The following is a 144,179-nucleotide window of genomic DNA, read 5'->3' as shown; positions in this document are numbered from 1 at the left end:
ATTTTTCTGTGCTGCTTCGGCCATCAAGTCAAGTCAAGTCAACTTTATTTATATAGCGATTTTAACAATGTAGATTGTTTCAAAGCAGCTTTACAGTGTTAAACAGGAAAAAAATGCAGCATAATTTTATTCAGCTGTATAGCCATTCTGGAGAAAATGCTGATGGCATCAGTTCATTTCAATTATCATACAGTGACAGTGTGGGCTTTAGATCAATAATTAGATCAGTAATTTAGTTTATATGGTTAATTTAGTTTATTAATTAGATTTATTTCGATGTTTAGTTGACAAATTTAGTGTCCCCAACTGAGCACGCCAAGCCAGAGGCAACAGTGGCAAGGAAACCAAAACCCCATTAGGTGACCTAATGGAGAAAAATAGACCAGGCTCAGTCGGGGTGCCAGTTCTCCTCTGGCCAATTAACAAACAGCGTATTATTATTATTATTATTCTGGCAGCTTTACAGGTCAGAGGTCATAATAGATCGGAATACTCGAGGGACCGGAGGCAACATGCTGGAGACGGGTTTATTGAGGATGATGTTGATTAAATAATTATTAAAGTGCAATATTCGAATGATCGGAGGCAACACGCTGGAGACGGGTTTATTGAGGATGACATATCGATTTAAGTATTATTTAATTGTAATATTCGAACAATCGGAGTCAACACGCCGGAGACGGATTTATTGACATGCCGTGTCGATCAGGCAGTTGCGGGGTGAGTCTAATCACGGTCTCTGCAGACACTTCGAGGTCCTGTGTTGGTCTTCTCTGAGCGCAGGTCCACCATCTGATCTGGATACGGCCCGGCTCCAGCTGACTGCAGTAAACCTTGGGATAAAACAGAGAGACTATCATTAGCGTAGAGTCCATTCTTCTGATGATGTAACGAGTACATCAGGTGTTATGGGAAGTGTTCCCGGTTCCGGCTGACCTAGTTAATGCAGCCTAACAATCATTTCATTGAAAAAGTGTTTTATGTGTATGCCACAGTAAAGAGATGTGTTTTTAGTCTAGATTTAAACTGACAGAGTGTGTCTGCTTCCCGAACAATGTTAGGAAGACTGTTCCAGAGTTTCGGAGCTAAATAGGAAAAGGATCGACCGCCTGCAGTTGATTTGGATATTCTCGGTATTATCAACTGGCCAGAATTCTGAGACCGCAGTAGACGTGATGGAGTATAATATGTTAAGAGCTCGCTCAAGTATTGGGGAGCTAAACCATTTAGTGCTTTGTAAGTAATAAGCAAGATTTTAAAATGTATGCGATGTTTAATAGGCAGCCAGTGCAGTGTTGACAGAACTGGGCTAATATGGTCATACTTCCTGGTTCTAGTAAGAACTCGAGCTGCTGCGTTTTGGACCAGCTGGAGTTTATTTATCAAGCGAGCAGGGCAACCACCCAGTGGAGCATTACAATAATCTAGCCTTGAGGTCATGAACACATGAACTAACTGTTCAGCATTTTGCATTGAGAGCATGTGCCGTAATTTAGATATATTTTTAAGATGGTAGAATGCAGTTTTACAGATGCTAGAAACGTGGCTTTCAAACGAAAGATTGGTATCAAAGAGCACACCCAGGTTCCTCACTGACGACGAGGACTTGACAGAGCAGCCATCAAGTGTTAGACAGTATTCTAGGTTACTACTTGTGGAGCTTTTTTGTCCAATAATTCAAAATTCAGTTTTTTCTGAATTGAGTTGCAGGAAATTACCGGTCATACAATGTTTTATATCAGCTATGCATTACGTTAATCTTGTGAATTGGTAAGTTTCTTCAGGGCGTGAAGAAATATAGAGCTGAGTATCGTCAGCATAACAATGAAAACTAACGCCATGCTTCCTAATGATATCTCCCAGTGGTAGCATGTACAGGGTGAAGAGTAGCGGTCCTAGCACTGAGCCTTGTGGTACTCCATACTGAACTTGCGATTGGTGTGACATCTCTTTATTTACTGCTACAAACTGATAACGGTCGCATAGGTATGATTTAAACCATGATAAAGCAGTTCCAATAATACCTACATAATTTTCGAGTCTATTCAAAAGAATGTTGTGGTCGATAGTATCAAATGCAGCGCTAAGATCGAGTAACACTAATAGAGAGATACAGCCACGATCGGATGATAAGAGTAAGTCATTTGTAACTCTGATGAGAGCAGTCTCAGTGCTATGATACGTTCTAAATCCTGACTGGAAATCCTCACAGATACCATTTCTTTCTAAAAAGGAACATAATTGTGAAGACACTGCCTTTCCAAGTATTTTTGACAGAAAGGGTAGATTTGAGATTGGTCTATAATTGACTAATTCTGTAGGATCAAGTTGCGTTTTTTTAATAAGTGGTTTAATAGTAGCCAACTTAAAAGTTTTCGGTACATATCCTAATGACAAAGATGAATTAATGATATTAAGAAGAGGATCTATGACCTCTGGTAGCATCTCTTTTAATAGCCTAGTCGGTATAGGGTCGAGCATACATGTTGTTGATTTTGATGATTTAACGAGTTTAGCCAATTCTTCTTCTCCTATAGCAGTGAATGAGTGTAATTTTTCCTCAGTGACACTACAATACTCTGTCTGATGTGATACTGTAGTAGACGGCTGCATGGTTAAAGTTTTCTTCCTAATATTATCAATCTTACATGTGAAGAAGTTCATAAAGTCATTACTGCTGTGCTGTTTACAATCATCAGAAGTTGAAGCTTTATTTTTGGTTAATTTAGCCACTGTATCAAATAAATAAATAATTTGTTTTCTTCCAAGAGAGTTGAGAAACAAGCAGATCTAGCAGTTTTTACGGCCTTTCTGTATGTGATTATGTGCTCTTTCCACAAATTACGAAATACCTCTAGTTTTGTTTTCTTCCAGCTGCGCTCCATTTTTCTGGCTGCTGTTTTAAGGGCCCGGGTGTGCTCGTTGTACCACGGCGTTGGACTATTTTCTTTATTCTTCTTTAAGCGCAGAGGAGCAACTGTGTCTAAAGTTCTGGAAAAGAGAGAGTCAATAGTTTCTGTTGCAACATCAAGTTCTTCTATACTATCTGGGATGCTGAGGAGATGATACTGATGAGGAAGATTATTTAAAAAGCAATCTTTAGTAGCGGCAGTGATTGTCCTGCCATTTTTGAAGCGAGGGGGTGGCTTTGCAACCTTAGCTAAATTAAGTATACATGATACTAAGTAATGATCTGAGATGTCATTGCTCTGCTGCAGAATTTCAACGGTATCAACATTTATTCCATGTGACAATATAAGGTCTAAAGTATGATTATGGCGATGAGTGGCTCCTGACACGTGTTGCCTAACTCCAATAGAGTTTAGTGTGTCTTTAAATGCTAATCCCAATACGTCTTTTCCGTTGTCTACATGGATATTAAAATCACCAACAATTAGTACTTTATCTACGGCCAGTACTAACTCTGATAGAAAATCAGCAAATTCTTTGATAAAGTCTGTATTATGCCCTGGTGGCCTGTATTATGCCCTGGTGGCCATGAGTCATGACTATAACATTCGGCAAACAAATGATAGTTGGGCTCACACGTCCGAATTTAAGGAAGTGGGGGTGATGGTGGAAGTGACGTATATGCCGTAAAGCAGTCGCATTTTGTAGTTCTTTTTGTTCTCGGGTTACAACCTGAAACCCGAAGTTTAAAAGTACGATTAAAAACGATACAGTCCCCGTCAGGCTATGACAGATGTGTTATTCAACCTATTGTAAGTCGATGTATCATCACAAGAGTCTTGAAAATATATTATAAAGGTTGAAAAGTTACCTAGTGCTGCTTTAAGGTTTTCCTAAAAATGCTGATTAAAACTCGGAAAAATCCCATAGACTTTCATTGACGGAATGTTCAGATGAGCCAAGACTATTCAAACTCCAGTTGTCAAAATGCAAATTTTGACATTTGGAGAGGCTCCTTATACTCAATCAAGCTGCCATTCTATGAACTATTTCTAAACCACTGACACTTAAACTTCCATTCTATCTAATCCATCAAATCTGTCTTTCTATCATCTGACTATTTCTATCTATCCTCTGACTATTTCTATATTTCATATGACTATTTCTATCTTTCTATCTATCATCTGACTATTTCTATCTATCATCTGACTATTTCTATCTATCATCTGACTATTTCTATCTTTCTATCTTTCATATGACTATTTCTATCTATCATCTGACTATTTCTATCTATCATCTTACTATTTCTATCTATCATCTGACTATTTCTATCTTTCTATCTATCATCTGACTATTTCTATCCATCTCATAGTAACCACCCAGAACACTGTGGCAACCGCCCAGAATACCCTAGCAACTGCGTAGCAACCACCCAGAACACCATAGCTACCACCAAAGTGTCCTTGCAACCACCCTAGCAACCACCTGAGTACCCTAGTAACCACGTAGCAATACCTTAGTTACCACCCTGAGTACCCTAGCAACCACATAGCAAGACCCTAGCAACCACACAGAGTACCCTAGCAACCGCATAGCAACCACCCCAAGTACCTTAGCAACCACATAGCAACCACCCTAGCAACCACATAGCAAGACCTTAGCAACGACCCGAGTACCCTAGCAACCACTCTAGCAACCACCTGAGTACCCTAGCAACCGCATAGCAACCACCAACCACCTGAGTATGCTAGAAACAGCATAGCAACACCCTAGCGAGTATCTCTATCATCTGACTATTTCTATCTGTCTATCATCTGACTATTTCTATTTCTATCTATCTATCTATCTATCTATCTATCTATCTATCTATCTATCTATCTATCTATCTATCTATCTATCTATCTATCTATCTATCTATCTATCTATCTATCATTTGACTATTTCTATCCATCTCATAGCAACCACCCAGAATACTGTGGCAACCACCCAGAATACCCTAGCAACCGCAGAACATCCTAGCAACTGCGTAGCAACCACCCAGAACACCATAGCTACCACCCACGTGTCATAGCAACCACATTGCAACCACCCGAGCAACCACCTAAGTACCCTAGTAACCACGTAGCAATACCTTAGTCACCACCCAGAGTACCCTAGCAACCACATAGCAAGACCCTAGCAACCACACAGAGTACCCTAGCAACCGCTTAGCAACCATCCCAAGTACCTTAGCAACCGCATAGCAACCACCTGAGTACCCTAGCAACCATTTAGCAAGACCTTAGCAACCAACCCGAGTACCCTAGCAACCACACCTAGTACCTTAGCAACCACCCCAAGTACCTTAGCAACTGCATAGCAACCACCCTAGCAACTACCTGAGTACCCTAGCAACCACATAGCAAGACCTTAGCAACCACCCAGAGTACCCTAGCAACCGCATAGCAACCACTCTAGGCACCACCTGAGTACCCTAGCAACTCCCTAGCAACCACACCAAGTACCTTAGCAACCGCATAGCAACACCCTAGCAACCACCCCAAGTACCCTAGAAATTGCAGAGCAACCACTCTAGCAACCACCTGAGTACCATAGCAACCGCATAGCAGGTCTAAACTACTAACTTAGGGCCCTTTCACACCTACCTTGTTTGGTCCGGATTTTCTGACTTTTCAGTTTGGTCCGGATCAAAATTACAGGTGTGAAACCTCCCCTGTACCACGGTCCGGACCAAACAGACGAAATTTGGTCAGACGAAAAGAGGTAGTCTCGGTCCGGATCAAACTGAACAAAGGTTTGGTTCGTTTCTAGTGTGAAAGCATTTTCTGTATGGTTCGGACTTTCAGACCATTTGTAGGAAGTTCCTGTTTATGTTTAAATATTTTAATGTTATTTTTAAATTTCATCTAGGCTTCATTGATTATGAAAAGTGAAAAGATGCGCAATATGTCAGAAGACAGAAGGTCACAAATGATTTTGAAAGAAATTTTGTATGATTTGGCTCAGAAAGCCTTTCTTTAATGAGAATTTCATTTTGTATAAATTGTATCTTAATTTTAATCAACGTTTGATCAGATAATTGCCTGGATTTAATAAATATGAAGCAAATAGTCTATAGCAGACAATAATCGCGGGAGCGATCACATGCTTTGCACATGAACTTGAGCACGTCTCAAATAAACCGAAACTCAGCAGGCTACTTGTCTCACAAACATGAGAAATATGTGTATATAAAGCTTGAAATGTCCACTTTTAAACGTGACGAAAAGAAAATAGTCAAGCAATGCGCACTGCACTGTTCAATAGTGGCAACAACGATATGCGTCCGTTCATTCGCTCTTGTCAAAGACGCTGACGTCAGACGCACCTCCGTTTACAAACCAATCAATGTCCAGATGCAGCCCACATAGATGATGACGAGTGGACGCAAGTGCGTCATGTAAAGTTCTTTAGTGTGCTTGCATAATTGCAATGTGAAACCAAACCAGATCTAACCGAAAGTATCAAATGTATCAAAACATGAACTTCGGTTCGGACCTTGGTGTGGACTTTCAGGTGTGAAAACTCAAACTATTTCAAACTTTAAACTTTTCAAACTATTTCAAACTTTAAACTTTTCAAACTATTTCAAACTTTAATCTTCAAACTATTTCAAACTTTTCAAACTATTTCAAACTTTCTGGCTATACTTTTTCAAGTCAACTTAAAGTTTGTCTCGACAAACTTTTTAATCTAGTTATAATTGAAAGTTAACACTAACCGAGCGCTAGTCAATCAAATCAGACCCAGAGGTGTAAAAAGTAAAAAGTACTCAAAAATGTTACTCAAGTGAAAGTACAAGCACTGAGTGAAAATTTTACTCAATTAAAAGTAAGTATCTGCCCAGAATCATACTTGAGTAAAAGTAAAAAAGTACCACATTAAAATTATACTTGAGTATTAAAAAAGTAAAAGTAACAACAAAAATTAAAACTAGAGATTTCTGTTAAAGCTTTTAATCTCTAAAAACATGAAGTGAACGAACCACATCCAAGGTTTTATCTTGCTTTAGAACTGTTTGTATTTAATTATCAAAGTATAAGTCTACTATCTAATGCCAGTACGCAACATGCTACTCAAAGTTGTAAAACCTCGGATTTAACTTGAGCAGAAGCTGATTTTCAAAATTGTGAGTGTCAAGCCTCTTTTGGGGCTGAACAGCAATCCTGCAAAAGAAAAGAATTTGCTAAGGTACGGCCATGGGGGCTCTTGATCCTGTGGCTGATTTTGGACTGTGTTCGCAACTGAATCCTCCATTTTCTTACACTGACTGACTGTTATAATTACTCTAATTTCCAGGTCAAGGTGCTGTGCATTGTGGTAATTGATGCGACATGACGTCGCTTCCAAAGGACCAATGAACATGTCTGACCAATTTCATGGAATGTGAAAACGAATCTCATTGGCAGAATAAATAACATTTAATTAACTTGGGCGTCAGCGCAATTCAATTGGTTTGGTAATAGCTAGGGAAAATAGAATGAAGTGATCTCCAAAAAAGAAGTACTTTTTGACTGTAAATAAAAATTTTAAGGAGTAATAAGTACTTTTTTTTAATTTTTAATTGCACTCAAGTAAAGTAAAAAATCCCAAAAATGTTACTTAAGTACAGTAATCAAGTAAAATTACTCAAGTACTTTACACCTCTGATCAGACCTTCCCACAGAATTTCCCTGAGAAAGTAATGCCTTATATTTACAGCTCTTTTAAACACTACAATAATGAATATTGTATGGGAATGAAATGTGTATATAATGTACTGGTGCTTGCTGGTGTCAGGAAGACAGAAAGACTAAAGTAAAATTACAATTATTTTATTTCCCAAAAAAATAGTACTTTCTGTGACAGTACTTTCTTGATTAATCTGCTTTACTCAAGTTTAATATGTGTATGTAATGAGATGTAACACCAAATAAATGAATGCACATTTAAGAAAATTATCTTACAGAATTTAAATATATTTAAGAGGTTATGTTGTGTTGATATATAATGCATCAGAAATCAAATAAACATTTAACATTAAAAAAAATCACAGTTTTACATTTGTATTTTCCTTTCACCTTCAACCAATGACAATGGCCTTCAAAATGATGACAATCCTTCACTGACTTTGACCTGCTGCAACCTAAAGAATGATGTTCTTTATGATCCTTTATTTATTAAAAAATTTTCAGTATTCAAACACTTCTAAAATGACTTCTTCATCTGTGTAATTTGGCAAGAACTGCTCTCTTGAATTTGTCATGAAAGGTCCTTTCTTGCGTGGCTCCTGTGGAAATAACATGTACAAAAACCTGTAAGTATTTGAATAAATATCTGAAATTCTATATTCAAATTACATCTTTGAAATAAGCCCATTCAGAAGGAGTTTACAAACCTCTCAGGGATCAAATAATTTCTGTTCCTGAAACACTTTCCCATTCGGCTGAGTCCTCCACTTGACAGAGTAATTTCCATTCTTTTGGACCTCTTTCTTAATCTGTTTAATTCAGATGAACGAGAACACAGACACTCAATGGCAACAATAGACAAGTGAAAAGAAAAGGTAATTGAATTAGGAATATTCATTACTTGGTCCAGTAGTTTTGTCATTTCTGAAGGGTCATTGGGGTCAACAGAGTCCGCCTTCACCTTAATCTTCAGCACATTTCTAATCTCTGTAAAGGATATAGCAAATCTTAATGTGGTTATATGATATATGCTCACTCCCCAAGATAATGGAACCATGTATTTCTTTTAAGACATTTTTTTTAAATATTCGTATTGTTTTATGTTTCATAGAAATAAATTTTCTTAGTTAATAATTGCAAATGCAGAGAACAGATACGGGTTGGGTCATGTACGCACCTCTGCAGATGATTCCTGCATCATACGCATGACTGCACTGATGGTTTCCCCACCCACCAAATTGGCAGTTCCTGAGGTTTAACTCGTCTCCTTTGCAATTGAGGGAATCCATCCATATCGGCCCACCACCAACCCCAAAATGGGCATTTTTCAAGGGCTCTGCATTTCCACCACAGCCCAGCTCTCTACAGAGTACTATACCATCTGCGACATCCCAGCTGTTGTGGCAAACTGTTCCCCACTGGCCATCGTGATACACCTGCACTGTGCCCTGACAGGGGTTGTTCGTATTCACCAACCTTACCTCTAGAAAAAATTCAGAAGAGTTCCTGATCTGTCTCTGTGCTTACATAAATTAGGTTACAAATACATTGAATTATCATTGTCAGATGGACATGCATTTGTACGCCGCTATTATTAAATACATTTTTGGTAACTTTATTTTGATGGCCCCCTTTAGATATTCTGTTGACTATAAGTAACATTGGGCCTACTACATGTCAACTAACTCTCATTAGAGTATTAGTAGACTGTCTGTTTAATATCTACTAACACAATCCTGGAGGGCCACTGAAGAGTTCAGCTCCAACCCCAATTAAACACACCTGAACCAGCTAATCAAGGTCTTACTAGGCATACTAGAAAAGTCCAGGCAGGTGTGTTGAGGAAAGTTGGAGCTAAACTCTGCAGAACAGTGGCTTTCCAGGACCAAGTTTGGATACCCCTGTGCTAACACTTTATTTTAATGGTCCGCCAACAGACATTCTACTGACTAAGTAACGTTGCAAGTACATTCAACTTAATCTGCTAAACCTAACCCCTTATTCTACTAACCCCCTCAGTCTACTAAAACCAAACTTATACTCTAATTAGGGTTAAGGCGCTTTTCCACTGCATGGTACAGCTCGGTTGAGGTTCCAGGCGAGCCATACCGATACTAAAATGTGACGTGTAAACAATGCAGATAACTGATTGGTCAGTAACGTCACTAGCGTTATTGGATTTACGACAATAGACACCAAACCCGCTAGATTTAAATAGTCAGCAACAGCCACCGCAGTATCCTTTGTTTGCACAACTTTTTAAAATGACTTGCTTTAAACGACCGTTGCATGCAACTTGAAAAAATAAATGTCTCATAGTCAGTAGACGAGGTGGCGGTGCAACTATATTGATCAGTCTATAATCGCACCCACTTTGAAGCAAAGAGAGCCGAGCCGTGCCGTGCCGTGCCGAGTCATACCACGCAGTGGAAAAGCACCATTAGTTAACATGTAGGTGCAACGTCAACAGAATGTCTAAAGGGGACCATAAAAATAAAGTGTAACCGTTATTTCTCATGGACTTTTTACTGAGGGGGTCTATCAATCACCAAAGTTGTACATTATGGAAAAAAAAAGAAATATCATGTACATTTATAACACTATACTTTGTGTTGAATTACCTAAGTATTAAATTATAGAAAACTAGTTAATGCTGCTGTGTAAGTGGTTCTAATACAACGGCTGAGGAATTTGCAGCAAATTTGACATCTTTCTCTCTTCTGACCAACATTTCGATGTTTTGCTACTGGGCCAAATTGGAACACAAAAATGTTCTTGTGGTTTTTGTTCACCACTATAGAAGTTTATCAAACTATGATGACTTCAGCTTCCAAGAACCCCGGAAATGCAAAAAGGGCCCATATATTTTGTAAACAAATCAACTAACATAAACAAGAAAGAAAATTTAGACATCTACTTTACCTCGGCAGATGACACCTACGTCGTTTGCGTGTGCACAGGTTACTTCCCATGGAGTTGACGGGCAGTACTTCAATGTGTGTTCATTGCCTTGACAGTTCACTCTATTCATCCATATTGGTCCCATACCACTTCCGAAATAACCATCTGTCTTTACCTCTACCGGAGTTCCACACCCCATCTCTCTACAGACAACTTGAGCCGCAGTCGTTCTAAAGCCATTTCGACAAACAGTTCCCCACCGATTGTTTATAAGTACCTCCACTCTTCCAGAACAAATGCTGTCTCCATTTACCAATCTCACTTCTGAGAGACAGAGTAAGCACATATCTCAGAAAACATGCATATAAGAATAACTGTATACTGTTTACATATTATCTTTAATACATTTCAGGTCAGAGCTGGTTGTCACGTGTTTTATGTAAAATTGATCAATTATTTAATTAAAAAAATTTAACACATTTTTGTTACAGATTTGTTGGCCAAAACACCACATATTTGATTTAATTGTTCAAATTAATTTAGTCATGAAATCGACTAAAATGTCAGGTTCCCATTGTGAACTGCTATTGGGACACAAAGGGTCAACAAGTGTTAAATGAACTGTATTTTTTTTCCTGGATAAAGGACCCTTTTCACAGCCTTATGATTACTCAGTTATTAACACTCTACATTTATAACAGTTTTACTAACTTGGCGTTAAATAACAGTAAAATTGTCTGTAAATTCTCTCTTCTGACCAACATAATATATTTGTATCCTCTTTTGGAAAGTCAGAGAAAAGCTATTGTGAATTGTTTGCTATTAGAGCAAATGGGAAAGCAAAAATTATATTTTCGTACACCAATATAGTAGTTTACCCAATTATGACAACATCTGCTTCTGAGAACCACAGGAATGTGAAAAGGGTCCATAGCGGTCAAAATGACCATACGCTTTTTAGTAGTCAAGACTTTTGAGAAATAAACCTAAGCTGAGACACATTTACTGGAGTGAAAAGAGTGACAACGAGCCCTGAAATATGCAATTTTCAGCTTGGTCCTATTCTTTTCTTGCAACTAAACTAAGTGCTTGCAAGGTAGTATATATATTCACATTTGTTCATTTCAAACCTCTTCTTTTTTTAATTTACCTCCGCAGACGACTCCTGCATCCTGAGAATGTGTACAGAGGCTGTTAACCAAGCCAGAGAATGGGCACTCCTTCAGTGAGGACTCACTCCCGGTACATTGTAAACTGTCCATCACTATGTTACCTGTACCATTCCCAAAATGAGCAGAATATAATGTCCCTTTAAGAGAACCACAGCCGAGCTCTCGACACAGCACAATACCATCCAGTAGATCCCAATTGAAGTGACATACTGAGCCCCAATCTCCATTATAATGAACCTGTACTGTACCATAACAGCGGTTATGGGAGTTTACTACTTTGACCTCTGAAAGGAGAAGAATTCAGATGAATTCACGTTGCATTTGACGTGCAATCTTGACATAATCACTGTAGTTCCTGGAGTTTTTTGTTCACACTTACCTCTGCAGACAACTCCTGCATCAGTGTTGTGTGTAATCTTTTTATCTTTGCTAATCCCTGAAATACAGCTTTTCAGAGAGGTTTCAGTCCCAGTACAATGGGTATTATACATCCATATACTACCTGAACCCTTCTTTGAAAAAGATACATCCGTGACACTCAGTGCAGTCCCACAATCAACCTGTTTGCAGAACACATCTCCACCCAACAGATTCCAGCCGTCATCGCTAACCGTTCCCCACCCATAACCATCATAGAGGAGCTCCACTCTCCCGGAGCAAGAGTTTACTCCATCTATAAGCCTAATCTCTAAAGAAGAGAAAGGAGGACGTTTGTGAGAAAAATGCTCCACCAGCATGAGCTTAAAGTAGCTATGTTTACATGCACTCAAATGATCTATTTGTAATCAACCGATCCAATTGAGATCAATCCGAATGAAATTTTGATTGTTTTGCAAGGGGTGGGATAGACCTGAAATAATCAAATATAAGCTGTAAAAATATAAATTTGCTTAATATAAAAAATCTCTTCTGATATATTTATCAGAATTTGTCAGCTAACCCTGACCTATACCTAAAAAGGTGTCATCAAGGCAAAAAGAAATTGATAATTATTCTAATGGTAGCTCCAGTAACATATTCATCATCTGATTGGTTGAATTCTACAGGATTTCCAGGAGAAGTGTGTGTCGCCAAAAGACAGCCATCGTGTTTACGTCGTGTGACAATGAGGGCTTATCAGGATCAACTAAACACAGGACTTTCAAAAGTATTGGTTGCTTTACATGTCATTCAGACGGCCTCTGGGCTGCTACGCGATACTAATTGGAATGCAAAGTTTGGGGTTCATTTAAACAGAACTTTCAGAATCTGAAATCACATTGGATTTATTTGGTCCACGTTCACACAGCAACGGAATACTGTTGTCAGTTCTGTATTTGAGTTCTTAAGAAGTTTGTATTCGCACACAGTTGAGTTATTTACAGGAGGGACAGCCGCATTCTATAAGCAAACTCACACCTGTACATTTTCAGGACTTGCTGTGTAAATGGAACCGGACTGGACAACTAGTTGTCAGTCTCGTCATACAGTGCGAGTGAGCCGTTGCACAAATGTCTCATGTCTCTCATTTGAAGTTTTTTTCAGTTTCACTCAGTTTTATGGACGTCACCATCTTTGATAATACTTTGGTCACTGTCACAATAGTTGATACTGATAAGAGAATACATGCTCGACTCCGTTGCACGTTCATACCGTTGACTGTAAAAAATGATGGACGACGCACCTTCACTCTCTTCCATTGTAGTAAGTGTCCAAATATGGCGTTGAAATCTTGAGTTTCGAGTCTGCGAAGTAGCAACTTAGAGCCTGAGTGAGCCCAAAGTGGAGCCGTGACATTAAGGTCCCGCCTATAGACTGCTCCCGCCTAATCAATCACACGTCCCTGAACTTTTTGTGAAATAAACAGTTATGGAAATGTAGAAATTAAAGTTAAAGCTCTAATCTCCTCCCGAAGTTCCCAAAAAAAGTCTGTTGGTGCCTCAGTGACTACACTCTAAAAAAAAAGGTTCTATATGGCACCAAAAATCGTTCTTGGCTCGTAATCATAAGGGAACCTTTTTTAGTGCTATATAGCACCAATTTTGGTTCTTCAGCGGTTCTTCAGAGGTTCTTCACCGGTTCTTTGACTAAGGTGCTATATAGCACCTCTGAAGAACCGCTGAAGAACCACTGAAGCACCAAAATTGGTGCTATATAGCACTAAAAAAGGTTCCCCAATGATTACGACCCAAGAACCCTTTTTGGTGCCATATACACTGTAAAAAAAAAAAACAGGTCTCCAATTGAAAATTTTCTAGTGAGGCCATCTAAAATTTTCAGTTGGCCAAATTGAATTTCTTGAATTTTAATTGAATTAAATTGCATCAATTCACTGAAATTAAATTTGGCCAAATTAAAAATTTAAATGCGATCGCTCACTAGAAAATTTTCAATTGGAGACCTGAATTTTTTTTACAGTGTAGAACCTTTTTTTTTTTTAGAGTGTACTTCGCTCAGAGAAGCTGTCAATCTCAGCTGTCAATCATAACGTTTTTCTAGCATTAAATAACTGACTAAAACCTAACTTATTTAAAGAATGAACACTTGAACTTACATCAGCGTGATAAAAACTGAATAAAAAGACAGAAACCATCTTTGGAAAAAAATTATTTGAAGTGCAATTTGATTGTTTAGTTTGTCTATGACCCATTACATTACATGGAGAGGGTGGGGTTTCTGACCTATACAGCATCCAGCCTCCTGGGGGCGATCAAGACGCTTTGACTTCACTTTTCAGAACTCGCGTGGCACGCTTGGTTCATACAGACAGTATTTAAGACGCTACTGTATAGTTGCTGTGTGAAAGGGACATTTCACACCTGCAAGTAAATGTGTTTCAATCCCAAAAACTGACAAGTGTGAACGTAGCATTGGATTGACGAAAATGAATGCATGTAAACATAAATGTTTTTCTGTCTATTTCTTTGCTTTCAGACTGGTGGGCGTACCAACCTGAACAGGTGACTCCAGCATCATTGGCATGTGTACAGGTGCTCATTCCCCAACCGGTAAACACACACTCTTTCAGTGAAGTCTCACGGCCCTTGCAGGTGATGCCATCCATCCATACTTTACCCGTTCCCTGACTGAAATAAGCATTGTAGTATAAAGCCACTGGATTTCCACAGCCACGTTCTGCGCACGCCACTGTTGCGTCTGTGAGATCCCAGTAGGTGTCACAGACCGTTCCCCACTCTCTGTCGTGTAAAATCTCCACTCTCCCTGAACACCTGCTACTGCCGTCTTGAAACCTTATGATGGCTATGGAAGTAAAAATGAAACGTTATTTAAGTTATTTCACTCTTAAAAATAATGGCATTGATGGTTAAATGACCTTTAACATCCATGGAACCTTTCCATTGCAAAATTTTTTATTTAATTGTGAGAAAAAAAGGTTCTTTAAATTATTCAAATATTCTTCATATGAAAGGTTCTTCGGGGAACCCAAAATGGTTTTGCTTTTGCATCTCTTTGAAACCCAACCTTTTGGCAATTTCATTTTCAGGAGTGTTGGAGTATTGTATGATTTAGACAATAACTTGAATGTAACCTACAGTCACAGACAACTCCAGCATCTCTCGTGTGGTCACACGCATCGGTGTGGTTATCCCAATCGCAGTCAAGCACCGAGCTCTCATTCCCAAAACAGCTCAGGTCATCCGTCAGTAATGGTCCCGTACCCTCGCCAAACAAATCACTAGAGTGTAAGGATAAGACAGGACCACAACCTGCTTCCATGCAGATCATATTGCCTTCGACTTCGTCCAGCCCTTCATCACAAAGGGTACCCCAGTCGCTAGTGTAAATCTCAACCCTTCCAGAACAGCCATTGATACCATTCACCAACCTCACTATACCGTTATTGGTTGTGGTGGTAATACTGGATTTACCGGTGTCTGCATTTTCTACATAGTCTGTTTGAAAAATAGAAAAAGTTGAGAGGAGTCACATACACAATCTATTATTTATTAAATAGAAGAATTTGTGTCCGTATATGTGTGCGTCTCACCCAGAAGCAGAATGAAGCTAAGAAAGTACAGCATAGTGACTGAAAAGAGACAAAAGTTATTGCACCAAAAAGCAGCAATAACTAAAAACAAATACTGACAACAACTTCAGAAACAGGACCTTGATAATTCAGTACTGCTCAACAATAAAAGTAAAAGTTGAAATGCGATTTAACTTTAGGAACATGCTCAGCAGAACTTTAAGTATCTTGCGTTTGGATTGGATTGACTGAAAAAGGGATGTTTATGGTTGATCATATATCTTTTCAGGCGAATGTTTTTTATTTTTTTTACCAAATATACAAGACAACAATAATTAAATATTCAAATAATTTAAATAATAATAATAAAAAATCTTACAAATAGTATAGGCCTATAGTATGATGTTATATGTTTAGTATATTTAACTTAATTATTAAATTATATTATTGAATTATATTAAATGATTCTTCACAATATATTCCCTTTCAAGTTAAATGAAAAGACTCAAAAATAAAAGAGGTTATTTTTAAATGTCATGATGAGACCAACGTCATTCAACAACATACTGATAGTTCCACAAAAACGAGTTTAAAAAAAATATGAGCAGACGTTAATGAACAAAAAATCACTACAAATAAACCAAACAGAAATAAGTAAGGTGATCAAACCTTTGGATGTCACTCGTCAGGTGCTCCGTTGCACAGTCCTCAGAGGATGAGTGAACGTCTGTTTATAGAGGTGTAAGAGACCTTTGTTAACAGAAAGCAGCATTAACCCCCTTGAGCCCCTCCCTCCCTTCCTACCTCTGACTGACCCCAGGTGTTATTCACAGACTACAGTACAAGAAACAAATGCTCAAAATAACACACTGCCAGCAAAGAAAAAATCTCCATGTTTCCAGTGGTCAACTCTGAGGAAAGCATGTTAATTTAAGTTAAATATGTGAAGGTTTTTTTTTGTTTGTGCAAAAGTAATTTTGATTGTACATTGTAAGCAATGTCTGATGTAACATTGAAAAAAACAGGGAATTTAAAAAATTGTGAAATGCATTGTTGTATATCATTGGATCTGATAATTTTTCGTCTTATGAGCCAGACAGCCACATTTGGCAATCAAATCTTGATTTAACTATTCAAATAGACCAAAAAAGTACAGTGAATAGCTTGCAAACTTGCTCCTTGGTGTTCAAAGAATATGCAAATAAAAATCTTTAAAAAAAAACATCTTGAGGAGGCTGGAAACATCAATGTAAAAGCATTTGCTACATTGGTTCCTAACAGTGATTAAATGAACAAATGTGCTAATGTTTTAAACGTGTCTTCATTTTATTATGGACATTTTTTTTTGACATTCAGGTTAAAAGGCACTTAAATATTAGACCCACATTAATATTAATATATAAACTATGGAGCTCCTAAAGGGACATGATTATGGAAAAAAATATAAGATGGGAAGATGAATGATATGTCAATGCTTTGATGTTCTCTCGCAAAATGTTTAGTTGAACTCTTTTTATTGATGCTTTTTCAATGCAGTGTTTGTTTCGACATATTGATTGACATATCGTGTGGTAGCAATAGAGACAAAATCCAGCAAAATGTAAACATTAGTGGGAAAAAAAAGCCTTGCACCTTCATAGACAATCTCTGGAAAACCAAATTCTTTCAATTTTTTATGTAGTTTCTTGAAGTTTCTTAATCAATCAGGGACGAGAGAGAGGACAAGACCAACTAGGGTCAAATGCAAAGGAAGGTTTTCTTAGGAAAATATTTTTTTTAAGAGTACAAGAGGAAAGGTTGCCAAATCATGTTGAGTTGTTCTGTTCTGCCAATAATAGTGAATAAATGTTTTTTTTTTTGAATAAACTGCAACAGGTCATGCATCCAATGAATATAAATGGGTGGGGAAGGATTTTTCCAGTTCATTAGTATAAGCGGTTTAGCAGTTATCAAGCAAAAGGCTAGAGCATTTGACTAGAAGATGATAAGGACACCTTTGTGGGGTTAAGACCAAATAGCGCTACCAAGGGGCACGATTCAACATCTAAAATCAAAATGTTAGAGATTGACTTGAAAATAGATGTCCAGAAAGAAGTCAATGCTGGGAAAAGCCAAAAAGTATGATAAAGAGTAGCCGACGCTTGTGGTCAGCAAGTAGGATCGAGGTCTGGATTTATTTTACACAGCTTTTGTCCAGTAAATTCTGTGTAACAACTTAAACTGTATTAGTGAGTGACGAGCACAAATAAAGGAGGTACGAACATGACAAAGGGCCTTAGACCATTCCTTCATCACTAAAATGCGGTCAAGATCAGATTCCCAACTCTGCTTTATTTTGAAATGGGTGAAAAATCTGAGAGTGCAGTAAATGAAAAAAAAAGTTCCCCTTCGAAAGGGAATTTGTGCTGCGTCAGCTGACGCAGCGTTTCGTTCCCTGTTCTCAGGGAACATAGGTTAAATACGTAACCAGAGACGTTTTGTAGATATTGGAGACAGCACCTTTTAGAGACTTTTATTGCCCAAACTTGATCAATTTCTTGTTTAGGAGGTGCATGAGGAAAGTGGGAAAATGTATTTCTTATGAATTCACAAGTCTGAAGTTACCGAAAGAAGTGAGTTTTTGGAAGATTACATTTTTCTGATATGAAAAAGTTACAAAAGTATTCTCATTGAAAAGTTCATTAATATTTACAATGCCCCTTTTAAACCATAATGTGAAGGTTCCATCTGAAGTGGAAGATAAAAAAGAAGGATTTTTATGTATAGGAGACTTATTGCCTGAAAGCCAAAGTGTTTCCTGAATTGGTGCCAAATTTTTAGACTGTCTCACAAAATATTTGCATTCTCCCGAGAAACTTTGCGTTTGAATTTAAAGTTTCTCGGGGGTACACAAAAGTATTGTGAGTGAACGTAAAGTTTCTCAGGGAAACACAAAAGTATTGCGCACCAATGTAAAGTTTCTCAGTGTAACACAAAAGTATTGCTCGCAAATGTAAAGTTTCTCGGGGGAATGCAAAAGTATTGCGCGCGAATGTAAAGTTTCTCTGGGGAATGCAAAAGTATTGCGCGCAAATGTAAAGTTTCTCAGGGAAACAAAAGTATTGCGCGTAAATGTAAAGTTTCTAAGGGAAACACAAAAGTATTGCGCGCGAATGTAAAGTTTCTCTGGGGAATGCAAAAGTATTGCGCGCGAATGTAAAGTTTCTCAGGGAAACACAAAAGTATTGCGCGCGAACGTAACGTTTCTCAGGGAAACAAAAATATTGCGCGACAATGTAAAGTTTCTCAGTGAAACAAAAGTATTGCACGCAAACTTAAAGTTCAGGGAAACACAAAAATATTGCACGACAATGTAAAGTTTCTCAGTGAAACAAAAGTATTGCGCGCAAATGTAAAGTTTCTCTGGGGAATGCAAAAGTATTGCGAGTGAACTTAAAGTTTCTCAGGGAAACACAAAAGTATTGCGCACCAACATAAAGTTTCTCAGTGAAACAAAAGTATTGCGCGCAAATATAAAGCTTCTCTGGGGAATGCAAAAGTATTGCAAGTGAACCCCCCTACTTTTGTTCTAGGGGGAACAAAAGTATTGCGAGAGAACGTAAAGTTTCTCAGGGGAATGCAAAAGTATTGCGCGCAAACGGCTCGGGTTATGTATATAACCCTTGTTCCCTGAGAAAGGGAACGAGCACTGCATCGGTAACGACGAATTTGGGGACACTCCCTAAGCAACAGCGCGTCTGAAGTATGAATGAAATCAGGCCAATCCTGATTGGTGTTGCGTCATGACGTAACTATGACGGCATACCCGGAAGATACATATAGGGCAGCCCAGGCATAGTAATGGCAGTTATCGCGATGAAGCATGCGCTCCAGGCCTGCCGAGGTGTGGCGACGAGATGCAGTGCTCGTTCCCTTTCTCAGGGAACAAGGGTTATATACATAACCCGAGCCGTTCCCTTTCGAGGGAACTCCCACTGCATCGGTAACGACGAATTTGGGGAACGAGTACCCACTAGGCCACACCGACGGTAGTACCAGTCCTAGTGTGAAGCCGGAAACCGGGCACAGCTAGGACTGGAGTACCCTAGCACCGGGCGTCGCAGGGAGGTGCAGACTATAAAACCTAATAAAGGTGTGTGGAGTAGCCCATCCGGCCGCCTCGCAAATGTCCTGCAAGGGGACCCCAGAAAGGAGGGCCACCGAAGAGGCCATGCCCCTGGTGGAATGTGCCCTCACGGCCATAGGTGAAGGCAGGTTGCGCACCTGATAGGCCGTGGCTATTGCCTGGACAATCCAGTTACTAATAGTCTGGGTTGACGCAGGCAGCCCCTTCTTAGATGAACCAAAACACACTAATAGCTGCTCAGACTTCCTCCACTGCGCAGACTTCTCCACATATAATTTAAGGGCTCTGACCGGGCAGAGCAGGTGAAGCCTCCCTTCTTCCGCCGTCACGTGAGGCGGAGGATGAAATGCCTGAAGAACCAAAGGCCTGACCACGTTTGATGGCACCTTGGGCACATAACCGGCCCTAGGGTGTAAGATGGCCTTCACTTCGCCAGGGGCAAACTCCAGGCAAGTCGGCGTAAGCGCCAAGGCCTGAAGGTCCCCCACCCTCCTCAGAGAAGTGATGGCTAAGAGAAAGGCCATCTTAAGGGTCAAGCTCTTTGGGTCTGCTGACTCTAGTGGCTCGAAGGGGGCCTCAGCCAATCCCTCGAGAACCACTGCCAGGTCCCAGGTTGGGACTCTGGACCGAGCCGCAGGCCTCATCCTCCGAGCCCCACGGAGGAACCGTACAACCAACTGGTGCCTACCCAAAGGCCCATCACCCAACGGTGTGTGGAAAGCCCCAATGGCAGCCACGTACACCTTGAGTGTGGACGGGGTAAGCCCTGCAGAGAAACGATCTTGGAGGAACTCCAGCACTGAAGCCACTGGGCAGTTAACTGGGTCCACCTCACGCTCTCTACACCAAGTGGAAAACACATTCCACTTGAGGCTGTACAGTCTCCTTGTAGATGGAGCCCTGGAACTGAGTAAGGTCTCGATCACATCGGCCGGCAGGCCAGCCTCTAGGTATCTGGCCCCCTCAGGGGCCAGACCCAAAGGTTCCATAACTCGGGCCGGGGGTGAAATATCGTGCCCCCTGCCTGAGACAGGAGATCCCTCCTCAGAGGAATCTCCCAGGGTTGACCTGCCAGCAGAGATATGATGTCCGAGAACCAAACCCGAGTCGGCCAACGTTGCGCCACCAGAAGCAGGTTGGCGCCTTGTCGACGGACCCGCTCCAGGACTCCCGGGAGCAGAGCGATCGGGGGAAATGCATACAGACGTAGCCTCGGCCATGTCTGCACCATGGCATCCAGCCCCAGAGGGGCCGGATGCGTGAGAGAAAACCACAGTGGGAAGTGGGTCGTCTCTCGAGATGCGAATAAATCCACTTCCACTGGGCCAAACCTCTCGCACATGGCCTCCACCACCTCCGGGTGGAGTCGCCATTCCCCGGGCCTCAGCCCCTGCCTCGACAGGATGTCTGCTCCCTGATTTTGGACCCCCGGGACATACATTGCCCTGATGGACAACAGTTTCCCTTGGGCCCACAGGAGGATCTGATGCGCCAGTCTGCATAGAGGGCGCGATCTGAGACCCCCCTGTCGGTTGAGGTACGCTACGACAGACGTATTGTCTGTCCGTACCAGGACATGGTGACCGCCGAGGTCCGGGAGAAAGCTCCTGAGAGCTTTGTAGACCGCCATCATCTCCAGGCAATTTATGTGCCAGGAGGAATGACGGCCCTCCCAAGGGCCCCTCGCAAAGCGGCCGTCCATGACCGCGCCCCAACCAGTGAGGGAGGCGTCTGTTGAAACGGATTTCCGGCAACAGGACGCTCCCAACACTGGCCCCTGGGACAGAAACCAAGGTTCTTTCCATATGGCTAGGGAACGAAGGCAAACGCGCGTTACCCTGATCATACGGAACGGGTTCCCCCTGGGGGAAAACCCCTTGGTTTTCAGCCACCACTGTAGAGGTCTCATGTGCAGCAGGCCAAAAGGTATTACGTTGGACGCTGCTGCCATGTGACCCAGCACCCTCTGGAAGTGCCTGACAGTGATGCTGTGGCCTAGCCTTAATCCTGAGACCATCGCCCGTGTGGTCTTGACTCGTGCGGGGGCTAATTGCGCCCGCATCGAAGTCGAATCCCACACGACTCCCAGGAACGTTGTTCTCTGGGATGGCGTCAACACACTCTTCTTGGTGTTGAGTCTCAGCCCCAAGCACTTTATGTGGGCCAGAACGACATCTCGATGCCGAACCGCCATATCGTACGATTGGGCCAGAATGAGCCAATCGTCGATATAATTCAGTACACGGATGCCCTGGAGTCTCATTGGAGCCAGAGCTGCATCCATGCACTTTGTGAATGTGCGTGGGGAAAGAGCTAGACCAAAGGGAAGCACTCGGTATTGGTACGCCTCGCCCCCGAAAGCGAACCTCAAGAGCTTCCTGTGACATGGAAGGATGGATATATGGAAGTATGCGTCCTTCAGATCTATCGTGACGAACCAGTCCTCGGACTGGATCTGACTCACGATAGTGGGGATGGTGAGCATTTTGAACCTGAACCTCATCAGAGATCGGTTCAAATACCTCAGATCCAGAATAGGACGCAACCCTCCATCCTTCTTTGGAACTATGAAGTACCGGCTGTAGAACCCGGACTCCCTCTCTGGCGGGGGAACATACTCTATGGCCCCCTTTACCAGCAAGGATTCTACTTCCTGTTCCATAACCCGAACCCGCTCTGGTTCCACCACAGTCCATGTCACTCCACAAAATTTTGGTGGAGGGTGACTGAACTGCAGTCTGTAACCTTTTTCTACAGTACGCAGGACCCACGTAGAAATACTCGGAAGGCGTTTCCACGCGCCAAGATAATCTACTAAGGGAACCAGCCTCTCGAGGCTGGCTTCGGGTATCAACCGAGCCTTGTCCCCAACCCCCTGAAGCGGCGAACCGGCAGGGAGCAGTTGGGGACAATTTTCGGTGTACGGACGTGTTAACTGCCCAGTCGCAAGTCCTCCCGGAGGCGGCTGGAGCAGTGAACGTCCGCGGGAAACCGATGTGGCCCGAAGCGTCTGTGACGGCGGGATTACCACATCGATTTCCCGAGAGCGCCGCGGCGGGGACAACCTTGGTTGTTCCTGCGCGGGGGGGACCGCTCTTTGAAGTCCAGCCGAAGCTAGGACTTCTTCCCAGCAGCCTTCCTAGCCTGAAGGACGTTTCTCAAATCGCCCATAGGTGCGGAAGCCTGCTGGTGCGAGCGCCGCCTCTGTTGCCAAGCTCCAGGAGGAGGGGCTCGAGAGGCGACGCTCTGCTTTTGCACCTGCCGGTGCGAGGAACTGGTGGACGGCTGAGGCTGCCCGCTGGAGGCAGCCTTCCCTTTGGAGCGACGAGGGAGATATTGGCGGAAAGCTGCTGACTGCTTCCTCGCCTCCTGGAATCTGTCGACGACGATATTAACAGCGTCGCCGAACAAACCAGAAGGCGAGATCGGGGAATCCAGAAGGAAGGTTTTATCCTTCTCCTTCATCCCCGATAAATTCAGCCATAGATGTCTCTCCACAGTCACCATGGATGCCATAGAGCGGCCCACAGCGCGGGCCGTCTCCTTGGTGATGCGGAGAGACAAATCCGCAGTCTTCCGGAGCTCCAATATGTCCCCCGGAGAGGGACCCTCACCCTCGTCCAACTCCTTCAGGATGTCGGCCTGGTAGGCTTGCAAGATGGAAAGTGTATGCAAGGAACTACCAGCCCGCCCAGCCGCCATATAGGCTCTGCCCACCAAGGCTGAGGTGTCCCTGCAGGGCTTGGTGGGCAGTACCGGGGCTTTCAGCGACGATGCCGATTCGGGAGAAAGATAGCCCGCGAGCGCATCTTCCACCCGCGGCATCGTCCCGTATCCGGCTTCACGCGCCCCCAGGACATTAGAATAGTCCAATACCGGGGGATTGGAAACGCGTGCCGAATACGGCTTTTTCCAAGACTTGCACAACTCGTTGTGCAAATCCGGGAAAAAAGGCAAACCCCGGCGAGGTGTTTGAGCCCGGCGTGAAAGGAATCGGTCATCCAGCCTGCTTGGTGGCTGGATTTCCTCATTTTCCTGTGGCCAATCTAATCTTAATTTGGCCACCGCACGGGTCAAAACCTCGACCAGTTCCTCTTGAGCGGGTGGGTGAAGTGGCGACTCATCTGGTGCTTCACCGCCCGCTTCGATGTTCACCTCATCTGGTTCCTCGGAACCAGAGAGAATGAACATCGGATTCTCCACCCCGGGGGAAGAAGCCGCAGCGCGGGCTTCCACACGGGGAGGGAGAATCTCGGAATCATCAGACGAAGTTTGGGAAGGTGCCTCAGCAGTCCCAAACCTGTCTGACAGATCCCGCTGTGAGCCCCAGGATCTGCGACGCCGCTTTGCCTCGGCAACAGCGGGTCCAGAACCAGAGGGCTCACGAGGCTGGCCGGCCTCATCGAACACGGCCAGCCGAGAACGCAAGAGCCTGAGTGTGAGCCGCTCACAATGTTCACAGGCGGCTCCCTTGAGAGCCGCCTGAGCATGCTCCACACCCAGGCACTGAACACAAAGCGAGTGTGTGTCCGAGCCCGACATGTAGCGGGGACACGGGTGCACACACTGCTTGAAGTCCCTTGCCTTCTCAGTCGCCATCTCACACACTTTCTTTTTCACTTTCTCACAACGAACAACAATAAATAGACAGACAGATTTCACAAAGAGCGCTATGCTGAAGAGCGATAACTGCCATTACTATGCCTGGGCTGCCCTATATGTATCTTCCGGGTATGCCGTCATAGTTACGTCATGACGCAACACCAATCAGGATTGGCCTGATTTCATTCATACTTCAGACGCGCTGTTGCTTAGGGAGTGTCCCCAAATTCGTCGTTACCGATGCAGTGGGAGTTCCCTCGAAAGGGAACTTAAAGTTTCTCAGGGAAACACAAAAGTATTGCGTGCAAATCTAAAGTTTCTCGGGGGAATGCAAAAGTATTGCGCGCAAATGTAAAGTTTCTCTGGGGAATGCAAAAGTATTGCGAGCAAATGTAAAGTTTCTCTGGGAATGCAAAAGTATTGTGAATGAACGTAAAGTTTCTTGGAGGAACGCAAATGTACTGCGAGCGAACGTAAATTTTCTCAGGGAAACAAAAGTCTTGCGCGCCAATGTAAAGTTTCTCAGTGAAACACAAAAGTTTTGCGCGCAAATGTAAAGTTTCTAAGGGAATGCAAAAGTATTGCGAGTGAACGTAAAGTTTCTTGGAGGAACGTAAATTTACTACGAGCGAACGTAAAGTTTCTCAGGGGAACGCAAAAGTTTTGCAAGCGAATGTAAAGTTTCTCAGGGGAACAAAAAAGTATTGTGAGCAAACGTAAAGTTTCTCAGGGGAACACAAAAGTATTGTGAGCGAATGCAAACGTTTTGAAATATTTTTCCCATATCCTATTTTTTCCTCCAACATGTCGCTTTAGGTGCTCCGTAAGAAACAGTTGTTGTTCTCAGATGACCTGCTCCTCACACACATATCTGCTAATCTGGGATATTACTCCATACTGTAGATTTACTCACAAATAATAACTACCAAAAAAAGTTAACATATCATATTCTAGATTTAAATGTCTTTGTGGGATGTTTCTGCTTGTTCTTTAATTGCCTTATAAGGTGCTGTGCTTCAATTGGCTTCAGCAACTTACTTTAATGTCATATAGTTGTACACATGAAATGTATAGTTTTCAAGGCAAACCAATGCAAATCTCTGTCTGAAACATGCATTTGTTTGGGTTTGGCTGCTTCTTGCAATGTACATAAAGCACTGACAGATGGCAAATGGGAGAAGAGTGAGACCTGCTTGTAACAACTACACTCATAAACATTAAAATTCAGCTCAGAGAGGTTTGCATGTGGGTGACATAAGAATGTTCAAGTAATGTCTGCATGTTACTAGACTCACATGAAACATGCAATAGTTTGATACATTGTAGACATGATCTACATTTGAAAAAGTTAACAATTACCTTTCCACAAATGTTCAATTTAAGTCCGAAAATCGGAATGCTCTCACTCTTTGGATCGAGATATACTTAGAAGTATATAATTAAAGGGATAGTTCACCCAAATATGAAAATTCTGTCATTATTACTCACCCTCATGTCGTTCCAAACCCCTTAGACCTTCGTTCATATATCATATTAAGATATTTTTTATGAAATCTGAGAGCTCTCTGACTCCCAGACAGCAATTGAATTACCACTTTCAAGGCCCAGAAAGGTAGTAAAGACATTGATAAAATAGTCCATGTGACTACAATGGTTCAACCTTAATGTTATGGAGTGACGAGAATTCTTTTTGTGCGCGAAAAAAACAAACAAAAATATTGAGACTATTTTAATTATGTCTTTCCTACCTTTCTGGGCATTGAACGTGTTAATTAAATTGCTGTCTATGGAGGGGTCAGAGAGCTCTCAGATTTCATCAAAAATATTTTAATTTGTGTTCCAAAGATGAATGAAGGTCTTACGGGTTTGTGAGTAATTATATACAAGCCAAGTATATTTGGCTTGTAGTTGTTTAATCTTTGGATTGAGTAACTAATTAAATAGGCTACTTTTTCCACATCATTTTACATACAGTCTAAATGTACAATGTTTGAAAATATTGATAAAGAAAACAGAAATGTTCCTAATTCTGAGAATCTGAATTTTTGTGTAGGCTACTACACATAGGTTGTGTACATTGGAATTTACTTCAAATCTACTTTACTCTTTTTTTTTAAATAGTATATTTATTTGAACAAATCAGAATTAGCTATACAGTCTATACAAAGAGTAAATATGATGGTGTAATTCACAAAATTCCCCACAGGAGTATTATTCAGTATACTGATTATTCAGTTTATTAAATTATTTATAACAAATTATAGACTCGAACACAACAATTTACAAGTGACATTGTTTAATCAAGGTACATTTTGAATCAATGCAAAATAACTTGTACAATACAAGGGTGTCCTTTGGCTCTAGTTTCAGCCATACAAATAAGTTGCACCAGTTGCATGCAAAGCCTTATTTAAACAAATCATGACATAGATTGCAACAATGCACAAGAGAATCATCCAGTCTATACAAAGACTAAATATGATAGTATAAGTAATAGTCGCATGTCACTATGTGCTAAAGATGTGAAACTGAAATTAAGAGTTCAGATGCAAAAGCCTCTAAAAGCAACTTCGGTCAAAAATGAGATAACGATACTGAGTGAATGCTCTCCGTATATAGTATACGTTCATAAAATACTTTCACTTCAAACCCACTAAATCCCAGCCTCAGCCCATTCAGAAGTACCGGTACTTAGGTAGAAACCTATACATAGGAGCCTGACAAAATGCTTATTTTCTGCATCTGAAGTCTTCATATATTTTCATCTGATTGTGGATAAAGTCTCATGAGATGTTCTGGTTTGTCTCTTTTGAGTGACTCTGGAATAAATAAATCATAATCTAGGGGGCCCCCCAAAAAATTTTGTGTCAGAGGTGTGAGTGTCGCTCTCATGTGGAGAATCCAGGTTCACATCCACAAGCTTGTGTGGAAGTGCCAGTCTCAGTGGTATGAAGAACATACGGTCACCTGACCATGGTCTGTGACAGGCTGCGAGAGGAGCGATCAGATAATGACGGGTGAGTTGAGAGAAGGTCGGAAATGAAGGGGGGAGGTAATATCCAGACGTCTCCCCCTGGGGACTTCTGTTTCAGAAATCTGTGGCTCAGAGGTTAAATACTTGCTTTTCAAGTGGGAAAAGGCAAGGTCTTGTCCCATGTTTGCTAATGTTTCTTTACATTAAAACATAGCTCCTACCAAAACCCCATCTAAAACACAGATTGACCTACCAGACTCAATGGCTCCGGTGATAAAGCATTGTGCTTTAATCATAGAGACCTGAGCTCAAATCCCACTTTTACTGATGTGAAATTGTTGTCATTATATCCAAAAAAGTGGCCCAAACTCAAGCACTCAATGTGAAAGTCACAGTGGCACAAGTGACTAAACACATGTTCTTTGGTGATTAGGTTGTGTTTGAGGCTTGGGTTCAAATCCCACATCAGTGTATTCAATGGCTTTATATTGTTTATTGAAAAATCACAGATCAACAGTGAAATATAAGTTCCACACCTGTGAGCCAAAGATATCTTGTCTAGACAAGATATCTTTTGCTCACAGGTATGAGCGCTACCTCATGGGTTCAGAGGTTGCTGGTTCGATCCCAGCCAGATCTCAGTGTGGTGTGCTGTGAGTGTGAAGGATGATTTGGGTGCTCTGCTTCTTCTGTTGGCCAGGTTTATGCTCCACAACACGTCACAGCATAAATAAAGACATCATCACAGATTGTATATCTAAAAAAAAGAGAGTATTTTAAAAATGAAATCTGTTATACATCAGTAATGCTGTATCAATCGTCTCGTTTTAGTTCTGATGATGCTATTAATTCAATGACTGTCTTACAAGCTTTGTTTCAAATTATGAAAACACTGAATAAGAAATAAAAACTAAATCCCCATTCAAAGAATGCCAGATCGACAAAACGTCACAACAAGATTACAGAAATTATACACAGTGAAAACCAAGCGCAATGCCACTGCCCTTTACTTTGTTTCATGCTTCTAATAATATTGTGACATTTTTAATTAAAGTAACATTTTAAAGGCTGTGTTTCCTCTCATACTCCAGTCATAACAGGAAGTAGAAAAGCCTGAAGCAGCAGGACAACATCAGAGCTCCACAAACTCCTGCTGACTCTCACATCAACCCAGAAACCACTGCAATATCAACAGAGTCCTTCTTATTCCACTTTATAGTGTGAATATCAGAGGCGATTCATTCAGAGACTGAACAGGAAACGCTAAAACTAGCGAGAGGTTTGCTCTATAGCCTGTGCAAGAGAAATTGACTTTATGCGGAAAGTTACTTACAGGTGAGTCGTGTGACACTTGGTCCTTCATTTTATCCGTCTGTGTGTCGGTTTTATTTACAGTTTGTTCTGGAATATGTGCTGTTAAAGCTCATCTGCAGGATCTGCACGTGTTGTTGTGACTGTCATCAAGCGTCATGTTGTCAAGCAGCCGAAGTGTCAGACTGAAGGTGAAACCGCTTCTGCCGCCTGGTGGAGCGGAGGGAAAACGACTCGGTTACTCTCATAACCAGAGTTCCCTGAGAGAAGGGAAAGAGCATTGCGTAGCATACACCAGGGGAAACTCCTTTCCTCGAGAATATAAAGCAAAATTTTATCCTTATAATTTTATCTATGTAAAGCGCAGTGCAGCTACACAGCGGATACAGCAGAGCGTGCCTATGCGCTGATTGGCTGTGCTGCGGCAACTGCAGGAACCTATGGCGAGGCGGCTGAGCAAGAGGACCAATGAGGTGACTACCTGAAATCCCGCCTAAATAGCCCGCCTGAATTTGCATATCGAGTCTATAAAAGACTGTGTCTAGCCATATGATTCAGGTTTAAAGATCGACTGAAGCGATACCCTGGGCAAAGCACAAGCATGGCAAGCTACACAATACTCGTTCCCTTCTCTCAGGGAACCGAGGTTACGTGAGTAACCGAGGCGTTCCCTTTCGAGAGTACTCTCGTATTGCGTAGCATACACTAGGGGATGCAAGGCAAAATGCAGTGCATGCTTTAATCAAACTCCCACTAAGGTCTGTGGTGAAAACACAGGCACCTAGCAGAGATAAGTGAAATGAACCCCCAAGAGGCCAACCGTGGTGAGCCTCACATGAGGGTATACAAGGGAAACCCAATAAAATTATGCCGGATATAATCGGCCTAATCCATGAGAATCTCATAAATATATGGGTTATTAGACTTTTGACCGGACGTTGGGCCTTATAGTATGTAAATAAGTCGGCCTTAAAACGTATGCTTGTGTTGCACATAGGTTTTTATACGTTTATAATGGAAAGAATCCCATCTTGTAAAGCAGGGACCTCCAAATTATAAAATCTGATAAAAGTGGATGGCGAGGCCCAGCCTGCCGCCGCACAGATATCTTCCAGTGGTATGCCACTTGACCAAGCCCACAACGAGGCCATGCCTCTAGTAGAATGAGCTTTGATGCCTATAGGGCAGCCGAGGCCTTTTGATTCTTAAGCCAGTGAGATAGCGTCTACTATCCACCGTGACAATCTCTGCTGGCAATGGGGCTGTGTCTGGCATATGAGTCCATTCAGAGAACCATATTTGGTTTTCCATAGCAGGGCTATCAAGAGCACTGCACATTTATTTACCTTGATCCTTTTGATGACCTGAGGTATTATCGTGAAGAAGGAGGAAAAGCATACAGCGGATTGTCTGGGCCAGTCGTGGCCCAGCGCATCCCTGTGCTTGGAGAAAATTGCTGGGCAATGAGTATTGTCTTCTGAGGCGAACAGATCGACCTTTGCCTCGCTGAAGATGCTCCAAATCAGCTGAATCGTTTGTGGGTGAAGAGACCATTTCCCTGGGAAATGTTGCCTCTGGATAACATATCCAGACCCTGATTCAGAATACCTGGCACATGAGCTGCTCTCAGAGAGCTCAGGTTGTCCTGTGCCCATAAAAGGAGATGTTTCGCCATGGAGTGCAGGCTGTTTGATCTCAGGCCGCCCTGGCGATTTATATACCACCGACATGTTGTCCGTTCGGACCAGGACCTGGTGATCCTTTAAATATGGGAGGAAAGGGACCGCTTTCATCTCTAGACAGTTTATGTGCAGCCGTTTCTCCGATACTGACCAAAGGCCAGAGGATGGCTTGCCCTCGTGCCCTAGGTTGGATGCATCTGTCAAGACCACTTTCCATTTCGTCTCTGTGCCCATACTCACACCCGACTGGTACCAGGCGGTCACTTTCTAAGGAGCCAGAGCTTTGATACAGCTGTGGTTCACTTTCACGCTTAACCGGCCCGAACGCTACGCACGGGGTGGAACGCGGGAATTTAGCCAGCGTTGGACGGGGCGCATGTGTAATAGACCCAGTTCGAGCCCTGCTGGTGCCGAGGCCATAAGGCCTAACATCCTCTGAAAACCTTTGAGAGGAGTGTAAGCGCCAGCCTCGAATGACGCTGCCAGGCTCTGAAGGGAGAGCGCGTGCTGTGACGTAAGCTGCGCTCTCATCCGTATCGAGTCTATGAATGTTCCCCGAAAGGAAATATTCTGGGTTGGAGACAGTGCGCTCTTTGCGGTGTTGATCTGGAACAGCAGATGGCTGAAGGCGGAGTCCAGATAAGGAATCCAACGTCCTCAGGGCTGCAGAGTAGTTCCGCTGGGTTTTTTTTTTTATGTCGGCTTCAAAGTTTCCGGAGATCAGCGAAGGGTAAGTCCGCTTAAGGAGATTAAATCTGAATCCTATGGCTAGACACTGTCTTTTATAGACTCAATATGAAAATGAAGGCTATTAAGGCGGGAGTTCAGGTAGTCACCTCATTGATCCTCCCGCTCAGCCACCTCGCCATAGGTTCCTGCAGTTGCCGCAGCACAGCCAATCAGCAGGTAGGCACGCTCTGCTGCACTGCGCTTTACATAGATCAAATTCGAAGGATACAATTTTTGCTTCATATTCTCGAGGAAAGGAGTTTCCCTTAGCGTATGCTACGCAATATGAGAGTACTCTCGAAAGGGAACTGCATTTAACTTTCGTATTATTAAAACACCCCAAAGTCTGGTCTTTCGTGTATATAAATGTATTTTAACAGATGAGCAGAGATGACAGAAGAAAATTCCATTTAAGTTCATTAGACTCAATTTGCAGTGGTGTAATTCACACAAATCACCAAAGGATGGCGAAACAATTTTAAGTAATTTAGACTCAATTTGCAGTGGTGTAATTCACACAATCACCACAGGAGGGTGAAACAATTTTAAGTTCTTTACACTTGATTTGCAGTGGTATAATTCACACAAATCACCACAGGAGGGCGAAATAATTTTAGGTTCTTTAGACTTTATTTGCAGGGGTGTAATTCACACAAATCACCACAGGAGGGCAAACTTGTAGATCATCTGACTTTTTGGCATATATATTTATTTCAAAAGATAGGACACAACAAAATCACACACAGATACGGATCCAGTTGATACAAAGAATAACTTAAATGATAATGATTGTCAAATGTCAAACAACTTTTCACACATGAAACAGAAAAAAAAGAAGATTAGCTCTGGTTTTCTCACAATTGAATAATAAATCTAAAGAAACACTTTGCAACATGTTGTGTGTGTTTATAACTGGACAGAGTATCAATGAGTTCTCCATCAATGATGAGCATCTTTTACAGCTCAAAAATACGTTAAGATGAACTTTAAATCTAAAACAACATCATGGCCTCACAGGCTCTGTGGCGCAGCGGATAGTCGTCTCACTCTCAAACCTGAAAGTCCTGGTTCAAATCCCACATTTGCTAAAGTTATTCCTCATTTAACACAAATCTCTGGATCAATCCCGTTCAAAACACTCATCACCTCCAGTCTCAGTGGCTCAGGAGAGAAAGAGTTGTGTTTCAATCGCAGCGTCCTGAGTTCAAATCCCACTATTGCAGACTTTAAACTCTTCTCATTAGACAAGATGTCCTGAAAACCAGTCACTGTCACAAGATCCATGATGGGCGAGTGGATAAACACACACTCTCTGAGGACGAGGCTGTGATGAAGACACGGGTTCAAATCTCACTTTAACTGCTTTATTGGAAACTCTCAGGATAACAGTGAAGTATAAGTTCCTGCACATGTAGAGACAAGAGATCTGTGGCTCACAGGGATGAGCGCTGCCTCACGGGTTCAGAGGTTGCTGGTTCGATCCCAGCCAGATCTCCGCGATAAGAGTGACTGGTGTGTGTGGTGTGAGTGGGGCGCCCAAACGAGGGGGATACTGGTGCGGTCTCCCCCCGGAGCTTCCGGGACAATCTCCAGCAGGGGTTATACTTTTGGACAGAAAGGAAAAAAATAAATTTAACTTATATAAAAATGTTCAACCGCCGTCCCTTCCCCACCCGTTTAGGTTCCCATCATTTGCTTTATAAAGGGGTGACCCCTCAAAAAGAAAATGATGGGAACCTACATGTTCAGCAGTCAAACAAACACACACACACACACACACACACACACACACACACACACACACACACACACACACACACACACACACACACACACACACACACACACACACACACACACACACACACACACACACACACACACACACACACACACACACACACACTATATACATTACCTGTCCATGAGCAGAAGGCCATCATTACAGCCGATGTCTGTCCGCACGACTCTGAGCTCTGCTTCTGCTGGCCGGGTTTACGCTCCACAACACACATCACTGATCCTGTAGAGTCACAGCACACACACACATCATTACACACTGAATATCTAGAGAAACATTAGAATGAACAAAATAGTCTAAATTTTCATCTGTTTTACATCAGTAATGCTGTATCAATCGTCTCGTTTTAGTTCTGATGATGATATTCATTCAGTGACTGACGAAATTATGAAAACACTGAATAAGAAATAAAAACTAAATCAACATTCAAAGAAAGCCAGACCTACAAAACATCACAACAACATTACAGAAATGATACACAATGAAAACCAAGCGCAATGTCACTGCTCTTTACTTTGTTTCATGCTTGTAGTAATATTGTGACATTTTTCATTAAAGTACCATCTAAAGGCTGTGGGTGCGTCTCAATCCTCTCCCTAGATCAGTAGTCAGGGCACTGGTTAGGGGGTCAGCCCATTGCCTTATGTCTGTCCTGATCAGTCCTGACTACTGAACTAGAGCTGATTGAGACGCACCTGTGTTTCCTCTCATACTCCAGTCATAACAGGAAGTAGAAAAGCCTGAAGCGGCAGGACAACATCAGAGCTCCACAAACTCCTGCTGACTCTCACATCAACCCAGAAACCACTGCAATATCAACAGAGTCCTTCTTATTCCACTTTATAGTGTGAATATCACAGGCGATTCATTCAGAGACTGAACAGGAAACACTAGCGAGAGATTTGCTCTATAGCGCGTGCAGGTCATTTGACGAGAGAAATTGACTTTATGGGGAAAGTTACTTACAGGTGTGTCGCGTGACACTCGGTCCTTCATCTTATCCGTCTGTGTGTCGGTTTTATTTGCAGTTTGTCCAGGAATATGTGCTGTTAAAGTCACATTAAGAGCTGTCATCTCATCTGCAGGATCTGCACGTGTTGTTGTGACTGTCATCGAGCGTCATGTTGTCAAGCAGCCGAAGAGTCAGACTGAAGGAGAAACCGCTTCTGCCGCCTAGAGGAGCGGAGGAGAAACTGACCTTTACTTTCGCGATATAAAAACGAGAAAGTCTGGTCTTTCGTGTATGTAAATGTATTTTAAGAGATGAGCAGAGATGATAGAAAAAAAAAATCTATTTTTCTTTACACTCAATTTGCAGTGGTGTAATTCACTCAAATCACCACAGGAGGGCGACATTTTTAAAAGTTCATTAGACTCGATTTGCAGTGGTGTAATTCACCCCCAGCAGAAGCCTTTGCTCAGCTAAGGAGCGACGTCTTGTGGTACCATCACAGAGAGGCATGAAATCCCTTTCCAGAACATTTTCATTCAACGTTCCCGACTGGTGGAACAATCTTCCCACCGCCATCCGAAACGCAGAATCATTGACAACATTCAAAAGACAGCAACAACGACAAAAAAAATATTTTTTCTTTCTTCCCCATTTTCCCTCCCTACTCTAGCCTGTGCTACACTGAGCAATGTACACAGCCTTAGTATTTCAGGCACTTTATGCGTTTATTCGACTCTTCATGATGGATTGCTTCCTGTACTCCCCAGATGTAAGTCACTTTCGATAAAAGCGTCTGCTAAATGCATAAATGTAAATCACACAAATCACCACAGGAGGGCAAACTTTTAGATCATCTGACTTTTTGGCATATATATTTATTTAAAAAGATAGGACACAACAACATGACACATAGATACTGATACAGTTGATACAAAGAATAACTTAAATTTATTATAACGTATATTTAGTGAATATGTCAGTTCTCATATTTTAATGTCAAATGTCAAACAGAGTAGCTCTGGTTTTCTCACAACTGAATAATAAATCTAAAGAAACACTTTGCAACATGTTGTGTGTGTTTATTTCTGGACAGAGTATCAATGAGTTCTCCATCAATGATGAGCATCTTTTACAGCTCAAACAAACGTTAAGATGAACTTTAAAACTAAAACAACATCATTGCCTCACAGGCTCTGTGGCGCAGCAGATAGTCGTTTCACTTTCAAACCTGAAAGTCCTGGTTCAAATCCCACATTTGCTAAAGTTATTCCTCATTTAACACAAAGCTCTGGATAAAACCTGTTCAAACACTCCTCATCTCCACAGTCTCAGTGGCTCAGGAGAGAAAGAGTTGTGTTTCAATCACAGCGTCCTGAGTTCAAATCCCACTATTGCAGACTTTAAACTCTTCTCATTAGACAAGATGTCCTGAAAACCAGTCACTGGCACAAGATCCATGATGGGCGAGTGGATAAACACACACTCTCTGAGGACGAGGCTGTGATGAAGACATGGGCTCAAATCTCACTTTAACTGCTTTATTGGAAACTCTCAGGATAACAGTGAAGTATAAGTTCCTGCACATGTAGAGACAAGAGATCTGTGGCTCACAGGGATGAGCGCTGCCTCACGGGTTCAGAGGTTGCTGGTTCGATCCCAGCCAGATCTCCGCGATAAGAGTGACTGGTGTGTGTGGTGTGTGTGTGGTATGAGTGGGGCGCCCAAACGAGGGGGATACCGGTGCGGTCTCCCCCCGGAGCTTCCGGGACAATCTCCAGCAGGGGTTATACTTTTGGACAGAAAGGAAAAAAATAAATTTAATTTATATAAAAATGTTCAACCGCCGTCCCTTCCCCACCCGTTTAGGTTCCCATCATTTGCTTTATAAAGGGGTGACCCCTCAAAAAGAAAATGATGGGAACCTACATGTTCAGCAGTCAAACACACACACACACACACACACATTATATACATTACCTGTCCATGAGCAGAAGGCCATCATTACAGCCGATGTCTGTCCGCACGACTCTGAGCTCTGCTTCTGCTGGCCGGGTTTACGCTCCACAACACACATCACTGATCCTGTAGAGTCACAGACACACACACACATCATTACACACTGAATATCTAGAGAAACATTAGAATGAACAAAATAGTCTAATTTTTCATCTGTTTTACATCAGTAATGCTGTATCAATCGTCTCGTTTTAGTTCTGATGATGATATTCATTCAGTGACTGACAAATTTATGAAAACACTGAATACGAAATAAAAACTAAATCAACATTCAAAGAAAGCCAGACCTACAAAACATCACAACAACATTACAGAAATGATACACAATGAAAACCAAGCGCAATGGCACTGCTCTTTACTTTGTTTCATGCTTGTAGTAATATTGTGACATTTTTCATTAAAGTACCATCTAAAGGCTGTGGGTGCGTCTCAATCCTCTCCCTAGATCAGTAGTCAGGGCACTGGTTAGGGGGTCAGCCCATTGCCTTATGTCTGTCCTGATCAGTCCTGACTACTGAACTAGAGCTGATTGAGACGCTCCTGTGTTTCCTCTCATACTCCAGTCATAACAGGAAGTAGAAAAGCCTGAAGCAGCAGGACAACATCAGAGCTCCACAAACTCCTGCTGACTCTCACATCAACCCAGAAACCACTGCAATATCAACAGAGTCCTTCTTATTCCACTTTATAGTGTGAATATCAGAGGCGATTCATTCAGAGACTGAACAGGAAACACTAGCGAGAGATTTGCTCTATAGCGCGTGCAGGTCATTTGACGACAGAAATTGACTTTATGGGGAAAGTTACTTACAGGTGTGTCGCGTGACACTCGGTCCTTCATCTTATCCGTCTGTGTGTCGGTTTTATTTGCAGTTTGTCCAGGAATATGTGCTGTTAAAGTCACATTTAGAGCTGTCATCTCATCTGCAGGATCTGCACGTGTTGTTGTGACTGTCATCGAGCGTCATGTTGTCAAGCAGCCGAAGAGTCAGACTGAAGGAGAAACCGCTTCTGCCGCTTAGAGGAGCGGAGGAGAAACTGACCTTTACTTTCGCGTTATAAAAACGAGAGTTTGGTCTTTTGTTTGTATTTTAACAGAAGAACAGAGGACAGAAGAAAAATCCCATGTAAGTTAGATTCGATTTGCAGTTGTGTAATTCACAAACATCACCACAGGAGGGCAAACACTTGTATGTTTATCAAACCGCTTTTTATAGTCATTGAAAAAGAGATTAAAATGTATATTGATATGATGTCAAAATCTAAAAATAGTAAAGCAGTTAAAACGATTAATATATGTTCCTCCTTGACCATTTTCTCAGAAAGTGAAAGTATTTAGTGGTGCTTACATGCAGAATATATTTTCTGTCTTATCATTGGATTATAATACAAATGTAATTATATGTATACTATAGATTATAGAATATATATTTATATGTAAATTATTATTATGTACCCTCTCTCCTATATTTTGTTTTATGTTATTTGTTTCTTGTTCTTTTATGTTGAGACATGTGAAATAAGCTTTGTTATACAATGAGGACTTTGTACATGCTTTTTGTCGAAAATAAAGCATTAAAAAAACAAATAACTTTTATGTTTATCAGACTCGATTTGCAGTGGTGTCATTCACACAAATCACCACAGGAGGGCAAACTTTTAGATCATCCGAGTTTTTGGCATATGTTTATTTAAAAAGATAGGACACAACGAAATGACACACAGATACTGATACAGTTGATACAAAGAATAGCTTAAATGTATTATAACGTATATTTAGTGTATATATCAGTTCTCATATTTTAATGTCAAACAGAGTAGCTCTGGTTTTCTCACAATTGAATAATAAATCTAAAGAAACACTTTGCAACATGTTGTGTGTGTTTATTTCTGGACAGAGTATCAATGAGTTCTCCATCAATGATGAGCATCTTTTACAGCTCAAACATACGTTAAGATGAACTTTAAAACTAAAACAACATCATTGCCTCACAGGCTCTGTGGCGCAGCGGATAGTTGTCTCACTTTCAAACCTGAAAGTCCTGGTTCAAATCCCACATTTGCCAAAGTTATTCCTCATTTAACACAAAGCTCTGGATAAAACCTGTTCAAACACTCCTCATCTCCACATTCTCAGTGGCTCAGGAGAGAAAGAGTTGGTCCTGAGTTCAAATCCCACTATTGCAGACTTTAAACTCTTCTCATTAGACAAGATGTCCTGAAAACCAGTCACTGTCACAAGATCCATGATGGGCGAGTGGATAAACACACACTCTCTGAAGACGAGGCTGTGATGAAGACACGGGTTCAAATCTCACTTTAACTGCTTTATTGGAAACTCTCAGGATAACAGTGAAGTATAAGTTCCTGCACATGTAGAGACAAGAGATCTGTGGCTCACAGGGATGAGCGCTGCCTCACGGGTTCAGAGGTTGCTGGTTCGATCCCAGCCAGATCTCCGCGATAAGAGTGACTGGTGTGTGTGTGTGGTATGAGTGGGGCGCCCAAACGAGGGGGATACCGGTGCGGTCTCCCCCCGGAGCTTCCGGGACAATCTCCAGCAGGGGTTATACTTTTGGACAGAAAGGAAAAAAAAATAAATTTAATTTATATAAAAATGTTCAACCGCCGTCCCTTCCCCACCCGTTTAGGTTCCCATCATTTGATTTATAAAGGGGTGACCCCTCAAAAAGAAAATGATGGGAACCTACATGTTCAGCAGTCAAACACACACACACACACACACACACACACACACATTATATACATTACCTGTCCATGAGCAGAAGGCCATCATTACAGCCGATGTCTGTCCACACGACTCTGAGCTCTGCTTCTGCTGGCACATTCCTTCTGCAAGGAAAGACAAAAACAAAAAAAGACATTACTCCATATTCTAAATCTAACAAATGAGAATGTGAAAGTTAGTCTAAAGACTCAGCAATATATTTTTCACAGTGTACACCTTTAGCCTTTCAATTTATATTCCATTTACATCTTTTAATACGTTTATTATACCTCAGTATCAATAATATTATTTTAATTCAAATAAAATGAAGATGAACCTTTCCCTCACAATAAACAAGAGTAATCCTAAAAGGCTGGTTTCCTGCTCATGGTTTTAGCTCTGCTCTGTTCTGGACTGTGTGTATATGATGGTTTTCATTAAAAGCAAAGCAACTCTACAAAACCACGAAGCAGCAGAACATCAGAGCTTTACTCCCAACTGATAGTAGGGAGGTTAAGCCCAAAAAATAGGCCTTTGACTTCAAGTCATGATGCAAAGGTCGCCTTTGGTATGGAAGTACCTTAGGGTCATACAAATAAATTTATCCTAAGACACATGTGAGATCACACTTTGTAAGTTCAGAAAAAGACCCAAATATATCATATTCATACGCCTATTCATTCTTTTTCTCACATGAATAGGGTAAAAAAATTTAACCTTTAGATATCACCATGAAAATTACTGAGTTGAGTACTTATATCAAGACAAACAAAAAATGTATTACAAGTCTTTTTTAAATTGTTTGTTAACATGGACAAACGGTGCATAATCTAATTACAGATGTGCTAATTTGCATAAATACCACAACAGATCTAAACATTGGGTACAGCGTTTTTTAAAACATTCAGAGATTCAGTCAGTCATTAATTCAACTGTCAACTCTCAACTGTCACTAAGCTGTCCCTCAGGTAAGAAAAATGTCCTTTTGTTTTTCCTACATGGATTATTCATTAATATACATTAATAAAACATACCTGGTGATCAACTACAATTTATTGGGAACATCTGGATGTGTGTTGAGCTGTTGTACGACTATTTTTGGTGAAACGATGTCAAGTTTAGGATTAGCGAATAGTTTCATTGGAAAGCTAACACGGCTAGAAGCAGCAAATAACTTGTTAGCTGTCTTAAGATATGGATTCATGGATTGTTGTAGTCATTACACTGCCATGTAGGCTATGTAATAGGGGTGTGCCATTTCATACTGTCCACGATAATACCGGTATACATTTTTACATGATAAAAAAGTGTCATATCGCGATATCAATGAAATAGCGACTCAATGGCGTATGGCGCATTTACATTCCGTAGCGCGCACAACAACAACACCTGTCAGAGCAGCATGTCAGCCTCCGATAACGACTTAGTACCTAAAAAGGGAGCTACTTGGTTACAAGAGGTCAGCCTCTTGACAACTGACTAAACATTGACAACTTAAGCTGCTATTGATGTTTGCAGCGCAATATTTGACCGGAAGGGTTACATTGACAGTTATTTTCGTCAGTTACGGCTCGTTAGATCTAGCATTCTGCCTTCTTTGAATCAGACACAGAGATAAAGTGCGTAAGATTACATTTATTTGAATTAATGGATTATAGCATTTATTTGAATTAATGAGAGAGAGAGAGAGAGAGAGAGAGAGAGAGAGAGAGAGAGAGAGAGAGAGAGAGAGATTCGTACCTGTGTGACTGTGTGTGTTCACTGTGTGCGTCTCTCTTAATGAAGATGTGGGTTTATTACTGAAAATAGTGATGTAACCCCATCGTTGCTGAGAAATATAATGTAGTGATCCTGTAACTTAGCTATTTTATTGCTAAAAGTCGCGGGGCGGCATTAATAACAAGTTTTTGTGCTCATGAATGTGCAGCGCGATCTCTGCTCTCTGAATGCGAGTGACGCGCACATGCGCGTGTGTGTGTGTGTGCGCTTCAATAGCCCCGTTTACATACACACTTTTATGTCATTCCGATTAAAATAATTCCGATTAAACGATTCTGTGGACAGTTTACACGAGACATTGTCTAAACCCATCTGGTGTTGCTGTAAGAAACACCTCAGAAAAATAAATTCTTCTGTCAGGCGCAGTTGAAGTAGAAAGTGCCTGGGACAAACGCTGTCAGATGAGATGGCGTAGCCAGGCTATGTCTGTGTCATTATTCCAACATTTATCTTCATAACTTGTTACAAAATAAAAAGTTTTACACTTCAGAAATATTAGTGTATCCTTATGAAAGCAGTGTTTATATGCAGCACTTTTATTCGGACTTTCAGACTTTTAAACCGATTACTGTGCTCCGTCTAAAGTAAACACACCTGAAATGAAAGCGCATTCAAATAGAACGAGGATTCATCTGACTTGGAACTACCTGTGCATTAAATGATTTTATTGCACACCTTCCAGCCAATAAGAATCAAAAATTCAGACAAACCATGGCATAAATTACATTAGTTATTGTTAAACTAAAATGTTATGTTATGGTTTTGTTTGCACTAATAAATGCTGTTGCCTACCAGCTGCAATAACCAATAAAACGTATTAACCGTATATTTTTTTTCTATATCGTCATAAATATCGTTATCGCAAATATTCTTGAAATATCGTGATATAATTTTGAGGCTATATCGCCCACCCCTACTATGTAATTCAAGTCATTAATCTCAAGTAAGGGATAATGTATAGAGAGGCGGTTGTTATAGCGAATAACAACCCCTTCAGGCTGATTCAAGACCCCTCCATGACTGACTGAATCTCTGAATGTTTTAAAAACGCTGTACCCAATGTTTAGATCTGTTGTGGTATTTATACAAATTAGCACATCTGTAATTAGATTATGCACCGTTTGTCCATGTTAACAAACAATTTAAAAAAGACTTGTAATACATTTTTTGTTTGTCTTGATATAAGTACTCAACTCAGTAATTTCCATGGTGATATCTAAAGGTTAAATTTTTTACCCTATTCATGTGAGAAAAAAGAATGAATAGGCGTATGAATAGGATATATTTGGGTCTTTTTCTGAACTTACAAAATGTGATCTCACTTGTGTCTTAGGATACATTTATTTGTATGGCCCTAAGGTACTTCCATACCAAAGGCGACCTTTGCATCATGACTTGAAGTCAAAAGTCACTTAACCTCCCTGCTATGATTCTAATAAATCAATCCAGTAGATTACATAAAGAAACACAACAGCAGGCACAAAAACCACGAGTCCTTACCATTCTACTTTATAATATGAATATCATATGTCGAATCAATGAAAGATTACACATTAAACGCAACAACTAACGATTCATTTGTTCTTCTGAAGGTCTGAGGGAGTTCAGCAGCATGTAAACAAAGCCTAAATGGCCTGACAGAGTTTAGCGCGAGATACTCATTTGACTAAATACATTATCTTTATGTGTAAAGTTACTTACCGGTGTGTGTCGGTTTATTTGCTGAAACAGGTACAGTTGTGTGTGATATTAATAGCTGTCATCTGCACTGCTGTAAGCGACAGCGACTGTCATCAAGCGTGAAGCGTCGTCAAGTATCCAAAGGTGTTACTCCGACAGTGAAACCCGCTCACGCCGCCTAGTGCAGCGGATGAATAACTGCACTTCAGTTTTGGTCATTCCGCTATCAGTATACTTATCCAAAGCTTGTGTTTTGGATAAGTTAATTTCTGGCCTTAAGTGTATCTGCATGAACCACAATAGTATGAAAATATGAACAGAAAACGATAGTATAGAAAAGTTCTGTTGTTGTTGTTGGTGGTTTTTTTTTTAAATAATGAGAAACACACGTTTTCCTGAAAATACAGCATCATGGGAAATGTTCTCCAGTTTTCCACCAACAGACTCAGTGAAGGGATCTTCCTCTGTGTCACTGATGAGGAGGTGTCCTCTGAGATCCTCAATGTGCCTCACCCATGTGGACAAAAAGTGTATTAATTATAAAAACAAAGGGCTGTCTAATGCTGCTCCTGTACCAATATAAACGCCCTCCTGTGGGTAACTGCATGAACAACATTTTGTTTTGTTTTTTACAACTAAAACTCGGTCCACAGGCAAGCCTTGCATTACATTATCTTGAAACTCCAAAATAAGTTATCTGACACACTAGCTACAGCTGCCAGGCTGGAGACCTTTTTGACATACCATAGCAATAATACATAGGCTAATCTATAATTTATTCATGTCATGCCTGTCATTTTCCATTATCAGGTGACCTGACAAAAAATAATCCTCTTTGTGTTCTTATTACTTATGTTTGTTTAATATCAAGGTCACTATTTCGCTTAAATTGGTTTATTATTAAGATCATATTGGCTCTGCACCTTTTCTCTCTGCACTGCTTGCAAATCACATTAATTTCTTTGGTGGGGTTTAGTAAATAAAACATGTCAAATAAACATTTCCTTTACAAATGGAAAATGTATAACTTACAAAACAGTCACCAGGATGCTTTGTGAACAATTTGACTTCTTTAATATTGCAGGGATAAAATGACATTGAATGAAATTTAGTGATAAATGCAGAATACTTGTGTGTCCAAAAACAAAATAACATATAAAATATGTCGCTTTACTATCTCTACAAGTGCAGTCAAACAGAACAGTTGCTTTATAATGACTAGAACTGCATATGTGAAGAAGGTGGCAAAGTCTTCCGGATCTCTGGGTTGTTTCAATTCGCTGCACGTTTACCTCAGCCTGCCGCCAACCTTGCCCTTGCCACGACCCTTGGCACTGCAAAGAGAAACCATAGTTATCAAACCATTTTATTTGGCTGCATATCAGATAATTGTTGATCCTTTCATCAATCCACTGATCTACTCAATCACTAACGTTATGCTACTCAGTGTGCTATGGAAATTATTTAAATGAGTTTGTGCATTTTATTTCTAATCGTAATGCTAAAGCATTTCAGTTTTGACTTGGAAATGAGCAAATTTCTCAATTACAGACCTGATCTCAGATCATAGACTATTTATCAGAGCATATCCTAATTAATATTCATAAGCTAAGGCTTAACTGTGTTGACAACACAACACAACCCCAATAGAAAACGTCAACATGGAATATTCACAAACTACTTTACTTCCAAAACATAAATGCATGACCTATTTCAGATTAAAAATATATATATTTAGCAAGAAAAAATGAAAGGTGAGACTTTTTGTTAAAATTGGGAATTTGTTCCCAGCTATTTCACGAGCTAAAGCTTAAAGTCGCCATGAAACGGAAGTTGCAATAGTCTTTTTTCCCCTATTGTGATGTATATTTGAGCAAAATGGTTTCTCGAACTAAAACATAATGTAAGGCGGGACTTGATTTTGTCTTCTGGGAATTGATTGGACGGTTGTGGTTTGCTAATGTGCACGGATGAATAATTTATACTGCAATATTCCATAAAAAACAAACAAAAAAGAATTGTCCATTTAGATTTTTATGGTGACTTTAATTGTGTTGTGACAACACAACAACCACCACCCAAAAAGGATTCCTGTCCCCACAACCTCATGCTTTCCAATACAGTTTATGTATTAGCTTTAGCAAAATTCAGCACTTCGGAATGAAAATCGTATTTCAGTGATACTGCAATGGCTAGACTGAGCTTGATTCTGACAACAAACAATTGATGAAAACTGAGACGACATTAAGAATAGAAATGTGACTGCTTTAGGGCCGGTTCACACAGAACACGCTTTAGCTGTTAAGTGCGCAAGGTCTAGAGCTGTGCTTTTTAAAAAGTGGATTTTATTTAACTCGAGTGCCACGGTTTTAGAATGCTGTGTAATGTGAGAGACACAACGGTTAAACATGTTTATGTAGCACATGTTTACTATGGAAAAGTAGTACAGTGAAATAGGAAAAAGGGTTCTGTGTGAACCGCCCCTTACAGGTAACAGCTGAAAAAAATTAAAAAGACAGTTAAGAAAATAGCAGTTTGCAAAACGTTCGCAGACACGTTTCATACACATGCAAGGAAAAGTGCCACTCAGTCGCATGCAGTCCATGTTGCAGTCTAGTTTTGTCCTAATGTGTTTCTTACCCTCTTGTTCAGCCTACAGATTCCGTCTCCACAGGCAAAATAATCATTTTGAACTTACCGTTCCATTAGAGTCACTCTCATATATGCCCAATCAATATATTTAATGTCTTCCCTAAAGTCAACATTTACAATAATTCATATTTATCTGCATATAATACGAGTGTACTTATAGACAGATTCATGTACTGTATGTGTTGGCGAGGACAGTAAAGTACGAACGGAAGGAGCCACTTAAACTGGTCATATTAGGATTGAGTGGAAAGATCCTAAACACTTCCCCGTTTGACATTGGGATTGAGCTGAACCTCATGCTCCAAGCTCGCTCCTGTCAAGATCGGACGGTTTCATTGGGCCTGGGATCTGAAAGAAGCGGGATCTGTTGAGCAGACCAAACCCAAAACTGCTTTGTCTTGGTCAGCTTAAAGGGATAGTTTACCCAACAATTAAAATTCTCTCATCATCTCATGCCATGACTTCCTTTCTTCAAATAACAAAAACTGAATATATTTTTTTAGAAAAAAAAAAAAACACTTCTGTGAGTCCATATAATGCCATTGAATGGGTGCCGCTTGGAAAAATCACAGTGATAGTGATGGTAATTCATACGACCCCAGTGGATGAATCAATGTCTTTTGAAGCCAAACGATAGGTGTGTGTAAGAAAAATACTCATATTTTAAACCAAAAAGAGTATTTTTCTTTGACACACCTATCGTTTGGCTTCAGAAAACATTTTGTTATGGCATGAGGGTGAGTAAATGATGAGATAATTAAAATTTGGGGTGTATACTATTCCTTTAACAGCATCACATCCTCTGTTTCCTTCCTCTGAGCCAGACCTCATTGAAACCAGGGGAAAGTGACCAGTGTGGCTCAGGGTACTTACCTCTGGTGGTCTTTGACTCTAGCCAGTAGCTGAGTGATCTGTAAGGGACACATACGGAAGCCTTGCTAAGCACAAAAGACAATATTAAAAGAACCAGCTGACGGGGGGAAAACCTGTGGATTCGCAGACGTCCGCTGCCTGATTGCAGCCGCAAGCACATCACCTGCCTTCACCGGCTGACCGAGAGCCCAGACCCGACACAAATCTGACCGACAACAGTTACTGACAACAGGCTACACAACAGTGAGGTGGCCGCCCTCACAGCCAGTTACTTACAACTTCTGTTGTTCATTGATTCGGGTCTGGAGAACATTCATCTGGAAGCAAGTCACAGTTTTAGACATGGAGGCCTGTTTATCACAGCGCCAAAGTGGAAGCTACTTTACCGGCTAAGTCTTTTAGGCCCTGCTTACATCTGTTATTAAGAAGCGTTTTGGTCGATCGGATCACAAGTAGACGAGACATTCACATTACACCTGGTGTTTTAATCCGTCTCTTTTGTCCACTTTCAACCACTTCTGTCCTGATTTCATAGATGATGGTCTATGGGCGGGTAAATGTATGGATTTTTTCAGATCTTTCGATCTAATGAATGGAATAAGCTCATGCAATTTACATGTGAACGCACACGGAGACAATAATACAAAAATAAAAACATACAGAGTTCTGCTCTGATAGCAGCAAGACCACGGCGAAGGCTGTGAGTGTGTGTTAGAAATCAGGAATGTTGAGAGCATTGAGCTTGGTACGTTTTTTAATCTTTTAACAAAGTGTAAATCCCATCTGGCTAGCGCGCGTCCCATAATGTTTATGCATTAGGTCAGTAGACAGTCTTTTGTGGCTGTTTCGAACGCATTCCACCACATGAGTGTCTACACCAGGGGTCTCAAACTCGCGGGCCACTTGCGGCCCGCAGGATGATATTTTGTGGCCCCCTTCTTGACATCAAAGTTTAGTGTTAGTGTGGCCCGCACGTTGCTCTGAAAAGCACATTTTTACTGAGTCGTTGCGTGTGCAGCGCTTGTCGCGCTTGCCACGCTTGCTGCCTCCTTTGTGTGTGTGTGTGTGAGAGAGAGAGAGAGAGAGAGAGAGAGAGAGAGAGAGAGAGAGAGAGAGAGAGAGTTGGCTCGCCCCTCCCTCATGCAGTATAATTGGTTGACACCGCGTGATTGACAGGAACAGACGAACGAAGCTGATCAGACAGTCGAAACGAATGTGGTCTAACAGCGCTTGTCAATGTCAAAATGATTGAGATGGGCAATCAAATCAAAGTAGGCGGGGTTTACATTCTCTTTTGGCTCGTGCACACTGCACACACAGTCTTAACACAAAGACGGGCGTGTCAATCCATCACTTAATGCCGTTGCTGAGAGAGACTATTCTTTCCGGTGAAATCACAAAACAAAATGCAAATGGACACATGGTCTTATTATACAATCATTGATGAACATCTTTGATTTTAATGAAGAAAAACTATATGAGGGCGGATTAGAACCCGGAATCTTTGACACGACAAATTCTACCACCAGACCACTAGAGAAGTCAAAAGATTTTTGCGGATCTATGTATTTATTCACTCACTCACACAAAGACTATCGGGACGAATAATATTAATTCAAATATTGTTTACAAATAGTCCCAAAAAGATTATTTCCCAACTAGAATTAGACCTAGAATTTCACTCACTGTTCTGTTGAATCTGGTTACGGTCTAATCTGGTCTAAATACGTTTTCGACTACCTCTGGAAGTGGTCAAAAGTGGACAAGCTCAAAATGTTTTAGAACCGGTTTACACCTGTAGTTAGCATTGTCCACTTGTGGTCGGATTGACAAAAACACTTCTTAATACCAGGCCTTAAAGTCAACATGAAATATTCAACCATTTTACTTCTGTAATGTGAATATATGACAGATTTAACAAGAAAAAATGCAAGCTGAGACATGATTTAATTTATTGGGAATTTGTTGTATTGGGAAGTGATTTCTATATACTTACAAGAAAATTTGTAGAAACAATTTAAACTCAGAAGTTGCTAGTAAATTTCACAATTAATTACAAAGAGCTAATAACACGTTAAATTAAACATGACATTTTATTTAAAAGTAGTATATTCTTGTAAAATGAACTACAGTATTTTTTTTATTTATTTAAAACGTTGAAACTTTTTAGAGTGTATGACAGGGGTTTAATGTAATTTTTGGAGGGATAACCAATTGTTAACAATGATGCCAATTAAGTTTAAAAAGTTGTTTTCAGGTTGACTTTAAGTGATTTAGGTTAAGTCAAACTAAAAATCTTTTAATAATATTTTATAATCTACTTTCTGTAGACTTGTGCTTAAAATATTTCAACAATAACAGCCGATACCAACATAAATAAAGAAACAATTAAGGCAATATGGCAAAATAAATTGTTATCAACATGTTTGCAATATACAAATCCCATATTGACCGTGTAATTTTACAAACATTCATGCTTTTTATGTTGTTGTGTGATTACGTCAACACTTACGTCATATTTCTGCCTCTTCAGTTTCTCGCCGAGGTCGAACTTCTCGGCCTCCAGCTGCATCATCCACTGCCAGAGCTCACTGGCCTTCTCTCTGTGAGAACCAATCAGAAGCTTCGTCAGTGGCCGTTCACACAACACCGGCTGAGTTCGAACTGTGATGAGATCATGTTCAGCGGAGACTTACTTCAGTTTATCTTCAGACAGATGATCGATGGTGAGTGCCTTCCTCCTATCCGCCAGGATCTTCTTCTTCTTCTCTCTCTCCGTCTGTTTCTTCGCCCCTTTGCGGCCCTCACCCTGCGAGACATAAATTATGGCTTTTGATTCAGATAGAGAGAGGGAAGCAGATTCTTCCTGTGGGGTCTTATTTTGACATGCACATTATCCTAGGTTTACTACATCTAGGTTACCCTTTTCCATGCAGTTTATGGGTCAGAATATTGTAGTTTCCTAGATATCTCTTAATTCAAACCTTCTGTTGGATTCCTCCGTACTGGTGCGTCATGTTGGTAAGAGCTTTCTTCTTCTTGGCATCTTCATCTTGTTTCTTCCTCTGTTCCTCTAGCTCTCTTCTCTCCTTTTCTTCCTGTTGAGAGATTCGATGGAAAGAGTTTCACTCGGCGTCAAGGAGTTAAACAGCTGCTTCCTATTGGCTGAAGGGAGGGTCACTCACTGCCAGACGGGCTTGTCTCTCCTTCTCCTTATCTGCACGGACTCTCTGCTGCTCTGCTCTCTCTGTGCGACGCTTCTCCTGCACACAGCACCAGACAGACACAACACTGTCAATCACAAGTAAAGACTGAATGTTATTTCGCATTTAAAGCTGTGTAATACAATTCTGAAACCCTTCTGGATTAGACAGTTCTTCCAGATTATGCAGGACCTACGATTCTGTTGACCAGAGCGATCAGATCCTCTTCATCCTTCTTCCTCTGGATAAAATGAGCCTCAATAAGAGACTGAAGCTCAGATAAATCCTTCTCCTGACGCTTCCTGTGGATGTCCTGTGGATGTTACACACACACACACATAAAAATAATATTCACAATAACATACGTTAAGTGTACTTATTTCGCAAATTATGGATGACCGGTGGATCACCCATGCAGCTACAAAATATGTTCTAAGAATGTTTTGCTAACAATCCCATTTCTCTAAACATTTAAAAAAAAAAAATCTTTCCATTTTTTATCATTTAAAAAATATTATGGAAACGTTACATTTCAGAAAAAAGATCCATAAATGATGTTTAACCATTTAAACTCTGCAGACCCGGTACAGGGTCCGGAATGACATTCATGTACTTTCAATTTTAAATGTCTGTGGAGGAGCTCTGACCTACTTTCTAGAGATATGCATCACTTTGGCATTTGTTTTACACAAAGTAACTTATTTACACTAAATTACTCTGGTACCATTTCCGTCTGGATTTGGCCTACCCAAATTGAAAAGCTTCCTACACCCACATACAGTGGTCTAAATTCAAAATTCATTTTACAGGAAACCCTTTGAAGTTGCATAAACCACTGCTAAAAGTGACAAACATGTAAGTATATGTTGTCTGAGCTGTAATAACCCCACCAAAAAATAGATGCTTTTTGATTTTTTTGGTTATAAATTCATTTTTGAAAGTGTGTAAATCAGGCCCTGTGTGCTCTTGCACCCTGCAGACAGTTGTGGCTGTTTCCACTAAATTCCAGAAAATACTGGAAAAAATTAATCTGAACGGAGGAATATGACCTTTTTTTATGCAGTTACCATCTGCCCAATCCCCCCCATCCCCGTCTTTTTTTTACAGAAAACCCTGAAAGTACCTAAAACACTCCTGAAAGTGATAAATATTATAGTATATGTTGTGTTTTATATAAAAAACGGACAAACAAAATAGGCGTTAGGCATTTTAGATTTTTTTGGTTATACATTCATTTTTGAAAGTGAATATCTCAGGCCCAGTGTGCTCTAGCACCCTGCAGAAAGTTTTGCATATGTCAGCAAACACTGGAAAAAATAATTCAATGACACTGGGATATTGCATTTATACCACTGTATATTGGTATTTGGGGGGTATGGCGGCTCCTCCCTTCAGATCCATTTGTATAAATCTTGCATAAAACACGATACAGACAAAATTATTGTTTTCACTATTTTCTGGAATCTAGTTCAAACAGCCCAAACTGTCTGCAGGGTGCTAGAGCACACAGGGCCTAAGTTACACACTTCCAAAACGGAATTTATAAAAGAAAATTCAAAAAGTGTCTCTTTTTTGGGGGTGGGGGGTTTTTACAGCTTAGACAACATTTCCTTTTAGCAATGGTTTATGAAACTTCAATGGGTTTCCTGTTAAATGACACCAACATTTTGAATTTAGACCACTGTATGTGGGTATGGGAAGCTTTTCACTTTGGGTAAGCCAAATCCACGCGGAAATCCCAAAAAGGGTCCCAGAACTTAATAGGTTAATGACCAGATAACTTTAGCGAACATTCTGGCGTTAATAGAATGTTTGTTCAAAGTTCAGAGAATGTTCCCTATTAGCTGGGCATCAACGTAGAGTATTAAACAGACCACAACACACTTTGTTCAATTTGCACCCTCCATTTGAAAAATAGTTTTCAAACTTTAATTTACAATTTTTTTTATATTTCTTCTAAATTGCCTAAATTGTCTCTTCATTTTCAGTTACTGTATCCAACAATAGGCTCAAATGGATCCTTAATTTCCAGCATGATGAATGGAATTAATATATATCTATTTTTAATATTAACTAGGCCTAGTTGATCTGACTGCCAGAACTTAACACTAGACTGAAAATGGAAAATAGTGGTTTAAATTTCAGACATTGTAATTCTATAATTCTATACATTTACATAATAAAAATCAAATGAAATGTCATGGACAATATAGCATACTGAAAAGAATGTGTATCATTCCTAATGTGCAAAATTCAATGTAGTAAGCAAGATGCTATAATATTCCATTCCAAACACTTTGAAGTGAATACAGGAAGTGATGTAATTCAAATTTAAACCATGTTACTCACATCAAAGTCCACCTTATCTCCTTCAGGAATCTTTGGAGCAGTGATGTTGGGCATGAATCTGTAAAATAAGTGTTACTCATGAGGACTGACGCTGTGCATTCTTCACGTATAAATTAATGCAGATAAACACAGTAAGAAAGATGTCAATATAGGACGTACTTCGGCTTTGGTTTTGTCTCATCTGGGGATAAAATATATAAAAAAACATAATCACTGACTAATAATATGCCACAAATATTTCACATGTCTACCTAAGAGGGAATCAATCAAACCGAATGTGTGTGATTTTAGGAGCAGTTACCTGCAGCCTCCTCCTCTACAGGGGCTTCTGTTAGATGAAGATAGATAAAGAAAATGTTTTGCATTAAGACTAATAGCATAGACACATTTTTTTAAGTTGTTAGGAAAAATTGCCAGAACCAAAGAAATGTTTTGATTTTGAAACAAATACCCGGCTGAATGTGACGACCCAATGTTCTGACAGTCACAATCATCACACATGCGATTTAAATTAGCTGATATATTGCATCATGACATACGAACCTTACAAATAAACACCGTTTTGTCCTCCAGCCTTCACAATGAGATGTCATGCCATTGTAATCATGGTAAACATTTGATTCAGATCACTCTTAAATCTTCACATTTTGAATCAGTTAACAAGAAAATGAGCTGCCCATCATGAAGACATGATTTTGGCTTTTCTCATAGTTGATCAGTAATATTTACATGTAACAAACTGATGGCACTGGCCACCCAGTGCTGCTCACATCCTTAAGGTTGAACAGATCATGTTACACACTAAACAACCCGTCAATCCTTTGCCATCCACATATTACAAAATGAGACTGAACGTCTTGGAAACTCTTGCTGAATGTTTTGTTCATAATCTACATTCTATGAATGAATGTAAAGCTGAAGAGCTTTACCTTCTGGTTCAGGTTCTGGCTCCTCTGTTCAGATATGAGATAAGTTATAAGTGGTTAAAGATTTACAGACACTTGTACACTATAAGGTATAAATAACCTCAATATTCTTAATAAGTGAAATAATTACCTTCTACTTCCGGAGGCTCTAATATAAGAACAGCAAATCAGTTAGTTTATAAAGACTAGTTTGAGAAATTATAAACATACCATAACATAACATACTAAGATCTGTCATTCAGGAACAGATATTCAAAACAGTTTATTTTTTGGGGGGATAAAAATCCAATTTCAGTTTATGGCAAGAGATTTTCTTTGCATCTGAACTGTTCAACTTGTGTTGCCTGAATGCAGGTCTTGGTTTAAATGGTGAGTACTAAAACATTAAGGAATTTTCTATCATGCACATGGATATATGTGTGTTGATCCAGTGGTTTTAAGATAGCTGACTATAGTAACTTTGATGTTATTTAAAAATCATAAAACATTCATAATTATTTTAACAATCAAATGAGGGAATGATTACCTTCCACCTCAGGGGCTGGTTCTAATATGAAAATATAACGTGAAATATGAAATATTACCTTGCACTGGTGATGGCAAATGTACAGAAAATCACCAGAAAATAATGTCAGATCGATGCATTACCTTCCTCTGTTGGAGGCGCCACTATTGAAGAGAAATGATTATTATGGATAGACTACCATAATGAGTGTAATGCAATGCGTTTTCAATATTTCATGCATGTTTATTTGTATGAAGATATGCAAGCTTTTGTTTTCCAATGTATTAAAAGGTGAATTTACACCTGAAGTGCAATATTATATCACTAAATCAATAAAAAGGTGAATGATTTAACAATTAACAATTAAATAATGGGTGCATAAATGAATGAATGAATATGTTTTAAAAATTTACCTTCCACTTCAAGAGGAGTGATAGAACAAATGAATGCAAGAGGGAAGAAATAATAATTACATAGAGGAATTAATATGTAAATGATGAATTAACTGTGAGAATAAACTGAAATATCTGCATGCGTCGTGAAAGAGTCTGCAGCATGAAACTGACCGTTCTAATGCTTTTAAACCACATATGTTGTATTAATATTATCTAAATCTAAAATTGAAGTTAATTTTAAAATGTACACCCATGCAGGAAAAGCAACACAACACACAGTGAACAAGGTTTTACCTTCCTCTTCGGCTTCCTCCACTACAGTGTGAACATAATAACGATTAGTAGCAAATACATTCTGAAGCGTACGAGGAATCTTTGATCAGTCTTTGCATAATCAAGATGCTGAATCAAGTTAACAGCTCATCGATAACCTTTGTCAGAACATTGAGATCCACCCAACAGCTTGTAAAGTTCATGTTCCACCAATGCAGTATCTGATGCAATTTGCGTGTGAGCATGGACCAAATGATACATTAAATGAATTTAACATGATTTTTTACATGATCATTTTAACAATGTCATAAATCAACTCAGGCTCATCGGAAAAACGTGCCATAGTAATACGTTATTGTCGAAAGCATTGATCATTTTTAGCGCCACTCACAGAACATTTCATTTTTTAAATGCCGCAATACGTACAACAACCAACGTAATGGAACATTGTCAGTGTCACGTTAATCGGTTTCAGATAATGCACTTTTAGCGCCACTCACTGGATATTTCACATTTAGGGCCCTATTTTAACGATGTGAGCGCATGGCGCAGGTGCACTTATGGGGTGTCCAAATCCACTTTTGCAAGTTTAACGACGGGAAAAAAACAGTTGGCGCGCCAGGCTAGTCCTAAAGAGTTGTAATGTGTCTGGGGTGTGTTTTGGGCGTAACGTGCAATAAACCAACCAGAGTCTCATCTCCCATTCCCTTTAAAAGCCAGTTGTGCTTTCACCATGGTGGATTCACTATATTTACATGGCGGAATTTGCAAGCGGAAAGACCGAATGCTTCTTCAGAGTCCCTGTGTATGTAATAAACAGAGTGTACGCGCGTTTTTTATTACTAATGTGCCCTTTAAATAACACAAATAAATACTGCGCTATTGACTTTAGACCAGGTTTCAGTTTGTCAATGAAGCACTCCATTTTAGTTTCCTCAAAATAGCAACGCGCCAACAATGTGGCTGAACACGCATGGTTTTCAGACCAGCACGCCCATGGGTGAACAAATGGACGCATTTGCTGTTTAAACAACGTGGTGCAGGACGTGAAAATGATAACTGTGTCTGGCTGAAACTAGAAAAAAACACTTGCGTCACCTTCAAGAAGCAATGTATTATCATTTCGCAGAAATGTAGCCAGAGGTAGGCTACGTTTTTCCAATGAGCCATAATAGGCCTACTTGCAGACAAAAGCATTAGCCTTACATTCACAGACCGTTATGGACAGCACACAAGAGACGAATGGGGGGGACTGACATCTGAGACAATAGGAAATGGACATGGGCAGGACACACTTGCACATAGGCCTACTGATATTAGTTGCAGCCTTGAGTAACCCAATTCCACAGGACATGTAGCCGAGGACAAAAGCGATTCTTGTGCATTGTCTAATATAGAACATGCACACAAGCGGACAGCACGCAAAACTTCCTCTGGACCAGCCTCCATTTCCATGAAGACATAATTATTAATAGTGCATGAATAGGTACTCATCTCAAAACTGGCTTACCTTCCCTATTACATACACACAGGGTGAAAAGAGAAAAAGAAAGGGAAAAGGATGTACAGTTGACTTTAAGTTGGGTAATGAATTAAAAATGACGATAGACATGAAAAATGTATGTTGTGTTTGTAATAGGCTAATATTCACTGTTTCTGCAGTATACAGTATGTGCTTGGCAACTGCAATTTCTTTTACTTATGCAAAACAACTGACTAATCACCACTTGCATGTAATGTAATGTTGTCATGTGGTAATAATATCACACTTCAGTAGCGGCTAAAAGTGATATTTGTTTTTAATGAGCCTACAAGTTTGATTAAACCATCAAATATACATACTTTTTAAAATATGAGGAAAGAACAAAACACTAAAATTGGTTACATTATTTGGCAAAAGTGTTTTATTTTACTACACTGTAAAAAAAAATTAAATGGAAAATGTTTGGTAATTTTCTGCCAGTACATTTACGGAAATTTCCGTTAACCCTTTAAACACAAACTAATGCAATGTGTATTTCAAAATACAGGTAAAACACCTGTAAAAAAACAATATGGAAAATTCCTTCATATTTATACAGACTTTTTTTACCGTGTATGCTAAAAAAAGGCTGGACATCACTTTTGGCCACTACTGCTGTTTCAATTACTATTTTAGTATTATACTTTGGAGGTATTCGGTGTTCTGAATATGAATATGGTTAAAAAGTAATGACGTTATACATACTGCACTTCCTCCTCCACCATATCCTCTGTGTCAGCCATGACTAGTTGATTCCTAATAAAGTAAATACGTTTAAGTCATGCATGTCAAATGAGTTCAATTAAATTCCACTTTTTTTTTTACTAACAGCAGAACAGTCTTGACATGGTCTACAAATCATCTTTAAAATTCTTCTACAAGTGACCCTGACCCCAGAGACAAACATTATGTTCAACATTGTTGGACCATATTTCATATTCACTTCGTGTTTAACAAGCATTGAAACGTGTGTGTCCACCAGGAAATAAATCACCACACAATAAACATGCGATGAATGAGTGAGGCTATTTTTGGCCAGTAATAAACTATGCGGTTTCGGAACAGGTGCTCCACACTTTTACAGACAATGAACTTGGCTGGTCTCATCAAGGCCTGCCGCTCATTCTCTGTGTAAATCAAGAGTGCATGTGTCCTTGTCATCTATTTTTGAAGCACATTGTTTGTGCAGGACATTGTTCCACAACACATACTGACGTTAAAGACCCTTCTAGTTTTTTTAATGCACCGCATTCTGATTATGTACACTGGCCCCAAAGGGTATATATGAAATATCAAAGTTGAAAGGTTCTGTTAAAGTACATTCTAAAGGTGCTTTATTGGCATTGATGGTTCCACGAAGAACCTTCAACATCCATGGAACCTTTCCATTCAACAAAGGTTTCTTTATGAAGTCGGAAGAAGAAGATTCATTCGATTATTAAAAAGTTCTTTGAAATATTCACTGAAAGGTTCTTCTTTGGCTCTTCATTGCTGCTCATTAAGAGTGTACTGTTGATTTTCTTGAAAGTAATACAGCACAAGCACACTTGTCAAGCAAAACATATCACAAAATGAAGTACGTTGAGGTTAAAAAAAACCCCCAGATGTGTTAACATGTTGAAAGTTAATGTGATGATGAATAACACCTGTGTAAACTTGAAGAGAACCATTTATTTCTGCTTAAGCAACCTCTAACACCACTTGGTTTGATTTTTGCTTTTATTGCCGTGAAATCCATGCATATTAAGTGTGTCTAAAGTGTCCAGATCTTACTGTAGCTCCTCAGGTTCACAGGTCTGTGGGTTATTCAATTGTCTTCAGACTATCTTGTCTGAGGTTAGTCGAACTAATGGCTCTTCACAGAGATCATCTTGGATCAAGGTTTATTTTACATTGCATCCTTGTGATAATGAGAGCGTGACAGAAGCAGCCAGAGGCCTGAGTGCAGCGTCTCTGACCAAATCCACCAAGTCTTTGTAGCAGATTAACTGTCTCACTTTGGAGTTACTTGAATTTTACATTAATAAGAGAGGGCCAGACGTACTCCACCCGAACGGCTGGAATATCACAGGATGACGGTGGCAGGAATGTTGCCATTGATAGTCAGTATTAAGCAGCATTAAGGGAAAAACCCAAAGCATGCAAACCACCAGTCCCTCTGGCGAACAAGACAAGCATTGCATTGATGATTGAGGAATGAAGAGGGTGATCCTCAGGCCCGAGTTCACACATTAAGGACAACTTTGCAGAACCAATATAATCCGTTAGGCATGCAATTGTTTGAATAGATTTTAGTTACCAATGAACTATGTCATTTCGGATCCAATAAGAAAATCTGAAGCCTCTTACCTGAGATCTCACCAAGAAGAGAAAGAGAGAGAAATGGGGTCTTATCTCGTGGGCCCGGGCAGCAGACAGTTTCAAACTAACCCAAAGCTCACCTAATACAGACCTGCCAGATCATGTGACCACACTGCTTGGCACTGATTGGCTGATGGAAGTGAGCCTATTGTTAGAGGGAGCGGAGCATGACAGTTAAGAGATATATGGCTTTAGCGGAGCAATCTGGTGGAGTATTGAGAAGCACACTATCACAGGTGTTTTTCATTGGTCTCTTTATTGTGGTCACTGAGACAATGATACAATGTTGCTCTGTATGGAACTATTGGCTACAAATGGTCATATTTGTAACAAGGTAATTGCATTTAAAGGTGGTGCGACTTGCATAGTGTTACTCTGAAACAATACATAGGTGTTTACAAATATGAAACAAATAGTAAAAAACTTGATTGTCAAAAAATACAAGCAGAATACAGGAACTTTGAACATTTAGAGACATTAGCATTAAGCTACAGCGGCAGAACTGGATATTCTTTGACAAAAGACGTCAGAAATGAAGTTACTAATGCTCTGCCAACTAGAGCTGAACACATCCATGTTGCAATTTAGTATGAATCCATTGCAGCACAGAAAAAAGACACTCAAAGAATGAAACACTTATAAACATGAATTGACTTTGACTATATCCTTGTCCTTGCTGAAATCAGGATGTGTTTTTGGATTAACCAAGGTCTTGCATTATATGCAAAAATTGTGAAATGTACTGATCAAATATGTAATTTAAGCCCCAAAAAGTGCATGTTCCGTTTCTTTCGAGTTCTCTTGTTTTAACCAATACCGATTATTCCACATGACACATAGTGATTAACACTTACAGGAAGATGGTCACAAACAACTTCAGACCAGTGTTTCCAAGAGTACAAAAAAGCCAAAGATACTGTAATAATGATAACGGTTGGACTATAATGGACTTCTGCTGAATTAAAAATTGCTTTGATATAAAATAATATTGAGAGCAAAAGCAAAGACCATTTTGTATCAAGCGGTAAAATATATAGTTAATTACAAAAACTTACACTATGTGCTAACATATATTATTAAGACAATTTTTTTTTTAAAAGTGTCGTTACGACAAAAAGTACAAAATACAGCTACTCTACTGGTGCTCTGGAACTGGCGAACATGTACGAAATGCAAGGTGAAGCTTTGCTTTAGTTATAAATTAACAGGTGAGAAGGGTAACTAACATGTTTAAAATTGTTCGTGATTTGACAAAAGACAATTCGGAATGCTGCTCCTCGTCCTCCTATCCAAGGAATCTTGTAATATTTTGAGCTGGCTGCTTTTACATAATTGTTAAATAATCTTAACAAATGAAAGTCGGATCGCTCGTTTCCACAGCCTAGATTTCAGTTTAGCAGAAGGTACATGCAACTGCGTTTATGTTATGATGGTGCAAGATGGTGGCCTGTGAATACAGTGATAAAATATATATATATCGATTTTTTTTATTTTTTACTTTTCTCTCTTTTATACTGTGTCTACAAACATAGATCTTCCTGGCAGTATAAAATGCTTGTTTTTTTGTTGTTTTTTTTTTGGTATTAATAAAAGTTTGAAAAAGAAATGTTGTGCATTATCTTGGTCCCTGCCTCTCTGGCGTCTTTGAAAGGTTAATGGCCCGTTCCTGTAAAGAGACAAAAGAGAAAAGTCATAAAATTGCAAGAAAATAAATTTGATGACACACACTTTCATTCAAATTTGTACTCGTTAGTTTGGGGTCAGTACGTTTTTTGATTTGTTTAAATAAATTAAGACTTTTATTCAGCAAGGATGCATTAAATTGAACAAAAGACATTAACATTTATGCATTTGGCAGACGCTTTTATCCAAAGCGACATTGCATTCAAGTTACACATTTTACATTTTGTCAGTTCTTGCTTTCCCTGGGAATCGAACCCATGACCTTGGCATTGCTAGCGTAACACTCTATTGTTTGAGCTAAACAGGAAAGCCATAATACTTATAATATAGTATAATATTTCTACTTTAAATAAATACTGTTCTTTTGAACTTTCCATTCACCACTGAAAAAAAACTGTGCCTTAAAAAAATAAGTATCATGGTTTACACAAAAATGTAAGCATATTTCAACAAGAAATGTTTCTTAAGCAGCAAATCGGCATATTAGAAGGATTAGGAGGAAAAAACATTTCAAAATATATTAAATAGAAAATCGTTATTTTAAAGTGTAATACTTTTCCCACAATATTTCAGTTTTTGATCAAATAAATGCAGCCTTGTTGTAATTCATATAGAAACCTTGAAATAATTAGATTTCTAGCATGTGACATTTGACAGATAAAATTACATTTATAAAATGATTATTGTCCAAAAACATGTTTAAACATTGATTGTTGCCTGTTCTTTATGGGATCTAGGTCACTTTTTTGCCCCTTAGAAGACAACAGAGGAGTTAAATAAATGGTGCGTGCTTGTTACGTTTTTCATTCAGCCGAGAATATAGGACAATTCAAAATCAATTGAATACTTAGCTGTGTGTATTTGTAACATACACCCTTTCTCTTGTGCTCCAGAGCTAAATATAGTTCAAAGAATCTCTTAAATGCAAATCCGTCCAAGTGTTTGACCATTTTTAAGTGGTTGGAAGGACTTAAGTATTCAAGACATATCCATACAGTATGCGAGTGTGCTAATCTGCCGCCCCATGCAGTAAATGTGACAAACATGCAGCTTTAGCCCTGCTGGCACTGACAGATGCCTAGAATCCACAGCGTGATATTGAGACGAGCAGGCCGTCGTGGGGGACGGCGGTTCAGGGCAGGCTAACGCAAAGACCTGTCGCCCATTACCCAAAAAATGGCTGGCATGCCCGAAGGCCACCGTGTCCTCTTATAGAGGAACAAATGGCCGGCATTCAAAATAGAAAACAATGCCAAAGAGGCATTTTAAAACACTGCAGCCAGTGAATGACGTGCCTGCAGCTATGGTTTATCATTGGAAGGGCTTCCTGGCAGAGGGATTGTGGGTGTTGTGCAATATGGAGAGACCTGTCCTTCACAGTAGGACATCATTTTGACCTCATGTTGGCTTGGGTGTATAGGCAAAAGAAACAATTATATTGCAAATACACACTAACACCGTGTGCTAATAACCAAGCAAGCTTTTAGATTTTTTTTTGTTATCTAAACCCTAAAAGCAAAATCTCTTTTAAGTAAATCCAAAACGTTTTTCAATCTAGCCACAACCGTGACAATAGTATATCTTGACGATCGCTTGGTTTCACATTTCTGGGGTTTCGTCACGGTTATATCGTCATAGTGGGGAAAACTTGTATAGTGTTGAATGGTAGCTACAACAAATATAATTGTTGTGTTTCCATTTGCTCCAGTACCAAAATAAATTTTTAAAAAAGAATGTCAAATTTGCTGTCACTTCCTCAGACTTTTTAAAAACACTGACAGAGCAGCCTTAACTAGTTTTCTGTCATTTAATGTTGTGGTAGAGAACACAAAGTATAGTGTTATAAATGAAATAATAAAAAACATCGCTAGATTTCTGGTGTTAATAACTGTGAAAACAAAAAAGGGTCAATTTCGGTGCCATAGCACTTGGTAGCCCCGCCCATTGTGTAGTCTTATTGGTCCAAAACTTTGCTCTTCATAGATGTGTGTGCTGTAATCACAGGCAATTGATGTGTCACATCACGCAGCAGTTACGAGTTGACAAATTGCTTTTTGTTGGAAATTGGAAAAGGGACACGGTTTTACACAAATACAATTTATCTTCTTGTCACTTACCATTGGTGACGGATTTGGTCTCTCCTCTGCTTGCGACCTGGGTGAGGTATAAATCCAAAAGAAAGATGGAAAAAGAGAGAAAGAGAGAAAAAGACAGAATAAGATTAACATAAATATGAGCTAATGTGCCAATCAGTGTGGCAGAGTCCTTCCCAGCCCATCCGTCTGGTATTCCACTTATGCCTTCACATTTCATTTTACATTTCCTTTTTAACAGTTTTTTTTTGTGCCGATGTGCTCCAAAAAGTCATCAGTGAAAGCACTTGTGGCTGACAAGCTGCGTGTACAATGACAGGAACATGCTTAGCATGGTTTCATTCAGCACTCTTTTTCCAGATTCACATACAAGTGAAACCCTCATTCTTTCCACTCCTGACCAAACAGCACTGCTGGTTTTGGTAACATCAGTGCGGTTATGACCACAGATTTCCCTTCATTAGGCTTTTTACGTCACCATTTACCAGTCCTTTAAGCAGCCCGGGCCAAAACTGCAATCTGTGGCTAACCGCGGCCTTGGCCTGATCTTGACGCCTCACTGACAGTCCAGCAGTAGATTCTATTGTGCCCGTTCCAAAGATAGAGCCACCCGCTCTGAATGACTACCATTATTATCTGTTTGATCTGTGGGTATAAAAATATGAAGGCCAGCGCTCGTGGGAATGCCTTTTCAGGTTCAGACGATGGGATAGATCTGGAATTGGTTTCTATTCGTGATGTGAATAAACCGCCATGTTTGGTCAACTGCATCCCAGTCATGCCAGCATTAAAATAGATCTCACAATAGGCAGAGTCCTTTGTAAAGGGGTGATGGGTGTTAAACCCATGTGTGAGGGAAAAGAAGAGCGAATGAAAGAGAGAGGGAAGGTGAAAATGATCCTTCACTAAGCTCCGCCCTAATTACCATCCACCATATTATCAGACAAGCTTTTCTTTTTTAATGTTTGTATATTTGTAAATGAAATTTTAGATGTTTTTATGTTTTAAATTTACTTTTTTTTTTTTTTTATTGTGACCTACATCCACTCCAAGGTAAATCAATGTTAATTCATTTACATATTGATTCAAATCATTGTAGATGTAATCGTGACTGAGTTCACAGTCCCATGGTGAGTATGTTGTAGAGACATTATCCCTTGACATCAAAAGATGCTTTTGTCTTTTCAGTTTACAGTCATAGGCATTTATCTAGATTCTATTTCGCAGTCTTGTAAATCACATTACTGCATAGCTTCATTTCTTTAAGTTTTGCCCTTGCAAAACCTTCTACCATGATTATAGGGTGTTGTGGATGTCTGTCAGGATGTCGCTATTACCCCTTTTCCACCAGAATGAACCGGGTGCTAGTTCAGGGCCAATGCTAGTGCCAGTTCGGAGTTGGTTCTACTGACGAGCCTTCTAAGAACCGGTTTGCCTTTCCACGTGCTAGATAGCCACCACAGAGCCAGTCTTACTTCACTGTATATGTCTCATCTTTCTCAGCAACGCTAGCGAGGCAGCGGGAAACACAAACACACCAGTGCCCGGTTGCATAAAGCACCTTAAGTTTTTCCCTCAAGTATGATACTTAAGGGGCGATTTCCCCTTACCTAAGAGAATAACTTAAGGGTGTTGCATAAAATCTCTTAAACGGTTCTCTTAGGTAAGGGAAACATTTAAGTGTTTCATGACAGCGATCCTGGATTCACGTTATAAAAGTCTTGTTGCCATAGATACGCAAAACACCAAATGTGAATAGAGCGTCAAATTCGCGTCTAGTTTGACGCTTGAACTTTGAATGCATTCGCGCGTCCAAAGTGAGATGGACACGCGTAAAAAGCAAGCGTTTGAAGTTAAATTGAGGCACGCCGTTTTGCGCTTTTCATAGTGGTTGTGTGCGGCCGCAAAATTGAAATATACTACTGTTATTGTGTCACGAAATGTAGTTTTAAGAGTTGTTCAGTCGAGAATGTTGTTGTTTAAAGCTCAAATCTGTGGTTTATTTGTAAAGATAGCGCCCATTTAAAAATGTTGTGAGATCCCGGCGATCACCGGGAGCTCGTGCTCATGTAACCCGCCTGGAACAGCCTAGTCCTCCTGACTTTTGCCGCTGGTAAACGAGAAATGTTTAAATTCACAATCTATAGCTCGGTTCTATTATAAGAAACATATAAGACATTAATGACTTGTTATAACGTCAAACGACTTCTTTAATTATGTGAGTTTTTCTTCATCTCATTCAGAAATGTACGTATGACTGCAAGTGTTGAGTGTCACAGTGGTTGCAATGTGTGACGGTCAAATCGGTATTCTTGCCACAATTTTTCATCACTAAGATGGTCCAATGGGTTCTCCCTATCCCTAAAAATGTCATGCCATGTCGTCTTATTTTTGTCCGCCTTACTCTTAAGGTTACGATTTCCAAACCTTAAGTTATACTTAGGGAAATGACCGTTAAGGGGTTTTATGCAACACAACGCTTTTTAAGGGATTACTTAAGTGAAATTCTAAGTGTTTATGACGTTTCACTTAAAGAAACCCTTAAGTAACACTCAAGGGTTTTTTTCTGCAAAACCCTTAGATTTAAGGGAAACATAAGGGCGAACTTAAGGGAAGATTACACTTGAGGTGCTTTATGCAACCGGCTTTACGATCCTACATTGGCATCAAAACACAGCGAATCCAATGCATTCGTGCAGCTCGCCTTAAATTGTATAGACGGAGATAATAATCGAGCAGCTATTAGCTCCATTAGCTGCTATTTCAAAAATGGTGGTCACAAGTTTGTGTTCATCTTGTTGGTCATGGCAACCCTGCCCCCAGCCCCAGTTCAATTCGCACTGCAGTAAACTCGCGCACCACCGCTTACAATGCCGGTCTCCTAACGGGGGATATGAGGGAGTACAAAGCTTCATGTTACGCTCTCCGGCGCGCCGTTAAAGCCGCAAAACTCCGCTATAAAGACCGAGTGGAATCTCATTTCCAACTCAACGACTCCCGGCGGATGTGGCAGGGACTGAGAACCATCTGTGCTTTTGGAAGTAAATCCTCTGCAGAGGTGAGAGCTGATCCGTTGCTGGTGAACGAGTTAAACTCTTTCTACGCTCGCTTTGATGGTAATCGCGGCAGCGCGACTCCGGCGAGTGACGCGTCAGAGAGAGTCCCTCAGAGCAGCAACGGTCACGTGATCTCTGTCTCGGAGGACGAGGTTCGGAGGGCACTCAAACGTGTGGATGTCAGGAAAGCTGCTGGGCCGGATGGTATTTCAGGTCGTGTTCTGCGGTCCTGTGCTGATCAGCTCGCAGGGCTCTTTACATCCATATTCAACGAGTCCCTTGCTACATCTGTTGTCCCCACCTCCTTCAAACGATCCTCCATCATCCCTGTACCTAAGATCAGTAAACCCTCTTGCCTAAATGACTATCGTCCAGTGGCTCTCACATCTTTAGTCATGAAGGTCTTTGAGAGACTCATTAAAAACAACATTTGCTCCTCCATTCCTGACACTTTGGACCCTCTTCAGTTTGCCTATCGTCCCAATAGATCGACTGAAGATGCCATTTCTCACGTCCTTCACTCCTGCCTCACTCACATCGACAGCAAAAGTGGGAACTATGTCAGGCTGCTATTTATTGACTATAGCTCAGCCTTTAACACCATAGTTCCCATTAAGCTAACACACAAACTCCTGGATCTAGGCCTGAATTCTTCTCTCTGCCTCTGGATTGAAGATTTCCTCACTGGCAGACCCCAGGCGGTGAGAGTAGGCCAGTTCACCTCCACCTCCATCACCCTGAGTGTTGGAGCTCCACAGGGCTGTGTGCTGAGTCCCCTGCTCTACTCTCTCTACACCCATGACTGTTTGTCCACACACAGCTCCACCTCGATCATCAAGTTTGCTGATGATACTGTTGTCCTGGGTCTCATCTCCAACAACAATGAGACGGTATACTTGGACGAAGTGGAGCAACTGACATCATGGTGCCAGGACAACTGTCTCTCTCTGAATGTTAACAAGACCAAAGAACTGATTGTGGACTTCAGGAAGAGACAGCATCGGTCATACTCCCCTCTCATGATCAGCGGGACACCGGTAGAGAGAGTGAGCAGCTTCAAATACCTGGGTGTGAACATCTCCGAGGATCTGACCTGGACTACACACATCCAGACACAGGTGAAAAAAGCCAGGCAAAGACTGTACCACCTGCGCCAGCTGAGGAAATTCAGGGTTTCACCAGCCATCCTGAAAACTTTCTATCGAGGGGCGATAGAAAGTGTCCTGACTCAGTGCATCACAGCGTGGTACGGGAACAGCACCAGTCACGACTGCAAAGCCCTGCAAAGAGTGGTGCGCTTATCCGAGCGCATCTCAGGCTCAGCTCTCCCGTCTCTGCAGGACATCTTCACCAAACGCTGCAGAGGTAGAGCTACTAAAATCATCAGAGACATTAATCACCCTGCAAACTCTCACTTCACCCTGCTGCCATCTGGTAAGCGCTTCCGTAGCCTGATGGCAAAGACTGAAAGACTCAGGAGGAGTTTCTTCCCCCAGGCCATCAGACTCCTGAACTCAGTCACGTGACTCACTTCACCCCCGCACACGCATAAACATACGGTCTTTCAACATTAACATCCACATACTGCAATTGCACTGCACTTTACTTTACGTCCCTATTGTTACTGCGTAACAACCTGTAATAAACCTTGCACATTATACTTCTTTATATATACATATTATATATTTTATGTTAACCACTTATTTTTAAGTCTACAGTTTATCTCACTTATCATCCACATATTTTTTATATTTTTATTTTTATCTTATTTCCTATTTTTATCTTTTACTTGATTTATTTATAATTCTACTTATGTTAATACTTTTTATTCTAACTTTATTCTATTTCTATTTAATTTCTTGTAACTGTTATTTGCACTGTCCATGGAGCGGACCTGTTTACATTTCACTGCCAGTTGTATATTGTGTATATAACTGTGTATGTGACAAATAAAACTCTTGAATCTTGAATCTTGAATCTTGATGCAAGCGGTTCTTACTTCTAGACCAGCAATGTTTTGATGCTACTTAAGAACCACTTTTCCTGGTTCAGAGCTGGTGCTTTGGGTGTGGAAATATTTGAAACTAGGCTCTGGCTCCGAACCAGCACCAGCACTGCCTCGGTGGAAAAGGGGTATACGTGTTGCTATTCTGGGAGGTTTCTAGGGAGTTGCTAAGGATTCCCGGATGTTTGCTAGGGAGTTGCTAGGGTGTTTTGTGTGGTTGTTTAAAGTGGCATTTGCAATTTGCTTTTTTTCCACTTCATGAGCACATCTTACTGGGGACATTTTTTTTCACTGTTCATGAACATATCCAGTTCTTTCCTATTAGAATCTACGCAATGCTTGTCTGAGTGAGCAATGGTAATCAAGGTGGACGGAGCTTAACATAAGGTCAAAAAGTGCAACAGTTGCTCCTGGTGACTTCAGGTCTTTCAAGCACTTCCTTGCAAACCAGCCGCCTGCTCTCGTGGCAGTGAGCAAGAGTGTGAGAGAAGCTCCGTGAAGAAACGAAAAAAAAAAAGCCAATCGCAGTTCCTAAGCCATCTTGTGATAAATGCATTAAGTGTGCCTCATCAAACACTGTACATTCCTATGTGATAAAGTAACATTTACCTCCTCAAGGTGGTCAGATCTGTAGACAATTAGCAAGGAGATGGCTTAAAACACAAAACACACAGGCAATGTTATGGCAATGTTATTCTCCAGGATTATACTGCAGATATCATGCTAGAGTGGTGTTATGACTGTTACTGTCTCCAGAGTCCTAATGGCATGCCTGAAGGGTTATAAAATACCCACAGCCTGTTGTTTGGACACATAAGTGCTTTATTAATTCATTCTCCAGGGGCATATGAAAAATGTTATGTGTATGTAACAAAGAGAGAGAGAGAGTCGGGCTGATTGGGAAAAAAATAAACTGTATTTGGTTACCTTGGTAGCAGGGGACCCTTTGTTTTCCCATAGACTGCGTTTGCTGGTCACGTCACCTGGTTTCAGGTCCTGCAGGAGGAGAAAGGGGTGGTGTAATATCACTCGCGAGATGGCCCTGAACTACTCAACTCATGCAAACACATGTACATGCACGTCAATCCGACAGAAATGACATAAGGGATGCCAGTGTCCACCAAGGCAGGGAAGCATACTTGGAGGGAAGGGACATACCTGATATTCAGCAGTGAGAGAGAGAGCAGAAGAGAGAGCAGAGAAAAGAAGCCCAGGGGAAGAAGCAAAGGGAAATCTACAGTAACAGTGGAAGAGAAAGAGAGAATGACAGGAAAAAAACTGTGAAGGCCAAGGTGAGGTCAAAGATCATATATATATATCATAAAAATATACTAATTATGAAGCATATGAAGCATTTGGAGCCTGTGAAAAAATGGTAAGAAGATGTTTTGTAAAGTTGATTAATTTTACTAATAAATGAACAATTAAAAAATGTAAAACATTTTTGTGCAACAACAACAAAAGTGGCATTTAAAAATTCTTTAGTGAATTTTGTCTATTGTCTGTTATTATTAAACAGTCGTGGTAAAAAGACTAGTATAATTGAGATCAGAGTGGACCCATAGGTTTAGTACTTGAGCAACAGGTCAAAGGTCAGTTCCATTATGCTAACACTATGGGCGATCGTAAATGAGGTGTAAACTCCCACTGTAACCTTATCCTGGTTTCTAAAATGCGAAACTGTGTCGAAACCACTCCCCGGATGAGGAAAAGTACCCAGAAATGAACACAGCATGTCAATTTTTCTGTAAACAGGGGAAAATTTTAAATGCAAAACAGTTGTGGTTACAATTGTAACTACTTATAATGAGTGAATTTAGATACAAATATTTGCTTAATTTACCAAAGACTTGTCATAGTCTGTAACTACACTGACATACAGGGAACTCAGTACTTTGACTCCCATATCGAAGTTCAAATTCTGAACTACTTCACAGATAACTAGACTTCTTTTTTAAGTTAACAGATATTTGTACACTTAAATATATTTATAGCATCCTTTCATATTACATTTATATTTGAACATTGAAGCCAGAGTTTTAAAATAAACAGTCAATCAGCGATGAAGGACTGTAAATAAGAGAAAGCCTGAATACAACCACCCCTTTTATACCTTATATGTGATTACAGAAATAGTCATTTGTATGTAAAAATGACTCAAATTAACACAATCTCCCATGAATCTCTTTCTTATGTTTTCAACACCTGGTTTAGTTCAGTGCTATGTATTATTTCCCTTTGCGTAGAATCATTACCACTAGGTGGTGCCAGACAACAAGACTCCTCGCTCTCTGATCTAATGCACGCAGGGCTCAAGGGTGTAATAGACAGGGTCAAAGGCTTACCGCCGGTCTTCCTCCTGACATTTTGCCCGTCTCTGGAGTTTTATTCAACCAATCGTTAATGCGGCCAGCCACGCCCACCTTTATCCCAGCTGCATCCTGTATGGGGCGGAAGAAAACACACCCTTTAAGGTTAAAGTTCAGTATGTGACGTTGGACAGGAAATGAGTCCAAGAGGAAAAATGGGGTCCCTTCCCCCACCCATCAGTCTATGTAAATGAACATCACAAACCTTATTGGTTGACGCTGGGCTTCCACCAGAGCCGAAGACATTCCCCTTTTCCCACATGCTCTTGATGTTGCGAATACCGTCCGTCACCATAGGAAGATCTATGGCAGCTGATCTGGGAGATCTGACCTCCTTGTTGCTCTGAACAGAGAGAGCGAGGCAGAAAGGAAAGGCAGAGATTACACTTTGCTGTCTTCTGGTATCCTGTGTTTAATTTAGATTTATCTTTTGCCTGTGTTCAGTTTGAGAGACGATGATGTAGGACTCACCTGCACTGCAGTGGTGTACTGCTCTAATCTGTTATCAATCTTGGACACCACAGGAGCGTGAGATGCCTTCACAGAACTGACACACACACACACACACACACACACACACACACACACACACACACACACACACACACACACACACACACACACACACACACACACACACACACACACACACACACACACACACACACACACACACACACACACACACACACACACACACACACACACACACACACACACACACACACACACACACACACACACACACACACACACACACACACACACACACACACACACACACACACACACACACACACACACACACACACACACACACACACACACACACACACACACACACACACACACACACACACACACACACACACACACACACACACACACACACACACACACACACACACACACACACACACACACACACACACACACACACACACACACACACACACACACACACACACGTCAGCTCATGCTGGTATTTATAAGCATAATTTTCACAATGAAATATTATCGATTAAAATGAACTGCCAATTAAAATGACAACAGATCATGTGTGACAAATAAATCATTTGTGGATGGATGGATGGATGGACAGATAGATGAACAGACAGATACAGACACACAGACAGACATACAGACAGACATAGACAAACAAACAGACAGATAGATAGATAGACGGATGGATGGATGGATGGACGGACAGATAGATAGATACATATAGATGGACAGATAGATGTACAGAGACAGACAGACAGATAGATAGACAGATGTATAGATGAAGATGATGGATGGATGGATGGATGGATGGATAGATAGATATACAGAGAAACAGGCAGAGAGACAGACAGATGGATAGATAGATAGATAGATAGATAGATAGATAGATAGATAGATAGATAGATAGATAGATAGATAGATAGATAGATAGATAGATAGATAGATAGATAGATAGATAGATAGATAGATAGATAGATAGATAGATAGATAGATAGATTGATAGATTTCTGCTATCACGGCATGTATACTTGTTTTCACAAACTGAGGGACGAGTCAACATAATTGTCTGTGGTAATCAACAACGTGCCACAAATGCTGTAGAAAGAGCTTAACTTGTTTTGGAACAGGGATATTCTTTTGACCTACCCAAAAGTACTCTAAATAGTTCAGATTATTCATTTATGTAATTAATCTTATTTTTTGGACACATTTGTGCTTAGGAGGTAAGTTGAATAACATGTTTTCATGAAAGGTCACAAGGAATAAAAGAAGAAGTGATCACCTCTTTTGTGCTGATCTGTTGAGAAATTCTGCCCTCTCACCGATCTGGAAAGAGAAATCAAACAATGGATAGATTTAACAAAGGTCACTGCTTTGGTCATGAGGAACACACACATAAAACACACACACAGATGCAAGCTGTCTGTCGGACTTGGCTATTCTGAGAGGCAAGAGACTAGCCTGTTCTTTTCGGTATGAAACTGTCACGGGGCCAGGAAAAGCAGGGCCCTTTTCAGCTCTCTCTCTCTCTCTCTCTCTGTGGGAACCGTGGCCTGTGTTTATGATATATGACAACAGGGCTAAGAGGGGGGAAAGTGTTCCCGTGAAGCAACAACAAAAACCACACAGACAACACACATACAAACCCCAAAAGTATCTTGATAAAAATCCACTTCCCCCCTCAACCGAATGTGGGAGTTCCTAAAATACTCCTCAGCAGGAAATTCCCCATTCTCAGGCGTGTTTGAAACGGCTCCGTTAGAATGTGGTTACAGTAATCCTATTAGTCTAATGGTCTTCCTGCGTCCCCCTAGAGTTCACGTCTTGAAGAGAGCAGCTCAGCTTTATCTCACAGAAACACTAACGCGCCATTTTGTATTTTTGGAAAAAGATAGATTCCAAAGGGAAGTGAAGAAAAGAACTGACTTCGAAACCACTGACAGCAGGAAACCCGTATCCAAAGCACGCGGGAAAATGAGATGTACGGCATCAAATACAATATTGATATTAAAAATAGATATTGAAATGATGAAAATCTGATAGGAATTCAATTATTATTTTGTTACAGTCGATAACCTGTATCATGGCTGATATTACATCAGTTCAATATCAAACTAATGCAACTACCCACACAACAGGAGTTAAAAATCACACAAATACATCACGCAGCATGCAATACATACAGTGTACATGATGACAAAGCAGATCTCTGAACGTATCATCTGCATATGATAAATAGGAGGGAAAGTCTTTCAGCACGATTTCAGAATGTGCATCTGATGCACCGTTTACACCAAAATACCATAATTATTACAGTTATTAAATAACAAATGAGCATGGTAGCCTCTATTCTATTCTATTATTTATGTATAAGGGAAAGTGTATGCATATTTTTATACAACTATAAGGGAACATATACATTTTAGGGTTCATTCTGTTCCATTCTATTCTATTCTATTATTATTTATGTATAAGGGAAAGAGCATGTGTATTTTTATACATTTATAAGGGAAAATATACATTTTAGCTTCATTATATTATAATAATTTATTATATTACATTACATTATATAGTATTATAAATTCTTGTATTATTATAAACACACATTTTATTACGTAATATTAGAAAATGTTTCATTATATAAATTATAAAAGTAATATAAAGTCTCTTAGGGCGTTTTCACACCTGAAAGTCCGCACCAAGGTCCGAACCGAAGATCATGTTTTGATACATTTTAAACGCTCGGTTAGTTTTGGTTTGGTTTCACATTGCAATTATGCGAGCGCACTAAAGAACTTTACATGACGCACTTGCGTCCACTCGTCATCATCTATGCAGGCTGCATCTGGACATTGATTGGTTTGTAAATGGACGTGCGTCTGAGGTCAGCGTCTTTGACAAGAATGAATGAACAGACGCATATCGAATTGGAAAAAGATTTGGTCCTTGCATCAAAAATACTTTCTCACTAATAAAGTAAAAGAAGTGTCTTTCAAAATAATAAATAAATTTGACCCTGTTAAACATTTCATGAAGAAATTTAAAACTAATATTGATACTAGTTGTTCATTTTGTCAAGTCCACACAGAAACTGTTTATCATTTATTTTGGTCATGTTATTATACTAAACAACTTTGGAGAAATATTGAGGCTTTTATTAATGATAATATCCAGCAAGGCATATCCATAACTCTAAAAAGACATTATTTTCGGTTACTATGGTTGTGACTCTACTAAAAGCAATGCTTACTTTGTTATAAATTTAATATATTTTCTTTGTAAATTTTATATCCACAAATGTAAATTCACCAACAACAAACCAATTTTTTGTGTCTTTTTGAAAGAATTTAAGATATATCTTAACACTATTTCATCCTCTGTAAACAAGAAAGCAAGTAAAACGATGTCAATTTGTAATGACTTTAATCTGTATAACCCAAGTGATGTATAATTATCTTATCCTCATGTTCTTATGTTCTTTTTTTCTATCTTTCCTTTTCTTCTTCTTCTTCTTCTTTTACCTTAATCTTTAAATATTTTTTTCTAGCCTTTATATTCTGATGACAATGAACATATTATTGATACATTTTGTATATTGTGTATTGTATTACAAACTTGTGTATTATAAACATGTCATCTCTGTATCTTTTTGCATTAATAAAAAACAAAAAAAAGGACGCATATCTTGCCACTATTGAACAGTGCGCATAGCTTGACTATTTTCTTTTCGTTACGTTTAAAAGTGGACATTTCAAGCTTTATATACACATATTTCTCATGTTTGTGAGACAAGTAGCCTGCTGAGTTTCGTTTATTTGAGACGCACTCCAGCTACATGTGCAAATAAGCATGTGATCGCTCCCGCGATTATTGTCTTCTATAGACTATTTGCTTCTTATTTATTAAATCCAGGCAATTATCTGATCAAACGTTGATTAAAATTAAGATACAATTTATACAATTCACATTAAAGAAAGGCTTTCTAAGCAAAATCATACAAAATTTCTTTCAAAATCATTTGTGACCAGTGGCGTAACTTTGCTTTGAAAAGTGGTGGGGACAGTGCCGCCGCTCCCATTACGCGCATCACGCGCTGTGTAGGGCACCACAACAGCCCGGGTGTCTATGCCCAAGACCAACCTAAAAAATGGTTTGCATTCAAACAAAAATGCAGTATTGCAGTAAGAAATATAATTTTTGCACTATAATTTTTATTTATATATCCGTATCAATTTGATAAATAAAATTATAATATTGGCAGTCATTTGCCAATGGATCTTTGATTCAACCGATTGGCTCTTTAACTTAGAAGGCGGGACATATTCATTACGCGTTGCAGTTTCTCCCATTCATAAGTAACCACACCCGACGTCTTTCTATATAGTATTTTGACTATATATGAGTTGCCAGTTCATGTGTGCTCATTTGTCTTGAAAAAATATCTGTAAGTTTGGCACATTTGGCTGCGTCATCCTCCAATGCCTTTCTTTTTTTTTTTTCTTGGCTTTTTCAGCTCCCCCTGGCATCTTTTTACTATCCATTTTATTCTTCCGCGATTAGCGTACTCTCCCCACATTATTAAATGACGGTTTTGTTTGTTTTTTTCTCAATGGCAACGACCTGAGTACACGCGACGCACTTGAGTTTAAAGAGAGAGCGTGCGCGCTCTGACAACAGAAAGCGGCAATTTTTAATGCACGGTCTGATGCGCTGATTTAAATTCAAATCTAGTGTAATGTGCTGTGTTGTTATATCAGTCACACAGTAACTTAACACATATAGACATATAGAGAAAACGAAGAGAAAGCAGCCGAGTCTGCCGGCCCAATTTATGAGCGGACAGAGCGACCCACCGGGAATTGGAGATCGTGCTTTTGCTTTAATACACACCTTCCGCAATCTATTTTTCAATTATTTTAAAAAAGTGGTGGGGACAATATCGAGCCTGGCAAAAAGTGGTGGGGACATGTCCCACCCGTCCCACCCGTAAATTACGCCTATGTTTGTGACCTTCTGTCTTCTGACATATTGCGCATCTTTTCACTTTTCATAATCTACGTAGCCTAGATGAAATTTAAAAATAACATTAAAATATTTAAACATAAACAGGAACTTCCTGCAAATGGTCTGAAAGTGCGAACCATACAGAAAATGCTTTCACACTAGAAACGAACCAAACCTTTGTTCAGTTTGATCCGGACCGAGACTACCTCTTTTTGTCTGACCAAATTTCGTCTGTTTGGTCCGGACCGTGGTACGGGGGAGGTTTCACACCTGTAATTTTGTTTCGGACCAAACTGAAAAGTCCGAAAATCCGGACCAAACAAGGTAGGTGTGAAAGGGCCCTAAAACAGGGTGTTTACATGTTAAATGTCCTTTTCTGATGACAGTGGTGGTTCATATATTAATATAAACCAGTTTTTAGCACAAAAAATAACTAGCAGCTATGGTATTTTCGTGGAAATTTGTCATAAAGGGGTTATTCCCTATAAACTAGCACAGACATGCTTCAGTGAACACCAGCTGCATTAACACACAATCATCAAGCTGTTCTCCTCCTCATTATGTTTACAAGATATGGCAGATAATTGCTTTTTCATGGGGACAGCGTGTTCCTATGAGTCAGCTGATGCTGTCGGGTGATTGACAGCTGTGGATAGAGAGAGAGAGAGAGAGAGAGAGGGCGGCGGCTGACCTTCAGGGAGGATCCTCTGGGACTGACACACTTAAAGGGCTTCCTGGTCTCTCCGTCCACATAATCCTCCACTTTCTGCCTTTTCTCAGCCGCCTCCGCTCTTCTCTTCTCGATCTCCTCCTTCATCCTCCTCTTCTCCTCCTGAAGAATAAAATAAACACACGTTCATCACCTCACTGGTATGCTTCATTCGAAAACAAACAACCAGCGGACTGATTCGGGATCTTCATGTCCCAGAAAAATGTCCTTCTTGCAATAAACGAGAATGATAATGAAAAATGAAAATAACAAAATCAAGACTACGTCTATCGTGTCTCTCTGTGGAAGCGTAATGTGAACTGGCAGCCGGCCGCATTCCACAGCAGCTGAGAAATCATAAAGAAGCCTTTTTATTTACACCACGTTTTTTGGCACGGCCCGCTAGCATCAGCACGGGGCCCTCTAATCTCTAATTAGTCCTTTTTCATTTACTGCCTCTGTTCATTAGGAACAAGGAACATATTTGCATTACAATGCTGGGAGCGGGCCTCCACGAGGAGGGACGGCTGTGTTTCTTGCCCGCTACTGAGAGAGCCAGAGTCTGAAACTCATGTGCACTCATGTGGAACTCACATTGGGTGTGATCACGCTAATGTTAATGTAAACGGTGGAATTCATTTGAATTACAACTATTCAATACTGAGAGAGAGAGAGAGAGAGAGAGAGAGAGAGAGAGAGAGAGTATACAACAGTTATTTCACACCACAGCCTAATATCAAATTACTGTTAAAGCTAACAACATGATACTTTAAGCATTAAAATACAGACAGCACACATAAATGTTGGGTAAAATACCATTTTGTTTTATTAGACTGAACCCTTTTTATCGATATTTGTTTCAGTAATGAGAGAAATATATAGTATATACACTACCATTCAAAAGTTTAAACAAACAGCATTTATTTGCAAATGTCCTTTCTGTTACTTTTAATCAATTTAATATATCCTTGTTGAGTACAAGTATTAGTTTTATTCATTCACCCCTCTCCTTTGAACTTTATTGCTATATGAGGTTTTAATTCTTAAAGGACATCCATTGGACATTAAATTATGGTCATATGCTATTTAAATGCTATATGCTATGTATAACCGTATTCCATTTTTCATCTTGTATAACTATAACAAGTAAAAAAATTGCTTAAAATATTTTGATGAGTTAAAATAATGTAAAAACATTATCATTTTTAAAATGGTGTTTACAGGAGTCACCTAATTTTGATGACAGGACCCTCATCAAGATTTTCCGCTCGCAGAAAAGCGAACTGAAGCAAATTCCGCTGCGCCAGTGCAACTGTTACCTGACCAGGAAATGAATCATTGACGTTAAACGAACACACCTCCTCTCTGGCTTTCCTCTCGGCCTCCTCCTGCTTCCTCTGCCGCTCCTCCTCTTCCAGCACCTTCCTCCTCTCCTCCCTCTTCCTCTTCAGCTCCTCCAACTCCACCTCGGCCTCTTGCTGTTTCTGCCTCATCCTCTCGAACTCCTCGCTCTCCATCTCATCTCTTCTCCTCTTCAGTTCCTCCAGCTTTCTCTCGGCCTCCAAGCGAGCATCCTCGCCGTCTGCCTCGTCTACTTCCGGCGCCTCAGGAGAGCGCAAGCTGCCTCGGCTGTCGCACAGACAAACAAATACTTACTCGCACAGGTTAAAGGGTCTGTCAACTCCTTTACACATCCATGTTCTTTACGTGTAAAGAAAACCCAACCTATTCACACACAGACTTGGTGAATCAGCACACCCCTGTCTAAGGTAACACAGTCTCCAGTTACAGCTGAGAACAGCCCTCAGGACACAGCAGATCAGGTGACTAGCGTCAAATACCTCATCACGCAAAGCTCTGAAAGGTCTTCAGGGTGTGAATATAGCTGGATACCATAGAAATAACTCACATCTCAACAAGGTCAAAAACAGACAAACAAAGACATGTGGAATGTGATTATTTTATCTGTATGATAATTTCAACATTCTGTATTTGCACACAAGGGTTGTTTTCATGTGCTTTTAACAACTTCCTGCTGTGTAAAAGGTTACAACATTAGATAAATGTTTAGATGTGACCACACACATGCATATGATAAAAAAGTCTACAGAAGGTTGCATTAAAAAGCCATTGATTGTTGGTTATTGGTGCAAGGAATCTGCTTATATTTGTCCCGAAAAAAATGTATAGTTATATAGAGTTTTGCAAGAATTTATGGATACATTTATGTTCTGGATATTTCTTTAGAAAAGAAAAGATACAAAAAAAGTCAGGATAATAAGTAAAACCTGGGATATAGTTTCTATTAGATTGAAAACTATGTAAATATTTATTGCAATATTCATTTGTTATTATTTTAACTGGTCTGATGTGATAATTATATCTTAATTGGGGGCACAATTTAATATGATTTGTGTGTTTAAATTGCTACAGCAAAAATAAGCACTGGTAAACAAAAAAATACATAAATGGAAATACAAAAATAAAATAAAGTACACTTCCTAGACATTTTCATGATGAGATTTATGCTGCGTCCCAATTTGCCTACTTATACTATGCCCCAAAAGTATGTACTGTTTTTGTTAAGACAAAGTGCATACTTTTGAGTTTATAGCAGAATAAATGCATACTACTTCTTCTTTAATGGACCGCTCTGTTGCTTAATTATGTGCATCACATATTAATCTGCCCTGTCAATCATCTTGTCACTGTTAAAATCCTCCACATTCTATTTAATTTAACTCTCCTCATGTGTTTCCATAATGATGCATTTAAAAGTTAAACATACATACATCAAACATACATGACCAAACATATCTTTATCAAAGTTCACAATGCTGTTGCAGATGAAATATAATGTGGATAACATTGAATAATTATATTTTCGTTGGGGTAGATACTTTTTGTTATTAACTCAAACCCCTTTACGTAAACCTCTCTTAACCGTCGGTCTCACACATCTGCCATTTTTGTAGTTTTTTTAAACACGTTTTATCAATGTTGTAGTTTTAATGTAAGTCGTTTTAATTGAATCCTTGTCCAATACGAGTGTGCATGTATCTGCACTTCTGATTCTAACGGGAAACCATCCGGGTATCTGTGGAATACTCATTTCAACATACTACTATTTGGGACACTGATTCTAATTTGGAATACTATTTAGGACATATAGTATGCAAATTGGGACATAGCATTACACATCTACAGGCTGCCAAATATGGAATTCTGGGAACTCTAAATTGTTTGGAAAAAGAAAGCCTGGACCATCCTAACACAATCATTAATTGTTTATATAATGAGCACTGACCTGAAAGTCCTCTCGGCTGTCTTGTGTTTGGGAGGGCTGTCCTCACACACTCCTCCATTTGGTTGTTTATTCTTCCTCATCACATCTTCATCTTCCATCTGTACACACACAAGAAGAAGTGAGTGATGTGTGGATGTGATATGCATGCTTGTGAGAGAGACGGAGCGCTGGAAGAGTTTTGGAAGAACAAAATGTGGGTGCTGTTGGTTCACTTGCTGGATAAATGATGAAAAGAACACGTGTGGGGTGTATACACACACTCACCCATCAACTCCCAAACAGACATGCAGCAAGCAGTGAACACACGGTGTGTGACCGCTGATCATTGAGCAGATTTTAAACCTGCGTTGTTTAATGTGAAATGCACTGATACTTGTGCGCGCTGGTGAAAACACTACACACTGTGCTCAAATAGTGCCTGGAGTGATTTAGGATTTTGGGGAGGAAATGTTATGGCTGTAATGAAAATTACTAAGATATGAATTGAAAAAAAAGCTGTTAAAGACCCCATGAAATGACTTCTTTTTTGTGTTGCCATATTTCAAATTGAAATATTGAAGAGTTGATGATGTACTATTTGCTATTTCCATCCCGGGCCAGGTTGTATTAAGTCATTTTTTTCATTGGCCCAAAATACCTATGCCTGTGATAAAAATTAACAAAATCAATGAATCAATATTGTCTATAAATATACACTCACCTAAAGGATTATTAGGAACACCATACTAATACTGTGTTTGACCCTCTTTCGCCTTCAGAACTGACTTAATTCTACGTGATTCAACAAGGTGCAGAAAGCATTCTTTAGAAATGTCCATATTGATAGGATAGCATCTTGCAGTTGATGGAGATTTGTGGGATGCACATCCAGGGCACGAAGCTCCCGTTCCACCACATTCCAAAGATGCTCTATTGGGTTGAGATCTGGTGACTGTAGGGGCCAATTTAGTACAGTGAACTCATTGTCATGTTCAAGAAACCAATTTGAAATGATTCGAGCTTTGTGACATGGTGCATTATCCTGCTGGAAGTAGCCATCAGAGGATGGGTACATGGTGGTCATAAAGGGATGGACATGGTCAGAAACAATTCTCAGGTAGGCCGTGGCATTTAAACAATGCCCAATTGGCACTAAGGGGCCTAAAGTGTGGCAAGAAAACATCCCCCACACCATTACACCACCACCACCAGCCTGCACAGTGGTAACAAGGCATGATGAATCCATGTTCTCATTCTGTTTACGCCAAATTCTGACTCTACCATCTGAATGTCTCAACAGAAATAGAGACTCATCAGGCCAGGCAACATTTTTCCAGTCTTCAACTGTCCAATTTTGGTGAGCTCGTGCAAATTGTAGCCTCTTTCCTATTTGTAGTGAAGATGAGTGGTACCCGGTGGGGTCTTCTGCTGTTGTAGCCCATCCGCCTCAAGGTTGTGCGTGTTGTGGCTTCACAAATGCTTTGCTGCATACCTCGGTTGTAACGAGTGGTTATTTCAGTCAAAGTTGCTCTTCTATCAGCTTGAATCAGTCGGCCCATTCTCCTCTGACCTCTAGCATCAACAAGGTATTTTCGCCCACAGGACTGCCGCATACTAGATGTTTTTCCCTTTTCACACCATTCTTTGTAAACCCTAGAAATGGTTGTGCGTGAAAATCCCAGTAGCTGGGCAGATTGTGAAATACTCAGACCGGCCCGTCTGGCACCAACAACCATGCCACGCTCAAAATTGCTTAAATCACCTTTCTTTCCCATTCTGACATTCAGTTTGGAGTTCAGGAGATTGTCTTGACCAGGACCACACCCCTAAATGCATTGAAGCAACTGCCATGTGATTGGTTGATTAGATAATTGCATTAATGAGAAATTGAACAGGTGTTCCTAATAATCCTTTAGGTGAGTGTAAATATGCTCTCCATTCAACTCAAACTTCCTAACTATAAATTGCAAAAGAATGGCACTGGAAGGTGAACTTTCAACTTGAAACTTAGGCGTAAACATTTGAACCTGACCTTAGCGAGATCATAATATGTCATGAGAACATGGTGGCACTCGGATGTCCACAGTCAATGATAAAAACTCCCTTTAAGCAAACAAAATGCATCAATGAGCCAAAACATGATAAATTATCTTCTGTGTTGATAACAGTACACCTGATAAATAAATGCTAGCATTGGCACTTTTTGTTTATACATAATTTACTGAGCATTACACAACCGCTGTCAGGCAGATACTTTGAATCTCATTACATTTTTGTATAGATTTATTAAATCTATCTTCAAATCTGCTTCAATCTTGAAAGAAGTGCGCACACAGTTTGGACCGTCTCTGCTTGTTTGCAATACAAGGGTTAATAAAGAACTGGTTGTTTAAATAAGTATAACGTTTTCTTTCACAAAAAACACTTTATATATAAAGGCTAATGGGCCAAATGACAGAAAATACTGTGCACCCACATAGCTACAGTAAAAGTTATAATCTGTAAGTTGATGAAAACGTGATGCGATGCACTTGCTGCCTCAGATTCGGCCATTCTAAATGACAGACAAAACACGCATGTCCAAAATTCTCAGAAATTCACTGGTCAAAAACCTCCATTTGGAGCTTGAATTTGGTAAAATGTTAATAATATAATGACACAAGCAGGTGTACGACCATATAACAATCCACAATAACAACTTTGACAACATAGTGTTTAATCATTTTAAAAATACTGTTTTTTCCATTTCCTAAAAAGTAAAGTTTTATGGAGATCCAAGGTTTCCACCTGACAGCGACAAATTTGTGTAAGCATATGAACGCGGCGATATCAAGACATTCGGTTTTGACCGGAAGGCAGCAAAAGACTTATTTAAATGCATATTTGTGCTAAAAGTTTCAGACTAAACATTACAAACCTTTGATTTCATGAGGTCTTTACGAATAAACAATTCTGTTCGTCTCTCACCCAAAATCTAAACCATCCATCCTTATGCAGAGCTCAAAACACAACTAATCTCTTACCAAACACTCATCATTTTCTGAAATCTCTGTCTCATATTTCTCAAAGTTTTCTGCCTCTCTCATTTCATCCTCTCCATTCTCTGTCAATCCCTCTATCTCATTCTTTTCTTCGTGTACACCTGCAGTGAGTTCTGCGGTGCCATTTTCCACATCCGTCCCCGAAACAACTGCGGAATCATCTACGTCTTCATTTAAAATCACCTCACGCACTTCGGAAGAAGGCACAGCATCTTGCTCATTATTGTCCTATGAATGGAACTGCAGTCACATGCTTTGTTGCATCAAATGAGAGAGAAAAAAAACCATTTTGGAGGGAAAAACACATCATACCTCATCAAGTATTTTAGATATTTCCTCAACGGACTCCTACAGGTGAACAAAGTTGTATGCCATAAACAAACCAAAAAGGCAAGTTCTTGTGGTCTAACAAACCATAAGAAAAGAAATGCACACCTGTTCTCTCAAATAAGACCTCCGTGGCTTTTCCTCCACAGCCACCTCCTCCTCTTCCACCTGTTTCTCCTCCTCTTTCTCCATCTCCTTGCTGTTGTGCTCCTCCTCTGCCTCGTAGCTTCGGTCGCGCCGCAGACCAACGCTACTTTCTGAGGTTTGGCTGGTGTCCTCATCCTCCTGTCTGTCCAGCGCCTCCTTCATCCTCCTCTGCCTGCGCTCCTCTCTCTTAGCCAGGCGCTCCAGCAGGGCCTGTTCCTCCTCGTCCCCCTCTCCCATCCCGCCAGAGGTCATCACTGAGGTGGATACGCTCTCTGTCACCGTAACGCTGTAGAGAGGCAGTGCGAGAAGAAAATAAGGTAGAATATAGACAATTTTCAATAGCAATATTTAGAAAAAAAAGAGTGTTTCTTGAGTTATTTAGTGTGTTTTTGATCATATTAATGTTGCTTAGTGAGTATTCGAGACTTATGTTAAAAACGTTACAAAATCTTACAGACTCAAAACTTTTGAACAGTAGTGTATAAAAATTAAATATCCAATTTATATTTCAAACTAGCTACAACATTAACACTGGGGCTAAATAATCAACTAATATTTGGCCCTTACACAACATTGCAACCCTAAAAAAAAAACCCTGAACATGCAAAATGAAAGCGAGGAACATGACTATGGTTTAATGTGGATCAGCATTCCCTTTTCCTTTTTCTAGCGCTGCATAACCCGCGTGCACAAGGACGTAGACCGCCATAATCCTGCCACTGTAGGTTAATGTAGTCTGACTGCACCGCTTGGCAAACGTTTACCCTGCGTCAGCACTACTGACAATAGATGGAGCTATGTCTGGTCACACATCGAGAACAATTCTGGTCTTGTTTGACAGTCTTCTGTGTCCATTCATTGCACAAAGCCTCAGTGTCTGAACATGTCACTGCTTCCGCAATGCTGACCCGCCACAGGAAGTTATTTATTAGATGCCGCCCACTAAAGCTGCAGATTACAGACGGAAAGGAAGGCCCAAGAAAAAGTGAGATACATATCGAAATTTCTGTCCCATCACAGCCAAACATGTACTTGCTCAGTATTTTTGTCTTGTTTACCATTAAAATGACCTACATTTTTTTAAATCAAGATACATTTACATTTAGCAACAAGATTTCACATATTAAGTCTAGTATTCTGAAAAGGTCATCAAAACTAAGCGAGTTTGTGCTTAAAACAAGAAAAAACATCTATAAGTGGGGTCCAAAAAATAAACTTAATTCAAAGAAAATACAAGATTATTTTCTTACCCCACTGACAAATATATATATATATATATATTTCATGTTTTAAACAAACTCACTGTGATGAATTTTTCAGTAAACAGGACTTAATATCTTAAAGGGGTCATGACATATTTTTTTATTATTATTTGAAATATTCAAAATATTTTAAAATATATATACACATCCCTGACTACGCTTACATGTGCACCAATAATGCGATTATTTCTAATAATCAGAGAAAGGTCTTAATGTCGATGTAACAGTAAGATGTTTACATGACATGAGCAGAACTCTTCACTCCAGTTTGCATGCAGTTTTCATTATTCTGATTATTAGAAATAATCGCATAATTGGAGCACATGTAAACATAGTCATTTACAGACAAAGCCACATTTACTTACAGTACGGTTTGTGAAGCAGCTGCTGTTAGATCCAATACAGTTGGCTGCTTCATTTTTCAAAAGTTTATTTGAAAACTCTGCATTACACCGTGGCTCGTTTACAAAACGAAATGCTCCGAATAAACATTTAAATCCTCGGACGTGATCCGGGACACCATTAAAAAAAATGATCCACTTGTTTCCAATGCTTGGATTTTTCTGAATTCTGTACAGAGACGCAAAAGAGCTGTATAAACTGGACATGCCAAAACAAACGTTCTTTGACTCTTCCATTAGTCTGACAGACTCAAGTGCGTGGATAATGTCAGAAACTGAATGCGCATCTGTACACTGTATCCAGTGTAGACAGCGTCAGTGATTATAATGGGTTTGATGTAATGCAACACTAAAATCCAGTATAGGCAAATATCAGCCATTAAGCGACTGAATCTAGTCACATGCAAATGTATTTGCCTGTGTGATCTGTTTTAGGAGCTTGATTTAATAAATGCTTTGTTTATAAAGAGGACGTTTTATGAAACTTGCAAGATGTTTTAATGGTACAAAGACCTCTTAAATTTCAAAAGATTTCTCATGTCATGACCCATTTTTGTAATTTTGCTTTAAGAATGTCACCTATGGAGATAGAAATGATTGTAAATGAGCATAAGCCCCATACGGTCCGCCATGCTTTGTTTAGCTACCACAGTTCCTTGCGCTCAGGCAGTTTGGCGTGACTTTGCCCGGAACACTACAAAGTCGTGAGTCGTGGTTTGAAGGCGTAACCTGCGGGCTCAAAAACCTGCCTGGAAAGCAGCATTAGTCTTCCTCTGTGACCATTAAAAAAATATGCTCTATATAGTATGAATGTGTTTAGTAGGGCTGGGTATTGCCACAAATTTCACAATTTGATTCGATTTAGATTCACAAGCTTTCGATTCGATTCAAATCAATTTAGATTATTTTAGATATATATCAGATATAATACATGGCCAATTTTCTCAGGGAAAACAAATCTATGAACTAATGTTGTAAACTATGGGAGTTTGGTTTTACATTTGGTACTACATTAGCCTACTAATAGTGAAGGTAAAAATTAACTGATTTGTATACAAACACTTAAATTACACTAAATTATTTTAGTTTTTATAATAATAAAGTTATAATATTAACTTTACAATTATATAATCATATTTCTACTCCAATTAGTTTTTTTTTAAATATAAACGACATTTGGCTGTCATAAAAACTTGCCAGATTTATTCATAGGCAACATACATGCATTAAATATTGAAGAACATTAAAAATGACAATCAATAGCCTATGTAATGGTGCATATAATTAGCAAAATGCTCCTCTCTAGAGTTCATTTTTCTAGCTGACTAACGAGTTTATGGACACTGGATATGTTTTTTCTGAGCTATATGTGAGGTTACATGACATTGTTTACAAGCCATTTTACTTTTTGTCTTTTTGTGGTTAAAACACTTGAGCTATTCTATGTGCCATGATACGGATTGCAGTATGTTGTCCTGTATCTTTTAAAACACTTTCAGATTCTTATTCATGTTTATTTCGCACTGTAACTGGTATTAAGGCGGAAGAGAATGTATTTAGTATGAATTGATTCAAACAAACTACATCTGCCAAGTTGTCACTGTCATGTGACCTACTGAATTAGTCACTTCACTGCCATTTACAACTCCTCTCCCGTGGCCCTATGGGATAGTAAAGTGTCCATCTGCACTTCATAATCTCACTGGAAATAGTAGGACATCCGGGTACTTTTCACCTACTGTTTTATGAATACTACAAATTTGGGCATACTACTCAGCTCACCTACTGTTTTATCAATACTACAAATTCGGGCATACTACTCGGCTCACATGCTGTTTTTCACCTACTACAGTATATAGTATGGAAGTAGGCATATTCTGATGCAGGTTGAGGCCAAATTATGTACGACTTACAAACGTGAGGGTGTCTGTGTTTTACCTGTGGCTGTTGTTGAGCTCAGGGGTCTCAGGTTTGTAGGCCACCTCTTCACTGTCCTTACTGCGCAGTCTCTCCTGTCGCGCTCTTCGTCTGCGCTCACGAGCGGCCTCCTCCTCATCCTCCTCAATCTGGCGATACGCCATCCTACACACAAAGACAGTTAGATGTGACACCAGTAAGAGACGGAAAGAGTTAGGCCTCATGTCACCTTGGCACACACAGTGAATGCTGATACTGCTGCTGCTGCTGTTGATGTTGAGGAGGAACTTTCACTGGCTGTCAGCTTTGTGTGTGTGTATATCAGCTTTGGCAGCTGATGTGAGGATCCCCACAGCAGTGTGGCGTTCAGCCTACACGACAGTCAGGGGACTTTCGTGTAACCTAAATAAAGTTTTCGCATCTCTCTGACAAGCTTTCTTCACCTTACTCTCTTGTGTTTCTTGCTGGCGTTTTAGCACCATTTTTGGTACTTTTCCTAAGGACATTTTTACACTACCGTTCAAGTTTGGGGTTGCTAATGTAAAAAAAAAAAAGAAAAGTACGTTTGTGAAATATTATTACAACTTAAAATATTGTTTTCTTCATAGATTTTTTAAAATGTAATGTATTCCTGTGATGGAAAAGCTGAATTTTCTGCACCATTACTCCAGTCTTCATTCTCACTCATCTCTAACTCTGGGTCATGTCCCAAAGACCCTTCAAGCTGGCCGTTATTAAGTTTCTCATTAAGAAACCACAACTAGATCCAAATGAATTGGCAAATTCTCTTTTCAAGTCTTCCATGTCTGTCTAAAATACTAGAAAATGTAGTGTCTGCTCAATTGTGCTCCTTCTTGCAAAAAAATTAAATTTATGAAAAATTTCAGTCAGGATTCAGGCCCCATCATTGCACAGAAACTGCACTGCACGTTTTAAAATTACAAATGACTTTTAGCTTCTGACCAAGGCGGCATCTTAGTACTAGTTTTACTTGATGGTCACTATAGATCATGACAAAATTACACTGGTATTATCAGGCATTAAGGTGGTTTAGATCGTACCTATCAGACCATTACCATTTAGTTTATTTAAACAGGGAATTATCCAACTTAACGTCAGGAAATGATTGTGTGCTGCAAGGGTCTGTTATAGGCCCTCTGCTATTTTCAATATACATGCTTTCCCCTTGGTAATATTATTAGAAAACATGGAATTATTTTTACAACTGATACTCAGATATATATATATATATATATACTAAGTTGACAGAGTGTGTTAAAGATATAAAATATTGGATGACCAGTAATTTCCTTCTATTAAATTAGGATAAGACTGAGGTATTACTTACTGGACCAAAAACCTGTACACAGAATATAATTTTCATCTAGAAGGATGTACTGTTACTTAATCCTCTACAGTTAAAGACCTTGGTGAGTGCGTACTTCTGGCAACTTGTCAGCAAATTGTCTTTCGAAAATAATATTTCATATGTTACAAAAACAGCCGTCTTCCACTTCAGAAACGTCGCTAAACTATGGAGCGATGTTTCTGACACACTGAATATGGATATTTTTCTTACACAAACGCATCGATTCGCTTCAGAAGCCCTTTATTAACCCCCAGAGCCGCGGGGGGCACGTTATTCGACGGACAGGTGCATTTTTTATGGATTTCAAAAACAGAGCAACTATTACTGCTATTATAATGCTTGGAGTAGCCAGAACATTTTTAATATAACTCAGATTTTATTCGTCGGAAAGAAGAATGTCATATACACCTCGGATGACTTTCATTTTTCGGTGAACTATCCCTTTAAGTTCCGTACTGATAACAAAGTATTGCTACTGACCTATAAGGCTTATTATCTCCTGTGTATTTAACCAATCATCAATCGCCCTACAATCCATCACGCTCTTTAAGCTCACAAAACACTGGAATTTTGGTAGTACCTAGGATATCTAAGTCCACTAAAGGAGGTAGAGTGTTTTTACATTTGGCTCCTAAACTCTGGAATAGCCTTCCTGAGTGCTCAGACACACACTCCCAGTTTAAATACAAATTAAAGACACATTTTTTTAAGCCAAGCATTCACATAATGCATCTCATAACCTTGCGTTCTAGTTATATCAGATCAAAAGCACATGACTATCTATTGCTTTCAATGTTATGAACAGCAGCTATGGCTAATTATTTTCCATTTCCCTTCTATTTTTTCATATCTCACTATCAAGTCATATTTCACTATAAAAAAGTCATAAATATGTCAAAAGGCAAAAAAATCTCAATGGCTAAAAAAAAAGGCCTTTCCTTTTTATTTTGGAGAGAAATAGACTTAATCTTGACAAAAAAGCCCTTCCTCAGTTTGTGCTGTGATTAGGAATGTATTCAAGACTGAACGTGGTGCTCTGCTAACGCCCATGTAAAACCTTAGGGAGAGTGAAATCATATAGAGAGCTGGATTCTTGCTGATTCTGTTGTTCTTTCTCTCTGTCTTTTTCTTGTTCTTGTCTTCTCTTCCTTTGTTGTTACGTTCACAAACCAATCATACCAGCCAAACACAACGGTGTATTTTATTCTGAAGTATTTGTTCTTTGAGGGACCATATAAAACATGTCTTTCTCTGAGGTCAACTTATAACATTATTCAACAGAAGTTGTTCATGATAATTTTCCAAAAAACATTTCCAATGCCATAATGAATAGAATTAACAGCATTTTGCTGCTTTCTGACATGGGAAATCCAAGGATTTCTGCAAGGAGTTCTGCAAGGTTACAGTATGTTTTTACAATACATCAAACTTTTATTTCAACAGATCAAGAAAAAATGTATTTCTCTCAAAATGAATCAAATCCAGAGGGAGTTTTCGAAACAGCACAGAATGCCCACAAATCCACTTTAACATCCCAGCCCATCGAGTCTGGACTCTTAGATGAGTCTCTGATCCGATATCCCTCCTGGGAACACCGCCCATCTTGCACTGACTGTATGAAACTTCCCTGTTCCATAACCACAAAAATAAATCAAAAATAAAACACGCTGACTGCCTGCTGCAATAACACTAAGGAGGATCTCAGCATTTTTCAACAGTAAAGGTGTTTTTGGGGCATTGCTTTGGTACCTGTAGCGATGTGGGATGTAAACCAAGACATCAGCCGAACATGATTTCCATATGGAACACATCTTTCAGCTGTGTAGCATTAATTATTTTATAGTGTGCGCGGTGAGAGCTACGCAGTGAGCAGCATGTTTTATGGGATTCATAAACTCTATAAAGGAAGCCACGGTTACAGTGTGGGAAATTAAATTGATATCCAGTTAATGTTGCAGCTAATTTGCTCTCATAATAGCACAAATGACAACATGCAGAGCCCATAACAAGGCGACGGATGCATCCAGGCCTGAACAGCTGAAGTATCAAGGCGGGAAGTATTTTCTTGTGGTCCAAACATCTCAGAAATGTCAATGAAAACATCGCACACAGGGCAAAGGCCCTCAAGAGCAATCACAGACTAAATTTTTGAGAGAGAGAAATATATGGACCCTGCCAATTCACTGTTCTATTCCCACGCTCTTCCTCCACTTACTGACCCCACGCTCATCTCCAAAGCCCCAGATCCGTCCATTCCTTATTTGACCACAGCACAGAATCACCTGCTCTTATTTCTGACCCATAACCTCATAGCTTTTAGTAACAGCATCCTTTGAACACATGTATACCCTCAAGCGGGCCTTTCTTTAACCAGCCAGAGAGAAAGAGAGAGAGTGTGTTTGGAACGGGCCATTCGTTGAGGATGGGTGTTATTTCCTCAGCTCTTCCTGGCCTCTCATGGGAACAGCACAGATGTGAGGTGCCAAGATGGCTGCCGATCCAAAAAAACCCGACATAAAAGTAGCTAAAATTACTGAAAAGAGCAGTCATAAACAAACATAAAGTTTAGAAGAACAGCATTTGTTTAAAATAGAAATCTGGCTTTACTGTTTCAAAAAGAAACTTTTGAAAGTACATGGGTGTATATGAGTATATTTCTGCCCAGCATGTTTTATGCAATAACTACATTTTTATATAATATACACACATTAAAATACACATAAAAGGCTTCACTTTCGTAAAAATAGGGCCCAGTGTACTGTGGAATTTTCCATATTGATTTTTCACCTGTGTTTTTTTTCTGTATTTGTATTCTGTTTTAGGGTTAAAGGAAATGTCAAGTGTAAATTTAATGGATAATCTCCTGGCAGAAAATTAACAATAAATTACTTTTTAGTTTTTCTATGAATTTTCCAATGAAGTGGAGGTGGATATTTTATTATTTGTGCATAAACTACGATGGAAACATCAAACTAGTACAATTCTTAGGAGTAGAAGTGTGACTGTCTTAAGACATGTGACTAAATATGCTCAAATGTTTTCCAAATCTGACACACTTGAATCGATCACTGTCAGACATGAAGTCCATCAGAGCGCTTTATCGCAGTAATTTATTACCCATAATAAAAGAGCCGCAATGGCTTCCCCAGTGACTATAATTTCCATTTTCATTTCTACTACAATTTCTCCAGAAGTGACGAATTTGTTGCAGCTGGAAATGCTGCTTTAGTCACAAATTGCTTTTGTGATATTCAGATTTTTCCCCCCATAAATTAAATTCTCAGCTTGGATGGAAACGTATCTTCCATCCAATTTTATTCTGCAGTTGATGCTAAAATAGAAACTGTGGACTGGACAGAAATGGTAGGTTTTGGTAATCATTAGTCAGAACATTCCGTCAGCATGGTGAGTGGGGACACGGAGCCAGCAGTCAAAACATTCCAGTGTGTGTATGCTGAGTATCAGTGACCCGTCTCGGAGCTGGAACACATCAACCTGTCCCGGGAAAGGCCACTGCAGTCACACAGGAGTGTGTGTGCGTGCGTGTGTAACTGTGCTTGTGTATACATGGTGCTTTAAAAACAGCGTGAACCCTCTGACCCTTCAACAGTGCCAGTCATCTCAGAAGCGGCTCTGACCAGCTATTCCTCTAAATACAAAGCAGACCTGATCTATGATCTAGTTGTTATAGTCTCACAGAGCCAGATGTTTGACTATCAGGATAAAGTCTCATTCACTTTGCAGCTTATTCTGGCCATGAACCGCCCACTTAACAGGAAGTGCCCGTCTGACCTTCATGTAAAACGACTAACCACATTTCATTCTTTATGGATGATGTTTTGGGGCCGATAAATTGGAAATGGATGATACCACAATAGACCGGTATTCTACGGTGGCCCAGTAGTGCACAACACAACGAAATTTAAAAAGCATACATAAGTTCACAACACAACGAAATAAATCCACAACACAACGAAATCAAGCCACAACACAAAGAAAAATCCACAACACAACGAAATCAAGCCACAACACAACGAAAAATCGACAACACAACGAAAAGTCCACAACACAACGAAATTGCCACAACACAACGGAAATGCTCCCGACCACTCGGGGGCACTCGGAGCGCTGTAAAGTTTGCACTGTTCTATAGAGTCGGTAATCTTACAAAGAAATCAATACCACAATTAGTTTTAACAGTATGTAGGCTAACCATTGTTTATCTATATGAAATATTAATTTAAAATCACCTACATGCATTATAGCTGCATATTTATGCTCGAGAATGCTTTGACCCGATACCACGGCGCTAAGGGAACGTCTACCAATTCCACCAATTGGTTGAAACGTATAATTTGTATTAATTAAAATTACTTTTAACATTTAAAAGCAGACATGTTAAAATTCCACAGCTTGATTGTATTGGTAAAACTGACTTAATAATGCACAACACAACATTGGAATTTGAAAATTAAAAAAAAAAAGTTAATTTAATTCATACAAATTATTTTTCAACTTGGTGGAATTGGCAGACCCTCCCTTAGCGCCGAGGCAGCGGGTCAAAGTGTTCTCGAGTATAAATATGCAGCTATTATGCACGTAAGTGATTTTTAATTGATATTTCATGTCGATATACAACTGCACACTTAAAACTGATCGTAGTGTTTAAATATTTGTAAGATTGGCGAATCTATATAGAACAAGGCAAGGAAAACTAACTTTACCGCACTCCGAGAGTCCCCTAGTGGTCGGGAGCATTTCCGTTGTGTTGTGGCTATTTCGTTGTGTTGTGGACTTTTTGTTGTGTTGTGGATTTTTCGTTGTGTTGTGGCTTGATTTCGTTGTGTTGTGGATTTTGCTTTGTGTTGTGACTTGATTTCGTTGTGTTGTGACTTGATTTCGTTGTGTTGTGACTTGATTTCGTTGTGTTATGGTTTCATTCCTTTGTGTTGTGGATTTATTTCGTTGTGTTGTGAACTTATGTATGCTTTTTAAATTTCGTTGTGTTGTGCACTACTGGGCCACCTTAGTATTCAGCAAAAAGGCAGTTCATTCAAATGTTGGGTCAGCAGCCTCTGCAAAAAAGCCAACATCAAAGAAATTAGCCAAAATTTGCGGTGTGCAGAACAGTGAAAACAACGATTGCTGGAAAATTCTGTCAATGGCGGGGAAAGATTTAAACACATTTCCTAACAAACTGATCAAAGCCTCTACATCTTGACTCCTGGAAATGGAATAGCATGTCAGCCAATCAGATTGGAGCTTGCGGTTTTGAGAAATGCCTTTACATCTTCTAAGATCAGTTTTCTCTATGGGAACGCTGACTTAGCATCACATCTAATGTGAAAGTTAAAAGTGATACATACAGTACAGTCAAAACACAGAACACACAGCCTCCTTCTCTCGCACACTTTTCCTCTCCTGTCATTTTCAGCAGTTGAACATTTGCACGTCTTCCAGAAGGACTGGTGCACATCAAGCCATCATCACCTGATGGAAAAGCAGCTGGACTTAGATGCCAAACTGCTCCTGCGTGTAAATGTGTTATCGGACTTTCTCTGTTTTTCCACATAATCGCCGAGCCAACATCTGCCTGCCCGCTGTCCCACTGCTCACACCGAAGACCGTCTGGGGGACGGAGCGCTTCCAAAATCGCTGCCAGTAAACACTTCTAATGTAGAGCCATTTGGCAAAGCGATAGCTCTTATCATATGTACACTGAAAACTGACTTTCGTGTTCGACGTGCATCATGATGACGGCTGAAATGGACGGGACCAACAGGACGACACATGGTTTTGACTAGTTCAATTACCGTCAAGGAGTAAATATTGATTGTTACAGCATCTTTGCATAATGGAAGTAATTTAATAGAGCGTTTTAATCTTTTATCACTAACTCGAGCAGGCAAAGAGGAGCGGGCCAAATTCTCCACAAGAACATAAACACAAGATCACATTGTGTCGCAGAGCTGAACGGGTTGCATTTGTAGCTTTCTGCCAAATGCGATACTTGGCATAGGGAACACAATTCCACCCTTTCAGAGGTTTATAACATATAGCCAAAAAAAGCATTTGTTTTATGCTATGCTGTAAAATATAATGGTCCCTAATCTGTGCGTCATCAGCTTTACGCTTTCGCCCTGCGATTAGGTGAAAAATGTCACATATATCTTAAAGCATGAATAAGAAACGCATTCCTGCTTCATGTTAACAAGCTTGGAGGAAACAGGAAGGCCGTTGCAGACGGGAAGCTGACACTCGAAACGAACTGTACACCGAGTAACTCTGGTCTAACATCCTAGCCAATGATAATAGAAATAATTGTTGCTGAAAGATATTTAGAGCTGATTCATGCCATCCTACGCTCTGCTCCCCTGGAATGATAATAAGCTTGATTTGCATGTTTATTAGCCATTAGCCATAATTCTTTTTGACAGGGGCATAAATGTCCAAGAAACAGCTGTTGTCTGTGTTTGAAGAAATGCATAGTCCTCAGAGATAATCTAGGCTGATGCAGGGTCAGTGCCTCCAGTATTTATGGGAGTGTCACTTTGCCTTAAATGGTCAAGCTGCTCGCAAATGTGCCAATCTGTTGATGTTTAACATTTGTTACATTAACACCAGTTTTCTGATTTAATAATAGCAGACTCCATCATCATCACGGAAAAAGAAAAAGGAACTGAAAGCGCAATCTTCGGCCCACAAAATCATTAAACCAGTGATTCTTTTGTCTTCTCAAAAAACAGCAGACCATTTTTTCTTCTTTTTTCCCCATAATGATTAAACGTTGGAAATACATCAGGATACATGAATTTCACACTATTGTAAATGTGATAAAATAAAAATAAACTATAAGAGCCATGGCTATTTGACAAATGTGTGGGTCTCGCCACAATAATAACAAATACATTGCTCAAAGAAATGAAGGGAACACTTAAAGGGATGGTTCACCCAAAAATTAAAATGATGTCCTAATTTACTCACCCTCAAGATGTTCCAAACCTGTATGAGTTTCTTTGTTCTGCTGAACACAAAAGAAGATATTTTGAAGAATGTGCGTAACCAAGCAGATAGAGCAACCATTGACTACCATAGTAGGGGAAAAAATACTATGGTAGTCAATGGTTGATCCATCTGCTTTGTTACAAACATTCTTCAAAATATCTTCTTTTGTGTTCAGCAGAACAAAGAAACTCATACAGGATTGGAACAACTTCATTTTTGGGTGAACTATCCCTTTAAATAACACATTGGATCTCAATGAATGAAATATTACATGTGAAAATCGTTATTTATATACATTCTATAATTATGTGACAACAGTCAATGGAAACCAAAATCATCAACACAATGAGGGCTGGATTCAAAATCATACCAAAAATCAATGTAAAAAAAAACTGAAGGCTGATCCAACTTGCATGAAGTTCATCACAGCAACTCATAATGCAAGTCACTAGTGTGTATGGCCCCCACATGCCTGTATGCACTCATGACAACGTCTGGGCATGCTCCTGAAGAAATGGCAGACTGTGTCCTGGGGATCTCCTCCCAGACCTGCACCAGGGCATCAGTGAGCTCCTGGACAGTCTGTGGTGCTACTTGGTGACGTTAGATGTTCCGATACATAATGTCCCAGAGGTTCTTTAGATCTGGGGAATGTGAGGGTCAGTCAATGGGATCAATGCCTTCATCATCTAAAAACTGCCTACACAGTTTAGCCACATGAGGAGCTAGGAGCAGCTTATCATGCACCAGGAGAAACCCAGGGCCCACTGCACTAGCATAAAGTCTGACAATGGCTCTAAGGGCGTTTTCACACCTGAAAGTCCGCACCAAGGTCCGAACCGAAGTTCATGTTTTGATACATTTTATACGTTCGGTTAGTTTTGGTTTGGTTTCACATTGCAATTATGCGAGCGCACTAAAGAACTTTACATGACGCACTTGCGTCCACTCGTCATCATCTATGTGTTTCTTTTCGTTACGTTTAAAAGTAGACATTTCAAGCTTTATATACACATATTTCTCATGTTTGTGAGACAAGTAGCCTGCTGAGTTTCGGTTTATATGAGACACGCTCCAGTTCATGTGCAAAGCATGTGATCGCTCCCGCGATTATTGTCTGCTATAGACTACTTGCTTCTTATTTATTAAATCCAGGCAATTATCTTATTAAACGTTGATTAAAATTAAGATACAATTTATACAAAACGAAATTCACATGAAAGGAAAGGCTTTCTAAGCAAAATCATAAAAAATTTCTTTCAAAATTATTTCTGACCTTCTGTGTTCTGACATATTGCGCATCTTTTCACTTTTCATAATCAATGTAGCCTAGATTGAATTTAAAAATAACATTATAATATTTAAACATAAACAGGAACATCCTGTAAATGGTCTGAAAGTCCGAACCATACAGAAAATGCTTTCACACTAGAAACGAACCGAACCTTTGTTCAGTTTGATCCGGACCAAGACTACCTCTTTTCGTCGGACCAAATTTCGTCTGTTTGGTCCGGACCGTGGTACGGGGGTGGTTTCACACCTGTAATTTTTACTGGGTTGTCGTTCTACTCCTTCTCCTCGTGTAACAGCCTGTCTCCCAGTATCGTCTCCATGCTCTTGTAACTGTGCTGAGAGACACACCAAACCTCCTTGCGACAGCACGAATGGATGTGCCATCCATGAGGAGCTGGACTGCCTGTGCAACCTGATTGGGTTGCAGGTACTGCCTCATGCTACAGACAGTGACAAGGACCCTAACAAAACACAAAACTAAAGACAAATCAGTCAGGAAGTATAAGGAGAGAACAATTGCTTTTGGCCACCACCTGCAAAATGTCTTGCTGTCGCCTCTCCAGTGCACTTTTTATTTGCACCAAACGAGGTGAAACTGATTCATAATCACTTATTCATCCTAACTCACTGGACAGATTGATATCCCTGAAGTTTAATTGACTTGGTGTTATACTGTGATAATTAAGTGTTCCCTTCATTTTTTTGAGCAGTGTAGGCATGGATGCCATCTAAATGTCAGAAAGTCTTGATAGTATATGAAAATAAAGACTGATAAAGTATTAAAAGAACACAAACTGAGTTGATATTCAATATTCAAAAAGTCAATAACAAAAAAGCATCATAAAAGTACCATTGAAGTAGTCCATATGTCTCCATTTGATAACTTCGAGGAAAAGACTTAAATTTAAGTTGTTATACACCGAAAATCTTCCCCTCCACTAACGTCCTCATATTGCATTCATACTTCAGCATATTCAAATTTTATCTGATGTGATCATTGCCACCACTGACATAATATGTCTCCATGCATCATATCTGAATATATAAAAGCTGCAGCAGATGCAAAGATAAACCACAACTTTTTTCATCTCTTTCTCACATAAAGTTATGCAAAAAAAACCTTTTGCGCTCAATTCTTTTTTTCAGAGACATAAACTATGATGGAAACACATTCACCAACACACATTTCATTGTACAGCATATCAAATGCTGGTATGATCGTTCTGAAATATCTGAGATAGTCTGTCATCAAAATGGTTGGGTATAATTACCTCCCAAAACTGTCTCACACGATTGCATTCCCAAACACCAGGCATCCAAATGCAAGATAACATGGCAGAGTTTAATTTGATCCGATTCCAGTAACTTCAACTCTTATTACAGATATTTTGCACCAAATTCCCAGGAAGTGATGATTTTTTTATTTTGTCCTTTCTCTTTCTAACACATGGGATGGAAACTGTGCTTTTTTCACAAATGTTATGCGATACTCCAATTTTACACACAAGTTACATTCCAATGGATGGAAACACAGCTACCGCTTGCTGTCAGTATATGAAAAATAGCATCAACATTCTTGGTATTTTGCGCTCCACGGATAAAAGAGAATCAAACAGGAACCGTTTTTGGGTGAACCATCCCTTAAAACTTAAAAGAAATGTTGAAAACACATTAAAAAGCATTTTTAAATCTTGCACGATTGCACAAAGACTCTTTTGACCATAGAGCAGTCACAGAGTTTGCAAGCTGTCATGTTTTAGCAAGGTGAACAATTTTTACAAGCAGTGGCTGCGCAATCAATCTGGTGACCTCAACTCCATTACAAGCCCTTGCTTTACGGTGCAAAGCGGCTGAACAGTTTGCAAAAAAAAAAAGAGCGAGCACTACTGACGCCCACGTTACCTCTCGGCTTCCAGACGCATCTCCTCCCGTTTCTGTCTCCTGAGCTCCCTGCGCCGTTCGAAATCATCATCCATGCTTCAATCCTGAGAGTGTGACCCTGGAAAACAACAGAACATGTGTATCCTTTAGTCTCACGCATGAACCTTACATAAACTCACAGATCCGCTCCGTTACTGAATATGGTTGAGTACGTCTGGATTCCACAGCTGCTGTGAGTATTTGGTTAACCTTTTCACAAAAATCACGCATTCCCATATGCAAGACATTTACAGTCGATCTTTTCTCAGCCCGACATCAAACAGATCACAAGTTTGTTTTCATAATACCACTTAAAATGGAAATTGTGGGAGCGGGAGAGAGAGACAGACAGACAGAGAGAAGAATGAAGAAAGAAAAAAAGACAGAGGGAGAGAGAGAATGGGTGAGGAAAGGATGTTAGCACAGGATGTCCACTCAGTCAAGCAGAAAGACTCTGACTAAATATACTGCAGGGTACATAGTGGAGGAACCGAGCCCACCCAGGAGATATAGAGCTGCTGTCATTAATCTCAGCACTGTGGCGCTTCAGACGGACCATTTCGAGACCGCCCTAACTTCACTTTAGTGATGATGACCCCTGGAACATTTTAGCTTTCAAAACATAGCGGAAATTCACTCTCTCTCGTCTCGATAACACTTCAACTCGAAGAGTATTTCAGGCTCTTTCTCTGTCGCTGCAGCTGGGCCAAAGCCGGCCTCTTCCTTTCTCATTTTTTCACCCTCCCTACTTTCCTCCATTTTTCTCCCTCCCATTATGGTGCAAACTCACAATCACGGCCGACGGGTCTGCCTCCTCCCTCTCTCCCCCCTTTCCCTTTCTCTCTCTCTCTCTCTCCCATTCTGACACTGTCCCTCTCTCGCTCTTTCCCTTCCCGACTCCCAATTATTGCCCATTCCATTCCTTTCCTTTTTTTTTCTTGTTCCCTCCCTCTATTTTGCGATCACAGCACTGTTGCTGGTTAGCTTGGATCCGCTCACGGAAAGCATGTTTAAAAATGCTCTTGCAGACTTTTTGCTGGATATTGCAGATTTTAAAGTAGTTAGCTACACTATAAGTTGCTAATAACTACATTGAAGCAATAGTTTTTCAAGCTATCACAGAAAATAAGTAGAAAATAACTTGGGTTAGGGCAACCGGAACCCAAAATAAGCTACACTTGCAGAACTGACATATTCTACTATTTACTGTGAAATATGATCTTTTTTATTGCACTAAAGCTGTAACAGAAACAATAGTGACAAATATAAATATTACAGTTTGGTTTGAATAGAACAATTATAATTATTAGTAAAACTGTAATTGAATGTTATTAAAATGTTGATTCTATGCAATTTGATAGCTATTTTTCAATCTCACCAAACAAGTTTTTAAAGTGAATTAACATGTCACTTAGGATGACAGCTTCAAACTGGAATTCACACTAAATACAAGTCAAATATTTACTTTAAAAAGGCATAAAAATGTCACTGCGACATTTTTTAACCACTTTATTTACATGAACGACCCAGCAAAAAATCCTATTTGAGTTTCAGCCTGTTTGATTATTGGCTCAGTCCGCTTGGTTGTTCTGGGATATAAAACCAAGAATTTAGCATTTTTCTTGTGAGAAATGTGGCTTGTTGTTGGAAAGCCAACACGTTTTTAGCATAACTTAACTGTCCTACTACTAAAAAAGCAGCATCACTTATTAGTTCCCCAACACTGCGGGACATTCAACTATACACACACACACACAAAGTGTGCAAGAAAAGAAAGAGGTTCTCAGACACAAGAGAACAGGAAACACTTCTCCTCCTAAACCCCTCCTCCATATTCACATAACGCTGAGAAAGAGAGGGAGACAAAAAATGGACTAAACAAAAACAACAGCGGGAGAGGGAAAGTAAGGAATGTGAGTGAGAAACGGAGAGCGCGAGATCGAGCCGATCTTCCTTATCAGGCAGAACCGCTGCGCCCGCGTTCGCGAACCGCAGGAATGCGGTCTATCTTTAGCTGGATCTTCTGTTTGCAGGAGCATGGCTGCTCTTCATATCTGAACCCTTGAGCAAACAACACTGACTCAGCTCAATAAAACTGTCACAACTGTGTACTATCAACTCAAATTGAATCACGCTCTCGCAGCGATGACTACACACGCTGACCTCACATACTAAATGTATGATTGAAATTCAGGTTGAGTTTGTGATTTGGTGGCGTGGCTTGGTGTGTACTAGCGCCGTGCACTGACAATAAGGCCCTGTCTTCAGAGAAAGAATGTAGAAACGGATTTGTCTCTTCCTTTCATGGACCACCCGTGTGTGGCTACATCTAGCGTACAAGTCTCCTAGGCGTCCCTACATTCATGTCGTTGCACTTTTTCCCCTCTTGAATGTTTCATAACGGGGGTCTGGCTTCCCCCAACATGCAGGGAGACGCCTCCTGTCTAGAGAGCACGCGCTGTAATGGCTCTAATAACACATTTACCTGGTAAATTACTATGTTCCTCGTAAGTATGGTGCTTAACCCTTCATCAAAGCTCATCACAGCAATGACCCATGGGAATGCAGTCTTAGAGCCTCCGTCTGTGATGTTCTCTAGGTCGCGAACATACACACGGATGCCTGTGCCAAACCACACGAACCTTTCAGCTTTGGCTCTCTTTAAAACTCTGTGGGGAAAAGGGAGCAACTAATGAAGAAAACTAAAAACGATAGCAGACGGGAAATTGTCCTTACTGTACTTCACATGGGTTTTAAAATGGTTTTGCTCAAATGGCTTTTGAAAATAAGATTTTACTTTCGTATTTCTGAATAAAACAATGAGATTTGTTTTTCTTTTATAACATTTAGATTAAAGCATTTTTACAATTTGAAATAACGAGCACTGATGAATCATTAATGCTTCAAGTAATGTACCGTAGCTTCACGGTTTGAGATGTAATCCACCTCTGACAGCGAGCAATTCCTCGTACCCGCTTTGCAGTAAAAAATAATTACAAACTCATTAATGTCAACACACTTAGCCTTAACAATCTACCATTAGTGAGATGCTGGTAGTTCGCTGAGATAAATGTTGAGGTAAAGAGTGTTCTTTATAACCAGAGCCAAAGCTGATGTGATCCACAACCCCACTGCCAAAAGGATTAAATAACTAAATGTTTGGATCTACCACCCACCGTCTTTTGGACCTCAGCCACTCTGGACAACTTGAGAGAGACTAAATTTACGGCTCAAGAAGAGAGCGGAACGTTGCCAACATAAACCATCGCCCTTATTTGCATGTCTGTCAATATAGGTCCATTAACATCGACTGGCTTCGCTATCAGAGTTTATGCTAACACACTCTCCGTGGCCGCAGCGGGAGTCTGGCGTAGGAGGAGGATTCAGACCGTCTTCTCTAGCCAAGATTTTAACAAATGGAGGAGCTGTGCAGACATGTTGCATTAAAAAGCATTTTAATGTAATGTGGTGTGTATTTCACCATGAAACAATGTGGTATTAAGCACCAGATATAATGGCCTTTTTCCTACAGGAAGAAGTCAAGTAAATCTAGGTGTAACCATCAAAATGTCATGTCATGCACTTATATTGACTGCACTATTAGTTCATAATAGGGAGATTGTTTATATTGTGCAGGCAAAGCAAACAAACAAATGGGACAATTCCAAATTCACATGTTCACAAATTCATCAGCATGAAATGGCTTTCGCAACACATTCCTTAATATGTAGTGCTGGGAATTGATAAAAAAATAAATAAACTAATTAAATCAAATTTTTTTTCTGTAATTAATCGCAAGTTTTTAATATTTTGATATTGTAATAATTTCAGTTACTCTCCAAATTAATAGTTATCAAACACATTTCTTAACTGCATAAATAATAAATGAAATATAGATTAATCATCATTAAAGCTAAAATATTCTCTGTTCCCGTTGTTCTTTGATGAACATCAATGACAGGCATCATCAGGGCTACTGTCACTTTAAGAACGGCCGCTGACGAACATGACGCGGATCTGACGCGCTCTCCCGTACATCTCATTTCCTCACAACTCTTTAAGTTCATTTAAGACGTTATTTAACTAATTTAAAGGGTTAGTTCACCCAAAAATGAAAATTCTGTCATTAATTACTCACCCTCATGTCGTTCGACACCCGTAAGACCTCCGTTTATATTCGGAACACAAATGAAGATATTTTTGTTGAAAGCTGATGGCTGAGAAAGGCTTCAGATAGGCCTCCATTGGCATTCAGTACATTAGTACTCCCAAGACCCAGAAAAGGCACTTAAAACGTTGTTACAAAGTCAGTGACCACAGTGACTCTACAATAATTTTACGATGCGACGACAATAGTTTTTGTGCGCAAAAAAAAATCAAAATAACACCTTGATCCAACTTGTTATTGCCTTCCGTGTGTGCCTCCACGACGCATGTGCGAGAATATGATGCAGATCCGGCGTTCGGACAGATGACCCAGAAGCGATTTGTTGACAAGCAGAGGAAGACGCGCGTATCTAAGCTGTTGGATTCTACATTGATCGTGCTTTAGGTCTAGGCGTAGTTCTCAAAATGGGGTTAAAGTGTGCATTTCATGGATTCCCGAACGCCGGCGCTATGTCATATTCTCGCGCATGCGTCGTGGAGGCACACACGGAAGACAAGAAGAGGTTGAATAAAGGTGTTATTTTGATTTTTTTTTGCGCACAAAAACTATTGTCGTTGCATCGTAAAATAATTGTAGAGTCACTGTGGTCAGATGGACTTTGTAACAACGTTTTAAGTGCCTTTTATGGGTCTTGGGAGTGTAAATGTACTGAATGCCAATGGAGGCCTATCTGAAGCCTTTCTCAGCCATCAGCTTTCAACAAAAATATCTTCATTTGTGTTCCGAAGATGAACGGAGGTCTTACGGGTGTCGAATGACATGAGAGTGAGTAATTAATTACATAATTTTCATTTTTGGGTGAACTAACCCTTTAAGAAAGTAAATTTGGATTTCGTGTTGACTTTAAGATGTATGCAATTCGCAATGTTTAGCAGAAGTCAATGCTAAGGAAAAATTATTTTTTTCAGGCTTGTTAAAAAGTGGGACGTTTTTGAGGTTGTGCGAGCAGGTGAACTGTAGCCAGGTGCAGGATGGTATCCCAGAAATCTGCAGCGTCAGCAGCCTATCAGAGGCACACACACCTCACTCACCTGCCACCTCATTAAAAGACGCTGCAGGTATGCCAGCTATGTGCAGCCTGCTTTTCCATCTGGATTCACTGACAGTTGCACAAAAATGTCAATGAAAACTCAAATCTTTATTTCTCATACAGTAACATATAAATACTACATAATAAAGTAATGCATTGGCTAGTTTAATCCTCAATATTCCTTCTTGCCCTTAAAGATTAAACAAATACACATTGTTAGAAATTCAAACATCCCAGTAACCAGTCACTGAGCAGACAATCTAATTCTCATGCCATACTCTGAGAGTGCTGTTCACTCAACAAACCGCAGAGAAATAAAGAGATCAAAGGGGGTGATCGGGGAATGCAGGTCTCTGTGAAATGAACCTGAGCTAGGAGGATGAAATCCATACTGCTGCACAGTCGGTACACCTCTGTCTGTCTGCGTCAGTGACGACAAACCTACAGACCCACGGCAGAATTATGGTCGCGTGTGCTCGCCGAGATGCGCAGGAAATTGAGAGCACCCATAAAAGTGACTGGAGGCCAGCCGAAGTTGTCCAATAAAGCCAGCTGAATGATTGGCCTGCACACGACCGCAGATCTCAGGACAGTGTCAGGACAGTAATGGCAGGGCTCCAGCACCAGGTCTGGTTCATGTACAATATACCAACAACTCTATGTGACGGGCCAACAATCCCCACAGTTGTGTTTATGTGCTAAAGGTCAGACAACCTGCTGTGCTTCAGAGATTTTAGAGGGGAAAATTGTGGTTTGGTGCAGTTTGCTTAATTTTTTCTCTTCGAGTAATCAACAGCAAACCAAAAAAAGCTATTATTAAAGACTATTATAACGAGTCTCTTTTAACATTATCATTCATTTTTATTAACCTGATTTTGTTTGTCTTTAAGTTTTAACAGTTCAAGGGTAATTATACTTTCTCTGATAGAGACCAAATGGGGAATTACTTATAAATGAAATCCAGATGAGACATAGTGTGGGGGATTTGGGGGGTCTGACCTCCCTAATAACAGGTAGACAAAAGTAAGTCAAAACTAAATATTGTGGGGGTCTTAAAAGTACATATAATTTTACATATATGTTCAACAGCATTTTCAAACAACATTTAACCACAAAATGTGGATTGAAAGTTAGTCAGAATACATACTAGGCTATAAATATATGCTTATGTCTTCGCTAGTAGCAAATTTGAGCTACAACACATCTTTGTATTAGGTTAAAAAGACAATTTGGGTTTTATAAGACAAACTTCAACAGACTGTAAACTGGAATTATGCGGAGATGTCTTTAAAAACATCAACCCCCTTCAAAGTCACTGTATAATTTACGCACTGATGGTATTGTTAACAAAAGCAGAGTAATTGTACTCTTTTTATGGTGATTTCAAGTATGAAATATCAGCCACAAGCAAATAAAGCAAAAGCTAAATCAAAATCTGAAACCTGGGATAAAAATCTGGAACCTGCAAATCTGGAGTCTTTCCGTTGGGTAATACCACCTGAATCTTTATGGACAGTGAGCTGTATTATGCACAAATGCTGGTTTGATTACTTTGGCAATGTTTGGCTTATTGAAGGTCGATTCCACGTAACCAAAAGCTCAGCCTGGACTCTCTGATGCATCAACACATTTATAGCTCTAGGGCCTTAGAGAAGAAACAGAATGAATGAGAGATTAAGTAAGAAAAGACATGGAGAGAGACATAGACCGAGCGAGAAAAAGAGCAGGATGTCATGCCATAAATCCCGTAGATATTTTGGCAGGAAGAGCAGCAACTGCTTTTCATGGCTGTCACTGGAAAAAGAAGCTCTGAAAAGTATAAGAGAAATTTGGTTGGTATACAACCTAACTAACCTAGGTTTGGAGACATCTGACTAAATTCGTTGCTTATGATTAATCTCACGCAAGTAGAATATTTCAATGGCATGGGTAATTCAAAGGTTTTGCTTTTACATCAGCAGCACACAGACGGTGAAATGTATCTATATAACCTTAAATGAAATGTAAGTTGCTTTGGATAAAGCATCTGCCAAATAAATGTAAATGCAATAAAGATAAATGTACAGTCAGCCAGTCAGCCAGTTTGCAAGCGTAACTGTGTTACTATGGTTACCAATTTTTATAGAGACAGAGCGACACGCGTCATAATCTGAAGACCACGCCCACCAGGGGGGAAAACAATCAAACCGTCTCCATTGACTTTGCATTGCGTGAAGCGACCTTTTTGTCATTTCGGACTTATAACAAAAAACTGAACAATGTATAAAAGCTGATATGTGAGAAGGTGTACAGCAAACAAGCTAAACAAAACCCAGACGTTTTTATAAGCTGTTGACCCCAAAAACGAACGTTTAAGTACAAAAAAGTGGATTCAGGCCATTGAGACCGAGCGCGCGGGTCATTTTACACTGAGAACTACGGCGACTACAGGGGAACGTGATCAGCGACAGTAAATATAATATATAAAACGGACATTTGGATATTTTACTTAACAGTTACAAAATGTTTACTGCACACATAGACATATTGAGGCATACTGAGTGTCAGGATCCCAAAATGTACCCATTCTTCCTGCTGAAGCTTCACTTCGTATTGCCTGTATCCACTTTTATCTTCTTAAACGCTCGTTTTTTTGGGTCGACAGCTTATAAAAACTTATTTCTGTGTTATTTAGCTTGTTTGCTGTACACCTTGTCACATTTCAGCTTTTAGACATTGTTCTGTTTTTTGTTATAAGTCCGAAATGACAATGAGGCAGCCTCCCGCAATGCAAAGTCAATGGAGAGCGTTGGATTGTTTCCCCCCCCCGGTGTGGGCGTGGCCTAAATACGCTCTGTCTCTATAGTAGAACTGACTGGAACTACCTGTGCTTTAAACGGTTATACTCCACACCTTCCAGCCAATCAGAATCGAGTTTTTAAACAGACACAAAATAAACCCTTTCAGGGGGATACCAGACACCTCTGCTTTGTGTCAGGATTCTAATAACCACACCAGGGTTTATTTTGCGATAATGGCACGATGACTGTACATTATCCCTTAGGTTTTTAAAATTGGAGGGAGGGGATCAAAAATAGGCCTCAGTCATTGAATTTCCACTTGAGGTTTGGAAAAGGAGATTCCTGCATTCCCAGACAATAGATCGCATTCCCCGACACGTCTCCATGTCCTCTGAATCATTCTCGGCCAGTCGGTCTACAGTTACCTGCTTCAAACACCAAATATGTCTTAAACCGCTCAATTACCGACAATGCAATGCAATTACAGGCTCTAGGATACAGAGTAAATATCAATAGCTTTCATAAGAAAGCAATATAATATAAACATCTTACTCTTTGATGTATGACCTGAAATGTTTTGGGGAAATATACCAGCTGGGTATGCAACATATTCACAATTATATGGCATTTCCTCTTTTAAAATTGCGTAAATAATATACATTAAATTTTTTACAGCCCATATTGTTAGTATAATTTCTTAAATCTACAAAAAGTTTTTTTTAAATATAGTTTTTTTTTAATTAAAATAAATGTGTTTTATATTTTATTGACATTTTATTTATTATTTTTTGTTATGTGTATAATAATTTGGTTTTCTACACTGAAAATCAATCACACTAAATGTTCACTTTTTCTTTCCAACACAAAGAAATGAACAAGAGAAATGTGAGCACGTGGGTTTAAGATGTTGGAAAAATGTTTTGTTTCCGTTTTTGAATGGGCAATTTTCATAGGCATTAACTCATTAAACCCAAGGCCATTTATTTCCACACAACAGCAGCTGTGCTTCTGGAAATGCATTTCAGGTGCAGAGAAGCTTTTATGCTATGCATTTTAAAATGCTGATTTTAAATGGCCCTCTCATGCACGTCCAAAGATCGCACCACTATCAGCCAGTATCGGCATGCAAGGTCTACCAAAAAAAAAAAAAAAATAGAGAGCAGGAGGGAAAAGGCCAAATTGAGATGCTTGTACGGCATCAAACGTCTGCTGCCTATTGGCTTGGCTCCACATGACCAAATATGGTAGGAAAAAAGCTCTCTTTCCCGTAAGCAACACACACAAAAAAAGAAAAACCCAAGGGTTTCACATGCTGTGTAGACAGATAGAGCCCTCATATTCAAACACACTGACCACAGAGAGTGAAGGGAACTTCTATCTGCACTCCACAGAGCGAATGATAGTGCTATGTGACGTCCGCGTAGCATCAAACTAATTTACTCACAGAAACAACAAAACATACCTAACATACTAGCAGTCCCAAACCACCTATGAAACCTCTTCTACACTATTCTCAACTTTCTAAGAAAAAAAAAAAAATTAAACAACGGCACACAAGAAAAACAGCTTTTCCCTCCCAGCATTTTTGTCCAAGATTGAGTGGTTTTAGCTTTGAGCTACGTCTCTTCTTACATAACTGTGAGAGACCAGAGTGGAAAAAAAAGATTCTTGTCCAAATATCCAACGTTTCATCCACGAAGATGGCCGTGACAGAAAATGCATTGAACCTTTAAAGCAGAACGTATCGCAGTGAGTCTTTGATGTGTGCTTCATGGTCTATGCTGCATGTGATGCAAAAGAAACGAAGCAAAACTCATTTAGCTTCCTTATCATGACATGTAACGTTTTTCATGACCTGTTCAAATCACAAAAGCATGCAATAAGATGCCTGCCAACACTTAAGTGTTTAAGCATTCATTCATCGAGGTTCGGATCTGATGAGCTCAGTGTTATGTCATCTTAGATACCGTCCTATAAAAGCGATTGTGTAGGCTAAGCTACATCATATGTTGACAATTGAGAAATCGTTGCAAGGAAAATTAACTCATACTTTACTCGTCCTCACATTGTGACCCTATGACTTTTTTCCCTGGAACACAAAAGGAGATCTACTAAACACCAAATTGAGGTATTGAAAACATCAGGGTTTGCTAAATATGAATTACGTACTACATTTGACCTAACATGAGGGCCTAATTTAGGAGAAAGCTACTTTTAGCCGCTCACTTTTTCTCTTATAATTAACATATCCCAGCACACCCCGCGCTGCACTCTCTCCTGTATATGTTACAGCTTGCTGGAACATTTAATGGAACATAAAAATGTATTTCTCATAAAGCTAAGAAGTTCCTGATGTGTCTTGTAAAATGTGTCAATCGAATTCTGCTCACAAGAATGGCACTGGAACGAAAAAATATAGTTAAAACCACTTTTTAGTGGAGTGATTTAAGGCTCAGCTCAACATCACTATTGGTGAAATATGGTCTTCTTGTGCCTTACATGGTAGCAATACAAGCCAAAAGCATGAAGCGTCCACACAATAGAACATGCTCCCCTCGTCCTCCATCCTCAGAAACTAGCTTCTGTCATGCCATTTGTTTATATCTCCTAAGTCTCTGAACTGTGCGAAAACATTCACTCCCTGAGGAGAGTTATCGGCACGGCTAGTGACATTTTTCCATTCAGTTTTACATTCCATCAGTATTAATCTTCCTCAATGTGGCCGTTTTATAGCCCCAGAACTCAGACAATGGAATGTGCTCTTCTTTAGCGCATGAGATTTTAAGAGAATTAATTGAGAATTTTCTGAAAAATTAAGGGCGTTGCATTCCTCAGGAGAGATAGCAGAAATAAGATTATGCTTCGGGCTGGATGACCTCACTGGCAGGCATTACTCAAGGATGCACCATTCGGGAGTTTGAGAGGAGGAACCATATGTTGCGAGCAAACCCTCAGACCACAAGCTCTGACGTTTTAACAAATGGTCACTGAAGAGTCTCGATTTCTGCTGCAAAATTCAGATGGTACGTTCAGAATTTGGCGTTTAACAACATGAAAGCATGGATCCATCCTGCCAAGTATAAATGATTCAGGCTGCTTCTGGTGGTGTAATGGTGTGGGGGAATTTTCTTGGAAAACTAGTACCATTGTTTAAACGCCACAGCCTGAGTATTGTTGCTGACCATGTCTATCCCTTTATGATCACAGTATGCCCATCTTCTGATGACGTGCCACATCACAAATAAAAAATGGTTTCATGAACATGACTTCACTAAACTCAAATGGCCTCCACAGTCTCCAGATCTCCAATAGAGCACCTTTGGGATGTGGCGGAACGGGAGATTCGGATCATGGATGTGCTGCCGACAAATCTGCAGCAACTACGAGAAGCTATCATGTCAATATGGACCAAAATCTCTGATGAATGTTTCCAGCACCTTGTTGAATCTATGACACAAAGAATTGCATGTTTGCGGCAGAATATGTTGTACTATGTGACTCCTTAGATGACACATTCTTGTGTGAGTGCAGAACCTTTCCCGTGCCCCTCTCCCCTCTCTTCCAGTTACGCTACCAGATCTCCCCTCTTCTGTGCATATTTCTGCTGGCTGTTATTATTAGCATGGCTCCAGGCCAGCGTTGTCAGGGGCTGAGCGCTGTGTGGCCCCCACGGACACTTTAGAGACGGCAGCTTCAATTTTAAAGACGCAGGTATATCACACATGCACACCTCAGTCATACCGGCCACGTCGTCACATATATACTACATTGTGTGGTAAATTCGCCATGGCTATGTTTAGTGCCACAGGGCTGTGCAGTTCGTTCAGGAAAACCTCAAAAAAAAATCTTTCTTTCAATGTGGCTGTAACTGCCAGTTCCAAGAAAGATCTCTCTTTTTCTTTCTCTCTCTCTCTTTCTCGAACAAACACGCAGTCACTTATATTTACTCGGCTTTGGAAGACTTTGCAAGCTTTATGATAAATTCCTCTATTTTAGTCGAGTGAAATATTGCCACAGTTAAGCCTAGAAATGTTTGAGTGCAAGCGTTCCGTCATGCAGCTCAACTCAATGTACCCTTCCACTCTGCAACAGCGCACAAACCCTTTTAAGGAAAAAAAAGTGCATAAATCATTACCTCAGAGTTCAACATAAAGGACTCCTGCTGCATAATCTTTACATTTACAAGAAAAACACAAATCTCAGGCAAGCATGAAATTGTAAATAATTGAATATTGGAGCTATGGGGCGGTTTCAAGTTGCTTGGTTGAGGGTCCCTCATCATGGCTAATAGTCGAACTGGAAATGAGATTACTACACAAACCCAAGCATCACTGGAGCCACTCCAAGACGACGTTGGACGGCTGTCTAGCACACTTTTACACACCTGTGCCACACACAAGCATCCATTCAGAAGGCTGAGATTGGTTGTGTTGACATAGATCCTGAATGACTATTGCATTTCAGAAGTGCCCGGGTGACCGCGATCAATTCGCGATCATTAAGTCTAACCTGGACTAATGGAGGCCCGTTATTATCCGCGGTGGTCTGGCAGACGCCTGTCACAGACTTGAGTGGCATTGGAGCCGTACAACACACACAGTAGACTGTCAGACGTGATCGCAACAAGTGCCCATTGTTCTTGTTACTGAGGCCGTGTTCATTAAAGCAAACCTTAATGAGGTCTGCCAGTCTAACACACACACACACACACACACACACACATCAAGACCTCCATCACATTTATCAAAACCTCTCAAGTATTTCATCACTCAAGACACACACGACTGCTTTAACCTACTTTTAAAGACATGTTTGAATGTGCAGTGCGTTAGTGATTAACAATAATGGGTCTGTAATTACGGCCGACTCCCTAACAATTTGCATCCCCCATTTTGTTTGCATCAGGCCTGGACAGATAAACAAAGGGTATGCTTGCTGCTGCTATTGTTTTGGTCTCTCAGCATCACCAAATGCTAATTTCCCCCAATTTGGTTGTTGACTGTGTTCCAGAACATATTGAGCTGTCCTGCTGTAAACTGTCTTAAGGCAGCGAGAAAACCAAACTGAAATGTAACCTCATTAGTGGCTAACTCCAATAGAGTTTTATGTTAGCATGTTGCTAAGCTAAGCAAACAACATTCATTTTTAAAGGGATAGTTCACCCAAAAATAAAAATTCGGTCATCATTTACTCACCCTCAAGTTGTTCCAAAGCTGTATGATTTTCTTTGTTCTGCTGAACACAAAAGAAGATATTTTGAAAAACGTTTGTACCCAAGCAGATCGAGCAACCATTGACTACCATAGTTTTTTTTCCCCTACTATGGTAGTCAATGGTTGCTCGATCTGCTTGGTTACAAACATTCTTCAAAATATCTTCTTTTGTGTTCAGCAGAACAAAGAAACTCATACAGCTTTGGAACAGCTTGAGGGTGAGTAAATTATGACAGAATTTTCATTTTTGGTTGAACTATCCATTTAATTGACCAATTTTTGATATAGATTGAAATATTTCATCATGCAACTTTGGACGATTTTTTAAGAGCCTGTCGAAGTGAGTACATTAAGACATTGCCTTTTTCACAAAGGATATATGCAATGCTGTCTTAGAATTTGGCCAAAACTATGGTTTTGAATGCACCTTTGACCCCTCTGATGCTGTCTAGATAGGCAAGGTTTCTGAACAGAGTAATTGAAATGGAACCACATAAGTGAGCAACATAGAGCATCACATAAATTAGCATTCAAATCATTGCATCCAATTTACCTGATTATAATGCTATAGCAGATACTTTTGAGTGTGCAAAAGAGTAGGCAATTTTGGAACATGCTATCATGTCATGATTGCATCTACAGTATAACAGATTATTAAATCAATCATACCTCTTTATCTAAACCTCTCTTAACCGTTGGTCTTGCATATCTGCCGTGTTTGCAGTTTTAACACTTTTAAATCCTGTTTGTATTTCTGAACTGAATCCTCCTCCAAAAAGACCAATCCGTTGTGGGCAATATTAGCTGTTAGAGCCATCCGAATACTCATTTCAACATAGTACAACTTGACACTAATTCTGATTTCGAATACTATTTAGGATTGAGACACACCGCAGATTCCAATAGAGATGCAATGATACTCTGTACATTTTTTTCAAACAGCAATGTTTTTTTCAGTAATTTTTGTTATGAAATGAAAATGTTTTTTTTTACAAAGCTAGTTGCAACAAATGCAATTGCCTTCCTCTTGAAGGACATAAGTAATGCTGCCTTAGAAATTAGAATTTGGTCAAAACGTGGTATCTTAGCAACTGCACCTTTTGGAACAGCTTTAACATTGTGTGCGCACCTTAAGATGCTGTCTAGGTAGGCAGCTAACTATAGGGTCTGGAAAAGAGCTGTTACACAACTAATGCAAATGATTTACAATATATATTTTTACGAGTACCGCCTATGAATTACATTATGTCCATTCTGAATACATTTACGGATTATTGGGACATGCATCAAATAAATTCCATGCCTTTTCTGCTCACTTAGAATCACTAGCCCTGCAAAGAACAGCAGGCAAGCACCTCCGCTCGTTTGGACTCCAACTGAAGGGTAATAAAATCTGCTTTAAGAAAGCCAGACCTGAGCTGTTTATTAATAGCATGAGCGATTGTAATGGGGAATCATTTATAACACATTTCTTATGAGGTAAGAGTCTCTCGAATGCCAGTTCCTCTCCGCGCAGAGCATTGCTGATTAAAAACTCTCACCATGAGAGCGCATTTCTGCGTCTGACTCACTGCCAGGCAACGAGAAAGGGCCAATCAAGAAATTAACTAATTCCGCAGTGCCTCTCAGCTTACAAATACAAACCGAGCCAGCCCCTATACCGCAAATTATTGTATAGTTACACTTATGTAAAGGCGTCAGGATGTATTTCATTTAACATGCGCAGGTAAATACACATTCGAAGAGGGAATCCTGAGTGACAGCCACACCAGCTGCTTTGATCTCAGGCTTTAATCAGCTTTAATTGGCTTTCTCAGAAGGATGCAATGACATGTGAAGTGGAAAGAAAAAGGAGGTGAGGGTGCGTGTGTGCGCCGCTGCCTTGCATTCCTGAGGATTCTTCTGAGGCGAGTGTGCTAGTACGTAAATATGCTTCTGATTAAAAGGAAAGAGTTCACTCCATAAAGGCACTCTTAAACAATTACCACTGCTACCATTACCAGACGCACACATAAAGACTGAGGTCTATTAAAGAATTAACAGACAGAAGCTACAGTAATCTGGATACATTTGAAAACGACTTTGTTTCAAAATGCGCTCTGTCCACACTAGGGTTTTTAAGCATTTTCCAAGCGTTTCTCGTCCACACCGGAATGTCCAAAAACGCTAAAATCATCTTAATGGGCATGCGTAAAATGTAATAAAGGCTCACTGAGATGATACAGAGAGACCAGACATAAAGTTATCATGCTATTCTTCTGGCACAACCATTTTATTGATAAAATATCTCACTACGAACATGTGTCCAGGTAGCACTAAATCACCATTCCGCATATGGTCTAAAACGTAATTACCCTTACGCTTTGACGCAGGACAGCAGTCGCAAGTACATTTTCTGTCATCTTTGCAAGAATGTAATATGAAGATTGTCCTAAGTAACATTTATTGTTAACACACTTTATTTTACAGTGCCCTTGTTACACGTTACATGTAGTTACTGTAATAACTATAAATTATGCATAATTGCATGCAACTAACCCTAAACCAAACCCCAATCCAAGCCCTAACCCCATCATGTAGTTAATTGTTATTACATAGTACTTAAATGCATAATTACACTGTAACACGGACACCGTAAAATAAATTGTAACCCATTTATCTTTAGAAACACTGTGAAAGTGAATAACTCATATCACAAATAGCTCAGTTTCCACAGTCCACACTACAAATTGACTTCCAATTGAACCGCTTGGGAGAGCGTCTTCAAAAAGCTCAGTTTTCGCAGGAAAAAAAAAAAAACCTGTCCCAGTTTGGACAGTGAGGCCAAAACATAGAGAAAAAGATGTATTTTCTAATGTTTCCGGATTAGACATAGCCAGAGAATGAAGACTAGCATCGGATCATACCACAGAGGTATTTGGGGGATTTTGCTCCGTTTCTTTTTTGGGATCATTTCAACATCATCAGTCAGTTTTTGTCTTTGGCATCCCGTGTAGGTCATCTGTTACTTGATACCACTCAACTTCATCATGCTAGCAGCAACATTATCTCACAAGATTGGCTTTTTCTTTGACCCAGCTTGGTTAGCGAGAAGTACACATGTACGATCTGACCATGTAAGGCTGAAAGAGCACAATGCGAGCCGGCAAAGAGAAGCATGCTTGTTTTCTTAGGTCAGGAGGTCAGGAGAGTTTGACTTGCAGCTCGCTAAAGCGCCCCTTACCTCAGCAGAATTGGCATTCGTCAAATCACCGCTCACTGGCTCTCCCTCAACACCTTTATGGGAGTGTTGGCGCACATTCGCACTCACAACACAGGCCTTTGCTAAGCCGCTACATCAACATGACCTCATGCTAGAGTCAACGTCAATTTGCATGCGTTCTTTCGCTTCTGCATCATGGCTAGACCCCAACTATTTCCCTAATTCTTAATTTCCCTCTTACGGAGTGATTTCTGACGGAATACGTTGGACCTCTCTTGATTAGTTTTGTTTGTGTAGTGGGCTTTTGGTCGGCCGAGGCAGAGGACAGGGAAAATGGGCTTGTTGAGACATTTCCTGTGCATGTTTTTGCAGATAAAAATCAGCTCAATGAAAAAAAGGCTCAGATCAGCTGCACGTTACTATTGTGATAACTCGACATCATGTGATCTCTGAAAGATGTCATATGACCCGAGATGTAAGAATGATTTGAAAAGTGGAGGGGGGGGGCTCAGCTTTGGTTATGAGCATTTAAAGTTAGGCTATTGTCACGGCAGGTCAGGCAAAATCGAGAAGGGGATCTAATTACAGCACTTTTATTTGTAAAACAAAAATAAAGAATGAAGAAGATCACAGGAAAAACATGTGGCAGCATAAACAACACAAGACAAGAACTGAACAAACTGAGGGCTATATATATACATGGGAAAACACGAAAGAAACTAATTTAACACAGGTGTGACACAAGAGAAATCCAAAACCATGGTAACTAATGAACACAGATCTAGAAACCAACTAACAGGATACCAACTCAAACAATGAACAATGACAGAGACAAACCAACTCAAACTCGCTGCCTACAGAAACACAGAGCAAACTAAACATAACCCTGACATTTATACATAACTATTAAATTGCTAGTCATAATTGCCACTTACTACTTGCATGTCACATTCCTGTAGCTTAAAAGTGTTGCATGAATTGATAACAAGTACGCCTTGAAGGGATAGTTCACCCAAAAATGAAAATGTGATATTTTTCTGCTTATCCGGCATCCAAGATGTAGGTGTCTTTGTTTCTTCAGTAGAACACAAATGAAGAATTTTAACTCCAACCGTTGCCGTCTGTCAGTTGTATACTGCATGTGAATGGGGTCCAGTTCTATTAGAGTAAAAAAACATGCACAGGCAACTTCAAATTAAACCCTGCGGCTCGTGGCGACACATTGATGTCTTAAGACACGAAACGATCAATTTCTGCGAGAAACCAGGCAGTATTTATGCTATTATTTCACCTATTATCAGACGAATGTCATCAGCTCTCCAGACCGTCATAACTTCCTGCGAATAAGGTCAAAATACCGGCGCGTCATAGATATACACTCACCTAAAGGATTATTAGGAACACCACACTAATACTGTGTTTGACCCCTTTTCGCCTTCAGAACTGACTTAATTCTACGTGGCATTGATTCAACAAGGTGCTGAAAGCATTCTTTAGAAATGTTGGCCCATGTTGATAGGATAGCATCTTGCAGTTGATGGAGATTTGTGGGATGCACATCCAGGGCACGAAGCTCCTGTTCCACCACATCCCAAAGATGCTCTATTGGGTTGAGATCTGGTGACTGTGGGGGCCATTTTAGTACAGTGAACTCATTGTCATGTTCAAGAAACCAATTTGAAATGATTCGAGGTTTGTGACATGGTGCATTATCCTGCTGGAAGTAGCCATCAGAGGATGGGTACATGGTGGTCATAAAGGGATGGACATGGTCAGAAACAATGCTCAGGTAGGCCGTGGCATTTAAACGATACCCAATTGGCACTAAGGGGCCTAAAGTGTGCCAAGAAAACATCCCCCACACCATTACACCACCACCACCAGCAGTCTGCACAGTGGTAACAAGGCATGATGTATCCATGTTCTCATTCTGTTTACGCCAAATTCTGACTCCACAATCTGAATGTCTCAACAGAAATCGAGACTCATCAGACCAGGCAACATTTTTCCAGTCTTCAACTGTCCAATTTTGGTGAGCTCGTGCAAATTTTAGCCTCTTTTTCCTATTTGTAGTGGAGATGAGTGGACCCGGTGGGGTCTTCTGCTGTTGTAGCCCATCCACCTCAAGGTTGTGCGTGTTGTGGCTTCACAAATGCTTTGCTGCATACCTCGGTTGTAACGAGTGGTTATTTCAGTCAAAGTTGCTCTTCTATCAGCTTGAATCAGTCGGCTCATTCTCCTCTGACCTCTAGCATCAACAAGGCATTTTTGCCAACAGAACTGCCGCATACTGGATGTTTTTCCCTTTTCACACCATTCTTTGTAAACCCTAGAAATGGTTGTGCGTGAAAATCCCAGTAACTGAGCAGATTGTGAAATACTCAGACCGGCCTGTCTGGCACCAACAACCTTGCCACGCTCAAAATTGCTTAAATCACCTTTCTTTCCCATTCTGACATTCAGTTTGGAGTGTAGGAGATTGTCTTGACCAGGACCACACCCCTAAATGCATTGAAGCAACTGTCATGTGATTGGTTGATTAGATAATTGCATTAATGAGAAATTGAACAGGTGTTCCTAATAATCCTTTAGGTGAGTGTATACATATATGCCTCATTAGTGCCTGCGCGGATTGGTCGAATGAGGAATCTACGTATATATTTCTATGATCGCACCAGTATTTTGACCTTATTCGCAGGAAGTTATGACGGTCTGGAGAGCTGATGACATTCATCTGATAATAGGTGAAATAATAGCATAAACACTGCTCGCTTTCTCGCAGAAACCGATCGTTTCGTGTCTTAAGACATCAATGTATCGCCACGAGCCACAGGGTTTAATTTGAAGTTATCTGTGCATGTTTTTTTTTACTCTAATAGAACTGGACCCCATTCACATGCATTATACGACTGACAGACGGCAACGGTTGGCGTTAAAAATCTTCATTTGTGTTCTACTGAAGAAACAAAGACACCTACATCTTGGATGCCTTGGGGGTAAGCAGAAAAACATTAAATTTTAGTTTTTGGGTGAGCTATCCCTTTAAATGCAATCTAAGCTGTTTGAATAAAAGCATCTCCCAAATGCATAATGTCTTAAAGGGACAGTTCACCCAAAAATGAGAATTCTATCATCATTTACCCTCATGCAGTTCCACACCTGTATAATTTTTGTTCTTCTGTATAACAAAAAAGAAGATCATTTGAAACATTTTTTCTTGGCCATACAATGAAATTCAATGTCATTAAGACCCGATTGACATTCAAAAGATGAAATGATGACACATTTTTAATTTCTATGTGAACTAGCCCTTTAAAGTCCCAGCCTTAGATGGCCGGGCTACAATTATTTTCTTTGTATTGCAGCCAAGCAATAACGATTATGTCCCCTTATTTTAAAACTGGCCACATGTGCTTCTGTCCTTGACAGACATAGCAGAGAAGCATAAGCGTCCATCAGCCTTCATCACCCCTGGAAAATACTGACAAACCAGCGGTCTCAGCAAGAGCCTAGTGCACTTAAGATCTCCTCAAAGCCCGAGGCCAGGCACCATTAGACTTTTCCACTGAAACCTGCCGTCTCAATAAAGGACAACAAACAGACCACAAAGTCAAATTACAGCACAAAAAAAAGGAATCCTGCAGAAGGACTTAATATAAAATGCGGGAGGAATTTCAGATTTATATATTACTAACAAAACATCTGGGGCACTTATTGCATATTTGCAGGGACCCTAAATAAACATCAGCTAAAGTTTCAGACTGCTCTGACTTCACAATGGAGGAATGCCCCCGTTTCGCTGCATTTCCCGATCGTCACCACTGGTTTGGAGCTCAGCAGATCCAGCAGCTCTGAGAACGCTCAGAAACGTTGCAGCGTTACACAACTGCGGTTCCTTCCTGGATCCAGTGCTTTAAAATTACAGGCTATCAGATTCAAAGCAGCAGAGGAATAGCTGAACATATGAAGGGGGAAGGGTTGGAGAGCTGCATCTCCTGAGGTTTCTGCCGCACGTCAATCATACTTACAAAAAGTTAATTGAACATTTAACAAGAGTCATCTGAAATAAACATTATTTTAGCTCTGCTTTACACAATGGTTTTAAGGATGCTTTGTATTGAATGTGTAAAAAAAACAAAAAGACATTGCACATTTAAGTAGAACCTCTATAACGCAAACTTGCAAATTAAAATGTCAGCTCAACTCAATATAATTGCATGTTTTGATGCATATGAGGGATCCAAAATGAGCTTTGGCAAATGCAGTGCTCTTTATAAAACAAGGCCGTGTATGTAGACTAAATCAGATAAGAAGCAGAAAGACATCAATCTAGAGGGTCCAAATGCCCAAATAGGGTAGTATGAGAATGTTTACCATGTGACAGCAGAAATGTGTCAGCTATACTTTTTATACCAGCAGTCTAACTATTCTGCTCTGCATGCTGTGTTACAGACAGCTCCATTGATTATAGTAGGCGCGATTTAATTTTGATGTGACATGCAGGTCATGTCTGGTGAAGACACGTAAAACCCAATTTATACTTCTGCGTCGAGGGTACGCTGTAACTACGTCGTAGGCTGTGTGTTGCACGCGTAGCCTACGACATACCCTGACATGTACCTCTCCAAAAATGTAACAACACGTCAATTCTACGCGGACCTCAAGCGTTGTGATTGGTCTGCCAGAACCCCTCTCTCTGCATGTGTAACTGCACGTCAACACGGACAAGGATGAAGAAGTATAAATGAAAATCGGCATGTAGCCCACGGCGTTGACGGTACGGCGCAGGTCTGACGCAGAAGTATAAAACAGCCTTAACTGTAGCAAATTTACATGTGTATACCTGCCATATAAAAATAGATTTCAACTAATGTGCTATTTTACAACAGTTCAAATGCAGCTAATCCAGCCATATTTAAACTGCATTACAGTTATTAGTCTTTAGTTTTTAAATATAGTTTATTTTTATCACTGCAGCTGTTTCTGCAGTAATGCTAAAGTTATGAATATGTTATGAATAATCTTATGTTATTATGTTACAAATAAAGAAATATGTAAGCAAGTAAAGAAAAAAAGAGAGCCATTTAAATACTGTTCATTGACATTAAAGAAACAAGTGTCGACTTTCCAGAACACTATTGTTATAGATACTGTTACTGTAATATACATTACTCATTTCATACTGTATTACTCATATGCTCATTAGGAGTTGACACCCAATGTGAAAAAAGCTTTTTTTTTTTAAACAATGACAAGGGAGGATTAAATAGCTCTAACACTTGTCATCAAATTTGCTATCATCCGAAGCCAAAAGAATGACACGGTAATGCAAGCGGCACAGACTTTATCTCAAACCTTAGTGGTCTATAGGCACAGAATCTCAGGAAACATTTGTGTTCCCTACTGTATTCCTTTATAACTTTTTATAACTCACTTACATTTAAGCAATGAGTATAAATGCATAGAGCAAACATTTGGAGTGAAGTTGTTATATTTTTTCCTATAGATTAGTGGTTCCCAAACTTTTTAGAGTGGCATAAGCATAACCCCTGAGGCATTTAAAATCCTTCTGCATACTCTTTCACTTAGACTGCAGTCACACCTTTTTTTATCAAGGGACAATAATTGCCTCCTTAAATTGATTTACTTTTACAATGGCACAAATAATGTTACGAGATAATGTTGTAAATGAAAAATGTTCAAAAGAGAAATATGAAAAGATGGTAAAAACGAAGTGATACTTTTAAATATTAAACTAAAACTGTCAGTAGGTGGCGACAAGTCATTGTCTTAAAGGTATAGTTCACCCAAAAAGGAAAATTACCTCATGATTTAGGCCCTGTGCCAAATGGCACACTTCATGAGCACTTTCGGTCTTGTGGACTTACTATAGCCGCTGCGTGCACGTGTCTGTTAAGTACACGAGACCGCAGAGTGTCCCATTTGTCATTTTAGGTCTCAGAAGGGTGCTCGCGAGCGCCCCCTTTGAGGTCGATATGCGCCCTCGATGCGCACTTCTGCCGAGTCTGCACTGGTGCGGGTTACGCAGCATACTTCTTCCCGGCAGTCAAAGCGGCATTACGTCGTGAAAGTGCGGACTCAGAGGAAGACCGTGAGGGTTTAGGGTGCCATTTGGGACAGGGCATTATACACCTAGGATGGCTTGAGGGTGAGTATGACATTCTTCTTTCAGACGAATACAATCGTCTGAGTTATATAAAAGAAATGTCCTGGCTCTTCCAAGCATTATAATGGCAGCCCAAAATTTGAAGCCCAAAAAAGTGTATCCATCCATTATAAAAGTAATCCATATGCCTCCGGGGGGTTAATACAGGTCTTCTGAAGCGAACTGATAGGTTTTTATAAGAAAAATATCCATATTTAAAGTAAAATATCTAGCTTCCAGCAGACCACCTTCCGAATTCAACATACAAAAAAGGCGTAACTGCCACGATGATGACATCTGACGTATTGTAAGCGTTTTGAACTGCGAGAGGCATTACACTTTCTTTGTAAGTTGAATACGGAAGGCGGTCTGCCAAAAGCTAGATATTTTACTTTATAAAAATTTAAATATGGATATTTTTCTTACTCAAACCCACCGGTTCTCTTCAGGAGGCCTTTTTTAACCCCCCTGGAGCCGTGTGGATTACTTTTATAATGGATGGATGCACTTTTTTGGGCTTTAAATATTGGGCTGCCATTCACTGCCATTATAAAGCTTGGATTAGCCAGGACATATTTTAATATAACTCTGTCTGAAAGAAAAATGTCATATACACCTAGGATGGCTTGAGGGTGAGTAAATTATGGGATAATTTTCGTTTTTGGGTGAACAATAAAAATAGAGCAAACAATCCTGACAATACTGTGTTTATAAATGTGTGTCACTTAATTTTACCTTTTTGTTTGTTGAACTGTTGTATAAAATCAACGTCACATTTGCAGTAGTGTGGATATTCTGGAAAAATTGCATTCTTGCTCGTATAATATATTATCAACATTAAAAACTAGAACTCACATAGGGTATGTGTTCGTATCGAAGAGAGTTTGAGTCAAATCGATCTCTATGTACAGTCTGTGTCTATTGTGTTCTTCATGCCAGTGAGTGCTAAAACCCCACTTTTACAAAGGTGTCTTGTTGAGAACGGCAGTAATGTAGTGCGATTTGATAAGGCAGCATACTCTGCCTGCAACCTAACATATGCACACAGCTTGTGTGGATGCAGTCAGTTTTGACTTGCAAAAGTGATTTGATTGGACATCATGTATTTGACCTTTTACGGCATGGACCGGTGTCCTGTTTTTACACTAGAGGTGGCATTTTGCCTGTTAGAAATACATGCTTGGTTTTAATGTTTATTTTAAGGTGAGGTACAATTAAATGAAAAACTAAATTCAGCATTTTATTTGCATACTCCCTCTGTCACCTTGCATTCCCCAGTTTGAGAAAGAGCTTAGTGTTAAGCTAACAGTTTTCCAAATGGAGGAAAATGCTTAAAGTCACGATGAAATGGAAGTAGCGACAGATCTTTTCTTCCGTATTGTGATGTACATCCAAGAGTAATGTATTATCTAAATATAAATAATGTAGGTGAGGACTTGGTTCTATGCATCAATTGTTGATTGGATGTTGAGATGTGGGCGTGGCACTCAAAAAGGCAGATGAAAGTGTGTTGGCGGCTTTAAAGGGTTAGTTCACCCAAAAATGAAAATAATGTAGTTTATTACTCACCCTCATGCCGTTCCACACCCATAAGACAGTTCATCTTCGGAACACAAATTAAGATATTTTTGTTGAAATCTGATGGCCCAGTGAGGCCTGCATAGCCAGCAATGATAATTCCTCTCTCAAGATCCATTAATGTATTAAAAACATATTTAAATCAGTTAACAAGAATATTTTTGGTGCGCCAAAAACCCCCGAAATAACGACTTATATAGTGATAACCAATTTCAAAACACTGCTTCATGAAGCTTCGGAGCGGAAACGAATCAGTGTGTCGAATCATGATTCGGATCGCGTGTCAAACCGCCAAACTGCTGAAATCATGTGACTTTGGCGCTCCAAACAACTGAATCGATATGCTCCGAAGCTTCACGTTTTGAAATCGATTATCACTATATAATATATTTGGCGCAGCAAAATCTCGTTGTTTTAAAATATAAATATTGAACCACTGACTGTACTCACATGAACTGATTTAAATATGTTTTTAGTACATTAATGGATCTTGAGAGAGGAAATGTCATTGCTGGCATGCAGGCCTCACTGAGCCATCGGATTTCAACAAAAATATCTTAATTTGTGTTCCAAAGATGAACGGAGGTCTTACGGGTGTGGAACGGCATGGGGGTGAGTGATTAATGACATTATTTTCATTTTTGGGTGAGCTAACCCTTTAACATAAAAAAAATACCATCTGTTTATTTGGATTACGGTGTCATCATTTTGGCAGTAAAAAGTGCTTATGACAAGGGAAGAAATCTGGTTCTCACAGATCATTGTACCTTAAAAGAGTTGTTTTTTTTTTTTTTTTACATGATTTACACGAGTGGCTCTAGACAGGTCTGTTTTAAGACCGACCCATCTAAACCCCTAAAGGCAGCCTGTTACCATAACCTAACAAAGAAGGAGTCAAAACAGAGAAAAAGTGCAAAATGGGGGGAAACAGTGCTGTTTCGCATTCCAGAGGCTATTCCAATCATATGTCACCGTGTTCAATCTGTTCCTTTTAAGGCGAGGGCATTCCCCACATATTTTCTAAACACCACAGTGTTATCAGATTCCGTTTCATGGCCAATTACTGGCCTGCTTCACTGTCCGTGCTGCTACTCTGACAGCACATCACTCGATTGTCCTGCGTTCAGCTCCTTCCTCAGGCTCTAACTTGTACAAACTAAAGGTCAGAGCAATAAAACGAGGTCCCAAGTAACAATCTGACAGATTCTGTACTAAGCTGCATGCACATTATAGGCTGAATCAGCCAAATATGCAGCTGCCATTCAGCAGGCAAAGAAGCCTGGCCTGTGCGGTTGTGTTAGTAAATGAGGCCATAAAATTAATTTAATAGTTTGCAATAAGTACAGAGCTTGCATTCTTTGTCAGTCGGGATTTATGGTTTCACTGCCAAAACGCAAACAGCAAAAATCAGGATGCTCCATAAATGCATCGCTTTCGTTCAACAAGCACTCAATGGTTCCCAGCAGAGTAATTTCCCAAACGCATCCACTCAAAAACCCCCACCCCCTCAGCTCCATCCCAAATCCCACAACAGACATGAATTAAACAATATAAGAATGCTCATGGCTGGTGATTCCACGCCACAAATATTTTGAGAAGAGAGTGTGGAGACTCGGGCAGCCAGAGAAAACTCCAAATCCACTTTGGACAATACCACTGAGAATCTTAATGCGTTACAGCATCCCTAAACCTAAGCATGGGACAGTGGCGCCCTACTTACTGTATGCAGCCTGTATGCTGCAAAAGGTCCTTAACTTACACAAAATCACCCAAAAATATGAAAAAAGCCCAAAGGAGAGGACAACTTGATTTTTAGTATGTTTAAGGCATACTTAAAATGCATTCCATCAAATGCCATTTCCATTTTCCAGCTTTATCTAGATAGTTTTGGCAACTGTCAATCAACCCAGGCCTTTTTCTAAAGGGTTTGGCTTGTGAATCATAAAGAAATCCAGCATGATTCTTAAATAAGGTAAAGATCTAATCAAAAGACTGGGTGTGGGAGTCAAGGGGAAAAGAAATATAGAAGAGATAAGAGACTTAATAAAGATTGTAGCATTCTCAACACTCAACTAACATACCCTATAATGCATATGCCAATGCATAAATATTTGTACATTCGTATTTCAAAGCAACTGAATCACACAAATCTAGAGCTAGGACTTTCTTAAAATACAAAATAATATATTATATTCAACAAACTAGGCTATATAAATGCTTGCAATATAAGCCACGTTTTTCAACAATAGACTTCATTGAGTTTGACGGCAAATGGTTAATGTTTTATCCAAAAAAAAAAAAAGCAGGAAGAGTTTGTGAAAAGCGCGTAAAGTTTGTAAACTCGCATCCAAACATCTGGCAGTGATGGTAAAACTCACCTGGGCTATGAGGCGAACGAAGCGTGCGTCCTTTAGATGTGCGAAGAAACCTGCAAAGTGAAAATGACTAGAGCTGCTCCTTCACTCCCAAATCTCCAGCGTTCAGTAACAGGATTCTGGGTTTCTGAAGCTCCTCCCTTTAGAAGCCATTCACTCCATCAGATCTCCGCCTTCACGAGTCGTGTACATTTGCAGGACCAAACTCATCTGGGAACACGATTTAATATCCTTCTTTATAAGAGTAAATGAACACTTTTGCATTGTAGTATTCTTATCCAATCATTATTTCATGTAATTTCAAAATTAAATAAATAATACAAGTTTCTTAATGTAACAGTAAACATAACCTGTTTCATTATTCATGACTGCAACTTTAATTGGACCAAACAATAGTTGCGTTTGCTGCATTTTGCTGAAATAACTGACTTTGAGTAAATGAATACTCACCAAATAAATAAATAAGTGGTCGTGACATTGATTTGAGTTAAATTATTTACCTGAAACTTATCTTAACAATTCCGCAAAGAAAATAGTAAATTTCAATGTACAATGAGTATATAATCGCGATTAATCGCATCCACAATAAGTTTGTTTACATAATATATGTGTGTGTACTGTGTATAATTATTATGTATATTTGAATTCACACACATAAATGTATATATTTAAGAAATATTTGGATGTGGCCTATATACTGTATATTTATATAATTTATATTATAAATATTTTATATATAAATATTTTAAAAAAATCTTAAATATATACATGCATGCATGTGTGTGTGTGTGTGTGTGTGTGTGTGTGTGTGTGTGTGTGTGTGTGTGTGTGTGTGTGTGTGTGTGTGTGTGTGTGTGTGTGTTTATACATAATTATACACAGTAAAAACAGTTAAAACACAAACTTTTATTTAGGATCCGATTAATCGCGATTAATCGATTTGAAAGCACTGATATTTTATATATATATAAATTTGTTGTGGATATTTATTATTGATAACCTCTATAATTAAATATGAGAACCAAATTAGAGCACTGAGGTGTGGATGTGGCTTTTTCAAGTCTCTATGCTGAGGTACATACAACGGTGTTTTACTCAAAAATGTGTGTGTATGTGTGAGAATCAGACCAGAGTATTAGACCTGAGGTCGAAGTGTGTGTGTGTGTGTGTGTGTGTGCGTCTTGTTTTTGTTTTTGGGCTGTCTTGGCAACATTAAATAGAATGGCTGAAAATGAATTCTTGAACTCTGGCAAATAAATCAACCAAACACCATTGAAGGAAAATGAGGATTTATTTGTTCTACATGCATGACTCTGGTGAAACAGAAGTGCTCAAGTGCTTCACCTCAAAGTGCGAGCAAAATATCTCCTATTATTTTCCCACGAATTGGAAACCGAGAGCAGTCAAATGTCTATCGTTTTGCCTGTAATTTGGTTACACAGGAGATGTTGCCAGACTTTTTGGTCTTTTGATCAGAGGGCTTTGCCTGGACTATATTTGCCTGAGGATCTCAGATGTTTACTTTTATGATGTGCTTTGGTTTATAACATCAGGGAAAGACCTCAGATAACCTCAGATATTAAATCTGAGTTCCTGAAAATATTAGCCGCTTGCCTTAACTTGCTCTGTGCTCTTAAGAGAGGGTTCTCAAGATTATCTCTCTCTATGGGAGTACATGAACTTGTTTTAACCAGGACATCTGAAGCATCGAGAGTTTAACATCACAGAGAATTGTAGGTGAACTCCAGGGTGCAAATATCAAAATCCATCTCCAATGGCCTTATTATTGTGGGTGATGAGGATTTAAACTGCAACCAAGTAACACACAAAGATTCAAATGGACAATAGTTACAATTTCTGTAACGTGAACAATACAAGTGTCACCTGTTGATTTTAATATACAAGAAGCATATGAAGCATCTCTGTTATCAACTTGAGTATACATTCAGTGAACTGAAGACGTTACAGAATCTGATAATTCTCCTCGATCTCAACTCCTCTCACATTGATCTTAAACCTTTCTGGCATTAATAAGTGCGGCAGGATACAATGAACCTTTGGAAGTCATTTTTAAGGGAGGAAGAACAACGTGTGTCTAACATTGCCAAAGAGACAGCATCTGTATCCAATCTAAACCAAATCCATCTGCTAATCATAAAAATGAGAAACCTGCATTAATAGGATAGTAAAAAAGATACTGCATACTTTAAGATTATGCACAAAGGTTTCAAAATAACTTTGATCCACTTGAAAAAGCATTTAGAAGCATTTTTCTTTTTTGTGTTTGGACAAATAGAAAACGTGCGGTACTTGCTACACAACATGTATATTAAGCACATAACTTTTTAAATAAATATTAAATGAATGTATTTATAAGATGTATACCTTTTTTATTATTCATTTTTTCCTACAATCACCTTTTGTGACAAATTAATAAAAAAAGGAAATATTTCATACAATCTATCATAAAATCTGCATGCATAACTATAATTAGGTAATACTTTATAATAATGTCCCATTAGTTAATGTTAGTATATGCACTAACTAACAATGAGCAATACATTTTCTACAGTATTCATTCATCTTTGTTAACATTAGTAAATACAAATACAACTGTTCATTGTAAGTTCATGCTAGCTGAAGTATATTAAGTAATATTCACAGATACAACCTTTGATTTTGATCATGTATTATTAAATGTTGAAATTAACAATCAAGATTAATAAATTCTTTAGAAGTACCTTTAATTGTTAGTTTATGTTAGCTAATGTAGTTAACTATTGTTAAATGAATGTATTTATACTGTATACTGGTTGAAACTCTTCACATCCTGATAGCAATCAATACTAGAATGGTCTAACAAATTACATATATCTTCTGTGGAAGTCTTAGGACCCAAAAATGTTTGTTTAATTATGATATGATGTCCTACCTGCCTGTCAACCTGTATTTGCATACATCCGCGCACCCTGCTCGCACAGAATGAATTAGTTTGAATTAGTTTTAGGTGAAGTATAACCACAGTTACATCATAGCAACTGCTAATATCCACATTTACAAAAACATTTATCCCAAAACCTATTGATTCACTGTTTTGGTTGAGCTGAATTGACAGATTTATTGTCTTCTGGTGATTTAAAGTCAGTTTTGACCTAAAGCTTTTTGCTGTGCTGAAGTGGTTGTGCTGACTCAGGTCTTGATGGCATGTCTGCCAGTTTGCCATCTGTCTGGTAATAGAGGATACAGTGCCACCCACATTTCTTCCCTTCACCTCCCTTGACTTCCTTTTCTAAACAGCACTAAACCTGTCCACAGACAAAATGTCACATTTCAGATGTAAACCAGCTGATGCATACCTTCTCCATTGTCATTCAGTGATATGCTAGTTGTGGCGATCACGCTGCTTATTTAAGGCTTCACTCAAGGCCTGCTGAGAGGTTTGCGTGACTATGTCTCCCTCTGCTGTTGATAGAGTGTCAGTTCAGTCAATGTAAAATAAATGCAGAGCGCCATCTGTAGGTCAACAGCTAAAACTGCTTCTAAATAGGTATTTAACATGCAGTTCCTGTGGCATTGAAATGAAAGCGTGTTTTAATCAAATGTTTGATCTTTTAATGAAGGACCCCGACTTCCTAATTCACTCAATAGGCTTTTATTAAAAATCAAACCATTTTTTTTTTTCTGTTTGTAAACCACAAACAGGTAATAAAATAATCATGCTCTTCGCCCGAGGGCAAACAGTAGCCTTACTGGTTTCAATCAACACTGAATATGAAGCCAATATTTACACAGTTGATATGATATGATATGAATATGAGGTTGCTCTATTATCGAATTGCTCTCTATGGACAGTGCTCGCACGTTTTAATCGCAGCAAATCACAATTTAATATTGCGTGGAAGCCACAGCTGGCTGCCAAAATAAATGAATAATTTACCATAAAATAATGTTCAAGGTGATTTAAATTCAAACAAACAACATGAGCTTTGTATCAAGATGCCCCTTTATCCTTTGCAACCTCTTTTTGGCTACTGTCCGGAGTTGAAAAGCTTCTTTCTGCCCTCCATGCCTGACATGGCCTCCACGTTTTTCCTCCAGTCCGTGACCTCCTCCTTCTGATGGAGAGAAAATGCTTCAGTGAGACAGAAAGACAGAGATGAGAGCAACTCAATGGTTGCAGAGGCACGGCGGACCGTGGCAACACGCATCAGACAGACAGACGGGGCGGTTTAAATGCCAACATTTCATCACCACTAGGCCTTTAAAGAAATGACTTGATTTCTAAAATAACCCGTCTCTTTAGACACAGCACATCTGAGCTGAAAGCAGCCAGACGGGCTCCTGGTGTAACGCTGAGATGGAGTGTTACCTTTTCTTCTTCCTTTTTAACTGTTTTGAGGTTTGCTTTGAAGTCAGCTTTCGAGACTCTGGAGTCTGTTAGCGCTCCTAGCATGGCGTCTGCCGACTTCTTCACCCTTTTCAGATTCGGCCGCTTCATTTTTCCCTTCAGTTCATAGATTTTCTGAGTTAATGAGAGAATCTGGTAACAAACAAATATTCCAGGTTTTCATTAATACATCTGTAAAGTGGTTGTATCAGCCAAATAACTTTCCAGAGAATATACACCGGGGGTCAAACGTTTGGAATTATTAAAGTCCCCCTGCAGTCAATCATTTTATCCCTTAAAACTAATATTTGATCATCAAAACGGCATATTTAAACGTTTTTCCTGTGAAAATAATTTATTCATGCCTTAATATAGCTTGAATTATAACACCCTTGCTTCATTTTGTATACGCAGAATCATGAATATGTAAATTAGTCCCCACCTCCACTCAATCACACCAGCACAGATGCTGAAAATTCAGCTTTGCATCACAGGAATAAATTACATTTTAAATATATGCGGTAACTTTATTTGAAGGTGACGTAGTAACATGTAAACTGCATGTAATTACTGTATTAATAACAGTAAATTATTCATAATTACTTATTTGAGCAAGTACAATGTAACTACGTCACCTTAAATAGTGTAACCAGATATTCTAATAGAAAACAGTTATTTTAAATTGTAATCATATTATTAAATAAACACACTATTATTGTTTTTACTGTATTTTTGATCAAATAAATGCAGCCATTTTGACCATAAGTGACTTCTTTAAAATCATTTTTAAAAATCATACCGATCCCAAACATATGTATATTCTCTATTTACATACCTCTGCATCATTTCTGTCAACTTTTATATTAAGGTCATATCGCACTTCATCCACAACATCAATCTTGAGGTGCAAATCTCTACAAATCTCCTGCAAAGACAAATGATGATTCATAAACTCAAATGGCTAATGTAAACACCATGAACACCATGCTTATAATAGTCAGAGAGATATTCGGGACACAGTCATCTGGCCGCAGTAAAAGCTCTCAATGTAAATATCTGACATAGTAAAGTTTTGCACCTGCAGTTCTTGGACAGATAGGCCGGAGAGGTTGAGGGGCGGTGCTCTCTCCCTCAGGGTGTTTTCTCTTTCCAAATCTTTCTGCTCTTTTTCTGTCACCAGCAAGCTTTCTGCTTTTCTCAGAAGTTTGCTCTAAGGGTCAGGCGAGGAAAAAGGGAATGACGTATCAAGCCAGTACAAAATACATAATTCCTCACTTTTGTCCACTAATAGTGCTGTTCATTTGCACATGCTTTCAATGTTATTTTAGCACCTATATATAGTTCACTAAAGTACACACACGCACACACACACTTTAAAAATGCTAAAATCTGGTTTAATGAATGGCATTTACTATGAATTAGGCCAATCCATAAACGTTAAAATACCGTTTCAACAGTATATACACTGAACAAAATTATAAACGCAACACTTTTGTTTTTACCCCCATTTTTCTTGAGCTGAACGGAAAGATCTAAGACTTTTTCTATCGACACAAAAGGCCTATTTCTCTCAAATATTGTTCACAAATCTGTCTAAATCTGTGTTAGTGAGCACTTCTCCTTTGCCAAAATAATCCATCCACCTCACAGGTGTGGCATTTCAAGATGCTGATTAGACAGCATGATTATTGCACAGGTGTGCCTTAGGCTGGCAACAATAAAAGGCCACTCTAAAATGTGCAGTTTTATCACACAGCACAATGCCATAGATGTCGCAAGTTTCGAGGGAGCGTGCAATTGGCATGCTGACTGCAGGAATGTCCACCAAAGCTGTTGCCCGTGAATTGAGTGTTCATTTCTCTACCATAAGCCGTCTCCAAAGATGTTTCAGAGAATATGGCAGTACATCCAACCGGCCTCACAACCACGTGTAACCACACCAGCCCAGGACCTCCCCATCCAGCATCTTCACCTCCAAGACCGTCTGAGACCAGCCACCCGGACAGCTGCTGCAACAATCAGTTTGCATAACCAAAGAATTTCAGCTCAAACGGTCAGAAACTGTCTCAGGGAAACTCATCTGCATCGTCCTCGTCATCCTCATCTGCTTCTCGACCAGACTGCAGTTCATCGTCGACACCAACTTGAGTGGTCAAATGCTCACATTCGATGGCGTCTGCCACTTTGGAGAGGTGTTCTCTTCCCGGATGAATCCCGGTTTTCACTGTACAGGGCAGATGGCAGACAGCGTGTATGGCGTCGCGTGAGCGGTTTGCTGATGTCGACGTTGTGGATCGAGTGGCCCATGGTGGCGGTGGGGTTGGGCATGCGTATGTTATGGACAATGAACACAGGTGCATTTTATTGATGGCATTTTGAATGCACAGAGATACTGTGACGAGATCCTGAGGCCCATTGTTGTGCCTTTCATCCACGACCATCACCTCGTGTTGCAACATTGTAATGCACGGGCCCATGTTGCAAGGGTCTGTACACAATTTCTGGAAGCTGAAAACATCCCAGTTCTTGAATGGCCAGCATATTCACCATACATGTCACCCATTGAGCATGTTTGGGATGCTCTGGATCGGCGTATACGACAGCGTGTTCCAGTTCCTGCCAATATCCAGCAACTTACCACAGCCATTGAAGAGGAGATGACCAACATTCCACAGGCCACAATCAACTCTATGCGAAGGAGATGTGTTGCACTGCGTAAGGCAAATGGTGGTCACACCAGATACTGACTGGTTTTCGGATCCCCCTGGACCCCCCAATACAGTAAAACTGCACATTTTAAAAGTGGCCTTTTATTGTGGCCAGCCTAAGGCACACCTGTGCAATAATTATGCTGTCTAATCAGCATCTTGATATGCAACACCTGTGAGGCGGATGGATTATCGCGGCAAAGGAGAAGTGCTCACTAACACAGATTTGTGAACAATATTTGAGAGAAATATACACAGAAAACAATATACATTTTGTGTACATAGAAAAAGTCTTCGATCTTTGAGTTCAGCTCATGAAAAATGGGGGCAAAAAAAAAACAAGTGTTGCGTTTATAATTTTGTTCAGTGTATCTTAATAATGTGTGTGTTAACATGATTTAGCCATGATAAGATCATTGCTACGACAATTAAATATTATAAACCCCAATTACTGTAATAATTATGATTCAAACAGCTTTAAAGAAGAATGAATGTGCTTTTACTGTTTTACAAAAATTGCCCCCATTCACTTCCATTCATAAAATGATATACGCAAATATAATAAAATAAATATCACACACACGTAGTAAAATAAGTACAATATACACATACAATTACACATATATAATTGTGTATACAATGAAATATCATAAACCCAAAAATGTTTCAAACAGATTTACAGAAGACATAATGTGATTTTACAAAATTTTAAGCTTCACTTTGCTGCTTTAAAACTTTCCTCATACACTTCCATGTATGTTGGTGTGTGTGTGGTCCCGTTAAACCCTACGGTATGGGGTCAAAATGTCCCCAATAAGGACGGTAATATCCAAAATACATGTCCTTGTGGGGAAATTTTTTGGTCCCCCATGAATACAAGCAGCTTATAAACCATATTAAGTGATGTTTTTTGAAAATGTAAAAATGCAGAACGTTTTCTGTGATGAGTAGGGGTAGGTATAGGGTTAGGGATAGAATATACAGTAAAAAAATCATTATGTCTATGGAAAGTCTCCATAAAACATGAAAACCCAATATGTGTGTGTTTCTGACTTACCTTTAGCAGAAGTCTGCGTGTTGCAGAGTACTTGGATTTGACCTTTTTCTGCAAGAACAGGGAGAGTTAAGCCGAGCTCTTTATAGTCTGTGCTCCTGTTAAGACAATCCTGCGAGTGGTCTAATCTACACACTCTGTGGTGCATGCATTAAACTGTGTGACCTGATTACTGTCTGAACTGCCAAACTGAGGGCTCAGTGGCACAGTGTAGTTTTAAGCAGACCAGAGAAAACAGTGCAGATTAGTTTTTAACATGCTGTTCGGTGTCTTACAGAATTATTGAGCGACTAAAAACCATTTAGAGCTGGATTAGGGTCATCGATTCCAACATTCACTGGACTTTAATATATAGAGACGCCACCACGTGTGCTGCTACTTTAAACTGTTAATCATTATGGAAACTATTAAAAGGGAAACATTTAGGAGCAAAGCAAAACTTAATACAAAACCCTCATAATTCACTTACCGGTCTGTGAAGAAATCATTGCATGTAAAAAAAATTACAAAAATAAATAAATCAAACAAAACGCAAAGACCAACTAGATTTGTATATTTTACAGAACAAAAATGTGTTGGCTGCTTGCAAAGAAAATATTAACTTACAGTTCATAACCTGGTGAATATAAGCAGTTTTGGACAAGTATGACATTGACAGGGTCAATAGCCTAATAAAGATAACACTTACCCCTCAGACATGTCTGAAATACACTATGTGAGTCCTGAAAGAGAGCCAAAATAATTGTGGTCACTAGTCAGCACTTCACCATTCATATCTAAACACGTCAGGCATCACTAGTCAAATGCCAAACAACTGTCATGGATTAAGAGTGACGCCAGAGTCAAGGGTTGCTCCTAAAAAAGCATGTTTAAATGCATTAAATAAAGCCTGCTGTTTTTTGACATCAAAAGCTACATATCCACCAACGCAATTCCAATAGGCAGACAGTTACCGGACGCTGGGTTTCGCTTTAATACCAGTCATCACTGTGACACAAACACGGAAGAACCGTGACCTTTACTCCACCAATATAACAAACCATCTCTCTGTACACATCAGCGATTTTCTCACTATCTTCAAAGATACATTCATTACAGCTTGTGGTTCAAAGAGATCGGGGTCCTGACATTTTGGCCCCGTGGAGAAAACAGTGACCTTGACTGTCTCATTGAACGCTGCACAGCGGGCAGGATGACACTGAACAGGGGTTAATGGGGTTCCTCTGGGAAAATGGTGCTGAGGGATGAAATTTAGAGGCGGAATGAGTGTGAACAGGAAGCGCAGACAAAAACACTCTGTGTTATTCAACCCTGTGATGGGAGATATTGATGACACATTGTCTGAAAACTGTCATATAGTGAAAATAAATCTGGTGCAACTTTACACACTCACAAGGTACATGGAATGGATAAACTGCAAGACAACAAAAACTTTTTTATTTTAATCAAAGTGAAAACTGATACAATCTGAAAAATGTGACTTATTGGTTGTAAATGACAAATGCTAAACAGCAACTCAGTTTTGGCTTTCGTCCTGCTAATGTTAATGTCTTTGATATAACTTTGGCAAGAGGCAATCGAGTCATTGACCTTCATGTTTGACATTCTTGAGGACTTTAGTATTGCATTTTGAAAGAAAAAAAACAAACAAGTTTTTACACCCTAGAACCTCATTTTATGGTGTGTTCACAATTGGTAGGTTTGGTTTGATTAAAACAAACTTGATTGCTCTTCTTGTGCGGTTCATTTGATTAAGTGTGAACGCCATCCGAACCCTGGTGCGCACCAAACAAGCGGATGAGACCCCTGACAAGATGGAAAAAAGCTTTGACTGAAATATGAACGAAACACGGACCAAAGTAAACTAACCAAAAACAGGACATGATGTCACAAGATGCAACCCTAAAAAGTACAGAATGCTCAAGTATACCGTTTTTTTTTTTTTCTTGTCATAGTCGCAATGTTGCCCATCTCAGTTTGGTGTCAGAACCGCATCTCCTCGCAGCAGATCTTCGTTTTAACTCCTTTACACATTTTATAAACTGTCCATGAGTTGTCAGCTCCATCATATACCATTATATGCACGCACATACAGGGGGTGCATTTAGCCTAGCACACTACATTGTTTTGGATGTTCGACAAGTTTTGGTGCAAAATATACATCATAAAAGCAGTTTTTTTGTTGTCGTTGTTGTTGTTTTTTTGTAGTATCTTTAGGTTCGGTGTTAAAAATGACTGTGTGAACGCTAAGCAAACCAGGACTATCACTACAAATGTGAACACACCCATAGAACTACAATTTGCAGGTCAAAACTAAAACTAAAGTCAACAAGTTCCTATGAAATCCTGTTCTCTTTGGCAAAACGTAACTGTGGCAACGTTTTTGCAAACCCCAAAATACGTACCAATAGGCCTATGTATATATCTGCAGTTTCCAACAGAAAAGAACACTAGATGCAGTAAAAGAGCAAGCACTTTTTTTATCATTGTTTTTATTTGTAAACAAATATATTTTGGAGTTTGCATCACTTAACTAGCTCCTATGTTCGGGTACCACGCTTGCATAGTAGCTCAGCTGGTACAGATTTGTACTTGCAATGCTGAAAGCTCAGTACAAATCCTGTGAAAGACGAGTCATGATAAAAGAGCTCAAAGACGAGTTTAAAACACAAGCTAAAATGACATGGTTACAATTGTATTTTTGTCACATTTGCTTTTGTTAACACTATCGGGTAGGCTTAGGGTTTAGTGCAGGTGTACGTAAAAAACGTTGCCAGATTAAAAAAACTAAGCTTTTAGTGCCACCCAGTGGAAATGTAACTTTGAAACTGTTGCGATATGTACGTATTGGTATGTATTTTGGGGTTTGCAAAAACGTTGCCACAGGTATGTTTTTCCAATGAGACCAGGCTGGAAATTTTATAAAGACCCCTTGTTGTTAATTAGTTTAAAATGCTCTAAAGTTTGATGGTGTAAAGCAATATGGGATGATTAATAGGCCTATATGCAATACACTGGCAACATCAAACGATATAGAGTTACAACCATCCAAATCTATCCAGAACATCATTCCAGCCATGTTCCAGACACCCTTGTCATTCACCTCGCAATATCCCTCACCATTAAACTGCATGCCCTAGTGTCATTATTCACGCTGAAAAACATGCAAAAATAAACAAAAAGCAAAGGAAGTGAAACCTTCCATTTGCTCAAATCAAAAGACTCTTCAACCACTCTTTGCTCTCTAACTTAAAAGACCTTTGAAGTGGACCTTTGATTTCTATGGCAGACTGTTAGACATGATAAAAAAAAGCATTGATACAGGGCTCTTACCTTTGAAGAGGAGTCCAGGAGCGTGAACAGAGGAGTGATGTACGGAGGGGGACGACGTAGTGCGATTTTCAATGATTGATTCATGCCTCACCTCTCAAATGTGAATGGCCAACCAAAATAACTCACCACAGCGCCTCCCATGAATGCCACCTTTTGGCACACCATTGTTCTTGAATTGCACAAACACACAATTAATGCTCATTACCCCTCTGAGTCACATGAATGTTGTTGATCCAGCAACAACATTAGTATAATGTTGTTGATCCAGCAACAACATTAGTATAATGCTTAATAAAATAGTATAGGTTTTATAAAAGACGAGGTCCCAATTATTATAATTCATTTATTCAGGTGAATAAGATTCCCATGGCCACCCTAAAGACAACAAAGACTCTGGGTGTCCTACGGTCAGGTGCTGCAGATATAAATGCACATAATTGTTAAATTGAGCATTTTATAGTGCCGTCTCCTGCTATAATTCACTAATGCTCGGAGGCCTGAATTTCAAGTGAGAGTCCTAGTATTCAGTCGAGCGTGGCATTAATTACAGGTGAATATCACCTCGAGACTGCTGGGAAGAACATGAAAATGGATCATAGCATTTAAGTCATAAAAACAGGGAGAAAGAGGCATGTCGAGAACATTTATCTCCAATAGCAGTTTTGAGGGAGGTTGAGAGGGCAACTTTTGGTCTAAAAGCCTCAGATCGATAAATGCATGACCCCGTAATGCATTCAAAAAGGTTTTTATGGTTCAGCGATGGACTATGTGCCGAGTCGCTTTGGCTTTTGCGTATGTTAAGAGCCTCTGAGTCCGGGACGTGGGAGACAAAGCTCGGACGGTGGAAGGACACACACCTTTAGTGGAATCTGAAGTATGAAAGCGGCAGCTGTCGACAGGCACTGAAAGATGGAGTGAATACAAACGTCCCATGACGCATCGCTCATGAGCTCTTGTCTGCGCTGTATTGAATACATGTGCACTGCAGCACGCGCCTCTGATCGCATTTATTTTTAGGAGGGCTGGTTTTTATCTCTGATAACACGACCCTGGCCTTTAAACTCTCAAGGATAATGCTTGTAACTGAAAGATTCAGGGTTCAAACAATGCAAGAACTGTGCTAACAAATTACTTTGTCAAGACTGACAAAGGAATGTAGGCATCTCTAAGCATCGATTGGACATTTAGAACAATTTAAACATTAGTTTGAAAGTTATATAGGCCTTTTAGATTTTGCTATGCGGTTGCTACACAGTTGCTAAACTTGGTCTAATTTGATACCAAAACGTAAGACTGATTACCCCTAACTAACTGCCAGTTGGCCATACTAGTTCTTAAGACACATTCTTAACATAATGTCCATGTTTATGTAACTGGCCTTCTTACTTTTCGGTCTCAAATTAGACCAATCTATGTTTTTATATAACAGACGTAAAACGTTATGAACAGCCTTCAAGACAAAAAAAAAAAAATTGATGACCAACTTGTAAGATTAGTTTTAGCAGTTTATGCAACCAGGCCCCTGAGTTGTTGTATGTTTGCTATATGGAATTGCTAGGTAGTTGATGGTTTGCTATAAATGCATACTTTCATTTATTTAATTTTCCTGTTTTATATTGAATGGTCTTCTAAAACTGTAATATGACTCAGAGGTTGCTCATCGGGAGACCTATATAAAGATTGGGGTCAGTAATATTTAATTGAATATATATATTTTTTAAAGAATCTATACTTTTATTCAGCAAGAATACACTACATTAAATAACCATTGCTGAGGTCTCTTCTGGAACTAGAGGAGAAATAACTGGAACTTTTCTGGGGGAAAAAACGTCTCCATTTGCTCTCCATCTCATTGCTGGATCTCATTTGAGATGTTTCTTTCCTATGGGAATATATACAGAGCTGAGATCTGTTTAATTGATCAGCTCTTATAGGCATTTTCTTGGAAGACAGCAAAAGCCACAGTGTTTCTATGTTCATTTACAATACGAGAAAACCTCAGCAGTGAACGTATCTGCAGCAGAAATAATATTGCGCTCCAGGAAATGTTACTACAGAGAATTAAAGTGATTTCTTGATCAAAAGTGAAAGTGAAGACTTTTACACTATTTTACACTATTATCTAACTATATGACTTTTGCCTCAATGAACTCTTAATTACTGCTTTTTAATAGTAATTACTGCTTTTTATTAAGGGTTGTTAAGTTTGTGCATTAGGGATGTATGGTCATGCAGAATGCAGAATAAGGCATTATTATGTGCTAATAAACAGCCAATATCCTAGCCTAGTTATATGTATGTTAATAGTTAATAGTGAGAATTGGACTTACCTAAAGTGTTACCATAATTCCTATTTTAAATTAATGCTGTTCAAAGATAAAGAAAATTAAATCATGATTTCTATTAAAATACTAAGCAGCACAACTTTTTTCAACAACGTAAAGAAATGATTATATTAGAATGATTTCTGAAGGATCACGTGACACTGAAGATTGAAGTAATGACTGCTGAAAACTCAGCTTTGACATCACAGGAATAAATTACATAATAAAAGATATTAAAACAGAAATACTATTTCACTAGAATAATCTTGTTTTTTTATCAAGTAAATACAGCCTTGGTAAGAATAAGACTTCTTTTATAAACATTAAATAATATTACAGACCCCAATTAATTCTAGATAGCATACCTCAGATCTCCTCAGATGGTCTTGGGGGAATTGGAGGAAATGATGGAGTTCATATTGAAGTCTTTGGCATTCGATTCCAGACTTTCTCTTGGCAAATGAGGACAGTCTGACACATCGATGCGGTCTCTTCTGGAGCTAGAGGAGAAATAACTGGAACTTTTCTTAGGAAAACAGAAAAATCAGAGGACAAAAAGTCTCCGTTTGCTTTCCATCTGATTGCTGTCAAGGAGATCTCATTTGAGATGTTTCTTTCCTATGGGAATATATACAGAGCTGAGATCTGTTTAATTTATCAGTTCTTATATGCGTTTTCTTGGAAGACAGCAAAAGCCACAGTGCTTCTTTGTTCATTTACAATACGAGAAAACCTCAACAGTGAATGGATTTGCAGCAGAAATAATATTGTGCTCCAGGAAATGTTATTACGGAGAATTAAAGTGATTTCTTACTCTTGGTTTGTGTAATAATGTCAATACAAGCCCACTGTGGGATTGCCCCCCCCCTCATTATGATAATGTTGTGTGCGGCTTCTTAACCAACAGCATAATAACCCATCCAAACTATCATCAATGCATGAAATAATTCCCTTTTAAGTGACTCCAAAATAAGGGCCCCTTCGCTGCCAAGCAAATTTCACAAATAATGTTCAGCTTGAATGTCCTGGAATTGTTATGGCCCTTTTTTACCCCCACAAACACATTACTAGACATGAACCTAAAATAATCAGCTGCTCATTCTGGCTACTGCTAATTTGCCTGCTTAATGATGTAAATTAACACACACGCACCCACACACACATACACACACACACACACACACACACACACACACACACACACACACACACACACACACACACACACACACACACACACACACACACACACACACACACACACACACACACACACACACACACACACACACACACACACACACACACACACACACACACACACACACACACAGACTCTCGGTTCTGAGTCATGTGGTTCCTGTTTTAATTACATTGGATTTGCATAACGATTTCCCATTAAGCAATTCCCCAGTGACCCTATGAAGATAGGGGAAATTGCTCTCAAATGCCCACCCTATTAACAACGAGGCTGACGTCACTCCCTGTCCATCACCCCCGGCGACGCAGCAACCACTTGCCGAAAACAGGCCTACCGCGAGTGACAGAGTGGCTCATGGGTATTGAAGTCACTGATCACTTGCAAGCAAGCTTATAGATGAGGACTGGGCAGGATTGTTTTCATGGCCATCAGTACTCGAAAATGTCAGTGGTCTCCGAGCATGCAGGGGGTCTTGATAAATCCACTTCTAAAGCGTGTGCCATTACAAATCACTGCAAAACCCTGAACAGACTGTGAATCATAGCAGGTGAAACAAAAAGCAGCATGCGAGCCTATGGACTCTTTCCACATTTCCAGGGTTCTCAGAAGTCTAAACTACAACAAATATCATTTTTGTCCCAATAGCAAAAGAAAAACAATCAGAATTCGCTATTACACATCTTCTGAATGTGTACAGAATCTCTACACAGCCAAAGAAGCAAAAATAAGCGATAGAAGCATTGCTTAATTTGCGTTCACACCATGTCGTAATTACTATAACAATTCACCCTTCGCCGGGAGTTTGATTGACAGGCGATCTGATCAATAATAATCTGCCATTCACCGAATCCGTCATTTTTGTCCGACAAAGCAGTCAAGAGAATTCGTTGGTGGACTTGAAATTGAAAAACGGTGTGTACTGACATCTTTCCACGGTTGAAACAACATTCCTTCTGAAGTCCATTCATGTTTATTTGATACTATAAATTAACTAGATGGAAAAGATGATCGGTTCATGAGCAGCTTTAACTGAGGCGCTACAGCGACCTGTCACCACACATTAAAGAGCCACAAAACGGTATTTATTGTTTACATTTATTTAAAAATGACAATATTTTAGAGTTGAGTCTTTGTTTCATATTAAAAGTAACCTGCTCTGTCCTGTCTGTCTTTGCGAACTGACAATTGTAATTTTAACAATTACCATATACAAATACCATAACAATTGCAACTGTAAAAAGCCTTCACATGCTTGCAGAACTTGTAATTACAATGTGTAAACTCATAATTTTCTTGTACCATGTGGCCGCTGCAAATTTAAGGTGTGTTCGACTTGAAGTGGCACTGTGCAGACTTCAAAGTATTGCAAGAGCAACTCAAAAGCATACAGAGCTTAATTCTTACAATAATCGCGACATGGCGTGAACGCAGCTTTATGCACATGTAAAATAATGTGATCATCAAACATTAAACAGCATATACATCAACACTGCCTAACGTTACCAAATGAAATGTCGACCCAGGAAGAGGTATTGGACTGTGAAGCTTTGGGGGTGTTGATGGACTCGATCTACTCCATCTTTATTTTGATCATTATTCGTTTGCTAAAACTGCAAAAAATGCTGGCGCTAGCTGGAGGGGATAAAGTTAATTAATATTACTCTGTACGTAAATGTATAATTACACTGTAACAAGGACACCATAGGAAAACTAAAACATAGAGAGATTGATTATGTTGGTCTGAAGAGAGAAAGAGCAAAATTTGCTCTCTGATTTCGCTCTAATTTAATGCCAAGGTAAGAAAATACCAAGTATAGTGTTGTATATGTACATTACATTTTACAAAATGAAAATATAAGAAACTTTGCTGGATTTACAATGTTAAAGTCACCTTGAAATAGATTTTTTAATGGAATATTGCAGTATTTATTACAAATTGTTTATTTTTTAATTAATGTGCCCTCATAATATTTAATCAAAATAATGGTGCGTTCATGCCATGTTGGAATTACCATTATTATGAGATTCCGACTTGTAAAAAGCGCTCATGTCCTCAGGACTGTTAATTACAGCTTTTAAACTCCGCTCTGACTTGTACGATGCGAACGATGCACCACCTGACCACTGCAGATTAATTTTTGTGTTGCCATAGAAACCAAGGACGTAAACAGCTCCATGTAGAATATCATGAAATGTCAGAGGGCGGGACAACCTGTCACTCACATGAGATCGACCAATAGCAAACCCCAACCATCCAATCAATTGTCAAAAGGACAAAATCAAGCCCCGCCCTACATTTGTTCTTGTTCAAGAAGCCATTCACTCGGATATATGGCACTAGACTATAGCAACTTCTGTTTCATGCAGACTTTGTGGAAACGTGTTATCACAGTTTATGAAAAAGGTCCATAGGCTTGCACATCAAACACCCGAGGTGGGTGTTCTGAAAAGAAAAGCTACCCAGCGGTATCATTTACCTCAGGAGTGCCGCAGAAGTACGGGTAATGGTTAGCGAGATCCTTGCACTTTATTACATTATGCTTGACTGATCAGAGAAAACTGTGTGAGTCGTCGCTGCCGTCGTTCTCTCTGCAGGGTGTTGTGTGAGCTGTTAGCCTGTGGGACACTCGCTCTGTTTCTGTCTTCACCCCAGCTCTCAGGGGGGAGTCGACTGTTTAACACGGATGAGAGCACCCGTTCCCGGGGCAGAGAGAACATGTTTTTCTTGATAGGAGACAGAAGCGAGGAACTTGTTGCTGTGTTTTGACACGTTTTTTTTTTTTCTCGACTCATATTCAGGTTGTTTATCTGAACTAGGGCATTTTCAAACAATCTTACGGCGTATCATGAGGAGCATCCGGGGTTGTGTTTCCCCCCTGTAGAATCAGGAACATCCTTTATCTGACCTCAAACAGCCCCAGTGTGACAGGACCAAACAAACATCAAACACACACATATATACGCACTGGGCCCGGCTATCAAATATTTAGTTCGTGCTGCACTTGATCATTATGCTAATGGAATGTGAGCTATTGAGAGAAACATCTGCCCTCAATCCACTGCTCCTGTGGATAGCTTTGAGAAAAATGTGGATCAGATGAAAGAAAATTTCCTTTTCCCTTCTGACACCTGCAAGTACACATGAAATTGTTTTCAGCGGCTTTTTATTATCAGTGGGAGTCCTAAACCTGAAGTACTGAAAGCTGATTGACAGTAGCCTATAAAGTGACCTTATATCTGAAATAGACTATAGGCTACTGTAATGATCTGTATTCTAAACATAAACAGAGTACTCAAAGATAATTTTCAATGCACACATCGCAACACTCTGATCCTCCGATGTTTGTTGACAGACAATAGTGTTAGTGCACATTCAAAACAGTGTGTGAGACTCATTGGAAAAACATGCCTGTGGCAACATTTCTGCGCATATTACATTGATTCTTGCATATTTTGCAGCACTTTTCAAGTTAAAAGTGCTTTCAGTTGTATCCAGATGAATGTGAAACGTTTTATTATGTTGGTTGTGCATATTGCAGCAATTCAGAAATTAAATGTCCGGTGAGTGGCACTAAAAACACGTTCAGTTTGATCAGAAACAGATGAAATTGAATTTGCCTGCATTTTATTATGTTGGTTGTTGTATGTATCGCAGCAGTTCGGAAATGATATATGTCCAGAGAGTGGCGCTACAAGTAATGCTCTATTGCATGTGAAATTAACATACCTAAAACCAACAGTGTTAACAAAAGCAAATGTGAGATAAAAATGCATTTGCTGAAGCATCCGTGTCATTTTAGCTTGCTTTTACAAATACAAAATGACTCATGACTTGAATACTCGAGTGCTCTGATCAGTGATCCAGATCATAAACCATTCAATGCAAGTGCTTAGAATTACATTACATTCAAACACACTGAAAGTGAATCATCCCTCCTGCGTCCATATTAAGCTTCCCAAACAATAACCCCTATACTACAGTCCACCACTAGAGGTCAGAGATTGACCCATTTGCACAAAAGTGCACCGAGGACAACAATGTCTATGATAATACCTGGAGAAAGCTACAGTATCGTCTTCCCATTTATCTTAATCTCATCCCAAGCCCTTCACTACCAGCTCTCCAGAGCTGTGACGTCAAATATAAGTTGCCTACTATAGTATGAAGAAAATGATGATTTATATGTTTACTAGGTAAATATTTAATATTGTAAGAATGCATTGCTACTTTATGAATGTGCTAACATTGACACATTGGTGGAAAATAACAGTTTTCACTGATTAGCAATGAAAATACCGTCTGTATAACGAAGATTCAGCTTTGCAACTGTACAGTGGTATAAAACACATCCGTATTCCTCAATAATGTTCATATACAAAACTACAGAGTAAACCAGAGGGAACTGAACTGAAAGAGAAGGCATTCATTCACAAAGCAAACATCTGAAAGCAGCACAAATTAATTGCATGCAGATTGTTACATCAGTTCATTTGAGATTTTTTGAGCCATTGAACCCTGTTGCATGTGGTCTGGTCTACTAACTTGGATTTCCATGGCAACTGTACGCACCATCACCCTGTTGTGTCTGATGGCTGGCTTCAGCAGGAGACGAGGGCAGAATGACTCCTGTTCCCCGCACTGCTAGGAGCTTTCAAAGAAACAACATGCACACTCGCATATGTAGTAGAATACCCATGTAGCCTACAGCAGTGCTTGTTTCTTACTAGCACACATTACAACTAGTATGTACTAATGTCTATTATGTACTGTATAGATCTAGTATGTAGACTACTACTACTTAGCATGTACTACAGTTATTATACAGTTATTACTAGGGATGTCCAGATCCGATCACGTGGTTTCAGACTCGATCGGAATCGGACGTTACCTCCCGATCAGGACTCGGATATATATGTATATATATATTCTCATAATTTTTTAACACATCTACAGTTATGCGGTGGCACAGAGTTAGACCCTTTTGACTCCACACAGAAACAGCAACGCGTGCGGCATGACATCACTTTGTTGCAGAGACACTATTGGTTAAATATGGTGAATTAAATAAAAAATAAGGAACATCCTGGATCTGTTTTTTTGCTCTTCTTTATTCTTTTTTTATGTATTATAGAAGTATCGGATCGGGACTCGGTATCGGTATCGGTAGATACTCAAATTCAAATGACTCGGACTCAGACTCGAGGGCAAAAAAACCTGATCGGGACATCCCTAGTTATTACAGTGTTATTACAGTTTTCCTTACTTTAAATAAAATATAAAAATTTATTTTATTTCAGCTAGTTGCCAAGGTGACAGCTGTCATTTTCATTTAGTTTATACACAATATTATAACACAATATTTATAGTATGTATGTAGCTAAAATGGACTATTTCCAAATATGGACTACAAACAGAATGTACTACTATTTAGTACGTACTATGGACTGCTATTTAGTTACAATTGCTTGCATTACTTTAGCAAATACACACTTCTTCTAAGTGTACTACAATCAAGCCTGTATAAAACTAGTACTGTATATTTTACTTCCAAGAATGAACGACAATTTATTTTCTTGTTTTTGCTTTCAAAGGATATTTCGCATTACCTTTTGATTGAACCTATCCTTGTGTACAATGCCAATCAAAGGGACATATGAGTTTTCATACGAGTGCATCAGGGTGACTTTAGGTGCTGAACGACCCCAGCATTGACCCCTAGACCAGAGGGGTCAGTTAGGCTGGCGGACCGCGTTGACTCCAGCATCCCTTATAGTCATACGGGTCTGGTCTGGTGCTGTGTTCCGTCATTGGGACTGATAGAGCATGAGACGGCCAAGAAACGCTCCACTGAGCCGCAGATGCCTCAGATGGACAAGGTCACCAAAGAGCAGACGCTCGACAGACGAACCGTCACCATGCCTACAATCTCCAGAGCCGACATCAGCATTACTTCTCACATCAGGAGGCCAGAAAATGAAGACTTAATCACCTGCTTAGACACCATGCTGGAATAATTAGAGCTGAACTTGAATTTCAGTTCATTTTAAACTATTATTATGAGCAACCAAAGAATGAAAGAAAATAGGAGCATCTTAGGAAGGTTCTACATTTCTAGTATGTATGCAGCTAGAATGCACTATTTCAAAATATGGACTATGCACCACTATTTA

The 144,179-nt window shown here is 39.6% G+C and overlaps 4 protein-coding genes and 3 long non-coding RNA genes across 15 annotated transcripts; all 7 read right to left on the bottom strand.

Moving 5' to 3' along the window:
• Positions 1–7,748: 7,748 nt before the first annotated feature.
• On the bottom strand, positions 7,749–16,387 carry LOC307126034 (scavenger receptor cysteine-rich type 1 protein M130). Its single transcript, XM_079816368.1, has 11 exons — positions 16,329–16,387; positions 15,681–15,719; positions 15,226–15,585; positions 14,624–14,932; positions 12,072–12,380; positions 11,671–11,976; positions 10,542–10,844; positions 8,797–9,102; positions 8,521–8,606; positions 8,327–8,428; positions 7,749–8,218 (listed from the first exon to the last, which is right to left on the bottom strand). Exons 2-10 carry the CDS (start codon positions 15,712–15,714, stop codon positions 8,330–8,332), a joined length of 2,112 nt encoding a protein of 703 aa, XP_079672494.1. The 5' UTR covers positions 15,715–15,719; positions 16,329–16,387; the 3' UTR covers positions 7,749–8,218; positions 8,327–8,329.
• A 15,311-nt stretch (positions 16,388–31,698) lies between these two features.
• LOC307127218 lies at positions 31,699–34,057 on the bottom strand. Its single transcript, XR_013816609.1, has 3 exons — positions 33,851–34,057; positions 33,002–33,106; positions 31,699–32,687 (listed from the first exon to the last, which is right to left on the bottom strand). It is a non-coding gene; the product is annotated as an uncharacterized lncRNA (long non-coding RNA).
• Positions 34,058–34,635: 578 nt separating this feature from the next.
• LOC307127217 lies at positions 34,636–37,014 on the bottom strand. Its single transcript, XR_013816608.1, has 3 exons — positions 36,664–37,014; positions 35,814–35,918; positions 34,636–35,625 (listed from the first exon to the last, which is right to left on the bottom strand). It is a non-coding gene; the product is annotated as an uncharacterized lncRNA (long non-coding RNA).
• A 499-nt stretch (positions 37,015–37,513) lies between these two features.
• Positions 37,514–42,893, bottom strand: LOC307126873. Its single transcript, XR_013816557.1, has 3 exons — positions 42,061–42,893; positions 38,625–38,705; positions 37,514–38,424 (listed from the first exon to the last, which is right to left on the bottom strand). It is a non-coding gene; the product is annotated as an uncharacterized lncRNA (long non-coding RNA).
• A 195-nt stretch (positions 42,894–43,088) lies between these two features.
• tnnt2e (troponin T2e, cardiac) lies at positions 43,089–57,222 on the bottom strand. Of its 9 annotated transcripts, XM_079817672.1 has the most exons (17): positions 57,087–57,134; positions 55,443–55,493; positions 52,961–54,730; positions 52,691–52,711; positions 52,569–52,589; positions 52,173–52,190; positions 52,046–52,069; positions 51,418–51,444; positions 51,276–51,297; positions 51,117–51,174; positions 48,964–49,080; positions 48,750–48,827; positions 48,549–48,662; positions 48,261–48,373; positions 48,077–48,167; positions 45,565–45,602; positions 43,089–43,373 (listed from the first exon to the last, which is right to left on the bottom strand). In XM_079817672.1, exons 10-17 carry the CDS (start codon positions 51,168–51,170, stop codon positions 43,328–43,330), a joined length of 651 nt encoding a protein of 216 aa, XP_079673798.1. In that variant the 5' UTR covers positions 51,171–51,174; positions 51,276–51,297; positions 51,418–51,444; positions 52,046–52,069; positions 52,173–52,190; positions 52,569–52,589; positions 52,691–52,711; positions 52,961–54,730; positions 55,443–55,493; positions 57,087–57,134; the 3' UTR covers positions 43,089–43,327. The 9 variants fall into 9 exon arrangements, with proteins under 9 accessions (XP_079673798.1, XP_079673800.1, XP_079673801.1 ...); XM_079817669.1 differs by lacking the exons at positions 45,565–45,602; positions 57,087–57,134 and adding an exon at positions 45,841–45,881 and having other exon boundaries at positions 43,094–43,373; positions 55,443–55,470; XM_079817674.1 differs by lacking the exons at positions 52,173–52,190; positions 52,569–52,589; positions 52,691–52,711 and having other exon boundaries at positions 52,046–52,124; positions 53,237–53,257; positions 55,439–55,493; positions 57,087–57,222.
• A 120-nt stretch (positions 57,223–57,342) lies between these two features.
• cald1a (caldesmon 1a) lies at positions 57,343–123,130 on the bottom strand. The gene is given in 18 exon segments (XM_079817666.1): positions 57,343–58,764; positions 60,899–60,935; positions 66,863–66,931; positions 67,094–67,151; positions 67,153–67,169; positions 68,281–68,376; positions 68,510–68,647; positions 68,776–68,851; positions 70,091–70,134; positions 74,504–74,644; positions 75,880–76,150; positions 77,829–77,926; positions 80,831–81,076; positions 81,161–81,196; positions 81,284–81,608; positions 84,924–85,067; positions 96,472–96,568; positions 123,005–123,130. Coding segments are annotated over 17 exon segments (1,884 nt in total). The 5' UTR covers positions 96,546–96,568; positions 123,005–123,130; the 3' UTR covers positions 57,343–58,750.
• Positions 123,131–126,637: 3,507 nt separating this feature from the next.
• Positions 126,638–131,298, bottom strand: tnni4a (troponin I4a; the record flags this gene model as incomplete). The annotated part of the gene is made up of 6 exons (XM_079816344.1): positions 126,638–127,116; positions 127,371–127,541; positions 128,224–128,313; positions 128,467–128,598; positions 131,154–131,201; positions 131,287–131,298. 6 exons carry the CDS (start codon positions 131,296–131,298, stop codon positions 127,030–127,032), a joined length of 540 nt encoding a protein of 179 aa, XP_079672470.1. The 3' UTR covers positions 126,638–127,029.
• Positions 131,299–144,179: the final 12,881 nt, after the last annotated feature.

This window comes from Gobio gobio, assembly GCF_949357685.1.
Source record: "Gobio gobio genome assembly, chromosome: 5".
NCBI lineage: Eukaryota > Metazoa > Chordata > Actinopteri > Cypriniformes > Gobionidae > Gobio > Gobio gobio.
This window is presented reverse-complemented; position numbering and strand designations above follow the sequence as displayed.

Excerpts from the sequence above, each read along its gene's own strand:
- LOC307126034 (XM_079816368.1), bottom strand. The coding sequence starts at position 15,714 with ATGCTGTACTTTCTTAGCTTCATTCTGCTTCTGG. Across the intron at positions 15,586-15,680 it reads TAGCTTCATTCTGCTTCTGG|ACTATGTAGAAAATGCAGAC; the intron begins GTGAGACGCACA and ends TTTTTCAAACAG. Across the intron at positions 8,429-8,520 it reads TGACAAAACTACTGGACCAA|ATTAAGAAAGAGGTCCAAAA; the intron begins GTAATGAATATT and ends TGAATTAAACAG.
- tnnt2e (XM_079817667.1), bottom strand. The coding sequence starts at position 51,496 with ATGCTATTAGTCTTAATGCAAAACATTTTCTTTATCTATCTTCATCTA. Across the intron at positions 48,663-48,749 it reads AGAGACAAGCCCGTCTGGCA|GAAGAAAAGGAGAGAAGAGA; the intron begins GTGAGTGACCCT and ends ATCTCTCAACAG. Across the intron at positions 43,374-45,840 it reads ATCAATGAACAACAGAAGTT|TGCCAAGGGTCGTGGCAAGG; the intron begins GTAAGTAACTGG and ends TTCTCTTTGCAG.